At 35.8% G+C, this 144,179-nt stretch overlaps 1 protein-coding gene across 1 annotated transcript; it reads right to left on the bottom strand.

The window, feature by feature from the left end:
- Positions 1 to 39,471: 39,471 nt before the first annotated feature.
- Positions 39,472 to 118,940, bottom strand: LOC145667494 (uncharacterized). The gene is made up of 3 exons (XM_081734973.1): positions 118,874 to 118,940; positions 106,633 to 107,899; positions 39,472 to 39,576 (listed from the first exon to the last, which is right to left on the bottom strand). Exons 2-3 carry the CDS (start codon positions 107,819 to 107,821, stop codon positions 39,482 to 39,484), a joined length of 1,284 nt encoding a protein of 427 aa, XP_081591099.1. The 5' UTR covers positions 107,822 to 107,899; positions 118,874 to 118,940; the 3' UTR covers positions 39,472 to 39,481.
- Positions 118,941 to 144,179: the final 25,239 nt, after the last annotated feature.

Here is a 144,179-nt window from a genome sequence, read left to right as displayed (position 1 = left end):
TTTTTCACTCCCGGCTGAAGAGTTTCTCTGGTGCTCCAATCACTTTTGCGGTAATGAGATCCATGATCTCTACTGTCCCATTCACATATAAAGCAACAATACTTTGTATACCCTAACTGCATATCTAGCAACAGTGCTATTACTTTAAGGTCACCACAAATGAGCCACTGAAAATCACAATATTTAATGGCTTGAAGTAATCGTTTCAAGTTTTCATAAGATTCCTTCATATGAACTGCGTAACCTACAGGAATTGAAGGAAGTTCATTTCCAATATGTAAAAGCACTGCCTTTAAACTCACCTTGGACGAATCTATAAAGAGCCTCCACTCCGTAGGTTCGTAATTAATTTTAAGTGCCCTCATGAGACCATTTATATCTGTACATGCCACAAGTGTGTCTTCCATAGTAAAAAATGAAGTGAACATCTTCTCCCTATTCCGATACACTGAAATATTTACTTTTTCCTGCAATAAATTCCATTGCTTTAAGCGTGACGCTAAAATTTCGGCTTTGCTTTTCGAGAGGTCCAAGTCTCTGATTAGATCACTTAGTTCCTCTTGAGTAAGTTTATGTGGTTCACATGGAAGTTCTTCTACAACAAACGTAGGGTCCTTCGAAGTACTTGATTCAGGAGCTTCAACTTCTTGATCATCATCAGAAAAAAGATCGCATTCTTTAGGTGGGTCAGGAACAAGTAGTCCTTCTCCATGTGGAACAGGGCGCATTGCAGAAGGAATGTTAGGATAGATCAAGGCCCGCTTCTTCTTCGTGGAAATTCCCTTCTTGACGGAAGGAACCATACAAAAATAGTCTCTGATGTGGTCGCTTGGCTCCCTCCAAATCATGGGCACTGCAAAAGGCATTGAGCGCCCCTTCCCATTAATCAAATTTCTTAGATTGCTGGCACAAGTGTTACACACAATGTGGGGTGCACAAGATTTATCTTGGTCTCCAATTTTACAACCAAAGTAATATTGATAGGCTTTTCTTATTAGTGGTGTTATAGTCTGCTTTTGTGAGGAAAATGTCACTTCCCCACACACGTAGCAGAAGCTATCCGCACTGTTTACACAATTTCGCGGCATTTTTGTTTATTGAAATCCTCAAGATGTCACTTGAAATAGTTCCGACAACTATTTAAAAATATACATTCGAAATACCAGTATTTTTGCGTACTTGTAGTTGTATTTTTATGTCCTGCACTACACAAAACGTCAAACCCAAAACGCTGATAACTGCACTAAACCTGTCTTTTCTAACAATAGCAGAACACTACTGAGATAAGGAACACAATGAAACCAAGCGTTCATATAGTTTCTCCAGTGTTGCCGGATCAGTGTAACATTTTACCCCAAACGAAGCGAATATATTTATTTTTAAAGCGTTATTATTAGACATGCCTGTAAAACGAAAAGTAGAGCTAATATTCGAAAATAACTTTCAAATTCGTGATCAGCACCACAAAATCAATAAGAATTAGCTGATTTTGTTCAATTTACATTTTCGTTGTTGAACAGTGTAATTATTAAATTCGTTCCAAGAACAACTTTATCTTCTATGCTTCCTTACCAGAGACACACACATAGGATAGTGATCTAATGAGTCCGAATTATCTCCTCAAACTTAGGAAGTGTATATGCGTTTGCAGAACTTTTAAACACTATGCTTATACAGATAAATAATAAGCTTAAAAGTTTGATTATCTATTTTTACCTTTACTTTACACTGAGAAATGTTTACTTTTTAAAATGATAATAATTACGTATTACAGTTTTTTCAATCAATACTCAAATTTACAGAGATCTTACAGGAATCTTAGAATATTTGCCATTTTTTCAATTCCCAAATTTAAGGGGTAGGCCAATGTACCCCTCCTGAAATTTAAGAGAAATACATCAGGGGTGTATGAACGAGGATAAACCGATTATTCACACATATCATCACATGCTGCGGAAAGCAACATTTTAGAGAGAAATTAGTCCACGTGCTAAACCATATTGATTACGTATATTTTTGGCAATTTTTACAAGTTGGACCATCAAAATTTACAGGTGTGTACATTTGTGTCCTAGAGAACTATTGCCAATCTTTATTTTCTGAAAATTTCCAACTTTAAGGCGCAGGGCAATATTTCTCTCCCGAAATTTAAGAGGAGTACATCAAGGTATTCATGTCCTTTAAAATAAAATGAATTCATGTACTCATCCATAAGTTCATGTGAGACAAAATCCTTCCAAATTTTAATGTTTGAGAACTTTTTACACATAGAAAGGCACAAGATGAACTACCAAACTTTCAGAAGTGCATGCCCTTTGGTCCAATGTTATCATTCTAAATTTTTAGTTTTAACAATTTCCAAAATTTAAGAAGTGATCCTGTGCTTCTTCCCCAAAATTGAGGGAGTGGATCAACGTACCCATGCCAAAATTTCGAGATATTGGTTCAATTCACTGTTATATCATGACTCCCAGACCAAGCTCCAGACCAAGAGGAATCAACGTTTTTCGCTGACAAAGTAAGTGAATAGGTCCTACTACTACTAACATCTGGAGCCAAAGTGAAATAATGTGGTGGCCACTGGTTGGTGATGTTTGTAGAGTTGCATATTTCTCTTTAAATATTATAAAGTACTTTTGATATTATTAAGTTATTTAAATTTTCTTCAGGTGCTTGACATATTAAGGGAGGTTCTGGAGAATACTTTGTCACTTGTAGAAGACATACAGAAGGTGAATGAAGGTAAAATTCATTAGATTGTTCAAAAACGAGAAAACAATCCCCATTACATAATCATTAATTTGTATTCCATTGCAATGAGCTTACAAAGACCAGATTCTTCAGCACGGACTATTGAAGTGAACGTTAAGTCTGCTTTCTCCCATCCCAGAAGTTAAAGACCTTTCTCGTTGCAATGTTCGTGCAACGCGTCAGGGTTTCCAGTGAACGAAAAGCTTTAGCACTACATAAAATTTGTGAAATATGTAATACTAGAGGTCATCAAATAGAATTAACTTAATGAAATGAAAAATGAAATCTTTAAGTTTTACGTCCCATGTTTATGCCGTTTAGGTTAAAGGAGCGGTGCTGATGAGAAACGAATGAGATGGTGGAATGAAAAAAGTTGGAGGAAACGGAAGAACCCCGAGAAAACCCACGCGCACTAGTGATGAGCAAATGCAAGACCAAGACCGGGGTGGTCTTGGTCTTGCACATCCAGTCTTGGTCTTGGTCTTGCACATCCAGTCTTGGTCTTGGTCTTGCACTGGAAAACTTGGTCTTGGTCATGGTCTTGCACACCCAGTCTTGGTCTTGGTCTTGGTCTTGCTCTTGCAAGTTTTGCATTTAAGAAATCTCAAGCTTTTCATAGGTAAATTTTACTATGGATATAATGGATAATAAACTCTACAATGCGCCAATAGTAACGGAAATATAATGCATGTTTCTAAATGTAATATAGTTTAACTTTGTGTATGTATCATGATAGTGTACAACATAGGTGATGACCTTTCCTGTTTTAATGGGTGCCAGGCTTCACTACTTGTAAGGTATTCCTAAATCACAACGTTTCGTAATCTGTTTATATTTTTTAACAGATCCAACACTCCACTGGTTCCCAAACTGGAGGGGCTACACCTGATACGCATGAAAGAAAATCAAGAAGGCACAGATTATTGAAATACCATGAATTGCAAAATTATTTTTACACACCTTAAAGGCGTCAGACTTTTCTTTTCAACCACTATTAGCTAATCCTTGTATTAATCAAACTTCCAATTAAATATTGAGATTTTGTTTTACAGATTCCAATATGTACTTTATGGGGCAGAAACATTGACATTACGCAAAAGTGATTAAAAACTGCAGGCTTTCGATACATGGGCATGGAGAAAAAAGGAGAGAATTAGCTGTGTTGAACGGACAACGAATCAGAAGGTGTTTAAAAAATAACAGTAGGGAAAAAAAGAATTTTAGATATTGTTAAGAGGAGGAAGAGAAACTGGTTAGGATATTGGCTGAGTAGGAACTGTATTATGAGGGACGTGCTGGAGGGTATTGAGGAAGGAAAGAGAGGGAGGGAGCGAAGGAGACTAGTTGAAGGAAGGTATTAAAATAGAAAATTGCTACGTCAAGACGAAGAGACTAGCTGAGGACCACCGAACGTCGAACCTTCTCAGTTGCAGCAAGTAACCTGCCAATAATGGCAGAATAGCTATATGAAGATGATATATTTAGAATAGAATAGAATAGAATATTTTTATTGTCGTTAAGTCTGTATACAGACAATAGACAACGTCAAATGCAGTTTTACAACTATGTTTTTTAATTCCTATTTCAATATACTCTTATCTTCTTCAAATTCCTTAATATTATAATATGGTACAGTAATTAACCAATCATACAGTTTGCTTTTAAAATGAGTGAGCGGTAACTTTTGGATGTCTATTGGTACCCTATTCATAAATTTTGTACCCTGTATTGCATAGCTATTTTTAATTTTTGTTAGCCTGCTGTATGATACATCAACTTGTTTAGCATATCTTGTGTTGTATGAATGAATATCCTGTCTACGTTTAACATCTGACAGGTTTTGTTTTACATAAACTAAAACTTTATATATATATATACAAATTTACAACAGTCATGATTTTCAACTTACAAAATAATGGTTTACATTGTTCCTTGTATGATGCCCCACTGATTATTCTAATGACCTTTTTTTTTTTTTTTTTTTTGGGTAGTAACAGAACCTCATTTATGTAGCTACTACTCCCCCAAAACAATATTCCATATTCTAAGGTACTCTGAAAAAAGGCAAAATAGGCTGATCTTATATAGTTGTTCGGTACAATATCTCTTAAATTTCGTATTAAACTTATTGTTCTTGAAAGTTTTACACATACATATTCTACATGTGCCTTCCATGTTAACTGCCTTTCGAGAATAATGCCAAGAAATTTCACATTATTTGACATTTCCGGACATTCATTTAATGAAAATACTTGCTGGGTAGTCTTATCTTCATTGAGAAGAAATCCGTTTGCCTTGAACCATTCCTTAGTTTCTATAAAAGTTTTCTCATTCATTTGCATTAGATCTATAGAGTTATTACTAGTGTTTAGAAAGGTTGTGTCATCAGCATAGAGAAAGGATTTAGCTGAGATATTTAGTGGTAGATCATTTATCATTAATATAAACAATAGCGGCCCCAGTACAGAACCTTGGGGAACCCCATGTTTTATTTGAATACTATCAGATTTCATTCCATTAACACTAACAATCTGAGTACGACCTTCTAGGTATGTTTTTAAAAAGTTCAGACTCTTACTTTGAAAACCATAGCATTCCAATTTTCTTAACAATGTATAATGTTCTACACAGTCAAAAGCCTTACTTAGCAATATTGACTAAGAAAAAGAGAGAGAAAATTAAAATAATAATTATTATAATCAAACCTCTTAATATTTTAGAATAATTTGAGTGAAAACTGAACACGATTCAACTGTCTATGTCTTTTGTGTAAATTCAATCTATATAAATACTTTTGGCCTGTATTGGAAATACAAAATAACGGCATCAAACTCCAAGTTATTTGAAGTCTCACTTGTGAATATGGATTACTAGCATCAATTACCCACTTCGTTGGGTTAAACTTAAAAAATTTATAATAATAATAATAACTAACTAACTAACTAACTAACTCTATGGCCTATGGAACCCGGAGGTTCAATGCCGCGTTCACAAAAGCTCTCCACTGACTTCTATCCTTAGCTAACTGCATCCAGTTTCTACTCTGTATTCCAATCTCTGCCAGATCCATCTTAATATTGTCCTCCCATCTGCGCCTAGGTCTTCCTAATGGTCGTTTTCCGATTGGTCTTCCAATCAAAACTTTGAAAGCGTCTCTACTTTCTTCCATTCTAGCTACATGACCCGCCCATCTAAGCCTCCTAGACTTGACGACCCTAACAATGTTGGGTAAACCATATAAATTATGTAGTTCCTCGTTATGAAGTTTCCGCCATTCCCCATTCCCGTTCCTCTTGGGTCCGAATATTCGTCTCAGGATCTTGTTCTCAAATACTTTCAGTCTATGTTCTTCCCTCAGAGTAAGTGACCATGTTTCGCAGCCATACAGAACAACAGGCATGATTATCGTTTTGTATATTTTAAGTTTCAAATTCCTCGATAGAATTCGCGACGACAAGAGATTTTGAACCGAATAGTAACACGAATTCCCTGCTTTTAGTCGACATTTAATTTCTCCGTGAATATGATTTTCCTCTGTTAATATTGATCCTAGATATTTGAAAGTATTCACTTTATCAAAAGTATTATTTAGTATTTTAACGCATCCATAATTTGCTGTATTCCGGTCCCGATGCACTTCCATGTATTTAGTTTTCTCTGCATTTACTTCTAAACCCATGTCCCCGCAAGCGTTTAATAAGATCTCTGCATTTCTTTCTATTGTTCTCCTATCATCTCCTATTAAATTTACATCATCAGCATATGCCATAACCTGGTGAATACCGTTCAACTGTAAGCCCTGGTTGCTATCTTTGATTTTCCTTATAGCGTATTCCAAAACGAAGTTAAATAATAATGGCGACAACGCATCTCCTTGTTTCAGGCCATTTTCGACGTGAAAGCTCGTGGACAAAAAATTTCCTACCCGGACTTTACTTTGGGATAATAATATATTTCATTAGTCAGTCACTTTTTACTATTAGTAAAGCGCTCTGCCCCTCCTCCTCCCCAAGTTGCGGGGTTGAATTTGCATTTAAACGGTATCGGAAGTGTCAGTATTCAACTCAGCGAACTGGAAAACTATGGATTCGACAATAATATTTCATTTTCGATCGTTTTTATATATCTTCTCTTCCCTCCGCCAAGATACGGGGTTGAACTTGGATTTAAATAGCATCGGAAATGTCACTGTTTATCTCAGCAGCTCCATTTTAATATCGGTCAATTTCGATCATTTGAAAATATCTTTCATTCCCCCTCCCCGAAACTGCACCGTCAAAGTGGTATGACAGAAACCACCTCAGGTCCAATCCTAATCTATGTTGAAAATGAGATCGAGTTCCGTCGGGTGGTTCAAGAGTTATTAAATTCTATTTATTTTTGTACATTTTCCATCCCCACCTCCTACTCTAACCGTAAGTTCTACCGTCAATGTGATTTGATTAAAAAAAAAAAAAAAAAAAAACACCCCAATTCAGAACCTCATCTATGTTGAAAATTTGATTGAGATCGATTGGCTGGTTCAATAGTGATAAAGTCACAAAGACATCACTTATACTTTTAATTTTGTATATATATATATATATATATATATATATAGATCAATGGTGTCCAATTATAATGAGCCTGAGAGCCATAACCGTCTTTGCTAACAAGGTGAAGGGCCGCAGCTAATAATAATAATAATAATAATAATAATAATAATAATAATAATAATAATAATAATAATAATAATAATAATAATAATAATAATAATTATTATTATTATTATTATTATTATTATTATTATTATTATTATTATTATTATTATTATACTACAAAAGAAAAATATAAAAATGTATTTGAAATATTACATTCAATGTGATAAATGAGGATGACTAGGAGAGTTTACAAGGCCTGGGATATCTACACCAATCCTGTTGTTGCGAGCTGCAGAAGATGTAAAAGAGAAGAATCTCCAAGGCAGCTTCTGAAGGGGTTCTTCACAATTTTCATGGTGAATTGGTATGGTTGGTTTGGTTTGGTTAATTGAAGTAATCGTTTTTTCAGCAACGATGTCTTGCCTATAGCTACATTACTGACTCCAGTGTTGCCTTGGATGTCCGGGCCTTTTTCTTGTATAGAAGCGCTAAATGGATGCCTTATTTCGAAAGAAGAGTGGAAAAATTAAAAGAATGAACACAAATGAAAATATTATCAGTAATAACAATCGTATGTTGTGAGAGCTTTGTGGGCTGCAGAAAATGATTTGGCGGGCCGCATGCGGCCCGCGGGCCGCCATTTGGACAACTCTGATATAGATAGTGATCAGAAAAATGGAAACACCTGAACGAAATTGCAACTTACCAGATTATATGGCGTCGGGCCACCTTTCGCCTTCAGAACAGCCTTGATGCGATGTGGGATGGAGGCATAGAGGTTGTGAATGGTAGCAAGTGGAATTTTACACCATTACTCGTGCAGGGCATCGGCCAGTTTTGTGAGAGAGGATGGAGGTGGAAATCGTCGCCGGAGTCGTGTTTCCAAGACGAACCACAGATGTTCAATTATGTTGAGATATGGGGATTGGGCGGGCCAGGGGAGGTGTTGAACTTCATCCCGATGTTCCTCAAACCACGCTGCAACAACGCCAGCTGTGTGAATGGGTGCATTATCATCCTGGAAGATGGTGTAATTGTCCGGGAACAACATCCGGACCATAGGATGCAAGTGGCCTCCTAAAATTGCGACATAATCGTTGGCAGTGATTCGTCCGCTAAGTGTGACCACAGGGCCCAATGAAAACCATGGTATGGCGGCCCACAGCATCACCGAGCCGCCGCCATGTTTCACAGTTGGGCGGAGACACTGCAGATCATAAGCTTCTTTGGGCGTTCTCCACACATAAACATATCCCGTGGTTGGGAATAGGGTGAAGGATGACTCATCCGACCATATCACACGTTTCCAGTCCTCAACGGTCCAAGTTGCATGGTCGCGGCACCATTTGCGGCGTGCGAAAGCATTATGGTCCCTGATGAGCGGTTTGGCCCGTGCAACACGACCCCGTAAGTTCATGCCATGTAATTCACAGCGGACTGTGATTGTAGAAACAGGGTGGAGGAGGTGCTGATTGAGTTCCTCCGTCACTTGCTCCGCAGTGGCACGACGGTTCTGGGTGACAATGCGCTTTAATACCAGGCGTGACCTGTCACTCATGATTTTCTTCCGTCCACTGTTCCGCTTCTCCGATGTGGTTTTCCCGTGTGTTGTGTAGGCCGTCATCACCTTCGACACTGTCCCACGCGACACACCTAACACAGTAGCCACTGTCGTCACACTCACTCCACATAACCGCGCACCAATAATTTGCCCTCTTTAAAAATCTGAGAGGTCTCACATTTTACACTACCTCCGTCTGCTGGAGCCACTGGACACTGCTGTTCCACTGCGCCTGACGTAGTATGGAGACCGGCCTAACACACCACCACCAGCGGTCCGGCGCTGCGGGCGCCACAACACCACTGCCAACCTATACATCTGACGTGTTGTCAACTACAGGTGTTTCCATTTTTCTGATCACCATCTGTATATATAGATATGTATATATATATTCCTCCTTCCCTCCCCTACGTTGCAAGGTCAAAGTAAAATGATAAAAATTGCTCCAGGCCTGAACTTTATCTATGTTGAAAATCTGATCAAAATCGGTAGGGTGTTTCAAAAGTTATTAAGTTTTATTATATATATATATATATATATATATATATATATATATATATATATATCCCTCCCTTCCTCCTCCCCTAGGTCCTACTATCAAAATGAAACAAACTCTAAAAAAAACTTTCCAGGACGGAACCTCATACATGTTAAAAATTTGATTGAGATTGGTTCAAGAGTTATTAAGTCACAAACTTAGTCATTTTTATTTTTATTTATATTGATTTTTGTACAATAATCCCTCCCCTCCTCCTCCTCCCCTATATTGCTCCGTCAAAGTGAACTGACAGATAACATTCCAGGCTTGAACCTCATGTATGTTAAAAATTTGATCGAGATTGGTCGTTTCGTTCAAGAGTTATTAAGTTGTATTTATTATTTTATAACTCCCCCTTCCTCTCCCTTAAGTTTTACGGTCAAAGTGAAATGATGTATACCTCCCAGGAAAAATCCTCGTCTATGTTGAAAATTTGATTGAGATCGGTCGGCTGGTTCAAGAGATTAGGAGTCACAAAAACAGTCACTTTCAATTTTATAATATAAATTTATTGTTGTAGTATAATGTTATATTATGCAATCCTCGTTGTGCCGTATACCTAAGGAGGCTAAAAGTTATATTAATAAACAATTATTCAATGCACAAGCATCCGCCCATGAAATCAAACTTGCGGTCACATGCACTAAGTTTTTGTCAATGTCATGAAAATGTTATTTCGATATTAGTTTTAAGAGTACACATTGAAAATTTCGAAGGGATGCTTGAGTATCGGAGAAAAGACCATACCCATGTAGTCGACACCTATGGTGTACCGTATTACCGATGTTCAATACTACTGGGAACACATTTACTCCAGCAGCATTTTTGCTGAAGCCAATAAATCCAACAGCTTCTTTTTTACATTATATTAAAAAAATCAAGTAGTGCCGGTCTTGGTCTTGGTCTTGCAGGTATGGTCTTGATCTTGGTCTTGCATCAGGATTCCTGGTCTTGGTCTTGGTTTTGGTCTCGGTCTTGCATGCAAGACTCTTGCAAAAACTGCAAGACCAAGACTCTTGCGCTCATCACTAACGCACACGATGTTTGTCCACCGCAAAGCTCACTTGGCTCTAGCTGGGATTGAACCAAGGACCCCATGCACTAGAGATGAGCCACTGCAGCCCTGAAATTAACTTAATGTAGTCATCTTTTTAAACGAGAAGAATTGTAGTAATGTGACTGTCCAGAAGCCCAACCAATATAATGATACTTTTTAAAAAGTGATCTCAGGGTTACAAAATAAAAAGAAAAAAGGTAGTAGACTAGAAAATAAATGAAAATAAACATTTATTTATGAATTATTTGCTTGTGTAATGTAGGCTTCTTTTACAGTAGTTGAAAGCTGAATATTTGTAAGGCAGTATTCAGAATCCTATTACAAGATTTACTACTCGTATTTCTCTCGTATTTCAAATCATTCTTTTTTTTTTTTTTTTTCAACAGAGTAATGCCATTGTGGTAATTTGTTTGGGTAGTTCAGGAAAGAAAAAAATAATCTTTCTTTTCCACAATATACCACTTCACAACTTTGAAAAGAACATTAATATGATGAGATCAAATTTAGAATGACAGGAACAAGGAAGTAGAGTCTACAAAAAGGGACTCAAAAAAGAATAAAAGTAACAACGTAGAATGAAATAGAGAAGCAAAAGAAGTATGTTATAATTTTCTAAACTAAAACAGGCTTTAAGTTTACAGAAAAACTTTATCGTTCCACAGTATCTTGCTAAACGGGTGCTTAAAACCCTGAAAACACTTGCTTGTATACTAAACTAACTTTGTAATTTGTCATTAATAACCATAAGATCATATTCCGTATACATATTGTATTAAAACCGAAGCGAATACCTTTGTTGAAACTTTAATTTGTATGCACCCGTTGCGTCATGTTTTCCTCTGAGAATGTGTGAGAGGATTATTTCTATCATCTCATGGTCACCCAGTAAGCTGTGTTTACTTAATTCCAATTGTCCGTTTAGTTTGTTCGTAGATCAGAGTTGACGCGTGTTCTTCACCAGTGTAAACTTGATCAGTTGGTTAAACACAAAGCTTGGCGGATAGGAAAGGGCGAAAAAATAATAAAGGTTGTTCAGAGATTTACACACGTGTGTGTCAAACAAGCTTGTTATTTCAATTAAATACAGGAATCACGTGCAACGAAAGTGCCCTCACCTTGTTATATTCTCAGTCTATTTGAACGTAGCAAAACAATGCTTTCTTCTTCAAAGTTTTGTATTTTAATCAAACCTCACAAAGGAAAACAAAATTCAAATACAAACAGCATTTTAAAAAAAATCAAATACAAAGTATGGATTTACATATTTTTTTAAAAAAGTAAGGAAAACAAGGTATCTGGAAATCTGTGTTATGGATAATAATGGTTTGGCAAATTTGTCCAGAAAAATCTGAAATTAGCAGGATTTTGAATTAAGACACAATTTTAAAAGACTTTGCAGAGAGAAAGAGAGAGGGAGAAAAGAAAAGGTACTTTTCCATAATTAAAAGAAACAAATGAATTTCTTTTTACAGTGCGAAGCTATGGTATTCTCGCAAACTATGCAAATTTATAAAACTTCAAGTAGTACATCTATAACTATCGGTTGCAATAGAATAATAAGATTAAAGATAGAACCTCTTCCTCGGACGCTGAACCCATATCAAGAAGCCATTGCTCGCTATTCCTTACTATATTCACTATATTTGCTCTATAGCGATAAAGGTTGAAACCAAAAATCGTTAATTTCAAACACTTCCAGTTTGAATAGAGGCTTAAAAGAGGAGATGGACTCTACTTCTGGAACGCTGAATCAATTAGAAATACCCGCTTAACGACATTTCTTACCGTTGTTGCTCAATGAAAATCAGTATTGAAACCAGAAATCAACCACCTCGGGTTCGATATACTGTTGTGGGTTGTAATGTGGTAGTCTATGTATACACTTGAGATGCTGTATCAATTGCAAAAAACAGCATCTCGAAATCTCTTACTCTTTTTGCTGGATCTTCTTCTTGTTCACCTCAACCATAGGTTGGTGGGCAACATGAAAATTTTAAAACTTTTCTCTCGCTTGGGAGAGCTGTTTTATACTTTGATAAGGCCTCTTCTTCTTAACTGCATCTAGATATTCTATCCTTGATCTTCCTCTTCCTGGTTTTCCTACTGCCTTTCCCTCTGCCTTCCAACACAATGATCCAATCGGAATGTCGAATAAGATGGCCAATCATGTTGTATCTTCTTTTTCCTATTATCGTCATGGTCTGTCGTCCTTCATTAGCTTCCCTTAGTATGTCTTCGTTCCTTTTCCTTTCGGTCCATGATATACGCAGCATTCTGCGCCAACACCACATTTCAAATGCTTCCAGCTTTTCTTAATGTCTATGTCTCTCATCCGTACAGCGCCACGCTTCATACCAGTGTCTTAATAAATCGTTTACAAACGTAAAACGACACATTTCTTGATGTTAGTAGTCGTCTTTTCCTATTGAATGCTTGTTTAACCTGTGCTATTCTGGAACTTACGTCTTTTTCACTTCTTCCGTCCGAGGATATTAGACTTTCTTCGATTTTCTCTCCATCTAGCCATACGTGTGCCCCTTCCTGTCTTGCACTTTATCACTTTCGTTTTCTTCTTATTTATCTTCATTTTGCTGGATAGAAATCAATATTGAAACCGCACGTAGTAATAAAGTTCAACGAATTCCACTTTTGATGGAGTCTTGTGAGTTATGATTATATATGCAGGCCCGTATCCACGGGTGGTATCCTTAACCTTTTACTAGCCCCCTAAAATTTTCACGATAGGCTTGCAAATGAACTATAATATGGCGATGAACTATAATGTGCTCGGGTCGGGCCCCCTAACTTCTACCGGCCCCCCTACATTTTTGAACTGGCTATGGGCCTGATTATATGTTCTCTTAAGATCCTGAACAGATTGCAGAAAACAATTTGTCGTTACCTGTTACCATTTTTGTTCTATTCCGCTAAATATTGAAACCAGAAATTATTAATTTGAACCACTTTTGGTTTGAGTTGAGTTGATTTTGAGATTAACGTCCCTTTCAACAGCGAGGCCATATGAGACGGTACCTACTGATTATGTGGAATCCCAACCACATGAGCTCCCACCGGGGTATCCCACGCCAAAGGAGTTAGTCATGAAAAAACTCACCTTTTTGATTTGAATAAGGTGTTAATTAAAGATGAAATCTATTCTTGGTAAACAGAGTCGATTGCAAAAAAAAAAAAAAAAAAAAAACTGCATCTCGATATCTCTTTCCGTTTATGCTCTACGGAAAGCAGTATTTGAACCGAACGTAGTAGTGAATTTCAACCACTTGTGCTATTTGTAGAGAGTAGTAGAAAATGGATCGATCTGGGCCAACCTGGAACAGGATAGAACAACTCAAGAGCCCCTGGGAAATCGACCACCTTACACCGTGAACCCACGGTCTTTTACGATCTCCATTTTAGGGGTGTATTTGTTCCCTTTTATGAGCACTTTTTAGGGGGTGTATTCGTTCTTTTTTATGATCATATTTTAAGGGGTGAACTCGTTCCCTTTTATGAGCATATTTTCCACCCCTAATTGAACATAGCAGATAACACATAAGATTACGAACACATATAAGAGCTGATAACACACAGCAGAGACTACGTAACATAGCAAGGGTGGACTCGTTTCCTTTTATGAGCATATTTTTCAACCTCTATTTGAACATAGCAGATAACACATAAGATTACGAACACATAGAAGAGCAGATAACACACAGCAGAGACTACGTAACATAGCAAGGGTGGACTCGTTTCCTTTTATGAGCATATTTTTCAACCCCTATTTGAACATAGCAGAAATTACACTGAGACTATGAACACACCTCAGAGCAGATAATACATAGCACAGCTAATAAAAGAGTATGGCTTATTTTCCAACCCTTATTTTAACATAGCAGAGAATACATAATACTCATTCCCTTTTATGATCATTTTTTCAACCCCTATTGGAACATAGCAGATAATAGGGGTGAACTCGTTCCCTTTTATGAGCACTTTTTTCAACCCTTGTTTTAACATAGTAGATAACACATAAGACTACGTAACATAGCAGGGGTGTACTCGTTCTCTTTTATGAGCACTTTTTCAACCCCTATTTTAACATAACAGAAATGACATAAGAATACGTAACATAGCAGAGCTAATAGAAGACTATGGCTTATTTTCTACCCTTATAAGACTATGTAACATAGCAGGGGTGTACTCATTACAGCCCTTATTTTAACATAACAGAAATAGCAGACAATGAGCAAAGATTACAATCGAACACCCACGGTCTATAGATAGTCATTTTAGAGGGTGTATTCATTCATTCCCTTTTATGAGCACTTTTTTCAACCCTTATTTAAACATAGTAGATAACACATAAGACTACGTAACATAGCAAGGGTGTACTCGCTCTCTTTTATGAGCACTTTTTAGGGGGTGTACTCGTTCTCTTTTATGATTACTTTTTCAACCCCTATTTGAACATTTTAACAAAGCAGAAATTTATGAACACATTCTCCACCCCTATTTTAACGTAGCACTGATTTCGTTCCCAACCCCTAATTTAACATAACAGAAATGACATAAGCATGACCCCAAACTACTGACCATCGTGAACAAAGGTCAAACTCAAAAACGAAACAACATATCGAGGTGCTGTTGCCACATTTAGTAATTGGTCATCAACTACTGACCATCAAGGTTAAAGATCAAAACTCGAAAACGGAGTCACATATTGAGGTGGTGTTTCCACATTTAGTAATTGCTCATCAACTACTACAAGTTCCAAAATAATGACCATCGAGGTCAAAGGTCAAAATACTTAAAACCTAATAACTCGGAAATTGATCCACATATTGAGGTGCTGTTTCCACATTTAGTAATTGGTCATCAACTACTACATGTTCCAAAATAATGACCATCGAGGTCAAAGGTCAAAATACTTAAAACCTAATAACTCGGAAATGGATCCACATATTGAGGTGCTGTTTCCATATTTAGTAATTGGTCATCAACTACTACAAGTTCCAAAATAATGACCATCGAGGTCAAAGGTGAAAATACTTAAAAACTAATAACTCGAAAATGGATCCACATACTGAGGTGGTGTTTCCACATTTAGTAATTGGTCATCAACTACTACATGTCCCAAAATTAGTGGCCATCGAGGTCAATGGTCAAAACTCGCAAACGGAGCTAAGTATTGAGGTGCTGTCTCTAAACCTAGTAATTGGTCATCAACTAGTACAAGTTCCAAAATAGTGACCATCGCGGTCAAAGGTCAAAATACTTAAAACCTAATAACTCGAAAACGGAGCCAAATATCGAAGTGCTGTTTCCACATTTAGTAATACGTCACCAACTACTACAAGTTTCAAAAATAATGATCATCAAGGTCAAAGGTCAAAAACTCGAAAACGGAGCCAAATATTCAGGTGGTGTTTCCACATTTAGTAATTGGTCATCAACTAGTACATGTTAAAAAAGTACTGACCATTGAGGTCAAAGGTCAAAAACTCGAAAATGGACCTACATATTCAGGTGCTGTTTCCAAATCTAGTAATAGATCATCAACTAGTACATGTTTAAAAAAGTACTGACTATCGAGGTCAAAGGTCAAATAATTAAGTCTTAATAACTTGTAAATAGCGTGTCGGATAAAAAACTTGTGTGACCTATTCAGTTTTGTACCAAGCAGGAAAAGTGAAGAATGAATAAATTTGAGTGGTTTATTTGCTATTTTACTAACGAGGAATGCCATTTTGTACTACTCAAAGAAACGAAGGAATAAATTTGTATTAATATAAGAAAAGCGAAAAATGTTCATTTTAATTAAACGAATCAATAAATTTATACTAACCAGAAAAAAAGCGAAGAAGGACTATTTTGTACTACTCCAATAAACGAAGAAGTATTCAGTTTTGTACCAACTAGAAAAAAAGAATAAAATTTGAGTGACCTATTCAATTTTGTACCAACAAGAAGTGCCATATTTAACTGGCTCAGAATCTTATACCTTTTGTACTATTTAAACAAACGAGAAATGACAATTTTAACTAGCTCAGAATTTATGTAACAAAAGAACAAATTTGAATGTTCTGTTTTTGTATCAAACCAGAAAAAACCTAAGAAGGACCATTTTAACAAGTTCATAATTTCTGTACTTTTTCGTGCTATTCAAGTGAAGGAAAGAAATAATTTGTGTCCTCAAAAATGAAAGTTCAATTTAACTAGCTGAGTATTTTATATCATCTTGTAGTATTTAAATATACGAAGAAATAAATTTGAGTGACCTATTCAATTTTGTATCAATGAGAAATGCCATTTTAACTGGCTCAGAATTTGAGTGGTCTATTTAGTTTTGTACCAACCTAAGAAGAAAGGCGAAGAAGGGCTATTTTATAATTTTGCTACTCAAATAAACAATGGAGTATTTAGTTTTGTACCACCGAGAAAAACAAAGAAATTTCACCATTTTGAAGTATTCAAATAAACAAAGGACTTATAATTTGTGTCAACACAAAATCAATTAAACGAAGTAATGCATTTGAGTGAGCTATTTAATTTGAAAAACCGAAGCAAGATCATCTTAACTGGCTGAGTATTTTATACCATTTTGTATTACGGGTGGTCTATTTGATTTTTGTAACAATCAGAAGAAAAGCTCAGAATGTTATACCTTTGTGGTGCTACATTTTGTATTATTTTTGTGTCATCCAGAAAACAATTTAAATTGACTCTACCGTCACTAAGTAAGGCTCATAAAATATTTGAACGTGAGATTTAACAAACCAGAATTGCGTCATAATTCAATTATAACTTAATTGTGTAGAACAGACTCCATACCAATTAGCGTTCTAAAGAAAAAAAGAAGAAATAGCATGCTTGGCCAATTTGAATCATAGCAGAAGAAGAGATCATATCAAAGTAAAAATCAGCTCATCAAGGAAATGAAAAGTTTTCAAAGTTCTATGTTCCACACCATCTATAAAGAGTGCTGCAGATATTTAAGCAACGTTACGAATGCGTTACCTAACATTTGTATTGCTAGTATAGTGAGGGTTGTAAGGTACTGCCTATTGTTCAACGATTCAATTATTTTTAGACTTTCCTTCCTCGTCTAAGTCAAAAAGACAAATATATATTTTTGCATTTATGTATTTTATTATAATGGAATATAAGTTTATGGAGTATATTTGGAAAATAATAGAACATACATCATGATGTTATATTAAGGAATTGTTTCTTTGTATTGCTTGAAACATATTATTTAAGACGGAGAATGCATAGAATGCTTGTATTGTAGATATATAAAATTATTTATTTGATTTGTTTTTGCTGAAGAGCAGAAAAAATGACTAGCATGGAGATTGTTTATCTTTCACCTAGAGAAAAAGAAATTCAGCGTGAAAACGAAAAACCTATACTGTTAATTCACCCGTCTGACCCCGATTTGCCAGATGAATTACGTGATAAAGTGAGAATCATATATCCGACACAAGAAATAGAAGAAGTGTATTATTTTAGACGCTATAATAGATATAATGATGAAATACTCCCGGAAAGTGATGATGACAGTGTTTCAAATATTAACTGTTTTGAAGTGGAAGCTAATGAGTGCGGGTGTACTGGTGAAAGTATTAGTGATACATGTGGTATACAATTATTTAATGAGTATACACCAAATTCAGTATTATTATGTGAAGCATGTTCTGAACATAATGAAAATGAAAAAGATCACAACTGTTTGCTGCAGTATGATTACGAATTATTACAAAAGGTGTGGACGATCTTAATTAAGCGTGAAATCAGAGAAAAAATCTATAAACTCTATTTAAAGAAGCATTTTAAAGGTTGCAATATTAAGAACACTTATACTTTGGAGAAAAAATTTAATTTGGTGTATGAATACATTACAGAGTGTGATTATTATATCAAAGAAATAGTAGAAATGTTTTAGAGAAAGATAAACAATTATTTAATTATGTAAATGAACACTGAGCCCACTGTAGCATATGCATTTGATTGTGTAAGAATAGAAGAACTTGAACTGTTAACTATATTATTTTATAAATGGATCAATTTGTAGTATTGTAATATTACAAACATTGGACTAGCACATATAAATAATAGTTAGAGCTAAAATACTGAATTACCGGCAACTGAATTGTCAGTGAGAGTCAATTTAAATTGTTCTCTGGATGACACAAAAATAATACAAAATGTAGCACCACAAAGATATAACATTCTGAGCTTTTCTTCCGATTGTTACAAAAATGAAATAGACCACCCGTAATACAAAATGGTATAAAAATACCAAGCTTGTTATAATGAACCTTCTTCCCTTTTTTCGTGCTTTTTCTGCTTGTTATAAAAGTGAATAGGTCAAACAAATTTGTTTTTCTATGGTTGGTACAGAAAGTAGACCTTCTCCGCTTTTTTAATTGCAAACAAAATTTATTCATTCTTCAATAGGTCACTCAAATTTAATAGCACAAAAAGGCTAGTTACCATTGACCTTCTTTGCTTAAGCCACCCAAATTTATTCCTTCGCTTGTTTGATTAATACAAAATGTTAGTTCTTTCCTTTTTCTGCTTGTAACAAAAGTGAATAGATCACACCAATTTATTCCCTTGTTTGTTTGAATAGTACAATATGGTCAAGAAATTGGGTAGACCAAAAACACAAAAAGTTATAACATGCTGAGCTATTTAAAATGGTCTTTCTTCGCGTTTTTTGGTTAACACAAAAATGGTACAAAACCATTGCTTTTCCTTGCTTTTTTAGGTTTGGTACAAATTTTTACAAAAAAGGTATAAAATTCTAAGCCAGTTAAAATGACACTTTTTGGCTTTTTTCTCGATGGTACAAAAGGAAATAGGTCACCTCAATAAATTTATTATTTTTTAAATGTCTTCGCTTTTCCGGTCAGTACAAATTTGTACCTTTGTTTCCTTTTTTCTGCATGGTACAAAACTAAATAATACATCCAAATTTGAGTATTACAAAATGATATAAAATTCTGAGTTCATGTTCGCTTTCTTCGTTTGTTTAAATAGTAAAACATGGCCTGGAAATGAGATTGCTCGTTGATACAAGATTCTGAACCTTTTTCGCTTTTTGTGGTTATTACAAATTTATTCCTTTGTTTATTTGTGTAGCTTTTTTTCTGTTTGGTACAAATAATAAAAAGGGTATAAAAATCTAAGCCTGTTATGAATGTTTCTAGTTGCTACAAAAGGAAATAGGACATCCGTATGTATATATTCATTTCTTAAAATGGCACAAAATGGTATAAAGATCTGAGTTAGTTAAAATGGTCCTTCTTTGCTTTTTCTGGTTACTACAAATTTATTCCTTCGTTTATTGGAGTAGTACAAAATGGTGAGTTAGTTAAAATGGTACTTCTTCGCTTTTTTATGGTTAGTATAAATTTATTGATTCGTTTAATTAAAATGAGCCTTCTTCGCATTTTCTAGTTAGTACAATTTTATTCTTTCGTTTATTTGAGTACTACAAAATGGTATAAAATACTCAGATAGTTAAAATGATCCTTCTTCGGTTTTTTGTTTATTTAACAAGTTCAAAATGATATAAAATGGTACTTTTTGCTTTTTCCGACTCATACAAATTTATTCCTTTGTTTGTTGAAATAATACACAGTGGCATAAAATACTCAGCTAGTTAAAAATGGTTCTTTTTAGAGTTGATACAAATTATAAGTCCTTTGTATATTTGAATACTCCAAAATGGTACAATTTCTTTCTTTTTTCTCGGTGGTACAAAACTAAATACTCCACTCTTTATTTCAGTAGTACAAAATGACATAAAAAACTCAGCTAGTTAAAATAGCCATTCTTCGCCTTTTTTAAGGTTAGTACAGAAGAAAATAGACCACTCAAATTTATCCCTTCGTTTGTTTAAATAGTACAAAAGGTATAAGATTCTGAGCCAGTTAAATATGGCACTTCTTGTTGGTACAAAATTGAATAGGTCACTCAAATTTTATTCTTTTTTTCTAGTTGGTACAAGACTGAATATTTCTTCGTTTATTGGAGTAGTACAAAATAGTCCTTTTTCGTTTTTTTCTGGTTAGTATAAATTTATTGATTCGTTTAATTAAAATGAGCATTTTTCGCTTTTCTTATATTAATACAAATTTATTCCTTCGTTTGTTTGAGTAGTACAAAATGGCATTCCTCGTTAGTAAAATAGCAAATAAACCACTCAAATTTATTCATTCTTCACTTTTCCTGCTTGGTACAAAACTGAATAGGTCACACAAGTTTTTTATCCGACACGCTGTTTACAAGTTATTAAGACTTAATTATTTGACCTTTGACCTCGATAGTCAGTACTTTTTTAAACATGTACTAGTTGATGATCTATTACTAGATTTGGAAACAGCACCTGAATATGTGGGTCCATTTTCGAGTTTTTGACCTTTGACCTCAATGGTCAGTACTTTTTTAACATGTACTAGTTGATGACCAATTACTAAATGTGGAAACACCACCTGAATATTTGGCTCCGTTTTCGAGTTTTTGACCTTTGACCTTGATGATCATTATTTTTGAAACTTGTAGTAGTTGGTGACGTATTACTAAATGTGGAAACAGCACTTCGATATTTGGCTCCGTTTTCGAGTTATTAGGTTTTAAGTATTTTGACCTTTGACCGCGATGGTCACTATTTTGGAACTTGTACTAGTTGATGACCAATTACTAGGTTTAGAGACAGCACCTCAATACTTAGCTCCGTTTGCGAGTTTTGACCATTGACCTCGATGGCCACTAATTTTGGGACATGTAGTAGTTGCTGACCTCTTGCTAAATGTGGAAACACCACCTCAGTATGTGGATCCATTTTCGAGTTATTAGTTTTTAAGTATTTTCACCTTTGACCTCGATGGTCATTATTTTGGAACTTGTAGTAGTTGATGACCAATTACTAAATATGGAAACAGCACCTCAATATGTGGTTCCATTTCCGAGTTATTAGGTTTTAAGTATTTTCACCTTTGACCTCGATGGTCATTATTTTGGAACATGTAGTAGTTGATGACCAATTACTAAATGTGGAAACAGCACCTCAATATGTGGAACCATTTCCGAGTTATTAGGTTTTAAGTATTTTGACCTTTGACCTCGATGGTCATTATTTTGGAACATGTAGTAGTTGATGACCTCTTGCTAAATTTGGAAACACCACCTTAGTATGTGGATCCATTTCCGAGTTATTAGGTTTTAAGTATTTTGACCTTTGACCTCGATGGTCATTATTTTGGAACTTGTAGTAGTTGATGAGCAATTACTAAATGTGGAAACACCACCTCAATATGTGACTCCGTTTTCGAGTTTTGATCTTTAACCTCGATGGTCAGTAGTTGATGACCAATTACTAAATGTGGAAACAGCACCTCGATATGTTGTTTCGTTTTTGAGTTTGACCTTTGTTCACGATGGTCAGTAGTTTGGGGACATGCTTATGTCATTTCTGTTATGTTAAATTAGGGGTTGGGAACGAAATCAGTGCTACGTTAAAATAGGGGTGGAGAATGTGTTCATTAATTTCTGCTTTGTTAAAATGTTCAAATAGGGGTTAAAAAAGTAATCATAAAAGAGAACGAGTACACCCCCTAAAAAGTGCTCATAAAAGAGAGCGAGTACACCCCTGCTATGTTACGTAGTCTTATGTGTTATCTACTATGTTTAAATAAGGGTTGAAAAAAGTGCTCATAAAAGGGAATGAATGAATACACCCTCTAAAATGACTATCTATAGACCGTGGGTGTTCGATTGTAATCTTTGCTCATTGTCTGCTATTTCTGTTATGTTAAAATAGCGGTTGAAAACGTGCTCATAAAAGAGAACGAGTACACCCCTGCTATGTTACGTAGTCTTATGCGTTATCTACTATGTTAAAATAAGGGTTGAAAAAAGTGCTCATAAAAGGGAACGAGTTCACCCCTATTATCTGCTATTTTCCAATAGGGGTTGAAAAAGTTATCATAAAAGGGAATGAATATTATGTATTCTCTGCTATGTTAAAATAAGGGTTGGAAAATAAGACCTACTCTTTTATTAGCTGTGCTATATATTATCTGCTCTGCTGTGTGTTCATAGTCTCAGTGTAATTTCTGCTATGTTTAAATAGGGGTTGAAAAATATGCTCATAAAAGGAAACGAGTCCACCCTTGCTATGTTACGTAGTCTCTGCTGTGTGTTATCTGCTCTTCTATGTGTTCGTAATCTTATGTGTTATCTGCTATGTTCAAATAGAGGTTGAAAAATATGCTCATAAAAGGAAACGAGTCCACCCTTGCTATGTTACGTAGTCTCTGCTGTGTGTTATCTGCTCTTATATGTGTTCGTAATCTTATGTGTTATCTGCTATGTTCAATTAGGGGTGGAAAATATGCTCATAAAAGGGAACGAGTTCACCCGTTAAAATATGATCATAAAAGAGAACGAGTACACTCCCTAAAAAAGTGGTCATAAAAGGGAACAAATTCACCCCTAAAATGGAGGTCGTAAAAGACCGTGGGTTCACGGTGTAAGGTGCTCAATTTCCCAGGGGCTCCTGAGTTGGCCAATGCTGTTCCAGGTCTGTTCCAGGTTGGCCGAGATCGATCCATTTTCTACTACTGTAGAGTGTTGTGGAAGTGATTGTATGTACTCCTGAGACCCTAAACTGATTGAAGAAAACCATTTGTCATTATCTATTATCATTTTTGTTCTACAGCGACAAATGTTGAAACTGAAAATGGCTAGTTTGAATCATTTTCGGTTTGAATAGAAAGTTTACGAAAAATATGGAATCCATTCTCAAGAAGCTGAATCAATTGCAAGATTTTTTAATGCTATGGAAATCAGTATTAAATCCGAAGGTGGTTGTAAATTTCAACCACTTCTGGTTTTCGTAGAGTCTTGCGGTTTGTGATTACATGTTCTCTTGAGACGCTGAAGCGATTTCAGAATATCCCTTGTCGTTACCATTTTTGTTCTATGTTGATAAATGTTGAAACTGGAACTTGAACCACTTCTGGTTTGAATAGAGGTTAGTTGAGGAGACGGGAAATCAATCGAATGCTAAAGCCACATCTCGATAACTCTTATTGTTTTCTCTTATAATGGAAATCAGTATTGAAACGGGAAATATAATAAATTTCGGTTTTGGTAGAGGTCGGGATAGTCATGTTGTCTCTAGGGCCTGAATGATTTGCAAAATCCCGCTTCTCGCTGTCTGTTACCGTTTTTGTTCTATGAACAGAGGGTTAACGGAGGAGATAGAATCTATTCTTGACAAGCTGAGTCGATTGAAAAAAAAATCATCTTGGTATCTCTTATCATTTCTTTTGTATAAAATTGAGTATTGAAACCGGAATTTGTACTACATTTGAAACACTTTCGATTTTGGTAGTGTTGCGGGTTGTGATGGCGTGTAACTGTTAATGTTGATATCCTAAATCTATCGCAGAAAACTGCTTGTCGCTATCTACTACCATTTTTATTCTGTGAGGATAAATGTTGAAAGCGGAAAGGGTTAATTGGAACCATGGCCAGTCTTAATAGAGTCAACGGAGGAGACGAAATCTATTTTTCGGAAGCTGAGTCAATTGCGAGAAACCGAATCTCCATATATCTTACCGTTTCTGCTCTATGAAAATGAGTGTTGAAACCGGGAGTAGTAGTAAATTTTAACCACTTCCGGTATTGGAAGAGTGTTTGTGGATTGTGATGGTACGTTCTCCTGAATTCTGGAACCGTTTGCAGAAAGCCGCTTGCAGAAAGCCGCTTGCCTCTATCTATTATAATTTTTGTTCTATAACGATAAATGTTGAAACCGAGAATGACTAATTTGAATCGTTTTATTTCGAATAGAAAGTTAGCGGAGGAAATGAAACCTATTCTTGAGACGTTGAATAGATTCCAGAAAACCACTTCTCGATCTCTTACCATTCTTGCTCTGATAGCTTTCAACAGATGACGGACGGACAGACAAGTCCTCCGACACTTACGAGAGTAGTCTAAAAAGTACCCAACCTAACAAAAGAAAACAAAACCTAACATGAAAGAAATATCTTTATTTCTCAACATAGTCTCCTTTTAGCTCGATACACTTTCTCAGCGATATTCAGTAGCTTCGAAAGCCTGTTTATAGTGAGAACCGTCGAGCTCCGTAAAACAACCATTAACCGCAAACTCCACCTTTTCATTGTTGGCAAATCTTTTACCACCTCGCCATTTTTTTTAAGTTTGGAAAGAGAAATTAATCCAAGGGGGCTAAATCTGGCGAATAGGGTGCGTGAGAAACCAATTCGAACTTCAACTCATTGATTTTGGAAATCGCGATAATGAATATGTAAACTGGTGCATTGTGTTGATGAAAAAACTTCTTTTTCGCCAAATGCGGCAGTTTTTTCTTTATTTCATCACTCAAACGTTGCAATAAGTTTGCATAATACTCGCTGGTGATTGTTTTTCATTTTCGAAGATAATTCATAAAAATTATTCCACGCTCATCTTAAAAAACTGACGCCATGATCTTGCCAGCAGATGGAACTGTCTTCACATTCTTTGGAGCTGATTCTCCCCTTTCAGTCCATTGTTTTGATTGTATCTTCGTCTCAGATGTGAAGTAATGGACCCATGTCTCTTCCATGGTTATGAATCGACACAAAAACGATTTTAATATTTTGAAACATCACCAAAACTTGATTGAAACATCCTAACGACGCTGTTTTTGTTCCATTTGTTCAAACGCTGCACTCATCTCGCGTACAGCTTTCTTATGTCCAAATTTTGAGTCAATATGCGATGTACTCACGTACAGCACTTTTTGAAATACATACGATGTCTGAAGCTCTCCTACTTTCAGTTGATGGTCATTCAATACCATTTTGTGGATTTTCTACACCATGGGGTCACCTGATTTGGTCGATCAAAACTTTACCACCTAATATTTTACTCGTGTAAACGAAGGAGCAGACTCCCCCAGAGTAGACTCTAGCTCATCCTTTATATTGGTTGGACGGTTCAAATGAAAGTATTGTATGACATAACGATGACCCGCTTTTTTTTTTTTCATGTGTACATATTCACTATTGATGGCTGCCAAACAAATGCTAAACAACTTAGGGTCTTCAAACTTCAAACTAAGCTTTATACTGTTGGTAATTTCGGCCATAGTAATGTTTTTCAAACAACAATCGCCATCTATATTTAAGGTCGGATTCTTCTGGGATTACCTTCGTATGCAGAGCATAATTTAGAAATCTAATAATAAAATAACTCATTTTTAGTAGTCAAAAAAATGTAATGGTTTCTAAGAGTTTATTTAAATTTTCATAATTTCTCCGAATGGCAAATCATTTCACAGTCTCTGGAAGAAGTGGTATTGTAACTGTACTTTTCAGTGGTGATATACAAATATCATTTGTTACATGTAGGCTTACATGTATGCAATTTTATATTAAAAGTAACCTTTGGCTAGTTAAGGGCTCGCTACCAGACTCCCGTGTACGCTCGGCCTACGGCTTCGTATCTCTTATTTATTAGCCTTTGCATCAAGAGTGAATTTCGTGTATTTCCTCTTAATATTTCCTGATTTCGACCAGCTGGGGGCTTTGTCCCTAAACTCCCGCCTTTGTTCGACCTACGACCTCGCACTTCTTAAACCTATAATTTTACCGAATTTCAAGTTTTTTTTTCCATTTCAACTACCTGAAAGATAAAGAACATGTATCCCTAGAAAACGCCCATTTAAATAACTTGGGAATTTCTTCATTCCCCTTTAAACCCCTAAAAAAAACTAAAAATATTTACTTTTGGTGATTTTTCTGTAGGTTAGTCCAAAAGGCTACAATCAAGCCAAATTTCATCATTCTAATCCTGCCGGAAGTGGCTATACGTTTTGGGGTGTACATATCCCATATAAATAAAATGGGAAAGATTTTTCAGTTCCCCATAAAACCACTCTAAAGTAGACTTTTTTTTTTTTTGATGATTTACTTGGGTAACGGAAACGGAAATATACAAGCATATCGAATTTCAAGTTTTTATTCCAATTCCAAGTATACCTAAAATATGAGATTATAGGTTTAAAAAAAGGTATATTTAAGTAGCATGGAGAATTTCTTCATCCCGCCTTTAGGCCCCTAAAAATTAAAAGTATTCACTTTTGGTACTTTTTCTGTGAGTTAGTTCCGGAAAGCTAAAATCGTGTCAAATTTAATAATTGTAGCCCTACAGGAAGTGTCCAATAATTTTGGGATGTTGATGTTCCATGGAGAAGATTTTTCAGTTGCTCATAAAACCCCACTAAAGTTGTAAATTTTTAGTTTTCGTGATCTACTTAGGTAACGCTAACGAAAACGTACAAGCATATCAAATTTCAAGTTTTTATTCCAATCACAAGTACCTAAACTATGATATTATAGGTTTTAAAAATACGTCCATTTAAATAACGTAGAAAATTACATCTTCTTCTTTTAGACCCCCTAAAAATTAAAAATATTCACTTTTGGCAATTTTCCTGTGGGTTCGTACTGAAAAGCTACAATCATCCAAATTTCAAATTTCCATGGCAACTGGAAGTACCCGTTGCTTTATGTCAGTGAGTCAGTTCATACAGTTTTATATAATTGTAGTTTATAAGTGTTTGCTCGGATTATTAACTCCTACCCATTTTTCAAGTACACATTTTGCAGATTTTGACTGCTTTCCCGAAGTGCTTTATATATGTGTATACATGGGCGAGTGTGTGCGTAAGTGTAACTTGGATAGGAATCTTGGGTCCGGAATCTCATAAATCCAGCCCTGCTAAGAAGCCATGGTTTTACCGCGAACAGCTCAGTATAGAAACGAATAATGAGCAGAAACGCTTTGACAATATCTATAATTTTCAGCAGAGACAGAATTAAATTTTACTTTCTTGCTTGGTAACAATCAGTAGCAGATCTTGAGGGAATCACATCATAAGAAAAAAAATTGTTATAAACTGAGAGAACAAAGCTTACCTCATGTATTAATTATACTAGTCAACAAGATTTTGGCACAGAAATGAAAATACCTGATTCTAATAGAACTTTTCACGTAGAATTCGAATCTGAAATCAGCTTTTTTCCATCACCCTTAGTTTTCCCGTGACAGAGGGATTTTCGGTAAATTTCCTCTCAAATTTCCCACTTTTTTTTTTTAACAATATTTGTACCTGTAGCTTGGGTACCCTTAGGTATATAAACACACAAATTGTATTGTATGTTAGCTTGATTTATATTTAGTAAGCTCTCTAAGTTTCATAAGAATCGCATTATACTTTCTAGAGAAATAAACATATTTATATAAAAATATGCTATGTGTACCGTTCATTTTACCATATTCATTAGTGCAGATAAAATCACATAAAACTTCCACAAAAATTACAATATAAGCACGGTACCTCATTGGACTTCCAATAAAACATATTTTCAATGATGTATACACCATGTCGCCATTTTTGTATGAGGGAATTTCTAGAGGGATTTTGATGGAAATTCCCTCCAAAAAGTAGTTTATAAGATTTTTTTGTCTTAACTTGCTATTTGTATATAGTGATACAGAAACAGGAACTGCAATAAAACATAGTTTTATGCCTACTTAATGAATAATGTTAATTTCATGTGAATCGCATTATTCTGTCTAGAGATATAAACTATCGTGTCTATTTATAGGTAATAAAGAACATACTATGCAAGACTTTTACCAAACACAAAAACCTAACGTTGACGTATTATTGTCGACACATAGATGGATACTCAAATACAAGCACAAATACACGCATGCTTTCTGTGGAAAATAAGTAACTTTTTAATATTTTGATCTGGCAACAATGCATAAAAAAATTGATGACTCACGTAGTCTGATGACTGTTAGTAGCGTTGAGTGACGGTCCAAGCTGGACGTATTTTAGTTGTGGCCGCTTGTAAATTGAAGTGTTTGTGCATTGTGAAGTTCGAATAGATTGTGTGTGTGGTGATACACTGAGTTAGATTACGTTTGTGCTGCTTCATACTTGATGGAGTGTAGATTCGTTTGTGTATGTGTGTGTGATACCTTACAGGATACAAGATGCCGAAGAAGTGTGTAAATCACCCGGACAATTTCTGTTATGTATGTGGGGAGCTGACATTTAAATCGCAACGTCTATGTTTTACTCCACTTGTGAGGAAGTGTTATCAGTTATATTTTGGTTGCTGTGTATAGGAGATCAAGATAAGAATTGGGTTTCTCACTATTTGTTGTACTTGCATGAAACGTCTGACTGGGTGGGCAAATGGTGAACGAAACATGAACTTTGCAGTACCGATGATCTGTGGGGAAAGAAAAGATCATTCTTCAGACTGCTACTTTTGTATGACAGATAAAAGGAATAACCAGTAAATCTAAGCACACAGTACAGTACCCTAATTTGCCATCAGTCATTAGGCCTGTTCCACACAGTGCAGAATTACCTGTACCAGTACCTCCTGCTCATCTTACGGTAAATGAGGATTATGTACTTGAGGCAACTACTGAAGTTCCAAATGAAGAAGATGATCCTACTTATGTAGGAAGCACATCTACATTGGATCCCAATCTGATAACTCAGGGTGAACTAAATGACCTCGTACGGGACTTAAAACTCTACAAGATACAGGCAGAACTTCTTGCTTCTAGACTTAAAGGCTGGAATCTGCTACATCGTGACACTAAAGTGTGTATTTTTCGAAACCGTCATACAGAGTTTCAAAACTACTATTCTCAAGAAAATGATTTAGTGTATTGTAATAATGTCCGTGCTGTGATGGATATACTCGGACATTCACATATAAGTACAGAGTGGAGATTGTTTATTGACTCTTCCAAAACTAGTTTGAAGACTGTCTTTTTGCACAATGACAACAAATTTCCTTCAGTGCCTTTGGCTTATGCAACTAATATGAAGGAAACCTATGAAAACATCAAAGTAGTGTTAGAAAGAATTCAGTATGAGAAACACAAGTGGACCGTTTGCTGTGATTTAAAAGTTATTTCTTTGTTAATGGGTTTGCAGCTTGGTTATACAAAATATTGTTGTTTCCTCTGCGAATGGGACAGCAGGAACAAAGCGGAACATTACATCAAGAAGGAATGGCCAAAGTGTGTATTAACTCCTGGACAGAAGAATGTTGTTTAACCCTCACTGGTGAGCCCTGATAAGATTATTCTACCTCCTCTTCACATAAAGTTGGGGCTCTTCAAAAACTTTGTTAAGGCAATGGACAAAAGTAATGCAGGATTTTGTTACCTCAAGGAAAATTTTCCTCGGGTTTGTGACGCTAAAATCAAGGAAGGGAATTTTGAAGGCCCCCAAATAAGATGTTTGATTCGTGACCAAAAATTTGAGGATCTCTTAACTCCGGTTGAGAAAGCAGCTTGGTGTTCATTTAAATGTTTAACAGGGAATTTTTTAGGAAACCAGAAAGCCCCAAATTACCATGTAATTGTGAGTGATTTCCTGCAATCATTCAAAGAAATGGGTTGCAACATGTCCCTTAAAGTTCACTTTCTAGACTCCCACCTGGATTTCTTTCCTGAAAACCTTGGTGCTGTTAGTGATGAGCATGGGGAACATTTTTATCAGGACATTTCCTCCATGGAGAAGAGGTACCAGGGACAGTGGAGTTCACAAATGCTAGCTGATTACTGTTGGACACTCAAAAGAGATGTTCCAGAAGCCAAACACAGAAGAAAGTCGACAACTAAAACATTTTAGTTAAGGTAAGTAAGTGTTCATTTATAAGAAGATATCACTCACTTCTTTTGTATTATTTATTAAGTAGACATAAAACTATGTTTTAGTGCAGCTCCTGTTTCTGTATCACTATATACAAATAGCAAGTTAAGACAAATAAACCTTATAAACTACTTTTTGGAGGGAATTTCCATCAAATTCCTCTAGAAATTCCCTCATACAAAAAATGGTGACACGGTGTATACTTCATTGAAAATATGTTTTATTTCAAATCCAATGAGGTATAAACCGTGCTTATATTGTAATTTTTGTGGAAGTTATATGCGATATTATCTGCACTAATGAATATGGTAAAATGAACGGTACACATAGCATTTTTTTATATAAATATGTTTTTTTCTCTAGAAAGAATAATGCGATTCGTATGAAACTTAGAGGGCTTACTAAATATAAATCAACCTAACATACAATATAATTTGTGTGTTTATATACCTAAGGGTACCCGAGCTACAGGTATGAAAATGGTAGAAAAAAAGGGGGAAATTTCCCGAAAATACCTCTGTCACGGGAAAACTGAGGGTGATGGAGAAAAACTGATTGCAGATTCGAATTCTACGTGAAAAGTTCTATTAGAATCAGGTATTTTCTTCCGTGTGCCAGAGAAAAAGTATTTTTTTGTCGACTAGTGTTATGGTATGCAGCTTTCTGAGACTGTATAAACCTTCTTTCCATAGCTTGTAGCGGTAAAATCTAAATACTTACTTATATGACTTCCTTCTGTAGCCGTCACTGGCTAACGATTACAAAATAACGTTAGACAAAGTAATAATAATAATAATAATAATAATAATAATAATAATAATAATAATAATAATAATAATAATAATAATAATAATAATAATAATAATAAATGTTATTTTTGTATATTGTGAGTAAGTAGTGGCTGACTAGGTGCAACATTCTAAGTCAAAAAAAGTTTTCTGCTGCTGTATAAATTTTGTTTTCGTGTGTTGAGTGAATGCAGGAAAAAAGGGGCCATGGATCCCATGTTACGCGCCTGTGTCAAATCAACATATTTCAAATTACGTATGTACTAAACGAAAACTTACACCATCACATTTATGATTCTATGTTACAAATTAGGAATGTTACTTTACAAACATCCAAACTTTAGAGCCGTCCACTGTAATAATGCAAATAAGACATACGGTGCAACGTGCTTCGAAAGTATTCATGTGTCGAATAGTATGATCATGATACGACGTATTTTGAATGAATATGAATAGAGTTGCAAGAAATCGAAAATTTGACTACTTTTCTAAAGACTATTTTGAAAAAGTGGTTAGATAAAAGTATCACGTCTAATTACGTAAGTAGTTTACAAACGACGTAAAGATGATATTATCGTTTATAGCAATTTGATATCTCACAGGGGGAAAGCAGACTTTAGTAAATGAACTTCGGGGCTATCTTCCGTGAGGTAGTAGTTCACATTTAGAGTCTATATTACAAATTGGGAAAGCGCAATAGCCAGAAAAAGTGGAGAAAAAGCGTCTTAAAGTTTGCCATTCGCCACATATATGATATGAAGCGTTAAGTTACCATGTGACAGTGTGGCAGAGTGAGTTGAATTTACACCTAACGTACAAGGGGTCCCGGGTTCGTTTCCCACTTGAGTTTTCGTGTTTTTTTTCTTTGACCAATAAAATAGCTATTTGTAACTACAAGTAAAATATTAATTCACCATGTGTTTATAATGCATAAAACAATAGAAATGTTAAAATCAGTTGTAAAACCTTGCAATATTCCATTTTAACTAGCAGCAAAATGTAACCTATTCCTTAAATATATTATCACAAGTTATGGTTACCACAGTTGTTGTGTAAAAATGTTCTTGGCGCTTCGTGCTTACATGTGTGGACAGTGTGCGAATTACAAGGGAGATGAGTGGAAATCCCTTTTGGTAATACTGGATGTATGCTTTAACGAGCCTCGAGTGAACTGTTCAGCGACGCTCAGAGGAGTGAATCAGTGTTCATAGGTTTCCTTGAGAAAATTTCCCTCATTTGACAAAATATTTCCTTTTCTTATCAAATTTTCCCTAGTAAATTGAGTGTTCAATTTCTGTGACAGAAGTTATGATAAGATTAACTTAGCTATATTAAAGGAAGTGCCAACCACAATTGTTTTTTCATTTGCTGTTTGCTTCTTTTTCTACTTTCTCCTTCATTTTTTCTTTAAAAAAATACATCCAGCCAGCAATGGGTGCAATTTATGTTACTTTGAACGCACACACACACACACAAACTATTGTTATTAGAATACATTGATTTATTTCTGAAGAACAAAGAAAAATTTAAGAATTTGTATTGGTCAATCAGTCAGCGCGAGAATTTCTCTGAATTTTCATGTTTTATCGAAAAATTCCCTCTTTTCCTCTTTGCTAAATTTACTTTCGAAATTTTCACGCATCACTAGTTGAATCAATAGTAGAGGACATGGTAATTCAGTGGTAGAGCACTCACATCTGGTGTGAGGGTCCCTGGTTCGATCGCAGACCATGTATGTTTGTGCCTTACAACATCGTGTCCGGGAGTTCCTTCCGGATTTTCCCGTTTCCTCACACATTCACAATCCAACAATTATTTCATAGTTATTCACTTTCATCAATCATCTATCTTCTTTAGCCTTACAGGGCATAATTGTGAGTCATGAAACTATGAGAGGCATGAGCAGCTCAATGAATAATAAATATCTTTAACATAAACTTCTAATAGGGAGTTCCAAATTATTTTATGTTAAGGTGTAGCCATGGAATGATATTTCTCAAAGAGAAAACAGTGTATCAAATTGAAATTTTTACTCATCAAAACGCGTCCACAATTACACTGCACATAACTCAAAGTATACGTCGTTAGGTGTTCTATGAGTAAAGTAGATTACATTGTAAATCAAGCAAATGAAATAGGAAAGAAGAAGAATATTGATGAAAGTATCTTCTTTCAACCGGAAAATTTTTGACAGTGTTTTCATTCTGTTATGTGTATGTGATACTGCCATAGAAAAATCTTAAATACGTATCACGATTATATTCTTTATGTTAGATCATAATATTTATATTATTTTGCTTACAACAGTGGGAAATGACTTTTAACCTTTAGTCTTGAGAGTGAATACAAATAAGTACGTTCTAAAGGAAAACATCGTGACTTGAAAATACTCAACTCGTCTTCAATACTATTATGAAAGTATACACGAAGAAAAAAGTAAACGATAACCATAGTACTCCAAAAACAGGTGTGTTCAAAGTTAAATATTTATCCACTTATTACATAAGATGGATAATCGCATAGGGCTATCAAGGACATCCGGGTTCAACTATGAAATAAAGGAAGATGTTTCTGCAATGAAAGACGGACACAACATACATTAGTTGTGTGATAGGTTATTGTTAAGTTTATTGCCCAAAGAATTTTGAATACAATTAGATTTTTATTAGCATCGAAAAGGGACTTAAAAAGAATTAACAATCACAGTAGAAAGATGTATGCAATAAAACGATAATTGCATGAGAGATTTGATATCCAGACTGAACAGATAAGCTATTTTATGTTCATCTTTCGATATTGACAAACCTTTATTTTACCACCACAATTCATGTCCGTTGATGGAAGTCCTCTCTTCTTGGAAGAGGAGGCCTCTTTTCAAAAAAAGTTGTGAATTAAAGAAAACAATATTGTATTTTCCAAATAATTCATTCCCACAAGTGAGTACGATATACATTGAAAAATAGAAATCGAAACCTCCATAACTAAAAATTAATTATATGTTGCTTTATAATGTAGTCAGAGTGGAAGGACCGACAACTTCGCCAGGAACAAAGTCTGGGCATCACGAAAATAAAAATTAGATACAATGACCGTAGGGCTGCCAGATTTAGCTTTGCCAGTAATATGTACTGAAATATCCTCATACAGTGCAATCCATTGGAATCAGCATATCCATTTACTGTGGAATGTGCTCCATCGAAACGAGTGACTTTTACAATGAATTAAAATATGCAAAAAAAAAAAAATAAATAAATAAATAAATAAAATAAAATAAAATAAAATAAAAATAAAATAAAATAAATTAAAATAAAATTAATAATAATAATAATAATAATAATAATAATAATAATAATAATAATAATAATAATAATAATAATAATAATAATGTCACTGTAAAGTTGATGATTCAATACAGTTCTCTTTCTCTCTCACTCTCATATTTTCTCATGATCGATGCTGATTTGTACTGTTGATCACATGATAGTTCTTTGTCAGAGCGACAGAGAGTGCTACCGGTTTTGAAATATGTCATAATGGAGAAGTTACTAGTACTTTATAGTTAATGGCACTTAGATTACTACGTGTATTAAATAACACATTTGAAAAGATTAGCTTTCGAGTAAGTTACAAATACGAGACGCATCCGGAAAATAAGTTTTCTGAGGCTGTAAATACAAAGAAGACACAATGACCCTGAAACGTTTATTGCCACAGATGACACTACCTTCAATCATATTCACCAATGGAATGCAGGCATTTCTCATATTATGTCATCAAATTTTGTATTCCGATGACGCAACAGTCAGTCGCCTGATAGTGGAGCCAGTGTATGACAGCCATTTGCAATTCCATCACTATCAAAGTTCTTACTGGACAGGAATTGCTTGAGGTGTAAAAGACATTAAAATCGCTCGGAGCAAGGTCCCAGCCGAACGACTGCAGAAAATTTGTTGGCACCCGTCATATAGCCCCGATCTTACTCCGGGTGATTTTCATCTTGTACACCTAAAGATATTCCTGTCCGACAGTGATGGCATAGCATTATAATAAAATGATATAAGTTGTAATTTTAATCATGCATTTTTATATGCATTTTAAGTAAAGTTCCAAAAGGTCCCACTTATTTTTTATTGAAACCAATGGACACAATCCTATAACATTTTGTATAATTTTACCCTCCATTAGTTAAAACTTAGTGTATAGACTATTTAATATATGTAGAACCAAATAATACCATGTTCGTACTCAAAAAATTAAAATCTCTAGAGTACCTATATTTTTGGCAACATTTTGAACCCATGACTTTCGATCCCTTCGTTTGCGTAAGTTGAAATTCGATACGTGGACTAAGTAAGATGTGTAAGATTGAAAAACATTAAATTAGAAATCAAAAAATTGAAAAACCTAAAACTCGTCACCGACCACCAACCATTAATATTTCAATTTTGTGTTATTATTATTATTATTATTATTATTATTATTATTATTATTATTATTATTAATAATAATAATAATATCAATAATAATAATAATAATAATAATAATAATAATAATAATAATGAAACGAGAGAAAATTCACATTTTTAAGAATGTGGGAATTGCATTTGACAGATAGTTAAAATTTTGTTACCACATAAATCATTTGTACCGTACAACAAGCAAGAACAATAGGATTTATTCTCAAACAATGGAATGTTTTTTTCAAAATGGTAGAACATATACAGTATGTTGTTATACTAGCTACTTTTAAGACCTAAATGTAATAGAATTTATATCCCTAATGTAAAATAGCATTTTCTATAACTTTGACAAATAGAACTGAATTTGTGCATAAGTATTTTATTAGATTATTATGCTTTGAAATGAAAATGAACTATTATTCGCATAATTATGACCATTGGGATCGTTATTAAAGTTCAGCAGAGGACAATATCAGAAAAAAAGTTTTTGATAGTTTTCATAAAAGAGTATTGGATAATAATTTATATTATATTGAATACTGTTTACATAACATTGACTTCAAAGCACCAAACCACAGTATAAGAAATTATACACTTGTAGTTCCTTAACACTGATAATGTGAAATTTTAAGGTCGACTTATTCTTTAAATAGATAAATTTCGATGAAGTATTGTATATTTAATAAGTATAATTTTAACGGATATGGCTGATTCTTTCAATGTGATTGATGGCTGTCGGAACTATCTAAAAATAATTTTAAAGCGTCTATTTTTTAATTAGTCTTTAATTGTCTGTCTGTTTTAATCAAGATCGAATTGAAAAGCTTGAACATTTTAAGAACGTGAAAGAACTTATTCTGCTTTTTTGACTGCTTTTTCATTGTGCATGATATTAATTTTCGCTTTTTCTATTACTGCATGGGTTTGTAAATGGATCCCATGAAAACTGCCTTATTTTTGTTTTGAATTGTTCGCGACACTGAATTAAAAATTAGCAATAATAATGGGCAAACTAAAAGTAGACCTACTTACTTTATTATTGTTATTTATTGAATATTTATGCCAACTATTTAAAAAAATCTTATTTCTGTTTTGAGCTTTGGCACCTTATATTGTTACTGCTACGTTGCAACTAATTTGGCGAAGTATTTTCTGCACATTGCTGCATATCTCTGGTTAGGCACTGAGCTACAGTATGTTTTGTTCTTGAAACCATAAGGTCAACGTGCAAATACTGTACTACTTAACATAAGCTGGTAAATTGAGTGCCCTTGAGCTAATGAAGATGGAGTACATATGAACCTTGGAAAACCACTTTCTCCGAGCATCATCAATAAGACATACAAAAGAGGATCGTTATCAAATCATCCTCCCGGCATCAAATTTACAGTTGGAATAAGATCAAATTAATTCATTTTTTTATTCTTTAAATTTATGTTTTATGATAAACTGTCTCTGCAGGTAAAATGCATCGAAGATCCTCAAGACAAAGAAAAGAAAAGAAAGAAAAAGGAGTGAATAAAGTAATAAAAATTAGTTATGAAACATTTCGTCTCACTACACAACACAGAAGAGCTAGTGAAAGTGTAAATAAACAGAAACGCGTGATAATTCAAAAGCACTTGGTTCACAGAACAGTCAAATGCAGTGACCCAATAATTCAGCGTGTATATTTTCACGTCATTCGGATGTCATTTTAAGTCTCAAGATGCAATTACTTTTTTTTAAGCTTTCCTCTCTGTACATAACACTGTTATCATGTCAAGAAGTAGTCATCAAAGTGTAATTTTAGATGTTGCTCTGCAGACGATGACAAAATTTCAACTAACCATGTCTTTTAATTTCTTATTTTTAAATAAACTATTACATATAGTAAGTTGTTTTCCTTTTTTCACTTTCACACATCTCCTTTCTCCTTTGATAGTAGTTTTGTTCCCTCCTAGAATTGCAAATGAGAGTTTAAGACCTTGAATATCTGAACGTTTATCAAATATATCATTGGTTTCGTTTAGAATTTCCAAAATTCCATACAATTTTTGTTTACAAAGTTTGCTGGCTGCTATAAATAAGTGAGAAAAGTATTTTGGTTATTATGGATGATTAACTAGAAAAAACTGAACCTGATCTTTTGATTCCCAAAACTTGACAAAATTTCAAAAAAAAAAAAAAAAAAAAGCTTGTAAGTGAATAAGAAAATAAAACAAAAAATATAAGCAAAATTTTTAAACTTGGGGTTTGGACTCAAGTAAATCCAAAGTCCATCTTCGATGGCAAATAACTCGAAGACCAAAGATCTGCACAACATAATATTTCATATGCTTAATGAACTCATGAAGGCCTAACACAATACCACATTTGGTCAAGGTCTGATGAGCAGAAGTGGGTTTAGAAGGTAAAAACGGGGAGGGGGGAACAAGAACTCAGACTATGATAGGTATATTATGAGTTTACTATAAACTTTCAAATATATATAAATAATACCTTAAATTATTTTTGTCACTCAAAAACTCGGGGAGCCTGGGCCCCCCGACCCCGAGCTAGATGCGTCACTGATGATGAGTTCCATCATTCATTCTTACAGAAATTTCTTGATTTCACTGAGATAAAACCTAACTTTGTTGGTCAATAACTTGAAAATTGAATCTGTACACCATAATACCTCATACTATGATCGAGTGTGTACAAAGTTCATCAACCGTTACCACTATATCAAGTTTGGTTAAGATCGGACGGGTTTTATCGATCGTGATTTAATAAAATTTCTTCATTTCACTAAACCCAATCCCAAATTTGGTGGTCAAAACTCGAGAGTTAATTATCTGTATTCCATGATATTTAATGATAATCCTAAGCTACATGATGTCTACTACCTTATCTAATTTGGTCAAGATCGGATTAATATCGTCGATATCATATCACATATAATACTTATTTTATTAAGTCGAATTCCAACTTTGATCGCCAATAACTGAGGAACCAAATGCTTGCACACTGAAGTATTTCATGTATGCATTAAGTTCGTGAGGTTCTATCATTATAACAATTTTTGGCAAGATCAGATTAGTTAGATCAATCGCGTACGATATATATACTGTTCTTCTGGTTTTATATCTATTTTTAAAAAATCAAATGAAGGGGATAACATTGGTGGAAAGCAACATACTTGTCTAATTATTCTCCTTTTAATCACACTCACTCATTCCTGATTTACAGTGGACTCCTAAAATGCTAATGAGTTTCAACACAAGGTAATGCAACGGCAAAACGACAAATGTGCCACATTCGTGAGTTAACCCAATTTTAGCACATTCGCGGTTTTGGCATTGGACCGACGTTGTCATTTCTTCTATCCTAACACTTACTTAATGAATCAAATATATCTTATTAAACTTATCCGTAAAATTATTTTCGAATAGCAGGAGGTTCGTATTACCTGGAAGTTTGAGAACAGCTGGCCTACAAAACATAGCTGCAGGATCTTCAACTGAGAGTTAACTTAATTTCTTTCCAGGCGAAAGTTGGCATTTCTGGTTCGGATACTACGTTGTACTAAAGGTTTACGTACACCTTGATATTGAAAATAGATCTTGAACTATACACACACAAAAATAAAAAGCAATAATAATCTTAACTGTAAAGACCTGGTAACAAATAGTTTGACTTGTTTCCTTATTTTCCAGACATGAAAAAAATTGTCATATAAATAAAATTTTCATTATTTGACAAGTGATCAAGTCTCAGTGTGTAAGTGAAAAAAAAAACATCAATTGCCTCCATTTATACACAACTCTACTCATTGCTTCTATTCAAAAGAAACCACTAATAACTATGTTTTAGTGTTTAATTTTCATTTCAAATTTCAATTTTATTTCACTGTTAAAATATCCAGTACTTCATAATCTATTATACGGTATTTTTGTAACCTGCCGCTGTAGAATGTAGTATATCAGGTGTAATCTTAGGGTTTGGTCGAATTACATAACCATGTGGATCTTTAACTGCAAAGAAAAATAAATACAATAGGAAAATGAATTATATCTTTTCAGATATTAGGTTAGAGATAGAAATGGCTAACGTAGGTGTACTAGCGACTCAGAAAAGAAAGTGAACTACAAATTATAATCTCTGATAGGATAATATATGTTTCTTTATATGAAGGAACCGAAGCTCATAGGCTAGGAACTGAATTTTTGTTTAGAAGTACCATATTTTCGACACTTAATACAATCGTATTATTCTTAAAAGATAGATTGTCATTCATTGTATTGAAGGGGCCACAGTGCTACATAGTGGTCATAAATTTGCAAGCACCAGCAGATGAAATGGCATGTCATTGAGGCTAGTTCTTTCTTTCTTTCTTTTCTTTTTCTTTTTTTTTTTTACGAAGAACTATACACAGAAAAAATGAAATGAATTTTTTAAAGTTTGATGTCCCAAGACTATGCTCCTTAGGCTAAAGGACATGGATGACTAATGAAAGTGGTGATTTGTGAAATTAAACGTCTGTGCTACTCCGCCGGCAATCGAACCTGGGACCTCTGCGCTAGCCTCTAAACCGGCGAGGAGGACTAAGAACTATAACAAACTCAATTTTCGGAAGTATGGCATGAAATCAATACTAACTATGCAAACACATGATAGGAAAACTGGGGAGTATACACATATTTAAATTAACACTATACACATTGTTATACAGCATACTTTACTACTTCGGTTTGAATATATGTGGGAAAAATGCCATTTTTGCTACATAGAGAAATTCACTGTGAAAGGTGGTGTCCATCTTTCATAATGCAGTTTCAAAGTCGAGCAATAAAGCTGCCCCACATGCTGAGTGACCTACTGCACCTCTCTACGAATATCTGGCTTCAGATGGTCTAATGAGCGAGATTTGTCGACGTAAAATCGCTCCTTTAAATATCCCCACAGAAAGAAGTTGTGCATACTGAGGTCCTGAGATCGAAGAGGCCAAAGCACATTTTCGAATTTCGAAATCAAATCACAAAAAAAAAAAAAAAAAAAAATCCCGTAGGATGTTCATAGAATGTCTGGCGGTGTAAGCTGTATCCTCATCTTGTTGGAAACACCCATTTTGTTCCTAGTGTAATCTACAGTTCTTCCAGAAAAAAAAAAAAGTGTTTTCAGGTAGATAGCGAGGCAGACTGTAAGTCGTTTGCTCTTTCTCTCATAGTGTGCCTATCAATGCTTCGCATAGTGTGCTTATGCTGTCGTACATGAAAGAGAATAAATATGCTGCCTTTGTACAGCAGAACAGATGGAGGCCTAGAAAGCACTCTGCCACAACTAACAGTATTTCATCTGGAGCAAATTACCTCTTCAGCTCTTGACTCATCAGCCGAGAAAGAAAACGTGTCGTGGAAGTTGTACATAATATTCCACAGCATCTCCACAACGACTTGTCAGCCTAGAAGAACACTTCCAGGGCCCAACAGCCTCCTCTGGAGGGCGCCAAGACAAAAAGCCGGAGGATAAACAAACCCTCCCGCTGGGTGCTAAAGCCGGGGGATAAATAGCCTCTATAACCAAAAACCATGGACTTGCCTTCGAATTGGCCCTTGAGCATCACAAGGTGATGCTAGCTTGGGAGAGCAATGGCTTACTGCGCAGAAGCCGAGAATTGTAAGGTTATGGAGGTTGTCTCCAGCGTTGCCAAAATGTACAATAATTATCAAAATATACGATAATTTGTGCTGCGGTTGATAGAAAATAATAATTACAAAACGTACGATAATTTTAGGATTGGATAGATTATACATTTTCCACTAGTATCTTCTTTGAGCCTAAGAAGGACATGGCCAAAAAAATCGACTGTAAAAGGAAAGAGCGAACAAAATGACACTCTTCTTTTTGAATCCTTAACCGCTTCAACGGATAAATCTCAGGTCAGGAAGATAACCTAAAAATGACAATGAAATTCAGTTCATTTTTTGGTGGGCGAGGGGAACATGTAGCAGTGTTCTTCGGTGTCTGCACCTCTACACAAGAAACAGAGAACAAGCTTACTGGCAAATCCAACAAAACATATATATACTTTATGTGTGCAGGAAATACGATAATTTCTTCTGATATTCGATAATTTTTAGATACTGTGACGATAAATTTGTTTCTGTGGTTTGGCAACGCTGATTGTCCCTTGGTTTCATAAGCAAGCACAGCGATCAAACGGATCCCTAATAGACGGGCGTGCTAACTGAACGCTAATCGATGTTCCACCTGTTAGATGCTGCAAGTGAGCGAGAATTATAGTTGTGGGCCACTAATCAATATATTTACCACTTCAACACAGATTGCTTAGCCACATGTCTTGTTGACACGCATCACTCATCGCTAATCAATATCGATCACTACTCACCTATTGGTCACCAAATTTCTGAAGGGATCCTACAATTTCGAAAATTGGTTCATATATATAAACTTCGGGTCATATTTAGAGGGCTCTTTTTCCAAGAATTCTGAAAACCTGGCCACCCCTCTAAACCTTCCGCTAGCTAGTCTCCGCGACACGTCGTAGAGATTTGTAAGGACGAGTCTTCGCCCTTACTGTATATATTAATATTAAATCAATAGTGAATTATAATTATGCAGTTTAGATGTTTAAAAAGGTAAGTCTGGCCAACATAATATATATATGTTGATAGGATAAAATATTATTTTAATTCTTACTCTTGTAATTGTATATATGCTTCGTTGTGTATCCTTCTTGTTTTTTCTAGTTGCTTAACGTTATACGTTCAAGTTTTCTTTATATAGCTTTTCTAGTGTGCGATGGAAAATTCCAGAGGGTAAGGACGGTTACAAAGATTTTCAAACGATTTTTTGCGGATTCTTTTTAGCTAAAATAAGAAACAGCATAAAAAAAGGATTGGTCACTCGAGGATATATAAGTGAAGGGAGCCGTTGCATTGTGCGGGAGTTGGGGATGAATCTTGGCAGTTAGAAGCCTCCCGTCGTTGGTCTAGGTCATTGCCTCGCCTAGATTTTTTTTTTAACTTTCCTATCTGTTAGGGATCGGTTTGAGTGCTAACCGAATGACGGAGAATTTAGTTCTCTGGGGCCTGAGTGATAGCTGTAGATTTTTCTTATTTTTTAAAAAAATAGGCTTTCTTGAGGGACTAACCTAAATGGTGGTTAGAGCAAGGGAGAAATTCCTTGGGTCTGAGTGATGACCGTAGTTAGTATGGAAATTTAGTTTCAGATAGAAATAAGCTTGAGTGATAGCTTATCGGGATGAATGATTCCCGTAATCTTCTAGCTAGGAGAAAGTAGGAATTTGGGAAATTTAAAAAAAAAAAAAAAAAAAAACTCTGAGGGAAACTTCATTAAGGTACTTTTTAGATTTTTTTTTTTTTGTTAGGCCAGAGAAACCTTTGGACTGAGTGATGTCCTTTGACATTTTTGGTTATTCTTTTTTTTTTTTTTTTTTGACGGAATGTTGGAGTCAGGCCTTCCTGATAGATTTAGGGTAGGACTGAGCTGTGAAAAGATGACTGATCAGTGAAGTCTGATTAGAGACTGATAGGATGTTGTTTTACTTGAACTTCAAACTTAAGAGACAGGACTCCGAATCTAAAGAGCTCTGAATAAGATTTCTTTCGCTAATTGGAGAATTCATTTTTTTAAAATTTATTCTGATTTAATTACTGAATAAAGATTGTTCTTTACCCTGAATCTGGTTACAAGTTTTATTGAGAGGTATTCACCTGAGTGGGTTGGATTTTTTAAAATTATTATCTATGTTAGTGTTCCTAATTGTTAATATCTCCTAGAGGAGCCTGAAGAGACGTTAGAAGAGACCAGCGATAGAAGTTAAAAATTAAGAAGTTGAAGGAAACACTACAGATTTATGATCCCTTCTGGCTAAAAACAAATGTTGCCTCGATTACTTTTCCTTCTTTACTTTTTCCTAGTTGAAATATTTTTTTTAAAAAAAAATTGTTGTTATTAACTGAAAATAGGAAGGAAAGCTTCCTCCTTATTTTACCGGACTTTAACTACAGAAGTGGATCGGAAGTACGCCAACACTGAGAGCAGTGACAGCTTACATGCTCGCGAGGACTAACCGAGGGTTGTGGGGGTGAAAAGAAGAAGTGGTTGGGGAAAGAGCCCTTCTGTCCCGATGTATATGTATGTATGTACGAGGAGCAGTCAGAAAGTTCCCGGAATTATGTTGTAGTTCTTTATTACCACAGTATAAGTATATATTTACTTAATCGCCTTCAAAGCTTGCACCTTCGGGAAACACACACTTTTTCCATCTCTCCTGTGATTGGTGGAAACACAGATGAAAAGCCTCTTTTGGTATCTTCTGAAGTTCAGCCGTTGCATTAGTTTTGATGTCTTCTACTTTGGCGAAACGAAAAAAAGACCCATTTTTATCTTTGAGAAGAGCCAACATCCCATGGTGCTAAATTGTTTTAAAGGCTATCAAACTTTTTGAATCAGACATTCCCCAATTTGTACATGAACTTATGTTTGCGCGGTGCTCGATCTGCGAAATTGTACCAACTGATCACTACACACTCCTCCTTTCGGCTGCACTATTCATGCACTACCTCTTAAGACGTGTTCACGCTTGTTAAATCAGAATTAGGCAACCTAGGGACTATGTTGCACAAGATTTCATTGTGGTTGCATCACAAATGACAGAACCACAACAACATTCCGGGAACTTTTTGACTGTTCCTCGTATATATATATTAATGATAAACTACTTTGGAGATTTGAGCCATTTTTATCCCAATGTTAAACTTTCGGAGGTTCAAATTGTCGTTGTCAAATTTTCGGGAATGGTCATCACAATAGATCTAGAGAACTTAAAATTGGATCATATACTGTAAGTGTCATTATTGGTTTTACTTCTGGACAGTAGAAGTTACTTTTTTATTTATTTGTTGCGAAATCTTTCACAGTTTTGGAGATATTGGCCATTTCTGGTCCATGGCCAAATTTTTGATGGCCCAAGTTGTAGTGGGAAGTTGAGACTTAGTAGATATATGTTTTGTGGTGAGTTTTGGCCCCGAAGGAACAGTTTTGAGCTTATTCTTGCTCTATTTTGAACCGTTTCGGAGACACAGGCGTACTTCCAGTCACACAATACATACCTACAGCAACCAACTACCTAAAAATGAACCCTTAGTTAGACTTACTTCATTCAGAGAAGCAAGATTTCTCTTCGGAGACACCCAGTGTGACCACCTGAGAGAACAGCGCTTGATTCTTTAATGTTTCGATTCCTCAGATGGCTGGGTCGGATTTTTAGTGGTCATATATGCTCAATAGAATCCTATTGATTTTTAAACTGTGGTTTCGGATTTATCAGCTATAGTTAGACACATGAAGGGATTTTTAGACCTAAAGAGCTAGGATTTAAGGGAATGAAAATGCAGGTGTCATTCAGAATGACCATGATACATTACTCTTGCGGCATCTTTGGCGTTGTGCTAAATTGAAACGGTTCTTTATCAACGGTTTCGCCAGTGCAATCTGATCCTATGGTAAGGACGGGGCAGATGGACGGTGGGGACAGACCGACAGGAGTTAAGAAATATAGTAATAGGAAATATGCTAATCTAGCAACAGTGAGTCTAGTCGTGTGTGTTGTTTGATTATACTTCGTGCTTCACATGATATCATTCGTAGAATTCATTGAATATCGTGTGTGTACAGCACTATTGCGAAGAAATTGGCAACAATTACACAGAGGAAAGTTTCCCAAAACGTGATTTCTATAAACTCGACTTCAGAAATTAAATATTTGACAACGAAGGAAAGTTGCTAAACATTCGCGGGAGAAGCAGCAGACAATAGATGGATAGTTACACGCACCACTAGAGTAAATCAATGTTGCGTGCCATCTATTGAGTAGGGTCAGAAATCTTTGAAACCAATGTGTGTGCGGGGCAGACGGACACGCAATTAGCGGGGCAAACGGACAGTGGCCTAAATGGTTAGTATGAAGTAGAAAAACAATATTTCTGTGTATGTATATTACTTAAGAGGCGGGTTTCTTATTAGTACTACCATTTTTCCAAGGATGGTACGTTATCGATCTCGCACAACAGACAGATGCAAATAGGAAAATGAGTCCATAGCCGCTGCTGTTAGAGCCGTACGTGAACACAAGATGCCTCTGTCAACTGCAGCGAAAACTTTCAATGTCCCTCGTAATATATTACGACGACGCGTTATGTCATCGCATATAATCCAAAAGTTTGGAAATCATACAACATTCTCAGCACAGAAAATGAATTGGAAAAGCATTTACTTGCCTTGGACGAAATGGGATTTGGGTTAACTCTACGCGAATTACGAAAGTTGGCGTACAACTTTGCTACTGAGAACAAATACAGATACATATTCAATAATGATGCAAAAATGGCTATTAAAGATTGGGAGCAAGGTTTCGTACAACGTCACAAAACACTTAGTGCGCGTGTAGCGCAATCATTGTCCTGTGCTACAGCTAGAAGTTTAACACGTGGAAACGATATGTCGAGGGAGAAGACTGGGTAATGTGTACAGGTTGTTTTTCTGGTTCCATGTAGAATGCGATCCAAATGGTCGTGATGCAAACTTTGTATGCATTCATTGTAACAGTGTTAGTGGTTTGTAAACTGTAACTGTAACTGTCCGTTTGCCCCATTACTTTTGTCCTTCTGCCCCACCCCATGGGGCATATGGACATCTTGCACCCTTGTATACTAATTGTTCAATATATCCTTGACTAATTGGCAAACTGATTTCTTTGTTATACCTTTACTTTGCTGAAAGCTTACTGGTTTGTAAGAAATATCTTGAGTTCTCTTTGGTAATTGTATTCATACAAGCAACAGAAAACTGGTTAGCATGTCCGTCTGCCCCGTCTTTACCATATATGTCCATGTCACGTAACTAGCGGTTAACTGTCACTGTCGACAAAGACTTGAAAAGTGCTGCTGGAGTTCCTACGTCACTTACACTGCAGTCGCACACCTGCTTTGAGATACAGTGTGCTTTAATCTTCGGCGGGAACTGTCACTGAGGCTTTCCTGTCCACTGTTCCTTTTTCCCGTGAGTTTTGTAGGTCATCACATTGGATTCTCCCTTACAAGAAATCCAACACATTTGTCACATACCTCACTTTCGCACTACCCAACCAAGTGGTACGTGTTTACTCTTTATGGAACAGAGAAGTCACCCATTTTACACTGTCACCACAGTAGTACTGGAGCGTATAGTGATAGACAATAGAACAGCAAGGGGTCTATTTCAGCTGTTACTTAACCACTTTCATGTCAGGTAGGCCCGCACCGGCCCTGGGTAGGTCCCGGGGGAGGAAGATTTAGTACCTGGGCAATAGAAGGGAGTGAGGTGGTTCCTGGAAAGTGGAATGACCTCTTTTCCTGTTGAAACACGATCCTACACGATTCTTTAATCGAAAGTTTAATAATTATAATTAAATTTAAATTAAAAATATGTTTCAGATCATTAGAACTTCAGTATATGGCTTGAAACGCAATCCCTAGCTCCCACAAGCTTTCCCCCCTTAAATTAATTATGATCTTACTTTAAAAAGCTCGTAACTACTCGAACACTTTTATTTGACTTGTAATTTTAAAATTGTTTCTCATCTTTTTACGGATAGCTTGTATAAGCTCTGCTTTTGTGTTATTTCGTTTTTAAACGTATTAAGAACTTCTTGTAAGAAAATGTTCCGAAAATATTAAAAAAGTATGATTTTTAATGACGGTTCGTTTTATTACGTAAAGTCTTAAGGCGAGCAAAAATCTCGTGAACTTAGAAAAAATCTAGTGAAACTTATAAGATATACGCAATGATTCTACAAATAAATTGGCTGTTAAAATGTTGCGATCTTAGAAAACTTTCTTTTTCTGAAAATATTAACAGAACAAAACAGAACAAAATAGAAATAAGATATGTAGGAACGGGAAACGAAAGGAATGAATATTTATTTATTTATTCGTTTTTTCGTTGCGAAGGGAACTCCGTTTTTCTTCCAGCTTTGCAGCAACAGATACCCACATCCGCCACTTAGCTTAGCTATCTCCCAACTCTGTCCGCTGCAGAATCGAAGATACATTTATCCTCGTTCAGCTCAGCTCTCCCAACTAAAATGGTAGATTTCGAAGTCTTCCACTTCCTCTGCTACAAAAACATCCTTGTGATCTGATTGGCAAGCCAAGCCCTGTTTATTCACACCTCTTATTGCTTGAATTAGGGGAGATGGTTAGCTGTCAATCATTTCCTTTAGTTGTGAGTGAACGGAATATTTTTTACTCCTTTTCCCCATTAATGCTTATAGTTTCTTGTTTGCACAGGTAAACACCTCCCTTCCCCCGCGATGATTGACTAGCTATTTTGTTCTCCCTCTCTTTCTTTACCACTAAGTGAACACACATTTCTTGTCGCGAATGGATTAATGCTTTTTTCTCCACTCTTTGACGAGTTTTCTGTCTGCCAGCAGGTCATTTCCTCCCGCCTCTCTTTCCAATGATTGACGAACAGCCTTCCGTCCGTTACTCAACCCACCACCCACTGGCAGAGTAGCTTTGTCAATGCAAACAACTGAAACCCTGGCGCTAGTTAAATTTATTGAAGCCCCTTTGTTTGTTTCCAATACCAATATTCCGTTGGGCGACCAATTGGCGTCCATAAACAGTATTTCAGACAACATTATCCCTTGTTGAATAGTTTACTGCTCTTTTGTTTATTTAGAGACAAAAATGGTTGATGTGTTCTTTGTAAGAAGAATACATCACTTATTGAGATATATGTCGAAATGAAAGCCATATATTTCAAGAGTATAAAGCTGGTATCAGTTTCCATTCCTTCGTTCAAACGTATAACTCATCAAAAATGAAATTTCTATGAAAATTGCTGGTTGACCCCGCCTCAAGAATTTCCTTCATAAGGCAACTAGGGTAAATGAGTTTTCACTACCTTTTGAAGACGTTAGCTTGCTTGTCTGGTGACGCGCCACATGTTATTAAAACACGATAATTTGGCTCCTCTTAACAGAGCTGGGAGCGACGATTCCAGACATACTGGTGATCTACAAAGTTTAGGTATAGTATGGAACTGTCTGATAACCATTAATACTTTGAAGAAATTGAGATTTAATGACCTCCATAGAAAAGAAAGAAATGTATTCTTTGATCCGACAAGATGTTTCCTTTGTGTAGGCTGAACGCAAGCGGTATAACAAATGAAAATTCATATACTTTATTCCTCCTTTATTCCCCCATATATCATTAATAAATAAATATACTATATAAATGCAGTGCACATCCATTTGTAAACACAGTTTACTGTTGCGACGTTGTTAAGTTGTTATTTCTCGCAGTTTAAAAGCTTGTGTTTCTTTTTGGATATTTTTGTGTGTTATTAAAAGAAGATATTAAATTCAATTAAGTTTTTACATAATAATAATTATTGTTGTTGTCTTGATATATATTTCTATTGAGAGCGGAGGGATCCCCCAGGAAATTTACATACATTTGTTTGTCCGCCACAAACTTATTTACACAAGGATCAAAGCGGGACCCCCTAGGAAACTCACGCACACGGTGTCTGCCCATTACAATTTATACAAAATCCAAAACATTTGTTTTGTCTTGACAATGCTAATTGATTTGGGAAAGTATCGAAGCGGGAATCCCCTAGAAAATTGAGACACATTGTCTTTCTTATGAAAATAATTAACGTAGTGTAGAAACGAACCAAGAATTCCCACCACCAGCGGAAGTAACTCTACCATTGAGCCATTATGTTTTTAAACCGGGGGAAACCATCCCTGAACGGTCGGGGCACCACGAACGAGAGATATTTGCTTTTGAAAAGATTAGTTGAGGGTGCTAGCACCCCGTTAGCGTTACCCCTGAATGTTCTGAATATTTATTTGTTCATGAAATGTTTCCCGCTTAATCAAGTTGTTTGAACAGTATGTCTTAGTCTCGTATTGTCTTATGGGCAATTCAAACTTTATATTGTTTGAAGACTATGTCTTAGTCTCGTCTCGCCTCATAGGCAATCCAAAGGTCTATAATGTTTGAAGACTATGTTTTAGTCTCGTCTCGTGGGCAACTTAACCATGAAAGATTAAAGGATGAAACTATTATTATTATTATTATAATTATTATAACTAGGAATATGTGAAAACCTAAAACTACATATGATACTTTTTTTAAAAAAACTTCGTATGATACTTTTTAAGGGTAGCGTCTTATTGGCACGGAAAATATTTGACTAGTGTTAGTCTTTTAAAAAAATGCTTGGTGATGTGACTTCAGAGTCGCCAATGACGGAGTTTATAATTTACTGCAGAAGCAAGTGTAGATTAGATTAGTTATCCATTTTACTTGCAAACAAAAGTTAGTCAGTCTTTTTAGAAAAACGCTTGATGACGTCCCTTAAGAACCCCCCAATGATGGACTTCATAGTTTACTGCAGAAGCAAGTGTAGACTAGATTAATCTGTTTTTTAGAAAATGTATGGTGATGTGACTTAAGATTCGCCAATGACGGAGTTCATAGTTTACTGCAGAAGCAAGTGTAAATTAGATTAGTCAGTCTTTTTAGAAAATGCTTGGTGACGTCCCTTAAGAGCCACAGTAGTAGTGGTCCCCGTATGGCTTAATGGCTCAAAGGTCAAAGGTCAATGACCTTGGCCCGGGGTCAATGACCTAGGGGTACCTTGGCCCACCCTCTAAATTTTGGCAGGGGTACATAGGACCACCCCCCTTAAATTTTGGAAATTGCCAAATCTAAAAATTGGGTGTGGTAGCCTAGGACCATAGTATGTACCTCTATCAGTATTGGGTGTCTATGTCGTTCCCTTTTATGGGTAAAAAATTGCCAAAAATTCAAATTTCGGGGTTTTTTGACCTAATTTATCCCCTTTGATGAGGTATTATTACCCTATATAGTTATATGGTCGTATACAGGGGTCCATTACCTTTCATAACATATGGGTATATTAATGCACCCCTTGAAAAATTTGGGAGGGGTACCTTGGCCCACCCCTTAAATTTTGGAAATTGCCCAATTTCAACATGCGGTATCATAGTACAGGACCCTAATATGTATCATGATAAATTTGGGTGGTCTACCTCATTCCCTTCTAGGGGTACAAAATTGCCAAAAATATAAACGTAAGCAATACGTTGTACCACGTGTTTGGTTTTTCGACCTAATTTATCTCCTTGGATGAGGTCCTATTACCTTATATGATTATATGGTCATGTATAGGGGTCCATTACCTTTCATAAGACATGGGTATATTAATGCACCCCGGGAGGGGTACCTTGGCCCACCACTTAAATTTTGGAAATTGACCAATTTCAACATTGGGTATTATAGTATAGGACCCTAATATGTATTATGATAAATTTGGGTGGTCCACCTCATTCCCTTTTGGGGTACAAAATTGCCAAAAATATAAACGTAAGCAATACGTTATACCACGTGTTTGGTTTTCGGCCTAATTATGTGCTTGGATGGGGTCCTATTACCTTATATAGTTATATGATCATGTATAGGGGTCTATTACATATCATAAGATATAGGTACATTTGTACACCCCGGGAGGGGTACCTTGGCCCACCCTGGTGCACCCCGGGAGGGGTACCTTGGCCCACCCCTTCATTTTTAGAAATTGCCCAATTTAAACATTTGGTATTATAGTATAGGACGCTAATATGGATCACTATAAATTTGGGTGGTCCACCTCGTTCCCTTTTAGGGGTACAAAATTGCCAAAATATAAACGTTATACCACGTGTTTTGTTTCGACCTAAGTTATCCCTTTGATGAGGTGTTATTACCCTATATGGTTATATGGGCGTATACAGGGGTCCATTACCTTTCATAAGACATGGGTATATTAATGCACCCCTTTAAAAATTTGGGAGGGGTACCTTGGCCCACCCCTTCATTTTTAGAAATTGCCCAATTTAAACATTTGGTATTATAGTATAGGACGCTAATATGGATCACTATAAATTTGGGTGGTCCACCTCGTTTCCTTCTAGGGGTACAAAATTGCCAAAAATATAAATGTAAGCAATACGTTATACCACGTGTTTGGTTTTTGGCCGATTTTATTCCATTTGATGAGGTGTTATTACCTTATATGTTTACATGAGCGTATACAGGAGTCTATTACCTTTCATAAGACATGGATATATTGATGCACCCCAGGAGGGGTACCTTGGCCCAACCCTTTAATTTTGGAAATTGCTTAATTTCAACATGTGGTGTCATAGTACTGGATCCTAATATGTATCATGATAAATTTGGGTGGTCCACCTCGTTCCCTTTTAGGGGTACACAATTGTCAAAATATAAACATAAGCAACACGTTATACCACGTGTTTGATTTTGACCTAATTTATCTCCTTGATCAGGTCCTATTACATCATATAGTTATATGGTCATGTATAGGGGTCCATTCCCTATCATAAGACATAGGTACATTTGTGCACCCCCGGGAGGGGTACAATGGCCCACCCCTTTAATTTGGAAATTGCTCAATTAAACATTTGGTATTACAGTATAAGACCCTAATATGGATCACTATAAATTTGGGTGGTCCACCTCGTTCCCTTTTAGGGTACAAAATTGACAAAATATAAACGTAAGCATTACGTTGTACCATGTGTTTGGTTTTTGACCTAATTTATTCCTTTGGATGAAGTCCTATTACCTTATATGGTTATATGGTCATGTATAGGGGTCCTCGCTATCATAGTACATGACCTCAATATGTATCATGATAAATTTGGGTGGTCCATCTTGTTCCCTTTCATGGGTAAAAATTGCTAAAATATAAACATAAGCAATATGTTGTACCATGTGTTTGGTTTTTGGCCCAATTTCTTCCCTTTGATGAGGTTTTATTACCTTATATGGTTATATGGTCATGTATAGGGGTCCATTTCCTATCATAAGATATGGGTACATTGATGCATCCTTTAAAAATTTGGGAGGGGTATCTTGGCTCATCCACTCGGTTTTAGAAATTGTTTAATATAAGCATTTGGTATCATAGTACAGGTCTCCAATATGTACCACTATAAATTTGGATGGTCCACATCGTTCCCTTTTCATAGGTAAAGAACTACCAAAAATCAAATTTCGGAGGTTATTGACCCCTATTTAGCATGTTATATGGTTTATTACCTTTATATGTTTATGTTCCCTTTTAAATTTGGGAATTATCAAATAACAAAATTCGGTAAACGTTTTCTAGGACCCATTGTAGATGTTGATGTTCCTCTTATGGCCAAATATTCAAAATTTAAATGTTATTGACCGGCTTTATTATTGAATAAGTACAGGATTTATTACTTTTTTCATAAGACACAGGTGTATTTGTGTACCAATCTTAAATTTTGGAAGGGGTACATTTCTTATTGTCATATCAATAATTGGTAATTGGATAGTATCTCATTCATTGGGTAAATCATTATGATCACGTGATCGGTTATTGACCTATGATGGGATTAGGAGTCCAGGACATTGGTACATTGAAACTTTGTACGATAATTTGAGAATTACGTCATTGGTATTGATTATTCCCGCCAAATATAAACGTAAGCAAGACGATGTACCACGTGATTGACCTTGATGAGGTAGTGTACAGGGATACATGGCTAACCTTATTGAATCTTATGACTCATAGTCTTAAGGGAATACATGCTACAACACTGGCAAAGTTATTGTTGATGCAATTTGATTGGTTGATCACTATCTTTCGTGCAATCTGATTGGCTGATCACTATCTTTCGTGCAATCTGATTGGTTGCTGATTTTCAAATCTTTGCTGTATTCAGTTTTATGTTTTGTTTAACATTTAAAAATCTTGGTTTCGTTCAACATTTTGCACTCACTGATAAATATGATCAAAACCGTTTATTTGGTAATCGAATAGTTAAAAACCGGATAAAGTTTGACGGTTAACCGTGAAACGTAAAAATTTTTTAGTTTGAATTTTTTTTGTTTGAAATTTTTGTTTGAAAATTCTTGCTTTCAAATTTTTGTTTGAATTTTTTGTTTAAAATTTTTTTGACAACTTTTGTTTCAAAATTTTTTGTTTAAAATTTTTTTGTTTGAAATTTTTTTCGTTTCAATATTTTGTTTAAAATTTTTGTTTGAAAATTTTTTGTTCGAAATTTTTATTTTGAAATTTTTCGTTTCCAAATTTTTTTGTTTAAAATTTTTTGTTTCAAAATTTTGTTTGAAAATTTTTTTTCGTTTTAAAATTTTGTTTGAATTTTTCGTTTCCAAATTTTTTCGTTTCAAAAATTTTGTTTCAAAGTTTGGTTTTGACATTTTTAAAAGTTTGTGCACTCATTAGTAAAGAACCGGAACTGTTTAGAACAAAAACCTCTGGCAACATTGTGGTGCAATAGTACACGTCAGAACCTGGGGTTGTACTTGAAATGAAAAAACACAATTCATTGAAATGGATCATTTTATTACACTCCACATACATCCATACCAGATAGTGGTTCTGGATATTGTCGATACAATGTATTTTGAACTTCTTGCACTAGTTTGTCTTTAGCATATAATTTTAATTCCAATTGAAGTCTTTTAAGGTCTATTGCGATATCAATTGGTGGAAACTCAATGTCCATTTGATCACAAATAAACTGTTTATCAACACAGGTATGCACCCACGAACGATGTTGACAACCATCACAATATCTAGATACATGTTGTACAATATGCATGACACATTTTTCAAAATAGTACTTTTTCAGGAATATACTTGTTTTCTTGCACACTTCCACTGCATGTTTCACACACTGGAATACGTTGATGAATTTGTTCCATTCCGTTTGTGTTAGATACACCATGTTGCGAGGGACATGAAATGTACTCTTTTTACGTAACAGCACCATCTTCTCTTCTAGGACTGTACGCAGCACCACTTCATGATTTGAGCCTAATGATTTGACTATGGTCACATTTAGCTCATCATGAAAATAATCATTCATTTGGTCGATTCGTGCCATTCTTCACAGGTCAGTTGTACACCAAATTGTTATGCTTTGCCCAATTGAATCACTGGTTCAAATGTTCTAGCACTGATACCAATCATCACATGTTTTGTTTGAAATATATTTATTGGATAATAGCTTGCGAAGATGAACTCTTTATCGTTAGAAGTACACATCTTTCCTCCTGAAACGCACTTGCTCAAATGATTTCATGGGCTGACAGTGTATTGGTTGATTTATAGAACTACGATTGACGTCATTGGAAAGGAATGTGCTGACGTTTGAATACATGGTTTCATCACAGGTACTAACGTCATGCTGACCAACGACATTCATACAACTATGTCTGATGTGCTGACGTTTGAATTCATGATTTCATCACAATTGCTGACGAATCCGGCTATGTACTAAATTCAAATTGATGACTTCGACCCAAGAATCCTTTGTAACATAAAGATACAGATCCAGTATTTAAGAAACGCAGCAGTTCTTCTTGTTTTGATGCTTCCATGGGTAAATATCTTGCTGGTAAAATTATATTCTTATCATTTTCAAGCTTCACTACGATTCTTAATCCAAACTTTGTAGGGATCATTTGGCTAGCTAAGATTCTATAAGGTACATTCTGTTGTAAATCAGTAATCTTGGTAAATGATTTCATCACATCACGTGTGTTTAGAAACAGCAGACAAGTAGCCATGATGATGTTATCATGAATACTAACTCGAACGATACTTATATATGATGCAAAACTGATGACGTTGCATTATCATGTTCTGACGTGTACTATTGCACCACAATGTTGCCAGAGGTTTTTGTTCTAAACAGTTCCGGTTCTTTACTAATGAGTGCACAAACTTTTAAAAATGTCAAAACCAAACTTTGAAACAAAATTTTTGAAACGAAAAAATTTGGAAACGAAAAATTCAAACAAAATTTTGAAACAAAAAAATTTAAACAAAAAAATTTGGAAACGAAAAATTTCAAAATAAAAATTTCGAACAAAAAATTTTCAAACAAAAATTTTAAACAAAATTTTGAAACGAAAAAAATTTCAAACAAAAAAATTTTAAACAAAAAATTTTGAAACAAAAGTTGTCAAAAAATTTCAAACAAAAAATTCAAACAAAAATTTGAAAGTAAGAATTTTCAAACAAAAATTTCAAACAAAAAAAATTCAAACTAAAAAATTTTTACGTTTCACGGTTAACCGTCAAACTTTATCCGGTTTTTAACTATTCGATTACCAAATAAACGGTTTTGATCATATTTATCAGTGAGTGCAAAATGTTGAACGAAACCAAGATTTTTAAATGTTAAACAAAACATAAAACTGAATACAGCAAAGATTTGAAAATCAGCAACCAATCAGATTGCACGAAAGATAGTGATCAGCCAATCAGATTGCACGAAAGATAGTGATCAACCAATCAAATTGCATCAACAATAACTTTGCCAGTGTTGTAGCATGTATTCCCTTAAGACTATGAGTCATAAGATTCAATAAGGTTAGCCATGTATCCCTGTACACTTCCTCATCAAGGTCAATCACGTGGTACATCGTCTTGCTTACGTTTATATTTGGCGGGAATAATCAATACCAATGACGTAATTCTCAAATTATCGTACAAAGTTTCAATGTACCAATGTCCTGGACTCCTAATCCCATCATAGGTCAATAACCGATCACGTGATCATAATGATTTACCCAATGAATGAGATACTATCCAATTACCAATTATTGATATGACAATAAGAAATGTACCCCTTCCAAAATTTAAGATTGGTACACAAATACACCTGTGTCTTATGAAAAAAGTAATAAATCCTGTACTTATTCAATAATAAAGCCGGTCAATAACATTTAAATTTTGAATATTTGGCCATAAGAGGAACATCAACATCTACAATGGGTCCTAGAAAACGTTTACCGAATTTTGTTATTTGATAATTCCCAAATTTAAAAGGGAACATAAACATATAAAGGTAATAAACCATATAACATGCTAAATAGGGGTCAATAACCTCCGAAATTTGATTTTTGGTAGTTCTTTACCTATGAAAAGGGAACGATGTGGACCATCCAAATTTATAGTGGTACATATTGGAGACCTGTACTATGATACCAAATGCTTATATTAAACAATTTCTAAAACCGAGTGGATGAGCCAAGATACCCCTCCCAAATTTTTAAAGGATGCATCAATGTACCCATATCTTATGATAGGAAATGGACCCCTATACATGACCATATAACCATATAAGGTAATAAAACCTCATCAAAGGGAAGAAATTGGGCCAAAAACCAAACACATGGTACAACATATTGCTTATGTTTATATTTTAGCAATTTTTACCCATGAAAGGGAACAAGATGGACCACCCAAATTTATCATGATACATATTGAGGTCATGTACTATGATAGCGAGGACCCCTATACATGACCATATAACCATATAAGGTAATAGGACCTCATCCAAAGGAATAAATTAGGTCAAAAACCAAACACGTGGTACAACGTAATGCTTACGTTTATATTTTGTCAATTTTGTACCCTAAAAGGGAACGAGGTGGACCACCCAAATTTATAGTGATCCATATTAGGGTCTTATACTGTAATACCAAATGTTTAATTGAGCAATTTCCAAATTAAAGGGGTGGGCCATTGTACCCCTCCCGGGGGTGCACAAATGTACCTATGTCTTATGATAGGGAATGGACCCCTATACATGACCATATAACTATATGATGTAATAGGACCTGATCAAGGAGATAAATTAGGTCAAAATCAAACACGTGGTATAACGTATTGCTTACGTTTATATTTTGACAATTGTGTACCCCTAAAAGGGAACGAGGTGGACCACCCAAATTTATCATGATACATATTAGGATCCAGTACTATGACACCACATGTTGAAATTAAGCAATTTCCAAAATTAAAGGGTTGGGCCAAGGTACCCCTCCTGGGGTGCATCAATATATCCATGTCTTATGAAAGGTAATAGACTCCTGTATACGCTCATGTAAACATATAAGGTAATAACACCTCATCAAATGGAATAAAATCGGCCAAAAACCAAACACGTGGTATAACGTATTGCTTACATTTATATTTTTGGCAATTTTGTACCCCTAGAAGGGAACGAGGTGGACCACCCAAATTTATAGTGATCCATATTAGCGTCCTATACTATAATACCAAATGTTTAAATTGGGCAATTTCTAAAAATGAAGGGGTGGGCCAAGGTACCCTTCCCAAATTTTTAAAGGGGTGCATTAATATACCCATGTCTTATGAAAGGTAATGGACCCCTGTATACGCCCATATAACCATATAGGGTAATAACACCTCATCAAAGGGATAACTTAGGTCGAAACAAAACACGTGGTATAACGTTTATATTTTGGCAATTTTGTACCCCTAAAAGGGAACGAGGTGGACCACCCAAATTTATAGTGATCCATATTAGCGTCCTATACTATAATACCAAATGTTTAAATTGGGCAATTTCTAAAAATGAAGGGGTGGGCCAAGGTACCCCTCCCGGGGTGCACCAGGGTGGGCCAAGGTACCCCTCCCGGGGTGTACAAATGTACCTATATCTTATGATATGTAATAGACCCCTATACATGATCATATAACTATATAAGGTAATAGGACCCCATCCAAGCACATAATTAGGCCGAAAACCAAACACGTGGTATAACGTATTGCTTACGTTTATATTTTTGGCAATTTTGTACCCCAAAAGGGAATGAGGTGGACCACCCAAATTTATCATAATACATATTAGGGTCCTATACTATAATACCCAATGTTGAAATTGGTCAATTTCCAAAATTTAAGTGGTGGGCCAAGGTACCCCTCCCGGGGTGCATTAATATACCCATGTCTTATGAAAGGTAATGGACCCCTATACATGACCATATAATCATATAAGGTAATAGGACCTCATCCAAGGAGATAAATTAGGTCGAAAAACCAAACACGTGGTACAACGTATTGCTTACGTTTATATTTTTGGCAATTTTGTACCCCTAGAAGGGAATGAGGTAGACCACCCAAATTTATCATGATACATATTAGGGTCCTGTACTATGATACCGCATGTTGAAATTGGGCAATTTCCAAAATTTAAGGGGTGGGCCAAGGTACCCCTCCCAAATTTTTCAAGGGGTGCATTAATATACCCATATGTTATGAAAGGTAATGGACCCCTGTATACGACCATATAACTATATAGGGTAATAATACCTCATCAAAGGGGATAAATTAGGTCAAAAAACCCCGAAATTTGAATTTTTGGCAATTTTTTACCCATAAAAGGGAACGACATAAACACCCAATACTGATAGAGGTACATACTATGGTCCTAGGCTACCACACCCAATTTTTAGATTTGGCAATTTCCAAAATTTAAGGGGGGTGGTCCTATGTACCCCTGCCAAAATTTAGAGGGTGGGCCAAGGTACCCCTGCCAAAATGTAGAGGGGGTGGTCCTAGGTACCCCTAGGTCATTGACCCCGGGCCAAGGTCATTGACCTTTGACCTTTGAGCCATTAAGCCATACGGGGACCACTACTACTGCCACCAATGATGGAATTGATAGTTTACTGCAGAAGCAAGTGTGGAATTTGTCTGAATCTTTATAACTGAAAGCGAGATAAAAACAGAATTGCGTAGTGTCCATACATTTTACTTTTTTAAATGTTTAATGGATTTGCTTGGTAACATTGTTACTCTTGATGGTAATTACTGGTTTGTTTTGTTTTTCTTGTAATTATTCAATGAGCAATTTTTAATTTCTCATTTACTAAAAAGTGTTGAAATGTAGATATAAAGAGGATTCAGTTGCAGTGGGGCAGTTTCCCGAGATAGATTCGATTATTGCAAATGTTGCGTTGGCGTTCGCGTCTGATATTTCCTGCGTAGATGTGCATGGAGTACCTGTAGATGTATGACACTTTCCCACAGTTAGACACGAAAGAAAGAACTACGTTTGTTTATTTTTGATCATAGAACTGTGCGGTAGACTTTCCCTTCGAATTTGTGTTAGAATAGCATAGCCATAGCAAGTTTGGCGAAATATGATGAATACCCAAATGTTTTCCAAGACATGACGAATAAAGGATTGTAATTTAGTGAGAGAAAAAAATTGATGATAGATATTGTTTTATGGATTGTTTGTCTTTGGATAAACATTGGGAAGAAAGCCTCTGAAAATGTAAGAAATATGGATTTGCGTATTTTAAACATGTGGGCAGTATTCAGAGAGAATAGTCGCGAGTTAGTCATGTACTTGGTAGTGATTAGCTCTATACTAAGGAAGGTGTAGTGTTTGGTATTCAGAGTGTACTAAACTAGAGTACATGCAAATAGCTTATTTGAGTATGATTAATTCCAATGCAACGAGTGAGAGAGGAGACTTTACCCCTTGTGTTTAAGAGTAAATCTGCCTAGACTTTTCCATCACTGAAAGCTACTTGTTTTATACTTAGGTTCCCCCAAAGTGAACACTTTTTGTTTCGCACTGAAAAAGCGAGGGCTTTACCCGCATTGTTGTTAAATAGTAGCCCCTAGACTTTTGCTTCACCGATGAGCATTTACTCTATCTTTTTTTTTTGGCATTAGGATTTCACAGTAAACGTTTACATCATTAATGCTAGAGGAGATATCCCCCGTAAATTATTGTGTAGGATCGCCCTAACTAAATACTCATTGCGTTACTGAAAGACTTGGCTTCATGTGCCCTTATTAAACCCAATAGTTTAACTTATTTGTTAAGTTTACTCATACTGGTACTGCCCCAATACTTTAACAGAATATTAAGATCAGCAAAGAATATAGGCATATATATTGAGACTATTGAAAATGTGTGAATCTTATGGGTGAAAGAAAACTTAGCGTATGGAAGACATGTTTTGATTGTGTTAGTATTAAGTAATGCGTGACATTAAGATTGAAATAGTGAATATGTGCTATGGTTTTATTACACATTGAAAAAATATATAATAAAAATATACTATACTAACCTTAAAATATATATAGAAATATACGGACGACTATTACACACGCGTGTGCACTGCCGGACATTCATCGTACAACTAACCTCGAATTTAGAATTCTGCCGCTAGGTGTCACTGGTAGTTCTATTAAAATATTATTAAATTACTATTGCTAGTGTAGTGGTCCTGAAAATTTGCTTGGAAAGCATATAGGTAGTAATAGTATAAAAGTATAAGGAAACCGTAGACATAGTGTTTGTTCAGTTGGCATGAACCGAGATTGAACTACAGATCCCCAGATATATGAAGTGAACACTTTACCACTTTTAAATAAATAATTTTGTATGAACTCTGTTTTATAGCATCAAAACCCTGTTTCTTGTTGGGGGAATGATAAAAGTTTTCACTAAGAGTGAAATACGGAATACTTTTTACAATTGCAAGAGTTTTTGTGAACGAATTAGATTTATCTTTTATACTTTGGTGAAAGATTGACCTGATTTTATATTTCTGGGCTATAGACACTCTAACCCGTGACGTTTTGAGGGATGACGGTCCTCGGCGAGCACACTATCCGGGGAAAGAGGGAGGTTGTCTGTAAACTATAAGCTAGGTACCAACCAAGACATTTGCTTGGTGTGAATGAGAAAAACATCATTTAGGATATCCTTTAAAAATATACTTTTTCGACGGAATCCCCACCGGTATTCGAACCCGGAATCGTTCGCACAGCTGGACCTACCGGGAATCGAACCGGGACCGTTCGCACCGCAGCCCCTGTCGGGAATTCAACCCAAGACCGTTCGCACCGCACCTCTATCGGGAATTCAACCTGGGACCGATCGCTCCTCAGCCCTTGTCGGGATTCAACCCGGGACCGTTTGCACCGTAGCCCTTACCGGGAATCGTACCCGGGACCGGTCGCACCGAAGGCAAGAGCGTTACCGACTACGCTACGCGGGAACACTAGAGTTGATTTGAGTATAACGTTACGTTTAGCAAAGATATTTCTTGTAAATTTTCAGAAAAAAAATATTTGTGATAGGTAAATTGAATTATATGAACATTTTGTTGGAAATTAGCTTCGGGTCTCACGCAACACGAATAGTTCGTTTGTCCAGATTTATCGAGAATCCGAAAATGTATGAAGTACTGTCCAGAATTCTACATAGCTCTTGCAAACTAAAGATATTTTTATAGGATTAGTACACTAAAAGAAACTGATTCTCGTACGTGGATAGAATAATAGAAGTTTTATTAGTATTAAGTATATATTGTGTATATTAAAAAAGACAATAATTATAATTTGTACTATTTTGGTAAAATATGTTGTACTAATAACACTTTTATTTTTTTAATTTGCAGAAGAAAATGGCCCACGAAGAGGCTATGTATTTTGAATTTGAATTTGAAGAATACAGTGCTAGTGATTTTTATTATGATCAATGTCAGAATAAAGAATTTAAATTAATTCCAAATTTTTCACACGAGTGTGCACGAAACAAGGCTCAAGAAACATGGCACGTATGTGATATATGCGTAAATTTAGATCTAGCCGGTATAATAATGAAAGAAATAGTTGAAGAAGAGATGCGAGTGAAGGAGATTTTAGGACTCCAGTGGAATTTGGAGGGTAAAGTGGGAGGAAAGAAAAAAGAAGAAAAGGAAGATGAAGTGAAGGAAGAGGAAGTGACGGAAGAAGAAGAGGGGATGAAGTAATTGTGGGTTTTTAAAATACTTGTAAATATTTGTAAATATTTTGTAAATAAATGAATGTTTTGTGGGGGGTTTCTTTCCTCTGAATTTTTAAAACCTTCCTAACTTTCTTAACAGTGCCGAGGTATTATGATAATAGTGTCAATAAATAATGTGTAATGAAAATTCATTCTGTGCAAAACACAAAGTTTCTTCTTTTATATACTTGAAATTATTGCAAGTTCTATTTTTGATGATTGGTTGAATTCTAAGATTATTGCCCCTTTTTTCAGCAAGAAGGCTGTATTTTCTTCTAAATTCTCAGAATAATGTAATAATTAATCCGATCCACATGACCTACCACCGGGAATCGAATCCTCGATGACTGTGAACATTGGAAAGTGGTATTAGGAAATTAAATGCCAAAGACGGTGGTACTATCCACTTAGCCAAGGCGGTGGAACTAACCACTTAGCCATGAAAGAACTTGGTATTTTTTATTTTGCTTGTTTGCGTCTTACACGATTCATCAGTAGAAAATAAACTATGATTTTTAAAAAATCGCGGGTTATATCTTGTATTCTCCCACACTAAAGTGTACAAACTTTGAGGTTTTCAAAACAGTTGAAAAAATGAAAATTGGAGTAGTATATTCTTAATGCTAAATGCTTAATTGATTTTTCAGCAGTAATATTTCTTTTTGTCTTGTAGTAAACTAATCAAAGTTTAAACCTGGTTAGGGTAAAGGAGACAGTGATTATGAGAAATGAATGATTTTATGGTGTTTCGCTTTATAAGAAGAAAGCTTGAAAAAAGTACATATAAAAAGTTGTAGGAAACTCAGAGTAAGTCCACGGACACAATGTTGCTCATCTCAATTTATACAAAATCCAAAACATTTGTTTTATCATGGGAATGCTAACTGATTTGCCCAACCAAGAATTCCTAGCACTGGGGAAAACTCTACCACTGAGCCACTGCTGCCCTACTGAAATTTGAAATCATGTTCTTCATTAGTTAAATAAATAATTAGCGATCTCCTTTGGGTTTGAAGTTCCCTTGGCTATGTATTGAAATTATTTCCCTTGACTATGCATTAAAATGAAATGAAATCTGACATTCCAGGATTATGTCGGTTACGCTAAAGGAAATGGTGAAATGAGGAAAGTGGGAAGGGGAAGCGGGAGAATGCCCAAGAAAAAGTTACGGACACGATATTGTCAATCAGAATTTTATTTGGCCAAGGATAGAACCCGTGATCCCGACCATCTAAGGTGAATAATCTAAGGTGAAGTGTGGTTAAACAAGTACTTTGAAATATGTATTCGTGGAATCGGTGGACAGAGAAGTATGCTATAAGTTGTATGTTAAGTCTCATTCTAACATTTAATTGGTGAAAACATCAGTTGGTTTTGAATTTGTCTCCACTTGCACGTAAGGGGAAAACAATATTATTTTATTTGTCACAGTAAATGTCTATTTGTCGTTGCATTTGCGTGGTATGATTAGGAAAAGCTTCACGTAAGATAGTCATTGGTATTGATGGATTTGTTTGGAGTTTAGTATCCTGTTTACCATCAAAGTTTTTTTGTAGTCCTTAGACAGTAAACTGATAGACTTTGATGTTCCTTTTAAAACTTCCACCCGGATATGAGCTTCCACCTGGGAATCGAACCCTCAATGACTGCGAACATTGGAAAGTGATATTAGAAAATGTATTATACAAATAAAAATTAAATGGCAAAGGCCTGTGCTCTAACCGCTTAACCATGACGTAAATCTTTCATCTCGTCTCGTCTCATAGGCAAGCTTGACATTAAAGAACAAAGAAAAAAGTATTATTATTACTTTTAGTAGCGAGGCTATATGAGACGTGGACCTAAAATGGAATCTAAGCTTTTGCCAGGAACTGGGCTAAGTTTGTCATGCTAAACGCACGTTCGCTAACCGTTTAGCTGTAGTGTTTGGAATTATCCTAACTCGTTTACCATTTAACTTACATTTGGTCATTCAGTTTAACGTTCTACTGCCTATGTTCTGTAAGCTAACTTGGTCAGCAATGGATAACGCTGACAATGAATGACAATCAAAACAAAACAAAATGGAGAAGAGATATACACTTTACCACTGAGCCATTGCAGTTTACAAAAAAGTTTAAATTCACTAAACTCCATGGTTTTTGCGAAATATGTTCCTATTTTTCTCTACAACAATTTGATAGTTCATATCATTTTATTTCTTCCCAACATGTTGGTCTTCAGATTCAATTGGAATTGAATTCCTCAAAAGCAATATGGAGCTATGGCTAACTGGTGATAGATTTGTCAACAATTTGATAGTTCTCACTGTAATTTTCCGTATTATTTTAGGGTGCGTATGCGTAGCATACTCCTTGTTAAAATTGTTTTGAACACTAAATAAGTGATAAGTAAGTGCTTCAAAAGTTACACCTGATATACATTGTACATCATATAGCTAAAGCTATTAAATACCAACAAGATGAATGGTCTGAAGAACTTGAAGTCAGAAATTAAACTTGAACTGAAATCCTTGTTTCAAACAGGTATGAATAACTCCTCTTAAGACAAGTGGATGAATAATATGAAGGAAGACTTGAGTGTGGGTGATCGAATCAGAAACCATCACATCAGAGAGGTGTATCCTATTACATATAAAGCTATTTGAATAAGTACCTTTTCTTTGAATGTACAACATATATGCTTGAGAAAACAGATAAATAGGAGATATACCACACTTTATCCGTAAAAATAAATTACAATTTCATGAAACAAATATTCGGACGTAAGAAGGATGGTGGTAGAGCGTGATGTTGGATAGTTTATAATTTGCACAGTTTACTATAAATATTGTTAGGAATTAGATTTTTTCTTTGTTTGAGCTTATCAGCATTTAAGAATATGTTAACTATGATGGTCTCAATATTTATCTATGGATAAAAAGTGTACTGTGCTGTGATCAATATTAGCATTCGGAGATTTATCAAGTGAACATGAGAATTTTAATGTTTTTAGCAAAAGGCAAAATAGTTGGTTTGGACATCAACTGCAACATATATTTTCAACCTACACTAAGCAATGCCAACAAACATTCTCGTTCTTCTTCAACAAGTTATTATTACCATTTGATCTTACCTATTGCCTTTGAGCAGTATTATTTTCAGGTATTGCTTGTTGTAGTTATCTGTGTACATACTTTTTTGCAGTAGTAAAAAAACTTTCGCCTTCTCCTGACAACTCTGCTGAATATTACGCGGAAAATAGTGTGTGAATATATATATAGATATATATTGTATTGCAAGCAATACCAAAAGCAAACAGAAAAAGGAGGAAACCTCTAAGGCTTAAATGCAAGATGCTCAAAGTAGAAATACCTATTAGGATAAGATGACTGTGGGCAAAGTAAGAAACTCATCATCAGAGAGACCTAAGTATGGTCAAAGTAAGAAAATGATGAATAGGTGTAGCTTAGGATAATCAATGTGCAAAAATGACCAATGCAAAGACTTAAGTATAGGAGCATCTAGTAGACAGACATTATAACCTCTCCTTTAACTTTTAAATGTTTTACATTACACTATATGTGGGGTAGTCTTTATTAAAACGAAAACAGAATAAAATATAATATTACTGGTTCACCATGTAATGTGAATTCGTCCTGTGTGCACATATACATTAAAAAATAATTAAGTGAATACAGTGAATACAGTAAAAATATTTAATTAAACTTAGAAAAGTAATCTGAATCTGAACATAATCATGAAAGAATGTACTCTATTGGTAATACAAAATAAAAACTGAAAGATTCAGGGTCATTTACCGTTTCAACTTGTTCAAACCTGTTATAACTAAGTCTTCCAAATAAAACAATAAAAGATCCGGTGAAAGTTCTACAATGTGGGCACTAAACTAAATAAATACCACAGTTAGGAAAGGATAAATCTATGTGTGACTTTATTTCATGCACTATGCTCATCTCTCTTCGTACTGTATATACATAAAAAGACAATATTTTCAAAAAGAGTTTGAATAGAGACATCTTCTATTTCTTCTTTTTGTCAGTGCTGAAGATTAGTAGTCAAAATGTCTAATGAAAATAGTAGTGAAGATATGTTCCACTGTTACTACAATAACATTCACATAAGCATTCAATGTTTAATAAATACGTTTCAAATGTGGGAATCTAAAAGAAGAAGTTTGCTTCTTTGCAGCGGATGTACAAGAGGTCAAAATAAACCATGACTGCATAATGTTAGATAAAAACATATTGATGACAAATGTAATAAGTATTATTACGGATATAAACATGCAAGATAAAATTGTGCAACAATTTCAGAAGATGCATGATCGTACTTTATGAAACAGTTCATAATGATACATTTCTCAAACAATTTATAGAAATATTCTTGCAAAGAGATTTTAAGTTAAGAACATTGTTTGTGAATAGAAAAACTTTGAAACTTGTTCGTGATTGATAGAAGTGTTTCATTGAATGATCTTGTCGGTATTAAATTGGTGTATTACACATACAAGGTGTAAAAGGAATGGTATGACTTGATTTTTCTGTGGGCGTAAAACTGATAACAAATGAATCTTACTGTTGTAATTGTCTAAGAAAGTTGAAAAATAGTTACTGTGTAGTGCAGTGCAGTGCAATAATTTTAAACATTTCTTTTGATAATATTGCGAAGGAAGTGGTAAATGTTTCAAAAGAAGAACTGATTAAAGCCATTACAAAATTAAAACTACGTACAAACCAATTTAAAATATTGGAAAATACTCCTTTGGTACAATTATTATTATGGCAAATAAGTGTTTATAAGTCTTCGGGAGATATTAGCGTCTGTTAAAAGTTTCATAATGTAAGAATGAATTAGCAATTTTACTAAATATATGATAGTAAGATATTCACTAATAATAAATTTAAGATCCTACAAATAATGATCACAAAAAACCATCGGTTCCCAAAAGTTTACAGACACTAGTTATCAATTGGTAATACTTGTCCTCATATAAGATGTAAATTTTGTTTGCCAACTATAATTCACGGATATATTATACTTTCAACTCATCTTGTTCCTCTCATAGATGACCATCTGGTATTCTGGGGATAGTTTGTTTTGAAATTTTTTTCGCATTAGCAATAGTACAACCATTTTGATGTTCAATAGTAACATCATCATCATCACACAAATCCTTAGCCTGCTTCAAAAATCGCTCCGGATACTTTTTAATTCATACACGTAGTTACGACGATGATCAGTCCTAGCCTTACCAAAGATGATAACCTTCGGAAGACAATAGATATTTCTTTCCATCGAAATGGTACACTTTTCCAAATGACAAACATAATCCTCTTCCTTTGCGAAGATTGACATAATGAACCTTAAAATATACACTACCTCCTATTAGGAACGTCTCAATAGTATTGAGGGTGTTTTCTACTACTACGGAAAAGAGGAGTTCCAAGGTCAATTCCGATTTGCCTTTCCATGAGACATATAGAGGGTTGTTCAGCTATGAAGTTGAGCTCTCATTGTTATTCCTACAACAGTAATCTTATCATTGTCTTTGAACAAATATCGTATTACAAAAATCAAATAGTGCTTCGATATAGGATTCAGGATTTTTATTTCATTTCCACTTGTACACTTAATACTTATTTCTTTTCCTTTAGCACAGTGTACGTTTAATTATAAAATGTTACGTTTACTATTTCAATTGTCCTGATATTGTTAAGTTCATAGGGTTTACCTAGCAATATTAACTGATTGAACTTTTTTCTTTTTTACAAGTTTACCAATATCATGATAAAGATCAGTGATTTCAAATACTAATTTACATTCTGCTAAAATAATATCCTGTCCACCTTTAAAATGTGTTTATAGTTCAATCAACAAATGTTGATATTTTTCGTTAGGTACACGTATCCACTATTCTTGTCCGTGTGTAGTACAGAATCAAATCAATAAGGTCATCAGCTTGTTTGAACAATTCCATGCATAGCACTTGTAATAACGAAATTATATTCTTGTAATGAATGATATCATATCACCAAACTTAAACTTCACAAGTTAATTTTCCTACGTAAAAACCCAATTGTAATGTTGAACTTTGCACAAATATAATATTGTCCGTGTAATATTGCATTAAGTCCTACTGTTGTCAATACGTTATAAACCTTTTAGCATTACCAATGTCTTTACCATTTCCTTTCAAACTGTAACGAATTATTTTCCTTCTCGATGTCTTTGTATGTAATAATGAGATGCCGTTCACCAATGTATGACACTGTTTCCATGTTGCATTGCGTTAACAGTAAGTATGTAAGTCAATTTTTTTGTCTGCAGTAAGTCTGATCGTTGTGTCCATTTTCCGTACATTGAATTGTAGAATGTTTTGCAATATGTTCCATGTCATCCTACATTAATTCTATGCCTTCATTTGTATGATACCCTTTAATGTATTCTTCTTTGTCTCCTTTGGTTTGAAATGAGGCAGAAAATTCTAAAGATTTTTGTTTCATTTGAAGGAAAGAATTCATGTAGTCATGGAAAAGACTATTTAAGTGAGTAACCTCAGAACCTACGAGTTCGATTTCCCATCTTTGACATTTTCGTTTCCTGTGATAACTCAAATTATATATTAATATATCGTTTGTTGCCGGAATGCGATAAAGCTTTAGCATACAATAAGTATTAGTGATATCACAATGTCTGCATTTGTTAATATTACTTTCACCCACAACATAACACATACTCCCATGCGCAATAAAAATTGCGCGTATATTGTAACTCATGATGTTTCGCATTTATTCCATTTTCCTTACTTTTATGTAGAGATATATGTAGAGATAATAGAAAGCAATCCATCTAAGCAGATATTTCCAAAAAATATAATAAAATAATAAAAATATAAGCAAAAAACAAAATTTGGGTATACTGGATATTAAGATTTCTAGGGATTTTTTCATTAGCAGAGCACGATTGCGGAGGGAATTCAGTAGGGAAGTCGAGGAGTTGGATCAAGGAACTGGATAGTGGAGTAAAATGTTGCATTTATTGGTTAAAACCTAGAGTGTAGATTGTCTGCCGAATATAAATTAGCTTCTGTAACCAAGATGTACGGGAATATAGAAACAAAGAGGAAATCTCCTGTCTTGAGGTTGGAAGTGACATGCGCTATGGATATTAGCATTTGTTTGTTAAGAAAAAGAGAACAAGCAAAAAGTAGTTTCCATGGTTACGTGGATAGCGTGGTGGATTAGTAGTTGTTACACTATTTTGACAAAATAACATTTTAATTTTTGTACTGTTACTTAAACTCAATGTTTACTCTCGTTTCCATGGAAATAGATTCTGGCGTAATTGCCATTTTATAACATTTACTTTTTCCGGAATGAATAAAATATCAAAAGCGAATCAAAATTCTGGGAAAAGAAAGGAAAAATTTCTATTCTTAAATACGCAACGGAATTTAACTGCCAATATCAGGTTCTTGCTAAAGTAGCAGACCAGCGGTGGGATTTCATCAGTGTTCCATCTAGCACTGTTCGACACTAATTTACAATATATATATATATATATATATATATATATATATATATATATATATATATATATGTGTGTGTGTGTGTGTGTGTGTGTGTGTGTGTGTGTAACTAGTTTTAGTAGGACTTTCTCAACTCAAATCATAAATTCACCTTGAAATGATTATTTATTATTTCAGATCCAGAATCCAATTACAAGTCAGAAATCAGAAGTTTTAAGAAAAAAATGTTCTTCCAGATAAATTTATATTGATAGCAAAAATTTAAAATGTTAAGCCTTGTCATTACAATATTTCAATTTTACATTTCATCATTCAATATCTTACACTATTATTGAATAATAAACACATTATTATTGTAGTTGTTATTTATACTATAAATAAACTTTACGTTTATATATTATCTGACTTTGATACTTATTCCCAAAAACTTAATCATATTTACTACATTTATTTAAGTTTTGTCTCTCAGTCGCTTCCCGGTACAGAAAAAAAAACTAACAGGATAGATGTAAATGTTCAGAAGGCAATACACGTACACATTATAAGTAGCCTTCTTCGGAAGGTCAAACAAAGTTACTCTTCACATCCACATTATAGGTAGCCTTCTTTGGAAGATCAAATAAAGTTCCTCTTCGCTAATATACATAACTGAATGACATTTCAGATATGTATGATTAATCGTAAACTGATCCATTAATCTTATTTTAAGAAATGGGAAAGGCAAAAATGAAAAAATTCAACGTTCCGTGCAATACAACATAATCACTCCTGTCACATTTATTTATATGTCCCAAACACATACTACACTATTATTTTATTTCTAGTCTAAGTTTATATCTGTAGCATGTAATAAAATTGGCCTACATATTTAGCCACGGGACAATACATTTACTATAATGACTACTGCTACTAATGAAAAATGAATTATATACAGATGATATACATGACTGAAAGAAAAAAGCCTACGCTATGTGACAAGGTCTTTAATTAGACAGCACTTTCCTTGTTATAGCCTGAACATAATATATTTCTCATGGATCAATATAGTGAGAACAAAATATCCAATGTGTCCATTACTTAACGAAGAGTGAGAAGTTGATCTAACCTTTCAATCACGGACTTCCATAAATTAGGTATAAGTTATCTTAAAATCTGTACCGGAAGCATTTCTCCGAGTCTACCGAAATGAGTATATTATAACCAACAGATTGGGTTGTACTAGAGTTAGCATATTAATTTTGTACTAGTGTTAGCGGGAATCCTATGGTGAAGCTATAAGATACGTGACGTAACTCGAGATTCTATTCATACATGTCAGTCATGATATTCTTAGGTACTGATATCCACAAATTTTAAACAGGTAATATTGATCAAAGGTTTGAAGTTCACTCAAATTGTACCGCAAATCAGGTCGTCACCAGTCTGAATGGTTGCACGAAAAAATAAGGAAACTTGGTTTACCTTATTGTTATGCACTGTCTACATCACCCAAACTCCTCTGGTCATCGCCTCTACACCATGGATGGAGAGATAAGATCCAGATGGGTACAGATGTTGTTTACAGCGAATAAATCATCTGTCCCAAACTCTTTGTCGAGGACATGGATGATCCTTTCCTGTGACGCGTAGCCTAATTAGGTTTAATCATCAAATTTCGATTTCAGAGCCTCCAATTTCTGTTTAATAAATGCAGGTTGTGCCTAAATACTTTTGCAATGTTTACCGAATACAGCGATTTGTGCTGACTAATTTAGAAAATTTTCTGGAGGCTCTGAATGCGTCACATCTTTCCCACACTAATCAAGAAGATAGTGCGTTATTCAATACCTGGCAAACACATACCCCAGGCTAAACACTATATACCTTACCGTAAACTGAAAATTTTTATCATAATTACCTACTTTAATTTTAAAGACCTAGCTAATTATTGAAATATGAAATAATATTTCATGAACTAAAAACAAAAATAATTTTGATTCTCGCTTACGTTCGTCCAGGCCCATGACAGTCAAAGGGAATCCGGAAGTACACTGTTTTAGTTCATAACTTTCACTGCGAGAGCGAGAGCGATGTCGATAGTGTCGCTCCGTCTCGCATGCTAATACTCACTTGTTTAAGAATGTGTCCATCTTTTTCTGATAAGAACCGATTCCAAGATAGATCTTTTGGTGAGAAGTAATATTTGTATATCTTGAGCCGTCTTGTTTCAATGTGTTTACAATTGATTTCATATTTATAATTAAATATCCGCTTATTTTATAATATGTTGCTTGTTGTATTACGTATATGACATTCTTTAAAGCAGTATGGATGACTTCATTGCGGCTGTGTCATTACCGATTGGAAAGAAGTGCTGCTACATGTTTTAGTATTTTCCAGAAAATAGGTTTGTTACATTATAACATTATAGGGTAAATAGTTAAAAGTTTCAGTGTTCGAATATCAATATTCACAAATAATAGTTTTACTAACTTTTATCTAAAATTAAAATTTTGTTGGATTTAGGTTCTGTGTGTTTAACGAAGTAATTGAGTAGCAAAGATACACGTAGGCCTATATATGGCTGACTGAACTTTTTTCGTTATATATACATAAATTTAGCAATACTTAACATGTTTGTATAAGAGCAGAGTGAAAGATACAAATAATAGTTTTACTAACTTTTATCTAAAATTAAAATTTTGTTGGATTTAGGTTCTGTGTGTTTAACGAAGTAATTGAGTAGCAAAGACACACGTAGGCCTATATATGGCTGACTGAACTTTTTTCGTTATATATACATAAATTTAGCAATACTTAACATGTTTGTATAAGAGCAGAGTGAAAGATAAGTGTAAATTTAACCAAAAAAAGCTGTGGAACTACAAAATGAGTCCTGTTACACCTTCATGTACAGATTAAGAATAGGTGAACCATCTAAAATCTTCGTTTAGTTGAATTATACTTTAGTGTCCCTTTCAGTACTGGGATTCAGTATAGCCCGCTCCCCCCAGTGATTTTTAACGAATCATAGTGATTCTAACGATTCATATTAGTTCATAATGAATCGGAATCGCATGTTATAAAGATGTAAGATGTAAATCTTGTGATAAGGAAGCTTTAGTATAAGTAGTAGTAGTAGCGGTAGTAGTAATAATAGTAGTAGTAGTAGTAGTAGTATTTAATAGCAATAGTAGTAGTAGTACTAGTAGTAGGAACGGGTTAGAAGTTCCGCAGGGGTTGGTTGGGTTCTGTTCTCTATATAAGTACAATAGAGGTAGTAGAAGTAGTACTAGTAGTACCGGTAGTAGTAGTAGTAATAGTAGTAGTAGTGATAATAATAGTAGTAGTGTAGTAGTAGCAGTGACTCTACCAGTTCCGGTGACAAAGAACTGGGGGGAGCGGGCTATACACAAGCCCAGTACTGAAACTATATGAGATTCAGACCTTCAATTTAAGGTGGAATTTGAACCATCGTAATGCGTTTATATTTCAATGTACTTCCTGGAAGACTAGGATTCGATTTCAGGCAAGAGCTCATGTGGTTTGGATTCCACGTTAATCAATATGTCAACGTCTCATGTAGCCTCGCTGCTGCACGGGAGTTAAGCAGAAAATCAACTCAACTCATTGAATGTACTTCTATCGCAAGTCGAACCGAGGAACATGTGCACTAAAGGTGTGCATGTGAGCCATTTGACCAGTGAAGAAGGCATATAAAAAGTAATTACATTTATACCCTGCGTTTGATTAAACTGTATTGTTAGTACCTTGAGAAGTTGCATTTTATAACGGCAGGTTTGAATTGGGAGCACAATTATTATTGCTGCAAATGCATTTTCTGGGCAAAATGACTCATATTGTCTAGAAGCAATCGTACTGCTGGAGTGTTGCAAATTAGCATATGGAAATTAGAGGTAATATACTATTTATATGCCCCGGGCGCCGGATTGGAAAGTCGCAAAATTGGGCAAATATTTGGGACAGTGGTTTGGTTTGATTGGTCAGGGAGGATCTAAGGCGAGTTCTTGAACCGGGCGTCAACTAGCGTATTTCCGTCGCTGCGTGGCTTGTACACGTGATTCTAGCCGCGGGTTGTGAACTTCCGCTCTCTTGTCGGAACACCTATTTGTTACACACACAACAATATTATCATTCTATCACCGGTGTGATCATTACAGCCTTCAGCTCATTTCTTTTTGAACACTCCTTATATATAATTTACGCATATGTCATACCTGTAAGGTAAGGGGAACCGAAGAATTTCAGCAATCAAAAGTCATTCCCTAAGACAGAAGACGTTCTGTTTCTCTCTGAGCGTTATTTATCTTCAAGTATGACCTAGTACTGAAAGAGCATATGGAACATAATACCGGTACCTATAATGGTTATATGACAGTACTGTCAAGAAGTGAGAGAATTGTTGCTTTAGCTTGGTACTAATGGAGGTTACGTGAAATGCAAAAAGTTGATTTTAAAAAAGTGTGCAAAAACAAGTACAGATAGAACTAATGCTTACAAATTAGGTTAGATAAACTTATGTATTTTAAACAAAATTTAGTGTAAATAACGTATGTTCTCTGACAGGAGTCCTAAGTCTTCGTGTTATTTGTTAGGGATCGGGCTTTGCATGTTTCCAGCTAGTTCACGGAAACAATCAACTCGTTCAAGCAACTTAATGAAGAAATATAACTACTACTTAATTAATTTGAAACGAATTTTGTTTTTAAAAAACATAGTATTCATCAGGCTTTGAAAAACAAAATCCACATGAGTCCTTGTGGGTATTTCTGGTTTAAATTGATTTTGTGAAAGTTTCTTTGCGACGGTAATGTTAAAATGTGATTCTGTAATATCATATACAATAACTTGTTTCGGGGAATGAGTGGTTCAGTAGTAGATCTCTCACCTGTGGCGCATGGGGTATTTGGCTCGATCCAACCCAGCCAAATGGACTTTGCAGTGGACAAACATCATGCTTATGGCTTTTCTCGGTAATCTCCCGTTTTGTCATTCCACTATCACCCACCGTCTCTTTTAGCCTTGATGGATAATTTTGCAACATTAAATTGAAAAAGATCTTCAGCTCACGAGCTGGAGTAGTAGGTAGCGAACGCACTTTTGTTGCACCGCTAGGAGTTCTTGGTCAGATTCCTGGTTGTTCGGATTCAAGAACTATCAGTTCACGTCTGATATAATTTTAGTGCTAGAAAAAGAACTGAAACTTCAACAAATAAATGCAAGACTGTTTTCTGTTTACTGATAGAAGAGGCTTCAAGATGCTGGTGATGTGTTAGGGGAAACTTATATGAAGAGCAATAGAATAGCAGTGTGCAGCGATCTGAACAGACAGTGATAGTGTAAAATAGTTAGCCTCTTATTTCCAATGAGGCCAAATTGTTGGTGTAACGAAAGTGCTATATGTGTTGAGTGTATTGTGAGGATCAGTGCCTAAGATTATTATTGCCAACAAAACTCACGGCAAAAACACGTTAGCGAAAAAGAACAGAGGTTGGAATGAAGCCCCCTGTTACAGGCACTGCCGAACATTAAAGCTGATTGTCACTTAGAACTGTCGTTCGACTGTGATGAAAGTGACCCAAGGCTGTGAGCACCAGTTCTCACAGCCTATGTCGAAATCATTCCGCCCCGAATTGCATGATAGGGACATAATGTGTTTGTTGCACAACTGAAACTGCTGATAAGGGACCATAAAGCTTTAGCACACGCCTATGTTGACGCGAATATGCAGCATTGACTGCTGAAGTCTGGAAACGTGTGATATGGTTGGATGAGTCTTCGTTCATTATATTTCAAATCACGACCGTGTTTATGTGGTCAGACACCAGAGAAGCGTATAATATGCAGTGTCTCCACCCAACATGAAACATGGTGGACACTTTGTGACCATGTGGGAGGCAATATCTTGGCTTTCATGGGGTTCTATGTTGACGCTTACCGGTCTCGCCCTTGCTGTGATTATGATCCGATTTTGGGGGACCGTTTGTATCCTATGCGCGGGATGGTGTTTCCGGTCAATTATGCCATATTCCAGGATGATAATGCGCCCATTCATACAGCTGAAGCTGTTGTGTCGTGATTTGAGGAACATGTAGATGAAATTGAACAATACCCCTGGCCCGCCGAATAATGGACTAATACCGTCCGACGTAGAGAGAACTACACGCAGAATGATGCAGTATTCCACTCTTGCTAATCACCTCATCTATGACTCCATTAAGTCACATCAGAGCTGTTCTAAGGGCAAAAAGTAGTGCAGCCCTATAGTAATCTAGTAAGTTACATTTTTTCAGGTGTTCCATTGAATTGATACGTATCTGTATATTAGTATTCCTTTGTCATCAAGCGCGTACACAACTTCAAGACGGGAGACCCGGGTTCCACTCCCGGTGAGCTCATGTGGTTCTAATTCCATGTTAAGCAGAGGTGCATGTCTCATATTGAATAGATGTTGAAAGGGACATTATGCCCTGATCCAACCAACGAAATAACATAGTAAATATTATTCATCAAATATAAAAACATGTACTAACCCAGGGTGCAAAATTTCAAAATCAGATGCACTCGACAATCGAAAAATGATGGACGCCAGTATCTCTCATTTACAAATTATGAGAGCCGCCCCCCCCCACGGCCTTTGGTTTGAGAAAGAGACAATTAGATTCAGTATAATCAATTTTGAATTGGACAATTCATATACATGTTAAAAAGTATCTTAAGACTGCACGTTTGTGTAACGTTCTCTTTGTACTGAAGTACCAGTTGTCGATTGCAGTGATAACGGTATCTCATGCAAATATCAATTTTTTAAAAATGTTTTACTTTACACCGCTTGACTCATCAAAAGGGCCCGGATCAAAATTGTTCCGCGACAAATGGACCCTAGTCAAAAGAGAATTGCGTCAAACGGGCCCCGGTCAAGAGGGGCCCAACTAAAAAAGGCCCGAGTCAAACGGCCCCGCGTCAAAAGTGCCCTTATCAAAAGATCTCCGCAACAAAAGGGCCGAGTCAAAAGTGACCAAATCAAAACGCCCCTCATCAAAAGGACCCGGGTCCAAAGAGTTCCACGACAAAAGGGTCCGCTTCAAAAGGGCCCGTGTCAAAAGGGGACCTGCTACAAAAGGGCACGAGTCAAACCAGCCCCGCGTCGAAACGGCCCAGGTAAAATGTCTCCGCGAAGAAAGGGCCCGAGTCATAAGGGCGCTGTGTCAAAAGGGCCTGAGTCGAAGGGGAACTGCATCAAACGGACCTGGGTCAAAAGGGGCCCCGCTGCCAAAGGGCACGAATAAGAACGACCATGAGTCAGCGGCCCTGGTTGAAAGGACCCCGCATCAAAAAGGCACAAGTCAGAAATGGCCCGGGTCAAAAGGGCCCGGTAAATAGGTTCCACGGGTAAAAAGCTTGAGATCAAAGCAAGAGTGAAGATGAGGCATGCACAAGAGAATAGTATCCCCTTAGTAAGTTGAAGTGTTTATGAAAAAAAGGAAAATATCTGTGGTTATTAGTAACAAATAGGAAATTTGAATGGTGATATTAGTTTTGTTTGCTTGTTGATTGTTCTGCAACAATCGCTATCGCTTAAGTCGTTCTCCATGAAAGTTTGCTTGCACTCTCGTATTTCGAAGTTGGTTTTCTCGTGACATAGCCCAATCAAACTTTATCTATTGTTGACTTTCCACTTAGTTCTAAAATTCCATTTTTACCCCTGGATCAAAGTATAGTATAAAAATATTCTGTGAAAAAGATTGGATTAATTTTACTGTGAGAAGACATGTGGATCTATATACAGGGTTAGTGAAAAGTATTGGGACAGAACAATATAAAGGACATGCGTGGACGGAGGAAAAATAAATGTTACATACAATTGGTATTATTGCAAAAACTGCATTGATTTGGATTGTGGTCACCATGGAAAGTATCTTGAATTCGTGTATTCAAGCCTAAGCATATCACACAATATTGTTTTAAATGTAAAAGGTTATGATTTTACACTTCAGCTTAGGCTTGAATATTCCCACAAATGAGAATGTGAATCATTTTTGACACCGTCGGTTTGAGACAGAGTGTGCTATGTTTAACATATGTATCTAATAGAAAAATGTATCATGATAGGGCAGTAACAAAGAGACGCACAGATGGAGGAAAAGCAAATGTTACAATTTGGCATTGGTGTAGAAACTGCGTTAAATGATTTAGTGTACATCATGGCAGCCATCTTGAATGCCGCATATTGTATACCAAACAATATTTTTAAATAGAAAGAGGTATGTTTGTCACATAAATTGATGCTAGAATCTTCCTACAAACTACATTTATCGTCCGTTTCAAAAGCATCGGAGTCTACGTTTATTATTTCCGAAAATACGCCACTATCATAAGAACCACGGCTTGTCGCCGTGGTATTCATAACCAAAAGCTCAACTAAAAAGAGGAAGTGAATCCTAAGCAAACTACAAGGATGTTGAAACAGCCATACAAACTTCCACTGGCTAATAGAAAAAGGAAAAGAAATATAGTTACATGTTTTTTCCTTTTGAGTACTCATATCTTTTTAGGGCATGTATACTTGACACAGCATGTCAATTAAATTACGCAATACGTGACCTGTGCGCAGGAAGGTGAAAAATATTCGTGAAAAGTAAACAGGAGGCACTAGTTGCATGCTGCACTTGTTTTCTAACAGTCAACTGCGTGTTCTACTGCCGGAACTGACCTTGATAGGTGCGCCTTGATTGGACGCGTTGTAACAAGAGGGCAACTATAATTACCCATGGGTCTCTTGCAGCTATACAGCGAGCTGTGTGCGTTCTGTGCAAGGCGAATCCAGGGGGGCGATCGCCCTCCAGAAAAGGAAACTCTTATTTTATATATATAAATAAAACCCATCCCAAAGTTTGGAACCCTTAAAAGTAGGAGTATGACAACCCCCCAGAAGTCGGTCCTGGATCCGCCCCTGTTCATAGTCAACGTAAAGTATATATGAATGTTCAGTATCTTACGTCAGAATACATAGTTTGTTGAACGTTACTCCGCAATTTACTTACTGAACATTGTAGGTTTTATTTGTTTTTTTTAGCATGAAAGAAGTACATGGGTTTATCTCACATTTTGCTTAGATAGCCGCTTGAAAGTGGTACGTACTAGTCATATACTATTTATGGAGACATTCGTGACGGGATTTACGTTCATTCATTGATTTAGTTCAACAAGTGATCTCTCTCCTGCTAGTTTCAATTTCAAAAATTCTTCAATTAATGTATGCCTGTGTAGAGGACTGTATCTTTAGTGTTCATGGTTCTGGAGTTCAAGTCCTAGAGGGAGCGTCGAATTTTCGATGTAGATTCAGCATTGAGAGGCAATTGGGGAACTACTCTGATTAAAAGAGGTAGTGATATCTGTGGCCTATTTCTCAAAATTACTAGTCTAATACTTTACAAGCTATAAAAGATACGACTCTGGATTTCACAAGTTCTTGCAATTTTTGTTTCTCAAAGCTTTAGGGCTTGTGAACAGGCAGGGGCGGATCCAGGGGGACAATTGGGGCAAAGATGAAACTTTATTTTATATATAAATAAAAGCCATCCCAGAGTTTGGAGCTCTTAAAAGTAGATCTAAGAAGCAGTATTACAACCCACCGCCCCCCCAGAAGTCCGTTCTGGATCCGCCCCTGGTTCTGTGTCACTCCCTCTCTGCTCCTGGCTGTGTTTGCGAAAATATTGTTTGCTTTCCATGCTTTGGGGTAAGGGGTAAGACACCTTTGCACACCTTGGGAGAGTGGGAGGGAGTAACAAAAAATGATCGATAGACGACCGATGTTAATGTAGAGTTCATAGTTTCAAGCAGTGGCATATACTGGTTTGAAGGCATGGGCTACCACTGATCTTGTATATTGTTATTATTATTAATGATAGTAATAAAAGTAATATAATAATAAGTATAATCATCAAAATATGCATATCAATGAACAAACATTGGTTTGATGTGTTTCGTTTGAATTTTTGTTTCGAGACCATTAATGTTTTTCGCTGTAAATGAAATTCCATCATACCTTTGCGCAGTTAACTACTCGTGGATTGCATTCGTAAAATGTTAATTTTACCAATGTCACTTCCCTCAAGAGTCGCCTCTGATACTGACGTTGGGTGTCATTCCGTACCAATCTTGGCAAAAATTCTGAGTATAGTAACGTAACGCAAAAATGCAGACAGCCATTATAATAGTTTATTATCACCACCTAAATCGGAAATTTTTGCGTTGTGTTAACAAGCGATTCTCGGGCCGTTTTGTTGCGGAGAACTTTTGACCCAGGCTTTTGTGATGAGAGGCGTTTTGATTCGGGCCTTTTGACTCGGGCCCTTTTGTTGTGGAGACCTTTTGACGCAGGCCCGTTTGACTCGGGCACTTTTGTTGCGGGACTCTTTTTGACTCGGGCTCGTTTGACGCAGGGCCTTTTGACTCGGGTTCTTTTGTCGTGGGGTCCTTTTGACCCGGGCCCTTTCTATGAGGCGTTTGATTCGGGCCATTTTGTTTCGGAGACCTTTTGACTCGGGCCTTTTTGTAGCGGGGCTCCTTTTGACCCGGGCTCGTTTGAGGCAGGTTCCTTCTGACTCATGCAATTTTGTCGCGGGACTCTTTAACCCGGCCCTTTTGATGAGTCAAAAGAAGGCATCATGCGCAATGCGACAGCACGGTTGCTCAACATTTCAAAAACTGCGTCCCAGAAGTGATTCCAACAATGGCGAGAGCACTGGGAGAAGTGTGTTCATTGCCAAGAGTTTATTTCGATTCGGGCCCTTTTGACTCCTGTCCTTTTGTTGCGGAAACCATTTTGTCCTGGGGCCGTTTTCACTCGGGCCGTTTTGTAGCGAGGTACCTTTTGAATCGGTCACTTTTTACGAGAAGCGTTTTGTTTCGGGTCTTTTTGTTGTGGAGACCTTTTGACCCGGGCCATTTTAACGTGGGGCCGATTTGACTCTGGCCCTTTTCTAGCGGGGCACCTTTCGACCAGTGCCCGTTTGACAGGGGCCGTTTCGACTCGGGCCTTTCTGTCTTTGTCCTTTTGTTTGGCTCTTCTGACATGGAACCGTATATATAACACAGCAGCTGAAATGCTTGGGTCAGGGGCGGGTATGAGTAAGCCGATGATCGATCGATCCAGGGCGCAGTAAAATTAGTTACTCCACTGTTCATATCTTTCTTTCTCTTCTCTCGACGTCATGTCTGGAGATGAATGTTCTGACTAATAGGCTACAGCGAGGAAAGGCGATATAGGCTATCAATGATAAATGTTATGACTTTTAACTTAATATATATAGAGAATAAAACGAAAAACTCTATATCGGTCTTCCCCCCCCCTCCCAGTTGGAAAAAGTCCTGCGGGCGTTAGTGATTATGATGTAGCTTAGTTACCGTATTATATTGTTCTATACACGGAATAAATACTTATCTTTTTTTTTATAATAATAAGAACCTTATTTACATTTATTACGGCCAAACGTTTAATGACAGCAAAACATATTCACGTTCAGCGTAATCTGTTTCCATTCTCAAATAATTACAGTGAGGAAAATTAAATAATTCACGCACAGATTTAGGACTTAGAAAAGTGTCCTCCGCACATGTCGTTTTAAATTCCTAAAGAGTTAAAAGCGCTAGTAGCAGTAATTAGTTCAGTCGGTCCCTATAGTCTATTAGTGAATTACATAAATCTTACAGATGTATCTCTTTCTTTCCCTTCTATTTACATCATGTCTAGAGATTAATGTAGGGACAAATAGGCTGCAGAGGCAATTTCAAAAAGTAAGATGATCTACGCAATCAGTGACAGATGTGGTGTTTAACTTAACATATAAATTGAAAAACTGAGAATAGAAATCTTTTCAGAGATGACAGTGCACTGATGCTTCAAATCTGTGTCTTTACTCCCTATACTTACGTTATTTCCTTAGTCAAAAACTCTTCAAAATTAATCACAAATTCTTATGCAAGCCAGGGGCGGATCCAGGAAGGGACCGTTTCCCCTCAGAAGAGGAAACTTTCTTATTTTATATATATAAATAAAACCCATCCCAAAGTTTGAAGCCCTTAAAAGTAGCAGCATGACAACCCCCCGCCCCCCCCCAGAAATCGGTCCTGGATCCGCCCCTGATGCAAGCATCCCTTCCTTAGAGTACTGCGCGGTCACATACCCGTCACGGCGATGTAAAGGCACTTTTGACAATGAGGTTACAAACATATTATGCTTTTTAATCTCGTTCTTAAAATCAGTTTTAAGTGAAATACATTGAAGTCTTTGGTTCATTATCCAACGGTATGTACTGTGATTTATCAGAAAGGAGAGGACAATAGAATTTCCATTATATTATCCTCATTTGTTGCGAATTCGATGGAATTTCGAAAGTAGGAGAATGGAGTTGAGACTCGGACTATGGTCTGCGGTTTACTGTTACGGTGAAAGTGATATTTAAAAGTTTGTGTGTTTATGATCCAGGACTAGTTGAGTAGTGAATTAGTTATCGCACCGGCACGATAAGATGGATACTATTTTCAATTCCTATACTAGTCCCATATGTTTTTGTTTTATTTTGTTGGCACATAATTATCCACCAAAACTAAATATTGAAAGCTGGATTGTTTGCAATGGGAAGTTACCAATTACCCTTTTTATTGCGTCTGGAATTAAATTTTAGTGTTTAAAACGATTTCGATAAACGCTGTTATCTTCGTCGCTAGATTTCGTTCACTTACTCGCAATTCATTTCTTTCAACAAGTATTGAAATCTAGAGTTGAAATTGGCTTGCCTGTTGGTCTATTCGATAACGTGATGAGTACTGTCTTCTATTCCCATGGAAAAGATTTGAAACTTGAACACATTATGTTGGTTCGGTTTTCACCTTTCAATGTAGGTCTACGCCTCATATAGCTTCGGTGTTGAAAGGGATAAATAATTCCAACATATACCAAACTACACACTACTGGTTGTAAGTACAGAATATAATTACCATACACCCATATATCACTATTTCAGTTCTGATGTGACTGATTGAATTTTGATAACTGTAGAGTATGGACTGAAGTTTAATGTTCTATTTTCTATTTAGTCTTCTGCTACGGCAGCAGATATTTGCCACCTGACTATAAGCTTCTGTATTCTGGAAGCACATGATTTTTCTTTACCAGTCCCTGAAATTTCGTTATAATTCTTGATCTTCAAGTTAAACTCTTCCGAAGAATTGTAATGAAATACGCTTATTATCGAGATGAGCCGAGACTTTTACCCGTTATTCCTGTTGGTAGAGGGCTCTTCTGTCCAATAAGATTTCCTTCATTGGATCAAATATGTAGAAGTTAGGCGAAGACAAGTTAAGTCTGTATGACTGGTGTGACCATCTCCTATGGAATTGCTTTAGAGTGTGTTTGTTTCATCTTGGGACGCTTCCCGCCTATAGGATGGATCTGTTTTCAAACGCATTGTTGCCACACCACGGTTAAGTTGACAGTTACAATACGCTAGGAAACACAGCAAAACGCGACACCACTTACAAATCACAGTAACACACCTATTCGCCTGTGGCAACTGAGCACTTCAAATACCCGCCAAACAGCAATGACCTCATTTGATGAGCTGACTGACAACTAACGTCACGTACACGACAAAAGCAATAAGACGTCTATTGGATTAAAACGTTCACTTGAGTGCTAGAAGAAAATACTTTAAAGGAAAACCAAGTGCACTGGCGGGAAGTGTGAAAAGATAAAACAAACGTACTGTAATATTTCACAACGTTTTGGCTACTATATGTCGACAGCTGGTTAATCGTTCCGATAATTTGAATGACATAATGAGAGAATTGCTGATACTTGAACCTTCCAACACCAGATGTATGTTCACTTTGAACTAGTTATTAAAGTCTATAACAGATGTGTTTGGGCTATATGGATAATTAAGAGACGCGCCTCATAGCATACATAAGTAGATATGAATGTCCTTAATTACTTTCTGTCAATACTAAGTTCAATAGAATGAGTCAAAAGTTGTTAAATACCTTCATAATCTCGAATAGAGTTACTTTGTGTGATGTGTTAAAATAAAAAATAGCGAATATTGGCTAATCTTATATTTTAAGATTATAATGATTTTAGAAATAAGACAGGTTACCATAATCGAATTCCACGAAGTAATTTAAATACATATATATCTCATTCTCTTTTTTATCTCTTTGTTATCTCATTTATTTTTATTAGCTCTTTATTTTAACAGGTATCAGAAGTGAACAGAAGCATTAAGCTTATACAGAAACCTAAACATTAATTGGGTGGAATAAACGTCATAGCTCTTATTTCTGCATTTGAGAGAATGCGATGTGTCACAAATACCTTATTTTTTGGTTCTCGCTCACGTGAAGGAAACAAGAACTATAACTGTTCTGTTGTTACTCCTAGAAGCTTTTAAGTCTTCACGTCCTTGTATCACATAGTGACAACAATGTGAATGTCAATATTAATGCTCGCAGTCTCTACACTCTTCAGGATTTGAACCAGTGTTTCCGATTCAACTACGCTATGTGTGAAATAGAAGGAAATCGGTTGTCTCCACCTACTTCACAGTCCCTTAATCATGAATAGAAGACGCGAGTATCTGTACAGTCTGTACGACAGAAGCAGTCATTATTGACAAAAAATAATATTGTTTATTTTATGTATGAAATCTGTAACCAGTATTAATCATTTATCGTTAGATTGCAAACCTATTTCTACCATTATACAAGTTTGTAGATACAGTAGGTGCGTGTATTCTCTTTGTTACTGCTTACAAAACTAAGCATAATGGGCTTTACCCCATATGAATGATATTCTTATTTAGCTATCGACGTGGAAACCAGGAACTAGCAAGAAGGTAGCTCCAGATAATTAACTCGAAGAGCTATAGGTCTACTTTGAATGTTAATCTGACTGTGTACCAGAATATTGCTAGACTTATGACTCATCAAAAAATTGAGAACAAAAAGTAATTATTGGTTTATACATTTTTGTTACCGTTGCCTCTAATGGAAATTGATGGTTTGCTTTCTTTCGTGTTTATTTCCATGATTTTCTATCCTTTACTGAGTTAAAAAGTGTGTAGTATTTTGTACGCTATACATCTTATAAATATTTGAGTATACACATTTGTTTGTGAAATGTACAGATTTGTATCCTATTTAATGGGATTTGTATTTGTATTGCAATCTTATTTCCACTTTGAAATTATCAGTGCTTAAATGGATGTTGTGGAAAACGTGGACAATTTTATAAAGTTTTTGTATCTGTAAATTGAAGAATGAAAAATAAAAGAAAGAATAAGGCGGAGATAGTAAAATTAAGACTGCTCTTTTAAGTTGCATTGTTATTGTGTAATAAGTGCATAGTACTAATGTTAAATAAAAGGAACTGCAGTAATTATGATTCTTATTTACAATCGTCAATTTCTCCTAAGCATGATTTACTTCCGTTATACAAATACTAGACCTCCATCACTACGGGCTCAGGAGCTTCATTGCATGATAATGTTCACAGAATTTGAGGATTTCAAAGCAACGCAAAAGTAATTATTACATCTATGTAGATTTTCCCAAGTTGAATGTTATCTTAATTTATTCTGGCAGAAATGTCAACCTTTTAGTTATGGAACAGCAAGGAAGGAGTGACTGTTTTAGGTGAGACTGAAATTCAGGTAAGTTTTTTTTTTTAAATGCTCGCCAAGGCATACAATCATGATGAGATGGGTGATAATGGTGAGGAAACGGGAGAACCCTGAGAACATTCATGTACGCGGTGTTTGTCCACTACAAAGTTAACTCGGCGCGAACTGGAATCGAACCAGAGACCCATGCACTAGACGTGAACGCTTTACCATCGCGCTTCCCGGTAAGGTTTTCAACACAATTAACATGTTTAAGCAAGCTTTGCTAGGAAATTTATTGATTTCTTACTTAGGGAGAGAGGATAAGAAAAATCTACAACGATTACTTTTTAAGAAAACAGAGAAATTTAAAGTAAATAAACAGTCCTGCGAGCTGGGAATGTAAAGACCACTGGCGCAAATCCCGGGGAAATGAGGGGGACATGTCCCCTCCAATCATAAAACTGAGGGGAACTGTTCCCCAATAATCTGATTTGAAATGTGTTTTTCGGTGAGAAATGTGATGATTTGTGTCCGATTGCCACAAAGGAAAGTGCAATGAAATTGATGTCCCCCCAGAATAAGCCTCAAATCTGCCCGCCTCCCAATGTTGAAGACAACTCTGCTCCCCTGATCCTCCACAGCATTATTTTTCAACTTCATAAATATTTTGAACATCGCTTAGAAAAAAATATGGGAACGGTCTTTCCCGCCCCACCCACCCAATATTGAAGACAGATTTGCGCCGCTGGTAAAGACACCTGTATTATCCGCAAGAAGGGCAATACAATGCACTCAAACAAGATATAAGAGAATTTTAAATGAAATTTTAATAAATGTATATAGTTAGAACTATAGTATTAATAGTTACCTAACATTAATTAAAGTTAAATAGCTATATTTACCTTCTAGCAGCCTTAATTTGGAAATTTTTAGCTTTACTATATGATTCCGATCGAAAGCGTGTTAGTATTATATTTTAATTGTGTTATTGTGTATATATATAACTTTATTTATTAAGAAATGGGGGAAAAGGTTTGATTTTTCTTTCACTGTATCTTTTGTAGGTACGAAATCAATGAATTTAGAACAATGAAAATGTGAGAGTACAAGAGGTCGTATTCCGGTCTATAGCTTACTGTATCGATATACTGTCCAGACTAACCCTAATTCAATGTTCAGGACAACGAAGAGCCAATGGGGGAGGAACTGGAATTGTATGATAGCTCACCGGCATTATAAGAGTAGAGGAAAGATTCGATTGCCAGACAAGTCTAGCATTTTTTTTCTCTTTGAATTTTATTGAATTCGTACTTAAAGCATAGAGTGAAAAAAGAGTGTCTCCAATTTCTAAATTATACGAATATGGTACACAATAACCACATTTCAACTCTTATTAATATGACTTTCGATTAAAATAGTCGGATGAATAAAGATAGGAAATTAGGACTACTAGAAGGACATCATATTTGCATTTTGAATTTAATGGCAAGTATTATTTATAAACTACGTCAAGGTGCTGTATGGATACACTGCTAATGTTGGTAACTAGTCTATGCCTATGGATCTACTGCTTATATTGGTGAATTCTTTAGGTGGATAGTTACACTGCTGGTGAGTAGTTACATTATCCTGCCAGCGAGAGTAGATGTCACTGCAAGCGCGACGAACTTGATACGCTTGTTTTTCCACGTAGTTACCAATCTTGCCGTTAGGCTATGTGATCTGTGCGTTCGTCATTTATTTCAGTATAACATCCACCAACCACGCGTTACAGCTAACAGACTACTAAAAGTCTGAAGTCGCCATCTTGGCAATTTTTCAACTTAACATGCAACAAATGAAAGACGAAATACGAAGCTAAGATATCACAACAACGTTTATTACGGAGTGCTTCAGAATGTAGTATCTTTACTTATCTACTGGGAAAGTACACGTTTACTGAAATTATGGGTGAGTATATCGATATGTAAAATAACACGAATAAATAGGTTTTATACAGAAATTATAATTATAGCATCAAAAATAATTACCGGTAACAACTCGTGCTTGTTGAAACTAATGTGATCTCCAAAAGAATTTCACATAGGATTAAGGTATGAAATCACATTTGTAATTATTTTTGGTTTAAACATAGCCCTGCTACAAATTACGGTACGGTGCAGTTATAGAATAAACTCACCATTTAGAAGGTTTACATTATAGTATTAACATATAATAAACACCCATTAGAATACCATTCACGAACAATAGAAGTCAAGTTACTTAACATCAAAGTGAATGGCACTATTTTATAAAGCGGGGACCATTCAAAAAAACAACAACAAAAAATAATAGTAATAACAATAATGTACACGTTACCGGTAAACGGTACGTTACAACACTAGATCGAATCCCATCCCATCCTTTTTTACAAATTATAGTTTTCATCTTAATAAGAACCGAAGAAATATAATAAGGACAACTTATTGATATTTTGCTGTAATGACGTATTTATCAGTATTAGAGTACTATTGGTAATAGCTATTGTTTTCAGTTCATGCTGTTGTATAGCTTCTCACAGCCTGTTTCCTTGGGAAAGAATAATTTTGTCTCCAACAAAGTGTGAAGAATATATACGGACAGAAGAAAGACATCTTAGTACCAAACATGATTTATCGTGATGAAATGTACTAGTTTGCCATTATTAGAAAATAAAAAAACATAAGTAAATTATCGAAGTTGGCTTCTCTCTAGCTTTTAGCTAAAATTATTTTTTTCTTTATAAGATTATACTTTATAAGGCAAGGTGTGTGATCATACCCACAAATTTAGCTAGGGAGTGAAAGATAATTGATTACACAAATATTTTACAGATTTAGGTGCGTGAAACACCAATACACCATGGTCTCGCTTATCTTACCTTCCTTTGTTCCACATACCGTATGATCCGACATATCATTGCAGATAGCACCAATCCGCAAGAAGAACTGCAAGTTGTGGTCTTAATATATTTTTCATGCTCTGGAGTCTATCGCCTAACGCGTTCGTCTACACATTGACTCATATGTCTATCTTTCAGTACAGGCACGTATCCAGGTTTTCTATTCGCAGGGGGCCCAACACGAATCCTCGTAAGTGCGTAATTCTAATGTTTTAAAAATATCAATAATAATAATAATAATAATAATAATAATAATAATAATAATAATAATAATAATAATAATAATAATAATAATAATGCAACAGTTCTGTATTTCTCTTAAACTTTTTTCTACTTATCATTTATAAACCGGTTTACTTTGGAAACTGCATTATAGCACAAACAAAATGAAACATATTTTCGAGAGAAATGTAACTAAAGAAAACTGTCTGCTACGTATGTCACATAACAAAAATAGCAAGAAGACATTGAGTGTATCGTTCTAATATATTAAAGTTAAAAACAGAACGGAAACTAAATGTTAATCCTATTTAAAACTGTTCTTTAATTCCACCTGGTATAATGACATTATGGTATATTCTTATAATTATAAGAAGACAAGAGCACATTGACCAAAGTTTGGACACTGACTCCAAGTAAACTGATATAAAAGAACCTCAAAAGAGTAAAAGCAAGTTTATTAAAAAGTGCTTGAGTTTCGGAGGGGGACAGCCCTCAGGCCCACCCGCTGGATACGTCCCTGATTCAGTGCAGTACATTTATTTGTTATAAAACATGATTATTAGATGCGTAATATGTAAAATTATATCATAAGTTTTACTTTTAATAGCTCTTTTCTCAACATATTCATATTATCCTGTTTATGTCGGATAATCGAAACTCAACTGTATTTCCAAAGCTAGCATCTACATAAACTAGAACTGTATCGTCCTAGAAAGATAATAGTGTGAAATCTTATATTAAAAGACTGGAATAAAAAAACGTAAGTACTGTTTTGATAGCGTAAGAACAAATTAAAAACAATTCAATATATCTCCTAGGTATCAGATTATCATCTTATTGTGTCGATGTGTATTCTTTTTTAACGTAGTTGTAAAAGTCATACCATTAGCAATATTTCTAAGGAAATCGAAAGAAAAACTCCTATGTTCCTCTTGTGGCAAAGCGGCTTAAGTGCATGGTCCGAAACCGATTCCCACCTTAAGGTATAGATAGAGTTCCCATATTTCAAAAATGCAAATGCGGGATGCTACGAAATTACGAGAATCTTTGAAATGCTTAAAATTGAAAGAAGTGTTGAATACTAATTTACTTTCCTCCATTAGATAAAGTTGTTCAAGTATTACGTTATCACATTTTTATTCATTTCACTAGACCTTCTTCCAAGGGCGACGATTTCTCTGTAAATTTGGGGACGGGGATTATGAGGATTTTAAGACAAATTCCACTCAAATTATGCCAAATATTGTATATTCATAAATACAAAGGAGGCCCAAATGAGCTTTGGGTGGGCCCGGCTCCCCAGGATCGGCGCCCTTGCCTTCTTCCTAGTTAAGCAAACGTAAGCACATGATTTACTCCCTCCCTCCCCCTGGTAATCAAAACTGTTTTTCCCTCAAGATCTGTTGTGTTTCGTGAAATAACAGCAGCAATTTCCGCATTACTTAACCATCTAAATGGATATTTTCACTTAGAGCCATCCCGTCGGTTCGCGTTTGTTAGGACCAAAATAAATTAAGGGTCTATAATGAAGATGAGACTTCCATATCAAATATGAAGAGACATGTGGATCGGATATCTTTCTTTGTTCGAACTTTGATTTTTTCAAATCCATGATGGCAAATTATGAGTACAATTTTCGAAAGTAATAGTATGCGATCGTAAAAATATCATACAAAACTATGGTTTATTGCAAAATACTTTGACTCAAAGAATAAATTACAAGTAATAAACTTGTTACTTTTCCTGAAGAGTCTGTCTTGAATAAGACGGAGGGTGTCGAGCGAAGTGCTTCGATTGCCTCACTTGTTCTACCTTCACGTGGGGCAGCCTTGATTCGACTTGATTCTAAACGGATTATTCAGAAGTCGAAGTCGGAAGATATTCCCCTTTTTGCAAAATGCTCTTGGTCGATTACAATCTGCCTCACTTGTGAGGAGACTACCCCATGCCGTAAGCGTCGTTGGATCACCGTTAGGCAACTAGCGACATGTCCCCAAAAATTGGTGGTCCTGCAGCGACGATCGGCAGTTGTCCCACTTCCGTTTTGAAAATAATAAGCGGCAGAGATGCGACGGAACGTCAACGAACCACAAAATTATTCCCCTAAAGTACGTTAAATCGCCCATATGCGTAATTTGTTTTCATTAAGGTGAGTCTAAAAACATGTTTTAAAAATTAAAAAAACTGCCCCAAGCTGGGCGCGAACCACCAACCTTAAAATTACTAGTTGCGTGTACTTCAGAATTCGCCACGGAGGCGATTATGAAGTCACAGATTGTAGAGCGATAAATCGTTGACGTCTTTTTAATATTTCTGATCAGAGTGCTCCTTTAACCGTGTATATTTGACGATAACTGTTTGGAATCAAATCAAATGCACTCGGCATGTAATTTTATAATAAAATGGCAAGCGTCTATTTACTTTTTCATACTTTTCCCATATTCACTTGCTAATGTTCGGCGAAATTGCCATCTAAATTTATACAATTATACGCACCCATCACAAGATTTTTCACTTCATGGTGTAAAGGCAGGAGTTACTCTTGACCCCCGGAGCTCAAGTGTTGTCCTTATAATAAAACTAATATAATAAAAACATTTTCTGCATTCTATATTACATGTATGTGAAAAACTTTTCGCATTTTTATAAATGCATTACATTTTCAATTTTATACTTGTATTTTTTAATTTTAAAAATTACATTTTTGTTTTGGCAAGTTGCATTTTTCTAACTTTGAAAATTCCATTTTCACTTTACTTCTTACATTTTTAGTTTACGTTTCTGCATTTTGTTTTTGAATATTGTATTTTCATTTTTATACTTGTATTTTTTAATTTTAAAAATTACATTTTCATTTTTGCAAGTTGCATTTTTTTAATTTTGAAAATTACATTTTTACTTTTCTTCTTATATCTTTTTAGTTTACGTTTCTGCATTTTGTTTTTAAAAATTGCCTTTTCAAAGTTGTATTTTTTAAATTTGAAAACTGCATTTTCACTTTGGTAAGTTCCATTGTTTAATTTTGGAAATTACATTTTCAATTCCTTCTTACATATTTAGTTTACGTTTTTGCATTTTTATTTTTAAACTTGTATTTTTTAATTTTGAATATAACATTTTCATTTTGTCAAGTTGTATTTTTTAATTTTGAAAATTACATTTTCACTTTCCTTCGTACATTTTTAGTTTACGTTTCTGTATTTTGTTTTTGAAAACACTTTTCTGCATTTTATATTACATGTATGTGAAAACTTTCTGCATGTTATGATGCGTGTATGTAGAACAGTTTATGCATTTTTATAAAGTGAGAAAATTTCTGCGTTTTATGATTCGTGTTTGTAAAAACACTTTTATACATTTTATATTGCATGCATGTGAAAAAAACCTTTTGTATTTAGTAAGGTAAGTATATGAAATCACTATAATATTACAGAGTTTTTTAAAATTAATTATTAGATCAAATTCAATTTTGTTGGTTTGCTTCTTATTTTATTATTTCGTATTATTTATAGTAATACTCTTACAGCAACATAGTTGTGTAGTGTTAAATAGTTACTAAGTAAAATGCTAAGAACACTTACACTATCAACTTAGAAAAATCGTTGCAACAATGGAAAGTCGGTGTTAAATTTTTGATTGTGAATATTTTATTCGTTCGTTTGGTGTGCTGTTAAATAATTACTAATTAAAGCTCTAAGAGCAAATTTCATTTGCGAACTTGTAAATAACTCGTTTCTTGCAGAAACTCTGCTTACTTTTCTTAACAGAATACTCATAGAGTGTGATCCATCAAATAATTGTTGTACAAACTCGTTCTTACTTATATGGTTCGGCCGTTACATGAACTCTTCTTATTCAATGGTACGTTTGTTACACAAACTCTGAGGAGCTATGTTCCGAAAATACTAAAAATTGTATACTGTTAAATATTTCATTTGTAACTTGCAAAAATTAATTTTCATTTATGAAATTTGTATTTTAACACATCGTTTTCAATTTTCTGTTGGTTCACTTCCATAGGAAGCTCTCAGCAAATTTATTTGTGATGATATGAAGAATATTTCGAAAATACTAAAATTGCGAACTTGTAAATAACTCAATGTAAAATTTTGAAGAAATTAAAAAATACCCATCAAACTTTTAAATAATTAAAAGTAGTGTTGTAAATAGATAAAACCGTTCGTATTTTTCTAAAATGTACGTTTTTCTAGAAAAAACATTGCCTCTCGTCTTTTTCTAATTTGTTTTTCAAATAGTCATTTGTAATGCATCTTACATCTATTTAAGTATGAAATATTTTACGTAGGTGTAATTGCCGTAAAATGCAACATAAATTAAACCCTAGATATTGATACGTTACAAATATTTTACAATTTATATAAATAGCATACCTACTGTCAATTCGGGTTTCAGCAGTATTCATCAATATCAAGCAAGAAATAAAAGAAATATTTTGTTTTTCGCGAAAGCAGGTCTTTAATAAGTATAAAAATAATGTCACGAAAAGCAAAAAATTCAAATAACTTCTGGGGCGCGGTGGCTCAGTGGTAGAGCGTTCACCCTCAGTGCTTGGGGTCCCTGGTTCGATCCCAGCTCACGCCGTGTGCACTTCGTGGTGTACAAACACCGTGCTCGTGGGTTTCCTCAGGGTCTCCTGTTTCCTTCCACTTTCTTAATTCCACAATTTCACTCATCTCTCATCATCACCGTCCCCTTTAGCCTAACAGGCATAACCCTGGGACGTAAAGCTTAAAGATTTCATTTCATTTTTTTTTCAAATAACTTGTCTAAAGGTAAAAGCCAATACTAATTTTACTATGTTGTATATAAATAATTGGTCGACTAGATATATATGATATGCAGAGAGGGCTCTACCATATGTGCAACACGTGCATTTGCATGGAGCGGCAAATTTGGAGGGTCCGGCAAAATCTGTCATAAGTATATTATTTAAATTAAATATTTCTTGTTGGAAACAGACTTCATGATGATGGTAGTTACATTTACTAAACTGACCTAATATTTGAAAACTACATTCATACATTATGTTTAGGTCGCATTAGTTTAAGGTCACATGTACAATCCGCGGCAAAAAACCTGCAACACGAGCATATAAGTTTATTGTGAAATGACGAAGTCTTTTGCTCCAAAATAAGTGTGCACGGGAGGAGGCCGAGGTTAATCCTGGCGTGATTCGTTCCACTTAGACGTTATGTTCATTCCCTGTGCTATTAGGCATAGTTTCACAATAAACTTACATCCTCATGTTGCAGGTTTTTGCCGCGCATTGTACAATGCTAAAACAAATGGTCAAATAAATCCCAGCACAAATTGCTTGATTGTTGTCAAATGCAACAACTCAATTCTTGAATAGTAGCGAATATCTGTTCCATTTAGTTAGTTATCACAGTTTTAATATGACAGCTAGTCTTCTTTTTGTCACAAACAAGTTCCATATCATTGAAGATAGAAACAAGTTTTTTTAAAAAAATGTTAACAGATGTAGAAGAAAAATCAAGAAATAAAGATAAAAGAGCTAGTTGCACTGGAATTGCAAACTGATACATTGAGATTGAAGCTCGATATTGAATTCTAGGAAAAAGATTACGATCTTTCCTCTGCAGGTGTCTTCCCTTTATCTCTCACTAACATTACAGATTAATATTTAAAGAAAACCAGACACAAGGAGATTCTACTTTTAATGAGTATTTAACCTTTCTGACTGCACTTACCCTCCCCTTCGTTGTTCATGCTGAAGCAGCATAAATAAAATCGTGACTTTTAAGATTTGTTCTTTCTGGAAAAAGGGGAGGCGGCAAATTATGTCATTGCACGGGGCGCCAAATTGCCTAGGGCTGACCCTGATGATTAGGGATGGTACCGAGACCGAGACTAGTCTCGGTCTCGTCTCGGTCTCGTCTCGAATTATCGAGACGAGACCGAGACCGAGACGGACTTTTTTATACCGAGACGAGACCGAGACCGAGACGGACTTTTAAAAACCGAGACGAGACCGAGACAGAGACAGACCTCTATAAATCGAGACGAGACCGAGACGAGACTTAGGTCAGTCTCGAAAGTCTCGGTCTCGTCTCGAATATGGATATTGATAGATACTAAAATTGCCTTCACTCAAAATTTGTTTCGTTGCTGTGTTAGATAATATGAGAGCGGTCGACTGATGTACATTGGCGTATTTAGGGGGTGGTTATCGGGCTCAAACCCCTCCCGAAATAAATTTGTGATAATTTTTTGCATTGCACGTACAACGCAAATGTTTCTTGCTGGTTCCTCAAGCCTCTCCAGAAACTTAATCTACTGCTGATGCAAATAGAATTCTCTCTCTCTGTATATATATATATATATATATATATATATATATATATATATATATATATATATATATATATATATATATATATATATGGTCGCGGTGCCACCCAGGTCCGCCCTGCATAGGTTCCCGGGGCCCAACTTTAATTTTAAATGGAAGCAAGGGGTGAGTGGCACCTCGTTCGATAGACCTTGAAAAACTAAAAAGCGTTGTGGCAAAAGATCTTTCATATCAGGCATTGTATTCAAAATGGCCGACAAGACATGTTGCCTCTATCAGATACAGTTAAAACGTGCAGTACCACTAATATGAAAACGGTTGAACATAAATGAACCGAACAAAAACTCAAATAGAAAATGTCATGTGGCACATCGATTGATATTGTCACGGAGGCTCCCAGGGCCACCCTTCATGGGGGCCCAGGGCGCAAGCTCAAAATTGTAAATGGAAACATGGGGTGAGTGATGCCTCATTCAACATATCATTAAAAACTGAATAGAGCTGTTGCAAAAGATTGTTCATATGGGTCACCGTTTTCAAAATGACCACCAAGACATGGTACCTGCATCAGGTAAAACGTCCAGTATCACTAATATGAAAACACCAGAACAAATATTCGAATAGGAAATCACAGAGGGTATTTATCATTCTATAGCACGGGAATGTTGCAACAGTCGAAAAGATGATTAGAGTGAAAGTGCCATAATGGAAAGGAAGAAATTTAACTCCTATAAATTTATCCTAACCTCACTCCGTAAGTGAGTGAAGCGGGAAGGATCGATGAAATTGCAAATGAGAGCCTTAGTTTTTGCAAATTGTATCTACGAAACAAAGGTATTTGAAATGTGTTTTAATAAGAGATAAATGTTTCTGTAATGGGATAAAGTATGTAAAATTCTTGTTAAATGGTACCTTCCATTTTGATTGCAGGCAATGGTTTGATGCAAAAATGAATCAACTGAAATGCGAAACCAATTTGTCGAACAATGCAATTTTAGAACAATGTTTACAAACGTTGGTTTTGTTCAACAGTCGTCTGCACATGATATTGGTTCGCTTCTTTTCCTTCATGTCTTCTTGCATGTGATAGAATATGAGTTTCACTGGGATGTCCACAGTTACATTCCGAATAACTTTCAACGGTAATTTCAGTTGTGATCCTTAGTATTGAAACGGTACATACTGATGCAGGTATGTCCCAAAAATCTTGTACGCATTGCGTTAAATTATCAGGGGCGAAGGGGCGGGCAAAATGTTGTTAAACTTGAATTTCGCCTTATTTTTTCCACCTTATTTCACTTTATTTTTATTCATTATAGTACCAGTCATTTGTACACACAAGTGCTTCAGACAAACCATATCTATTGCAAATAAAAGTGAGGTTCTCATTTGAGATTTTACCATTCATTCCCGCTTCACGCAGTTACGGACAGAGATCGGAAAGATAATTTTCTATCATTTTCTCTTTTGCATAATGTTACTTATACTTTAATAATCTTTTTCTCCGTTGCATTATACTCGAGCCGTGGAATGATAAATACCCTCTTTCCTATACGAATTTTATCGAGTTTTATTCTGTTCATTTATCTCCAACTATTTTCATATTAGGGGGCTAGTGGTACTGGACGTTTTATCTGATACAGGCACCATGTCTTGGCGGCCATTTTGAAAACGGTGACCCATATGAAAAATCTTTTGATACAATACTGTTTAGTGTTTCAAAATTTATCCAACAACGTATCACTTGACCCATATTTCGGTTCAAAATTTCAAAGTTTGGCCCAATTGAAAGGCAGCCGTGGAGCACTGCGAGAACATTAATCGACGCGCCCCATGCCATGCCTTTCCTCTTTCACTTTCTGACTGTTCGTTTACCTCCAACTGTTTTCATATTAGTGGTACTGGACGTTTTATCAGATACAGACACCATATCATGGTGGCCATCTTGAATACGGTGACCAATATGAAAAATCTTTTACCACAACGCTATTTACTTTTTAAAGATCTATGGAACGAGGTATTACTCGCCCCATGTTTCCATTTAAAATTTTAAAGTTTGGCCCTGGTACCCGATGAAGGGTGGCCCCGGCAGGCGCCGCGACAACACCATTCGGTGTGCCCCATGGCATTTCCTATTTGAGTTTTTCTTCGGTTCATTTATGTTCAACCGTTTTCGAATATCTCCGTGGAAAGATTAAATATATACATATATCCGTGGACCCAGTATATGATCAAGGGAAGGGCTAAACCATGGTGTGCCGCTTTATCCAGTGTAAAGAAAGTAGGATTGAAACTCATTTTATCCAGTGTATACCTGAGCGTTAAGGGGGGCTATAGTCCCTATAGCCCTTCCGTATGATCTGCGAAATATATATATATATATATTAAAAATGCTGAAATTTTGTACCAAGTTGGGAAATTCTTCTAGATACTCTGCAATATCACTAGATAAACAATGTTGCTAAAAGCAAAATAAAGTTGTATTTTCTCAAATTGCGCTACGTAAAGTATTACATATTTCTAATTTAGTTATTTAACAAAACCACAATAGCCCATACATTATTTAATGTAACAAAGGACAACACAGTATCATTAACATCAACATTTTGGAAATCTCTAATAACTCAAATGGCATGGACGGTGCAATGCGCATCAACTGTATCTTAGCTTCAAATACTGTGATCATGGTATAATATATTTCGAATGAATGAGGGAACAAAGTTACAAGAAACGAAAAATTTAAATGTTTCTAAAGACTTTACTTCGAAAACGCGCTGACATATCACGTCTCATCATGCAGATGCTTCCAAAAGACTTAAATGCTTATAACGCCATTTACAACAACTATTATTTCACATCGTTTCAGAGATACCAAACACATTGGTAGTGATTGTTATACTGCTTAAAATGACGTATTTGTATTAAATTTTTATAATGATTATTGCTTTCCTTTGCTTCTATAACATTACAACAATAGTTTTTGGTGGTTTTAATTAGAACAAGTCGCAGTTACATTATTTTAAGCAGCGTTGCCCACTTAAATAAATTGCTAAATATTATTCTAAATATGTACAAATAACGTAGATGAACTGCAAGATATTTTAAAATTACTCGTAGTTTGTTTTATGGTGCAAGAATGCTTTCAAGAGAAGACGTTTTTCATAGTCTTTGGGCTACTTATAATGTTAATGTTTAAGTCTTCGTTCCAGCAATACATGTAAATGCAAATTGTAACTGAAATTAAATGTAACTGATACATTTTCAGTAACACTAGTTGTTTCCCCTAAGCCTTAGACCTGGTGTACACTTCAGATTAAGACCGTGTTTAATTAAAAGTTCTAATTACACACTAATTACATTTCACTTGCTTTAGTTTGACCACCGATCACATCAAACTCGACCCATACCACATAGCTATATGCAATTATTCAAGGACTTACAGTTAGTAATACACAGTGTTCACTTTTGTTTTGTTTTGTTTTAGTTTAACGTCCCACAGTTATGCTAGGGCGGCTAAAGGAGACGTGGAGCTAATGATTATAAGTGGAATCCGAACCACTTCGGTCGTTCAACTTTACCCCTACCGGAAATCGAACTCGGGACCACGCGAACCGGAATCAAGAGTTCTAGCCGATAGACCAAATGGGGGTTCTTACATTGTGTTGATTTAAATCATTCAGTCAATGTTGCCAGATTCGAAGATTAAAAAGTAGCGTGTCTGTACTCCAAAAGTAGCGAATTCAAACCATTTGTAGCCCAAATATATAGAAATGAATACTGATGGTGCTAATGAAATAATTTAATATGAGCTGGAAAATGTGCTGGACGTATTGCAAGAAGAAATTATGATCGACGGACGAAAACAATTCTAGAACGGACACAACAAGACAAAAACAGCCTAGGAAACCCCCGCATACAAAAAGGTGTGACGAAATCAAGAGCCACTGAGGAGTAACCTGGAAAAGAATTGCCCAAGTTAGATAGTTGTGAAGACTTGGAAAGACCTTCATCCAGCAATGGATTGATAATGGTTGATTATGATGGTGGTGATGATTTTATTATATCTAAACCTCGGAGGTAAACTAAACCAAGTCATAATTTCGTAATTTTACAGAAGCGAAAAACTGGTTCCTCAACTAAGATCATATACATAACTTTTACTAGGTAAGGTAGGGTAAAAATGGATCCAAAATTTAATGAAAGTCGTAGAACGAAAAAAGTATTTTTGACTATTCAATCCATCATATTGCAGCAAAACTACGAAAATTAACACAAAAGTAAACTAGAAAGTTAAGAATCACTTGTTTTGGCGAGTGAGAAAAAAATAGATACAGATAACTCGAATTACCTATATACTTACATAATATGTATGTCCATGTTTCGCAAGTAATTTTTAATCAATATAAAATTTCAACTTAAGGAAAGCAAGATTAGTTTTCTCGAATAAAGATTGCATGCACCGTTGACGAGAGCTCAGGAATAAGATTATTCTATGTTACGGCACTGGATATGTGCTTACGTAATGCATTACGACCTTATGAACTTGTATAATAAACAGAATGCACTTAAAATGAGACGCGAATTATGCGAAACATCGGACTCTGAATCTAACTTGTTTTGTGATCCAACTCGAGACCTCACATAGCAAAGATGAGTGTAATAGCTCCCACCACAAGGTTCAGGACGTTCGTGTTATAAAGTGTCAATTAAGCACGGAGATGTGAAATGGTAATAAAGCATTTCATCAATTTCAAACAAAATACGTATATTGTAGTAATAATTTACCCTATTTGTTAAGATAATGAACGTTATATTCTGTTTTTAAAATGACAGTCAAAGCAGAATGTATTGAATAATAAATGAGAAATTGTAAAGTTTCAATTTCGGTACGATGAAATACATTCGTGCTGCTATGTGTTACGTTATCCGTTAGGAGGTATTGAACAATTCTGATTCAAAGGAAGGAAATAAACTACTGTATAGTACTGGAGTTAATTTAATAGAGTTTAATTGTATAGGCAGTTCTGACGCTATATGAGACAAAGTCTATTGCTGAAAGTGAAATATGGGTTCTATTAGGGTTTTAGGGTGATATACCCACTGATCATTGAACCTGGAATACGCGCATGGAAAGCATTGGCACTAGCAAATTAGCTATGAAGAGGTACACCATATCATAATTCTAAGTCAAAATGAAAGGAAAAAATAAGCGGAAACGACAGACTGTACGAGAATAATACTTTCACTAACCTAATTTCACACTATTTATTTCGAGACTTTCGAGACTTTCGAGACGAGACCGAGACTTGGTACTCGAGACCGAGACCGAGATCGAGACAAACATCTGTTGACCGAGACGAGACCGAGACCGAGACGGTGATTTTTTACTCGAGACGAGACCGAGACCGAGACCGTTATTTATCAACCGAGACGAGACCGAGACTGTACAAAGTCTCGTCTCGTCTCGTCTCGATACCATCCCTACTGATGATTTGTATATACAAGACATGAATATAGGATGATCCAATTTGAAGTAATGCAGGGTGTTTCAAAATGAATATTAGATTTTTGAAACTTTGTAGTATCTATTACAATTAACTTACAATTATAAATATTATCAAATAAAAGAGCAACTCGTTTTGTACGCAAGCATGCACATGCATTGTTTCCTCTGTCTCCCGTTAGAAAGAGCCAGTAGCAAAGATGGAGACTAGAGAGCAAAAAGCTGTTTGTGTTTTAATAAAGACTGAATCTGTAGTTACAGTGCAACTGCATGTGTGAAGAATATTAAGGAGACGCTTGAAACTACATCCTTATCGTTTGCAGTTGCTAAACGTCTAAAGCCTACAGACTACGGTTTACGTGCCAATTTCGGAAAGGAAATATTGCCGCATAACAATGAAGATTTTCTGGATCGTGTCGTCTTCAGTGATAAATCGACTTTTCACCTAAGAGCTAATGTGAATACTCATGTTCGCAACTGGCGGTCAGCATATCCTCAGGAGATGGTACAGTTGAAACGAGACTCCCCTAAATTGAATACGCCTTATGCAGAGTAATTTTGACGTATGATTAGCGTCATGCTAAAGGTCTGACTACTGCAGGAAACATATGTTAGTCGCACTCTTTAGTATGGCACTAATCACGCGACAGAAAGACTCTGCATAAGGCCCAATGTGTTTTGTGCCATATGGTGGAAAGTTTATGGGCCTTTCTCGCCTATCGACTAGATGTGTGCCGTGTGACAAATGAAGCTCGCATCGAATACTTATAGCAAAGACTGTTTGAGGTGCTCTTTTACTGATGTATTGTTTATAATTGTACGTAACATGTAATAAGTACTACGAAAACTTATAGCCCTGATATTCATTTTGAAACACCCTGCATTTCTCAACAAGAATATTGGAACTAAGATGTAAAAAGGAGAGAAAATTTTCCTTATAAAGTTATTCTTTACAACAACGATATTATTATTAGTTGAGACTATAACTACTACAACAACACGAGTTAGTAGTCAAAAAAGTGTAACCAAATGTACACTCGAAACCATTACGGACCCAGGTGGCCGAAGTAGGTAGCTTCCTGTAGCTTCCTTCATTGTAGAGAGACCTCCTTAAGACTTGCCAGTTAGATACTTCGGATAGATGCCTAATTGTTCACATCAATTGGACAGGCCTGTGTGCAGTGTTGCCAATTAGGTAAATTAAAATTTCCCTAAATTTGGACAAAAAATTCGAAATTTTTGTTCATAAATCCGTATCTAAAATTCCGAGTGCAAGTCAACTTACCGCAGTCCAACGTTTGTCCTTACTGAACAAACGAGGGAACAGATCCTTACAATGGGGTAGTTAGGAGGCGCATGGAAAATTCGTATTTAGGTTCTAACCCTTAATTTTTCTAGTTTTTCCCTAGTTTTCTGTTTACCGTAATATATTTTTGGTAATTGGAAGCTTTGTTCCTTAAATATCGATATGATACTTGTAGGATATGTTAGTGGTGTATCAATGTTTAAGATAGTTTACATGTGTCTAGTAGCAGTGTTGCTAGCAACAAAAAATTTAATTCCAGATTTTAGGGGGAAATTTTGGGAAAATTATTTGTTTTGTCTCTATTATTTTCCTCTTGTTCGCTACATCAGAACAAACGTATCAGTATCTGCAAGTCTCGTCTGTGCCCTACACAACGCACTATAGAAAGTTTCAATAGGATAATTAGGGGACGTACAGTTGAGGTTTACAGTAGACCTTGTTCTCTAAGTTGAACTGGTAGAATGAGATATTTTTTAGGTAGAATAAGATATTTTTAATTGACATGCTTACTTTATCAGATATCGTCACAATACTTGTAGGATATATTATCGGATACTAAAGTTTATTTTAAGATAGTTTGTGTATGCCTGATAGCAGTGTTGCCAACTAGAGAAAATTGTAATTCCAGATTTTATGTGAAAATTTTGAAAGATTCCCTTTTTGTCTCTATTATTTTCCTCTTGTTGGCTACATTCGAACAAGCGTACCAGTATCTAAAAGCCTCGTCCTTAACCTACACAGCGCGCCATAAAAAGTTTCACTCGAGTAATTAGAGAAAGAACAGTTGTGATTTACAATAAACCATGTTCTGTAAATGGCAAGATAATGGTGAATTTCTGGGTAGAATAAGATATATTTTTTAAAAAATTTCATGCTTACTTTGTTAGATATCGCCATGATATTTGTAGGATATATTCTTGGTATACAAAGGTCTATCTTCAGTTAGTTTTCATCTGTTTAATGGCAGTGCTTCCAGCCAAAACAATTAATTCCCGGAAAATTTTTCCCTCTTGCTGTGTACATTGAAGCAAGTGCACCACCACCTGAAAGCTTCCTCTTTGGCCTACAGAACGCAGCATAAAAAGTGTCAATAGAATAATTAGAGAAGCTGTAGCCCCGGCTTATGTGTTGATTTTTGCTTCTGAGACATAAAAAGTGCCAAACTTTCATGTGCATCATGAAAGAGAATATTTTCAGCGACTTCAGAAAGAAAGACAGCGACTTCAGGATTTCACTTTACCTTGTCAACAGACCAAAGTATTTTTAGGCGACTTGAACCCATAGGGCAACAGTGGTTCTAGATACAAAAAATAAATTCGGTGAGGAATTTTTTGTGAATTTTCAACCGTACATTTCCCTCAATAATTTCTCACCTGTTGGCAAGACTGCAATGTAACTTACACCAAATAATAGCCACATCTATTTTCTAAAAACCAAGGCCTTAACCATATGAATCGAATCAATGGTTTTTCAGCAATAAGTCACTAACTGAAAATGTAGGAAAACGCCAAAAATGCACTGGGTCCGAAAGGAATAATCACACAATTTTGCTAGTATATAGGTACAAAGAAACGAGTTTTAAGTTCCGTTGATTATTTCAATAATCTTCAACATAACTCAATAAATAATAGTTGCCAGGAAAAAAAATAAATTTGAAAAAACATTTAAAAGAACGATGTTTTTTATTGAAAAAAACTTCACAGAAAAACGTTTTTTTACAACACTAGTTAAAAGTAATAGTAAAAAATTCAAGAAAAATAAAAACACTCATCAAATATTTTTTAAACGAGTTCTCAAAAGAAAACGATAGAATACATAAATAAGTTTCACCTTGTAAAATACCAATGATACCTTTTATTTAGGAAAGTTCGTTTTATTAGATAAAAATCAAGAAATGATATTTGAATATATTTATTTGTATATAAAGATATATACAAGCATACAAACATAATAATACATATAACTGTCACATAACTATAAAAATAATATATACATATATAAACAAACAGAATAAAACACACACATAACACACAAGTATAGAAAATAATATATACAGATAATATTATATACATATATACAAAAAGGAAACACATTGCAGCGTTTCTGTCCTTTTCTAATAAAATGTCCACTAATATTTCAATATATTTTGGATTTCTTACTAAGTTTCATATTTTTCATAAACAAGTGTTAGTTTCTGTTGCTGTTAAAATGTGATTTCACATAATTAGCATACACTTCGTCTCTCACCTTTTTGCTGGCCGTAATTTCCCAGGCTTCTGCTTCAAGTGTTAGTTTATTTGTGAGGAGGCACCTATGACCAAACTGATTAAAATAATTTAGGCTACACCCCTCACAAAGTAAAACTATCTTCGCTTCCCACTTTAGAATACTGTGTTTAACACAAATTTCACTCACAAAGTCACTACTACACTGGCACTCTTTCGTTTGCACATGCAAATCCAATGGAGCCTTTTGGGGTGAAGTAGAAAAATCCAACGGTGAAACACTTGGTTATGGTGTGTCGCGTTTACATTCACCTCATCGACTAATTTACTAATTTCTTCCTTCTCTTCCTCATTAAATAAATCAGGAGCTGTTGGTCTTTCATCTTCTTCAACAATGGTCCTCTTTATCGTTGGAACTTGATACTTTTGTTCCGATGTTTCTGCTGTTGGTACTGGTGAAGATGTTCTATATCCAACAGGTAAAGATGGAATTAGTATTGGGTCCTCTCTCAAATCAATAATTTCATCCTCTATAGTAACATCTCGAGAAGCCGGGGTGTAATAGCAAGTTTCCTGCTCAATAAACAAGTCCGTAGATTCTCTATTCGATTTAAACTTTTTCTTGGGAGATTCAACAAACTCAAACGAAAATTCCCAGTCTACTTCGTTGTAAAGCTCGATTTCTCGTGGTACTAAACTGCCAAACGAGAACATGATGATACTATGCCAGTCTTCCCTTCATGCCCCATATATAAGGAAAACTTTGCCTACGACGCCATATGACGTGGTACTTTAAAACAATTTTTCAAACACACCCTGCACCAATTAAAATATTTTCACATGTACTTTCCCAATTCTCTATACAATTTTCATAGGTATAAGGGGCGGAGAAAACATGTACTTACATTTTATTTATGTTCTCATATAACATTCATTTGATCAAAACATTCTTTTGAAACAGCATCATCAATGTTATTTACATTGTGCCACGATCATTCACATCTTACAACGGTATTCCTTCAATAATGTTATGCATATCGCGTACTTATCAATCACTTGTCATCTACGTACAAAGAAATGATTTACATGGTGCATGTGCAAATAAATAGTTTACATGTTTTTAAAAGAAAATCTGTTATTCACGTAGTCATTTACATCTTCTATTATTGTTGTTGTTATTCGGGTAACCACAACATCTACCAAGCAATCACATATCATCTAAGTAAATGAAAAGGGTCAACACACTTCAAACTACCAATCTTCTTTTGTATTCACATTCAGTACCGCTTCATGTTTGAACAGGATCAACGGTTCTTTTGTATTCGCGTTCAGTGTCGCGTCAAGTTCCACCATTCGTGGTGCCAAACTTCTTTCGTATTCTTCGCTGACAATGTGTTATTTTCATCTACCATGCCATTAAACTGGTTTTATTACTCTGTCGGCATTCTGTGATGTTTATCTATCGCAACCTTAATCTTCATTTGTATTCTCCGCCGACAATGTCTTGTGTTCACCTACCGCGGCGCCAAACTTTTTATTACTCTGTCGGTACTCTGTGATGTCTACCCGACGCGGCGTCGGTTTTCTTTTGTATTTGTCTTCATGTTTTAACACGCACCTTTAAGGTCATTGCCCAGCAAGGCCATCTTTCACCCTCGTTCAACCGGTTTCCGAAAAGCGCGCAAAAAGTTCAGTTCATGTCTTGAGTTCACCAGCGAAAGACGTACTAGAATCATGCTCTGTATATGTACTCCATACACGATGTCTTTCAGCCGTAGAATCCAGAATGTGTCCCGCATGAATAAAGTTTATTCCCTTCATCTTTAATATGATCACAGCATAGCTGTTCTATGGAGTATGTATAACATACAATCGAATCAAATAATTAATATGATCACAATCAAATTTAACAACGAGTATGCTATGCATACGATCCATCGAAATACAAGTTGCTATGCGAATGATCCAGGAAAATAAAATAATACGAGCCAATTAAAACAATTAATATGATCACAGTATAGCTGTTCTATGGAGTTTGTATAACATACGATCCAACACATATGTTGAGTTTCCTATGGAAACTACCCCTATAAAGAAATCTCGTGATACAGGTCATTCAAACTTTTCTAGAAACTATACCATCCCACCTAACAGTCAACCTTTTCCAGGAACCAGTCTGAATACCTAACGGTCAGGGTAATAAATCTTTCCCCTCCTAATGACCTGTCCGACCACGCCTGACACAAAAGTGGTTAGAGTACCAGTTTAATTAGACAGCTTGCTGTTCTATTGTCTACCACTATACGCTCCAGTACTACTCACCATGCCTTGACATACTACCAGCAACAGGCCGGTATTGCATTCGTCATCTGACAATTGCCAACTCAGATATATGCCTTGTTTCTAAATTAGACATCTAACTTGCTTCCCCTTCCTGGTGTTTCCATTAAATTGATAAGGTCGTACCCTAAGTACAGAATGAAAATCCTACGATTTATATTTTAGATTGATATTAAAAACTACTTTCTAACTATACATGTTATAACTGAATTCTTTCAATAATTAAACTTGAAAATACTTACATGACTTAGTCAAACCAAGTAGAAGTGCGTAGCCAGAAAACACAAAAAACATTTTTAGGAATTTCTTCAAGATGATAGGTTTGGAATCGTTTTGAAGAATATCACTGATAGCAATGTCTAGAAGTATTCCTGCTGTAAGGCCTTGAAATGACATGGACACGTATGGGTTATCTCCCTTTAAAATTTCATATCCAGCTAATAATCCACATGGAAAGACGGCTCCATACGCAAAGGAAAATATAGCTTTGATGTGCAATTTAGTCATAATTGTAATGTACCCCATTCCTATGCTATAAGCCATGATGACTTTGTGTAGGGCAATGAAGACAATAAGAGTAATAATTTCATCTCTGGATTTCCTCATACCAATGGACATACCTTCAAAGAAGTCTTGTATAGATATTTGTAAAGTTAGAAAAAGAACTGCTATCACGTTGCTGTTGAACGGTCGAGTAATACACTTACAACAACCTGTCTTCACATTTTCAGTGGCCACAGTCGTGTTTGAACTAAGGGACAGCCTATATTGTTTATGTGTTTTACGTAATCTTTTGTTACTTCTTTCTTCGTCCTTTTCTTCATTTAAATAATCACCCTCAGTAAAATCAACGCCATCATAATCCTCCTCATTCTCTTCCTCTTCATCCTCATCTTCGTATTCATCTTCATCGTAATCATCATCTGATGGGCTTTCATCCTCTTCACCAATGACTTCCGTTTTCGTTTTCGGTAATAATTTATGAAGAAACTGTCTTTTGAGCGACCTGTGTGAATGAACAGAGTCTTGACTTTGGATAGTAATACTAGCTTTGGAGCCAATTCCTTCTCTTTCTCTTTTTACTCGTGACCAATTGCCTTTATACAATCTGATAACGTAGGCCGCTCCTTCTTTTAAGGGATTGACAAGTAAATATCCAATCCCTGACAAAAGTGAAGCAAGGTTCTCCTTCAACTGGGGCTCTTCAATCACTCTGTGTACTTCAATCTGCACATCCGCCATAATGTATATTAAGGCAATACCAAGGAAGCCGCCGCAACAAAATGAAGTTACTAATGATATTGCAGTTTGCATACTTGGGACTTCTAACAAGTTCTTCTTCTGTAGACACTGGGGCAGAAATCCAACCATATATGATATCACGAACACTGCAACCCCCACAATCAGTTTAAATTGTGTTTCTTGATCCATGACTTTTTAAAAAGTAACTAATTATATTCTTGATCTTAATATTCTCTGAAGAGATTATCTGTCGTAGTTAAGAAAAATCTGAAATAAAATAACAAAGAAAGAAGTAGACGTTCTTTAGACAAAATTATAAACTTTCGTTTTAATATTAATCCTAGCATCACTTTAACACTTGAAACACTTCATTTTCATGTACGGGTGTCAGAAGTAGAAATATAGTTTAATCTAGGATGATTCCTTGTAAGGCAATAAATAAATATTCAAGTACAAAGGCTTTAATTATTGAGCATACACATCTTGTATAAGAAGAACTTGTTTCTTTCTTTCCGAAACTATAATTGTTTTTCATTTTCTTCCATCTTCCATACTTTCATGTGCGAACATGAGGAATCGTGAGTTGAGTTGAGTTGATTTTGAGTTTAACGTCCCGTTCAGCAGCGAGGCTATATGAGACGTGGACCTACTGATTAACGTGGAATCCGAACCACATGAGCTCCCTCCGGAAATCGAACCCGGGTCTCCGACGCCCAAGGCGCGTGCGCTAACCGCTTAGCCACGAAGGAGCTCTAGGAATCGTGAGTTTTGCACTCACGGTCTAACCAAGTTGAGTGAGTTTATTAGTTAGTAAAAGTAGCTTCTGAGCATTTTAGGAAATGCAAAATTTAGCCAAACTTCATCACCAATGAAGTCCGGTAGCCTCCCGGGTAGATATATAAATAATTGCGATGTTGTCAGATGTTCCGCTCACAATTTTTCAACACTAATTATCGCAAAATTATGACATGGTACTCTGTATGGGAGATTGGTCGGAAGTGTTAGATTTGAAATGAGCAACGTGTCATTGAAAAAGAAGAGAAAATTTTGTTTTCTATGTAAATCTCATTTTTTTTTCAAGGCTTACAAATATGTGCAAGTTGTAGTCGTAACGTGGTATGTGTAGTGTTTGTAACAGAGTCTTCCTCAGAGAGTCATATTCTCTGTAAATTTTAGGATGGTTCTTGCCTTATTTCCAATCTGAACTTCCTTTATTTTCCTTGGTTTGCCTCCTCGCTTTCATTTCTTCAAGTTGTTGTTGTGCAGCAGCAAAAGCATGGGTTGCACTTGAGTCACAAATTTTTTTCCGGATCATTCAGGTCTGGATTTCATTTCTCAGACTCGGTCTGACCCAGATAGATCTCACTTCGGTTCACCGGATCTGCGGAATCAAGGATCTGACTACTTTTTGAGCCACTAAGTTCCACCACGGTCTGCAGGTGTTCTTCTTTTTAGCTGCAGAGAAGAAGCAAGAAGAGTTAAAGAAATGAAGGAATAGTCAGTTAGCAGGAATGAAGGGTTGAACATGAAGAAGGAATGAAAACGAACTAAAGAAACTAGAAAGAGAAGAAAGCAAAAGAACAAGAAGAAAAAGATGAACGACAATCAACAAAAGAGAAAAGAAGAAACTTAAAAGGGGAATGGGGATAAATACATGTTTAGTGAAGCACACTTGCATATGGACACAGCTGAAGACAAGTATACTTAGAATGACTATCCCCATGATTTCCAGAGAACAAGACTGTCTTAGGAAGGCTTGTTATGGAGCTGAAACATATATTTTTTTTTACTATGACATAACATGCGTATCTCTTTAAGCCTTGGTTTATTGAGATTCACCTGGAAGATGGAAGCAAATATCCAATGCAATTTGTTAGTATAGAAAGAATAATGTTCAAAGGAAGATAAATTCAGAAAATTAAATTATTACATTTACATGTTCTGCAAATTCTTCAAGTATGTGATAGTTTAGAAATAAAATAAAATAACTTGTTTCCTTGGAATGAAGAACAATGTTCGGGTGTAATTAATACACGTTGTTTTCTTAGTTAAATCGAACGCCTTTGAGAGTTGGTACGAACTATAAGAGCCATTCCATCATTTACTAACTATTTAAATCAACCATGCGCAGAATAAAATTTATTTCTGACTTGCTTATGCAGCACTTTTTTTCTTCCATCGCAGTCAATGATGAATGAATATTTTTCAGTAACAAAATCAGCACCTCTAACCTTTTGATTACCAAGCCCGGAGCCACGTTTTAGAAACAAAATAAAGATTTGAGATGATTACTTTCAAATGTGTGTAGCTGAGGCCTTAATTGACCTAGAGATGTGACATAAGTAGGAGAATACGAAAAAAAAGGAGAAAAAGTCAGAAAATGTATAATATCATTTTGTGGACATCAAACAAACTCTTGTCTCAGGGGATCAAGAAAAATTCACATACTTTTACGAAAAAAAAAAAAAAAAGGATTTATCCACCCTATACCCGACCACGTTTCAATCAAGTAAATTCCCATGTTAAGCGAGTTTGCATATCAAGTTTTCTAACTATGAAAGCGTTCAAGATCATTTCAACCCCAGTCGTTTCACGGATTTAATATGTTTTTCGTAGATTATTATGACATAAAATTAAATGTGACTTGTACGAAAAACACGTTTATAAATTCCAAAGCCGTAACTTCAATTTATTCTCCGTAAACTCAATCGTATCTGATTGAAAACAATCTGACTGTATCTATGATTAAAGCAATTAATGACAGTGAGTGATTATCGCTAGATGCTATTGTGCTGTTACTACTGATGCTAGATATTGTACTGCTAGATGGAGATACTTTAGTGACCTGTGAAGTAGATGATAGCCCCTGCAGAGTCTTCAAAGTTAAGTAGCTGAATATTGTTTCCCCTTTTTCTTACTGAATATTCCTTTCCTTTTGTTAACTTTGGCATAATGTTTTTGTAACTATTCTCCAATATACTATTGGAAGTTAACAACGAAGCGTTTCGTTTCTGTTTGCATCCCTAGATTTCATCACCCAGTGTCATCCACATTTATTGCAGGTAAAAGACGCGGATGCTCTACTCGTTAGCAGGTAATGTGCTCGTTGAACGGTCTCGTACGTTTAACGACCATAGTTTCTATAATTAAAATATTGCCAATTTATATGAGTCGAGTGCAAATTCAAACATAAATTGTAATTTCGTCTATGCAAATAATACTGCATAGATTAGATTAAGATTTTCCATAGTTTAACAAAACAAATTTAAATTATATTGTTTATTAATTTCAGAAGTTCGAAAAGAATGAAATGAAATCTTTCAGTTTAACGTCCCACGATATGCCCTTTAGGCTAAATGAGGCGAAAGATTAAGGCAAGTGAATGATGATGGAGGAATTGGTGAATTAAGCATGTGGGAGGAAACGGGGGTCTCCCGAGAAAACCCACCACAAAATTACTTGGTGGGGGATCGAACCAGAATCTCCACGCATCAGAGATAAGCCCTCTACCAGTAAGCCAACGTGCCTTTCAAAAGTTCGAACAAATGGGACTTTGTTTTCTTTTTGTTTCTGAATTTATTTCTAACTCTGCTTAATCGAATCCGACAAGGACACGAAACATTTTCGAGAAAAGTAAAAATAAATTTGCATTTGAATGGGAGTCGAGCCAACGATTTCATTGTAACGTAGTTCAAGTAATATAAATTTTTCCTTTTCGGTATATGTATACAAAAGTATTTGCATCCCCAAAAATATCTCTGCCTCTTTGTTGCCTCCCAAATAACTTAAACGTGGTATCACTGCTGGAAAGAACACATATTACCTTAATTTTGAAACGTGCTTCATTGCCTGCCACCATTCTTAACACATTTCCTCAAATGGTCCTGCGTGTTCTCTTGAGTTCTCTTCAACATATGAGGACAGTAGTTAACTCTTACAGTGCTTTTACAGTGCTTACTGCTTACTTCACCCGGAGGTGATCTTATTCCTTTTAAGAACATACTTTATACTTCAAAATTGTGATTTTGCTCAAATGTTACAAAAGAAAGCACTTGTTCAATAAACTTTATACAAAGTGCTTAGGCCAAGTGAGCATTATGCCCACTACGCAGATCCCTTCTCCCAATACAGCGTCTGCAACTTCATTCAACCGTCATGTCATCACAAAACAATAATTTATATACCCAGTTTATTATATGCCTATGTTTAAAACATTATGAAATACTGCAGTATAACATATACACAAGTCCAATCAAAAATAAACCGAACTTTAATATAAATCTTTATTGAAAGGACATATAATATTTTACACTACACCAGCTTCGAAGTAATGACATTCGGCAGTGACACAGTTCTGTCAACGTTCATATCTTTTGTCAGTTTTATAAACCTACGTTTGATTATCACTAGTTAACAAATTTAAACTTTTTGTTTGTTACATGAGAAAAATCACCTGATCTTAAAGGAACTTTTTGCGCTGAATTCGAATATGCACGCGGTTTCTCTCCATCACGTACAGTTTTCCCGTAACAGAGGGATTTTCGGGAAATTCCCTAAAAAATTTCCCTTTTTCAGATATTTTGTTCCCCTAGCTCCTGTCCCCTTACATATAGTAACATAGAAATTATACCTAAGTATACCTTGATTTATATTTAATAAACCCTAAAAGTTTCGTAAAAATCGCTTTCTTCTTTCTAGAGAAATAAATATATTTGTATGTATACTGTATGCACTGTTTATTGCACCTGATAGTAATGCTTTCAGATCTCCTGAGTTGGGGTAAAAACGATTTGCTTTATTACTACAAACACAGACATAAAAATGAATATTTACAATAGTCAACAACACACTCGTATTGCTCTCTGTCAATTAGAAACGTGTATAAAAATAGAATGTACTTCCAACGTATTTTTTTTTAAAACGTACAGTATATGTATATCCAGGGGTGCCCATCCCCCCCAAAGCTGATGGCGCACTCCCCCCCAAAACTAATAATCTCTTCCCTCCTCAAAACTCAAGTCCTCTAAAAACAATTGCCCAGTGTAGCAGTAGTTTTTATAGTACTAGTAATTGTTATTTTTGTTGTTGTTTTTACTTCCTGTAGTAGTATTATATAATGCTTGTAGTAGTAGTAGTAGCGGCAGTAGTAATTATAAAAATGGCATTACTTTTATTAGTAGTCTTGGTAGTATACAATACTAAATATGTTCTATAAGGATATTGAAGGGTATAAAAACTTCTACACACTGTGTATGGCACAGGTATTCTTTTTTTTTTTACAATTAGTAGTATTATTTTTTTCTTTGCAAAATATTGATATAATTCCCTTGTACATGAAAAGTAAGACGCAAGTTACAAGTTATTGAGTTTGATACCAAAAGAAAATGTTATCCTCGAAATTAGTCTACAGAAAGAAGTGATATCCAACAAAAAACATTCCTGTAAAAGAGCCAAGTACGAGTGGCCTTAAAAAGAATTGAAATCACAAAAATAGGCGCCAAGTTCTGGTGGACAACAGTTACAAACACTCACTGGCTCACTTCAAATTTAGATTTGAAATTTGGCTGTTGTCTGTATGGTTACCACTAGCTCACAATTATGTCAAACTACTTTATAATTTTCAACAGACAACATAGGCAAGTTTCAAATCTAAATTTGAAAGTGATTCCTTGAGTGTTTGTAACTGTTGTTCACCAGAACTTGGCGCCATCCTTTCATATAGCAACTTGCGCGGTACTTTATTCATAGAGTTTCTAAGAGGGGGTAGGGGGATTCATTCTCGAGATTAAAAAAAATTGCATCGTGTTCCAATGTTATTCTGACGACAGCAAAATTACTTATTCGACATTAGAGTAAAATTCTTCCCCAATTTTTTAATTCCCCCCAATTTGTTTCTCGATGGCACAACTTGCGCCATTCATCCCTCCTGTGGGCGGCCCTTCTCTCTTAAAACGAACCAACCTTTCCTTTCATACGGCTACTTGCGCGGTACTTCATTCATCGAGTATCGAAGCAGGGGGTACGGGGGTTGACCCCGGAAAATTTTTGAAAATTAGCTTCTCAAAATCATGTTTTAATGCTATTGCGACAGTAAAATTACTAGTTCGAAAGTAGAGTAAAATCCCCCCCAAAATTTTTCTCAATGGCGCAGCTTGCGCCATACATCCCCCCTGTGGGCGGCCCTGTGTATATCTTAATGCATATATACACAATTCTCCAAGTTTTTTCGTTTTGTTCATGAAATGGTTATCAATATTTGTTATCAAATGTAACAGAATGCAAAAGAAAGAAAGAATGGAATACAGACTCATTGTTGACAACAATGAACTAATGCAGTCTGAATTTTCCACTACGGTATCGTTTCCCCCCCCCCCCGCGCATTTCTTTCTTTCTTGTGTTCTTGACACCTGGTGAGGGAGTTTTGTACATTTTTATATTGACGTGTGGTTTAACACTACTTCACTTTCAAAGTTGTCTTTGCTGCTAAGAGTGCTTTCATGTTTGATCTTAACGGCATTATACCCAACTAAGACCAGAAGTTTAGTTTGTGATCAGTACAATGGCGTCAAGAGGACGGCGTTCGTGTGTTAACTCACCAAATAGTTTTTGTTATGTGTGTGGCCAGTTTGTAGTTAAAGGACAGTGTAGATCCATTACGCCATCGGTGAAACTAGCATATTATATATATTTCGGATGTCGTGTGGGAGATCAGGACAAAACTTGGGCACCCAACATAATTTGTGCGTCGTGCTACGTCACTTTACTTGCATGGGCCAAAGGGAAACGGAGGTTCATGAAATTTGCTGTACCAATGGTGTGGAGAGAACCCACCAACCATCTGGATGATTGTTATTTTTGTCTCACAGTAGTTAAGGGGCATTCTAAAAAAAAGCAAATATACAATAAGTTATCCCAACGTTAAATCCGCAATTAGACCTATTCCGCACGGGGATGAACTTCCACTTCCCGAGCCCCCTACCAACTGGGAAGAGATATGGCCAAAAGACTCTGATGATGATCATGACCTTGATGAACCATCGACATCAACATGTACATCCAAGGATCCAACGTTCATCCCTGACTGTGTTCGCGAGCCACATTTCATCCGGCAATGCGAATTAATGACCTAGTCCGTGATTTGCACCTGACAAAACAAGAGGCGGAACTTCTGGGATCACGGCTCCAGCAGTGGAACTTATTGGATGCAGAAACGAACATATCAGTGTACAGGAAAAGGCATGTTCAATTTTCAAGCTATTTCTCAATGCAAGATAATGTGTGCGTATGTACGGATATAAATGGGTTGATGGCGGAGCTAGGAATTCCTTACGTTCCAGAAGAATGGAGGTTATTTATCGACGCGTCAAAGGTCAGCCTTAAAGCTGTCCTTTTACATGATGGAAATAAAATACCTTCTATACCACTTGCGCACTCAGTGAAGATTAAGGAATCCTATGACACCATGTCAACTTTGCTAAATCTTATAAATTACAAGGACCATTGGTGGCAAATATGTTGTGATCTCAAGGTAGTTGGTATTTTATTATGAATGCAGTGCGGTTACACGAAGTACCAATGTTTTTTATGTTTATGGGATAGCCGAGCTGATGACAAACATTATGAAGTGAAGGAATGGGAACCTAGAGTGAATTACGTACCTGGAGAATGCAACGTCAAATACGCTCCTTTGGTAGATCCTAATAAGATATTACTACCGCCACTTCATATCAAGTTAGGACTTATGAAAAACTTTGTCAAAGCCATGGACACATCTGGTGAAGGTTTCAAGTATTTGCGAGATAAGTTCCCTAACCTGAGTGATGCTAAGATTTCAGCGGGAGTGTTTATTGGTCCCCAAATTAGGAAATTAATGCTTGATGATAGCTTTGACAGCAAGTTAAACAGTGCTGAGCTAGCTGCCTGGACAGCATTTAAGTGTGTTGTGCGCAACTTTCTGGGCAATAACAAAGCTGAGAGTTACATAGAAATCGTACAAGACATGATACAGAAATACAAAGAGTTGGGTTGTAGGATGTCTTTAAAAATCCACTTTTTGCACTCCCACCTCAGCTTCTTTCCTGCTAACCTAGGTGCTCTCAGCGACGAACAGGGGGAAAGATTCCACCAAGATATAATGGCAATGGAGAAAAGGTACCAAGGACGATGGGATCCTTCAATGATGGGGGACTATTGTTGGGGTCTTGTTAGAGAATGCAACATTTCTTACAAAAGAAGGAAGTAGTGTACGTTTTTGTAACCCAATGGAAGTTTCATATATTGTGATAGTTTTGATTGTCTTTTCATGACCTTTTGGTACATTTGTATTATTGTTTATTGTAAATTGTCACACTTGTAAATTATATTGTAATATATTTTATATATGTGTTTGTGGTAATAAAGCAAAACGTTTTACCTCAACTTAAGAGATCTGAAAGCATTACTATAAGGTGCAATAAACAGTACACACAGTATACATACAAACATATTTATTTCTCTAGAAAGAATAAAGCGATTATTACGAAACTTGGAGGGTTTGTTAAAATTGAATCAAAGTATACTTAGCTATAATTTCTATGTTAGTATATACAAGGGGACAAGATCTTGGGGTGTAAAATAAACGAAAAGGGAAATTTTTGAGGGATTTTCCCGAAAATCCCTCTGTTACGGGAAAATCGTACGTGATGGAGAAAAACCGAGTGCCTATTCGAATTCAGCGCAAAAAGTTCCTTTAAGAACAGGTATTTCCTTTTATGTAACAAAACCTTTGTTAACTAGTGTTACCTATATCTCAGTAAATTTCTTACAGAATACCGTAACATCTGCACCCTGATAGCAAGCACGTAGCCAGGATTTCGTAAAGGGGGGCGGGCGTGACATGAAGTATTGTGATTATCACACCAGGGGCTTGATCATTCTAAACTATTTTACTGGCAACATATATTGGTTCGTTTAGCCAGGATTTCGTAAGGGAGAGGGGGTCCATGACATGAAATACTGTGGTTATCTCACGATAAACTCGATCAATCTAAACTATTTTACTGGCAACATACAGATGGCGATCACAAAAATGGAAACACCTGTAGTTGGCAACACGTCAGATGTATAGGTTGGCAGTGGTGTCGTGGCGCCCGCAGCGCCGAACCGCTGGTGGTGGTGTGTTAGGTCGGTCTCCATACTACGTCAGGCGCAGTGGAACAGCAGTGTCCAGTGGCTGCAGCAGACGGAGGTAGTGTAAAATGGGAGACCTCTGAGATTTTTAAAGAGGGCAAATTATTGGGTGCGGTTATGTGGAGTGAGTGTGACGGCAGTGGCTACTGTGTTAGGTGTGTCGCGTGGGACAGTGTCGAAGGTGATGACGGCCAACACAACACGGCGGAAGAAAACCATATCGGGAAAGCGGAACAGTGGGCGGAAGAAAATCATGAGTGACAGGTCACGCCTGGTATTAAAGCGCATTGTCACGCAGAACAGTCGTGCCACTGCGGAGCAAGTGACGGGGGAATTCAATCAGCACCTCCCCCACCCTGTTTCGACAATCACAGTCCGCCGCGAATTACATGACATGAACTTACGGGGTCATGTTGCACGGGCCAAACCGCTCATCAGGGACTATAACGCTTTCGCACGCCGCAAATGGTGCCGCGACCATGCAACTTGGACCGTTGAGGACTGGAAACGTGTGATATGGTCGGATGAGTCATCATTCACCCTATTCCCAACCACGGGCCGTGTTTATGTATGGAGAACACCCAAAGAAGCTTATGATCTGCAATGTCTCCGCCAACTGTGAAACATGCGGCGGCTCAGTGATGCTGTGGGCCGCAATATCATGGTTTTCATTGGGTCCTGTGGACGAATCACTGCGAACGATTATGTCGCAATTTGAGGAGACCACTTGCAACCTATGGTCCGGATGTTGTTCCCGGACAATGACGCCATCTTCCAGGATGATAATGCACCCATTCACACAGGTGGCGTTGTTGCAACGTAGTTTGAGGAACATCGGGATGAAGTTCAGCACCTCCCCTGGCCCGCCCAATCCCCAGATCTCAACATAATTGAACATCTGTGGTTCGTCTTGGAAACACGACTCCGGCGACGATTTTCACCTCCATCCTCTCTCACAGAACTGGCCGATGCCCTGCACGAGGAATAGTGTAAAATTCCACTTGCTACCATTCACGACCTCTATGCCTCCATCCCACGTCGCATCAAGGCTGTTCTGAAGGCGAAAGGTGGCCCGACACCATATTAATCTGGTAAGTTGCAATTTCGTTCAGGTGTTTCCATTTTTCTGATCACCATCTGTATATTGGTTTGTTAAGAGAATAAAATGAGGATATGTTAATAAGTATTTTAATAACAAACTATGAAGAAATCTCGAGTAAAAGAATTAAAAAAAAGCATTGAAAAAGATTTTACAATGTTTACGTTCCTTCCTTTGTTCATTCAAATATAACAATTTTCCTTTCATTATGACCTCAGCTATTATGAAAGGTACATATTCACCACTATAAAAACTACATATTCATTAACGTCTTGTAAAATATTTTACAATATCTGCGTTTCGTTCTCTGCTGAATCAAATATTAACAAAACTTTCTTTCCACATAACTTTTTTTGTTTTCATTATTCAGTTAATTACTGTCTGAAATAACATGTTTGATACTGCAGAGAAACGATGACAAGAAATTGATTTTAAAAAATGTCCACACTGTTACTGAACGGCACTATGCTTTCAAAAGCTTGAAATTTCCCTGACTAGTAGCAGAAATTCTGAGAATTCCATAATTTTTCTAGAAATTTCAAATTCCCTGACTTTCCCAGGATATTCTGCTCCTTCGCCACCATATATTGCAAGTAATACATATCTCTTCATAAGAAAGAGTAACCAAAACCTTGCTGTAGCTTTTTTTTTTAATTTTTAACGCTGACTCTTCTTTTTCACCTTTCTTTTTGTTTCATCCTCCTTAATTTTTTCATTTCTGGTTTCGAAGGGGGTCCGGAGCCCCTGGACTCCCCCCTCGGCTACATGTCTCCTGATAACTGCATTAGCTGTCTGCTATACTAGTCATACCGCATCGGTTAGTCCGTCTACGCACCCCTAGGACAGTTGCTGCAAATGCAACATCATTGCGGTCGAAGTTCGGTTCAATTTCGACTGTATTGGTACACTTACAACGCAGAATTAATATATAACAGTGAGAGTGTTTTTATTTTGATATTTATACTTGTACTTACTCGTCAGGAAAACGTGGTTTAGCCAATGAGAATTAATGTTTCTATGGAAGCTGTTTTTAATTTCTAATTATACAGTTATAGAACATTTGGTATATTGACGAAGGTTACTTAGGAAACACACGTTGTTTTGCACGTGTATTGTCAAGTATGTACCTAAATGGACGAACTACTTTCCTGAGTACAACGATGTTTTTCATCATTAAGATTTCTCCTTCATTATTATAATTGGAAATAGATTTATTGAGAAAATACTGTACAAGAGTAGTTGAATTGTCAGAAGAGAAAATGAACGTACCTATGTTATTTCGAGAAACCTGTTCAGGAAGTAACGAATCTATGCATGATTCTATCAAATAATGCAGATAATTGACTGAAAATACAGGACTAGCATAATGATTACTCGGGTTACAAAAGACGGTGTTCTGTATTTAGAAATATAAGACCTATGAAGATGGATTTTGTGAATGCTTTCTTTTCGTGAGGGTATGTGAAGGACAAAATTTTAGTTCAACAACACTGCAAGAACTGAAGGAACGTATCACTACTGCTGTGCAACGCATTACAATGGTACGAACTGGATTACCCTTGGACACGTGCCGTTTGATCAACGGCGCACACATTAAACATCTGTAGTATCCACTGTACCTGAAACTTGATAAGTATAGGGCAAGTCAAAATAATGAACCTGATTTCAGAAATTTATTCTGTGAAATCTAATAGATATATGCTATTGTGAGACATGCACTTTGAAAAGTTAACCTTCAAAATTTAGTTACCACGCGTGTTTCCACTTTCTATTGCTAAGAGTCAGCAGGGAGCAGTTGAGGAAAATGGAGTTGACTGAGGAACAGAGAGCTGAGTGCTTGATTATCATATAAACGTAGACAAATCTCTGATTAGTGTGCACATGACTTGACTCCATGTCATTTCTTCAGGTGGGGTTTTGTAAAGGATCATGTTTACGTACCACTGCTTCCAGGAACATTGCATGACCTGTGTCCCCGCATGACCTGATATTGACCGCAATATGCTACAAAACAAGGATGCAAATAAGCAACAAAATTTTACTAACCCAACAAAAAAAAGCTACCTAGCCCACATTCCACAATAGAAATAATTTACTTACCTTCGGTATAATGTTAAATACTGTGGGCGAATGGTTATTTGCATCCCTGCTACAAAAAGCTTTGCAGGACATAGACTATCGACTTGATATGTGCCATGTTACACGAGATGCTCACATAGAGTACGTGTAATATATTTGAAGAAAACTTTAACAGTTTAGCTTCCTTAGCATATGTCTTACAATAACATATATTTATCAGATTTCACAACAAAAACCTGAAATCGGGTTCATCATTTTGATTCCCTTGTATATGTATTGTTTTCAGAGATGGAGTGGGTCAGTGGGTCTGTGGGTCAGTGGGTCAAGTGCGTCAAGTTTTCTGGGTGGGTCAGTGGATCGTGGGTCAACAGCATGTGACCCACTGTGACCCACCACCCACCATGACCCACTGCGACCCACCGACTCAATATGATCTACCGACCCTCTCTGCTCACTGCATGGTAGACAGTATCTTCTGAAGACTGGTAAATTTGTCTTCATTTTACTTTCAAGACCTTCATTTCCCTTCCTTTTCCACTTGTTTCTGTCTACTTACCTGAGGTGAGTATATCTAACCAAATGAGAAAAGAACTTCAAGCACTTTTGGATATTGATATTTTTAATTGTAATAATAGCAATAGGACTTATACTACTACTTGGCTTTCGAAATCTGTGAGTTTTTAGAGGAGCTAACTACTGGAAAAATACATTTTTGAATCACTGTAATATATAAATTATTATATAAAAAATTGAATGTAACTATGTGTGCCTAAACATCATGGTCAAATTGCAAAGTCAAATGAAATTATTTTTGGTATATAGTTAGGCCTTAATACAAACTGGGATGTTATATTGCTTTCATTATAATACATAATATCCTAAGGAGGTAGTGAGGATCCGAATTCTTGCGAAAAAAATGAGTATCTCGCAATCCGTTAAACTTACGGAGCTGAAATTCAGTGTATTAACTCTTTATTGAAAACAAACAGAATGTGTCCTAGTATTTTTTAAAGTTCTCCTTTATGTGGGGGGTGGGTACTTTCTATATATGGAAAATTGGTAGTGAGTTGGTTTGTAAAAATAATCGAAAACGATCGATGTTATTTAAGAAAAAAAATCAGAAACCAAAAATACACTGCTTGGCTTCATATATCCATTGCTTTCTACTATAATAATTGCTGAAGTTTATGTTTATTATATGGAGCGCTCACAGCACAGGGCAATCAACCCATAAAGTTGTGAGAGACATAAAATTTGTACTGTAATCTTAATTACACGGAAATTTGAAGTTTGGATTGTACGCATAATTATATGAAAAATTTTACACTTTTTTCCCTTTACGTTGGTCTACTTACCTTGATTTGGAACTTTCAAATTTCATCCTTTTTTCCACTGAAAAGTATTGATAATTCAACAAGGAAATAATTATACTATGATAATTTAAATTCATCGTAAATTGGGACATGGCAAACAGCAGTGTGGTAATTAAAGTTGAAGAAGGAGGGAAATTCCCATTCACCTCTGAACACTTTCCAGGAACCTCGTTCCCTTTCGCTTTCTAGACGAGGGAGGGAACTTGGTAATGGTATCAAACCTTCATGCGTAATTACAAAAATTAAATTTATAAACAAATAAGAAATAATCAGTTTATCAGGCGTTAATTGTTAATTTATTCACAAGATTCCCTATCGAAGGCGTGGTAGATGAAGTTTCTGTTCTCCATGAGTCGACATTGCCAACTGACATGGTCGATATGGAAAAGATGTTGTATGGTGATAGAGAGATGATACTTCTTGCTGAGTATTTCAAAACTGACCAAGAAAAATCGTTACCAGACTTAAGTCTAACAAGCAGATTGTGGATGAGGAGTTGCAGAAATCGGGTAGAAATATTATCAATTTCCATGACAGAGTGCGAACGGGGATTTCCCCTTATGAATTTACAGATGATTGATATTAGAAATAGATTAAGTGCTCAAACATTGTCTAACTTGTTGTTCATCAATGTTGATGGCCCACCGTTAGACAAGCTCAAAGTAGATGAGCTAGTTATTTCTTGGCTGTAGGATGGACATCATTCCGGTGCGGATGGTTTACCACGTAAAAGTTACCAATATAAAATAAACCCGATTTCAGGTTTGTCTTAAGGTGGAAAATTACGAGTTATAGAAAATGTATACTTGTATTACTAATGGCTTATTTGTGTTATTTAACTTTGTACCTAATTTTTAGTAAGTCTCTTCTTTGCTTTAGGTAAACTACTTTGAATAAATATTCATAATAATTGCAATTATGCAGATTTGTAACTTAAATTTAACGTGGTGTTTTAGTGATTACACAAACTACAATTATGAGCATACTTTATGAAGATGCTCTCACATAGGGTACCCGAGCAGAAGTTTCTTTTGGAATGCGTTCAGAAAGTAACACTTGCAAGAATACTCTCTTAGTACAAGTATATTTAAGGCACACACTAATTTCCCCCCACCTCGAATTGTTTCAATTTCCTCACTGACAAACACTTTACCATTTTATATCATAAAGGTCAGATCCACCGTTATTCTAACAGAGTGGTGCTCTAGCGATTGACTAGAAATTCAAACTCCGATTAGTGACAATTTCACAGTCTTGTTTTATTACAAGTGTAAACTCTTTAGTAAGTACAGAAGAGACCGTGGATGGTGTTCAGAGTTGGCGATGATGGATTTTGGTGAGTCAGAATAGGTCACAGTGGATGAGAGTGGTTCATGGTAGGTGGTGGGTCACGGTGTGTCAGAGTGGGTCACCGTGGATGGTGGGTCATGGTGGGTCACGGTGGGTCGTTGGTCAGTGGGTCGTGGGTCACGGTGGGTGGTGGGTCAGTGGGTCGTGGGTCAAGTTTTCATTGACCCACGCCAACTCTGATTGTTTTATACCTCACCCAACATTGTAGGTCTTACATTTTTTATAATAAATACACGGTGTTTCGTAACCTGAGGATCCACTTATGGCTAGTGTCTCCTCATTAAAAAAGGTTCAATAGATAGATGTTATTGAGCTGAACAGCAATATCCATGACTATAAAACCAATCTGTAGATTTGAGATAACGGATAAAAACAATTAAGGGGGCAGACTACTAAATATTTTTTAAAAGCTAACAATTTTTCTTTTGTAATTTTTTTCGTAAGTGAAAAGAGATAATGAAATGTAACTTACCACAATAATAGATAATGTTATTCTACACCCGAAAATACGAATCGGAAGAATTTTCAGTGTTGCCATCCATAGAAATTACAATTTGACCAGAATTTGAATTACTCAAAAATCTAGGTTAAGGCAGCGACTAGAAAAATGGACTCAATGGTAATTGACGACTTACCATGATGTCTCTGTTCCTCGTTAACTACTTTTTAAATAATATTTGTGTTTATTTTGTAATAACTTACATAAGTTATTATAAAATAAATAAGTTATTACAAAATAAATACAATCATCATTTAAAAAGTAGTTAACAAGGAACAAACACAGCATGATAAGTCATCATTTACCGTTAATTTCATTTTTCTAGTCGCTGCCTTGGCCTAAATTTTTGGGTAATTCAAATTCTGGCCACATTGTAATTTCTATAGGTGGCAACACTGAAATTTTATATATAAGTGTTTAAATATCTTTACACAAACACTTTAAGTATCTTAACGTAGTCTGACGTCATATGGTACCACTCTTGTTTGTTTGTTACAACAAAATACGTATTACATTCCTCATTTAACCATGATGTGCACTACATATATTGTTAAATCTAATTTATGAGCAGAGATGGAGTGGGTCAGTGGGTCAAGTGGGTAAACTTTTCTGAGTGGGTCAGTTGGTCGTGGGTCAACAGCATGTGACCCACTGTGACCCACCACCCACCGTGACCCACTGTGACCCACCGACCCAGTATGATCTACCAACCATCTCTGCTCACTGCATTGTAGAGAGTATCTTCTGAAGACTGGTAAATTTGTCTCCGTTTTACTTTCAAGACCTTCATTTCCCTTTCTTTTCCACTTGTTTTTGTCTACTTACCTGAGGTGAGTATATCTAACCAAGTGAAAAAAGAACTTCGGGCACTTTTGGATATTGATATTTTTAATAGTAATAATAGCAATAGGACTTACACTACAATTTGGCTTTTGAGACCTGTGAGTTTTTAGAGCTAACTACTGGAAAAAATACATTTTTGAATCACTGTAATATATAAATTATTTATAAAAAATTGAATGTAACTATGTGTGCCTGATCATCACGGTCAAATTGCAAAGTCAAATGAAATTACTTTTGATATATAGTTAGGCCTTAATCCAAATTGGGATGTTATATTGCTTTTATTATAATACATCATATCCTAAGGAGGTAGTGAGGACCCGAATTTTTCCGAAAAAAATGAGTATCTCGCAATCCGTTAAACTTACGGAGCTGAAATTCAGTGTATTAACTCTTTATTGAAAATAAACAAAATGTGTCCTAGCATTTTTTAAAATTCTCCTTTATGTGAGGGGGGCACTTTCTATATGTGGAAAATTGGTAGTGAGTTGGTTTGTAAAAATGATCGAAAACGATCGATGTTATTTAAGAAAAAAAAATCAGAAACAAAAAATACACTGCTTGCCTTCATATATCCATTGCTTTCTGTTATAATAATTGCTGAAGCTTATGTTTATTATATGGAGCGTTCACAGAACAGGGCAATCAACCCATAAAGTTGTGAGAGACATAAAATTTGTACTGTAATCTTAATTACACGGAAATTTGAAGTTTGGATTGTACGCATAATTGTATGGAAAATTTTATACTTTTTTTCCTTTACGTTGATCTACTTACTTTGATTTGGAACTTTCAAATTTCATTCTTTTTTCCACTGAAAAGTATTGATAATTCAACAAGGAAATAATTATACTATGATAATTTAAATTCATCGTAAATTGGCACATGGCAAACAGCAGTGTGGTAATTAAAGTTGAAGAAGGAGGGAAATTCCCATTCACCTCTGAATACTTTCCAGGAACCTCGTTCCCTTTCGCTTTCTAGACGGGGGAGGGAACTTGGTAATGGTATCAAACCTTCATGTGCAAACCTAAATTACAAAAATTAAATTTATAAACAAATAAGAAATAATCAGTTTATCAGGCTTTAATTGATAATTTATTCACAAGATTCCCTATCAAAGGCGTGGTAGATGAAGTTTCTGTTCTACATCGGTCGACATTGCCAACTGACATGGTCGATATGGAAAAGATGTTGTATGGTGATAGAGAGATGATACTTCTTGCTGAGTATTTCAAAACTGACCAAGAAAAATCGTTATCAGACTTAAGTCTAACAAGTAGATTCTCGTTGAGAAGATGCAGACATCGGGTAGAAGTATTATCAATTTCCACAACGGAGTGCGAACGGGGATTTCCCCTTATGAATTTACAGATGACTGATATTAGAAATAGATTAAGTGCTCAAAAATTGTCTAACTTGTTGCTCATCAATGCTAATGGCCCACCACTAAAAAAGCTCAAACTAGACGAGCAAGTTATTTCTTGGCTGAAGGATGGACATAATTCCACTGCGAATGATTTACCGCCAAAAAGTTACCAACAGGAAATAAATACGATTTCAGATTTGTTTTAAGGTGGAAAATTACGAGTTACGGAAAATGTATACTTGTATTGCTAATGGCTTATTTGTGTTATTCAACTTTGTACCTACTTTTTAGTAACTCTCTTCTTTGCTTTAGGTAAACTACTTTTAAATAAATATTCATAATAATTGCAATTATGTATTTTTATAACTTAAATTTAACGTGGCGTTTTAGTGATTACATAAATTACAATTATGAGCATACTTTATGGAGATGCTCTCACATAGAGTACCCGAGCACCTTTATACCCTATGAACAACTGATTTTTCGTCTTTTGTGAGAAAAATACCGTGAACCGAGAAACCATACCCTTTTCCATATTGTACAGAGGTATTTTCCTGCGAATAGAAGTTTCTTGTGGAATGCGTTCAGAAATTAACACTTGCAAGAATACTCTCTTAGTACAAGTATATTTTAGGCACACACTAATTTCCCCCACCTCGAACTGTTTCAATTTCCTCACTGACAAACACTTTACCATTTTATATCGTAAAGGTCAGATCCACCGTCATTGTAACAGAGTGGTGCTTGAGCGATTGACTAGAAATTCAAACTCCGATTAGAGAAATTTCACAGTCTTGTTTTATTACAAGTGTAAACTCTTTAGTCAGTACAGAAGAGGCCGTGGATCATGTTCAGAGTTGATGACGATGGATTTTGGTGAGTCAGAGTAGGTGAAAGTGGATGAGAGTGGTTGATGGTGGGTGGTGGGTCAGAGTGGGTCACCGTGGGTGGTGGGTCATGGTGGGTGATGATTCAGAGTGGGTCACGGTGGGTCGTGGGTCAGATTGGGTCATGGTGGTTGGTGGGTCACTGTGGGTGGTGGGTCAGTGGGTCGTGGGTCAAGTTTTAATTGACCCACGCACTCTGTGAGCTAGTAGTTAAGCTACTAAGAGATACTAAGATTGAAAAGGTGATTCATACGTATATTTATTTCAGGATTACTAAAGTGGTGTTGTGTAAGGGAGAAGTTTTACAGTAAAATGCCGTTCATATTCACACATTATAAGCATGTGGAAATGCTGTAGGTCTACGGGTTTTATTTTGACAATTGCACAACTGTGATATACAGAAATACCATCGAAGATTTCGTAACCGTAGAGTCCGCAATTAACACAGGTTCTCACACGCGTATGAAACCTGAGACTGACGCTGAGACTGGAGAGCTGCCCAGTGTATGGGTAACATCCGAGAGAGCTTCACGATATACCCTTGACGAACATGTGTAAGAATATCATTTGTAATTTTTCCTGTAGTATCATTTTTATATTATCATATTGGGTTGTAAATTTCGTATATTATTAATATTTATTCAATTTTCCAAAATTTTGTTTACGTCAATTAGTTAGCTGTCTGTGGGCGAAGTGATACTAGTAACCAAGTTTATTAGCCATGAAAATACATATATTTGGAGAAATTCTTCTATATTATGTGAATTTATATTATTTTAGCAAATATTGTGTTTCATTAATTGTGATAAATATTTTCAAAATTATATTGACGCGTGACTAGCGTCATACTAAAGAGTACAATTAACATATGTTTTATGCAGTAGTTAAATCCTTAGTATGACGCTAGTCACACGCGAAAATGACTCTGAATACAACCCTTGGAATTTAATTATTAAATTCAAAAGAAAATATTGGACTGAAATTGTGGGAGAAAAGCCACTAAATAAATTAATTGGAAAAGAAATATCTAACTTCTAAAAGTACATCTAAATTCTTGGTAGCAGAAAGGTTATTATTCCATCAGTGATATAATTCGTTGACATGTAGGTTTGTTAATCAGTAAATCTTGGGCAGTACCGCAAGCTGAAACATTATTTTGGTTGAGAGATTCTTTAAAATTAAGATAAAAATATATATAGCGTTATAGAGGTTTAATAATGCAATTTTACATTCCCTCTACTAAGCAGAAGTTGAATTTTCAGAGCGTGGAAAAGGTAACGAATATGATTTGTGGCTAGTTTTAATTTTAGTGCCTCCTTCCACAGAGTGAGTTTCCTGTAAGCACTGCATAATATTGTACTACATATCTATATTATTAATATTTTGGTAGAATGAAAGAGTCTTGGTAAATAAAGGTGTAATTTTGTTTTCTTAAATTCATATTGAGGAAGTTCTTCAAACCAGTCTTATTCCTTAGAATAATACTTATAATTGTACACATAGTCACAACAGATAAATATCAATGAAACAAGTATAGTTTAATGGATACTTCTACCATACTTAAAATTGTTCTTTGTTGGTGTTTACAAAAGTAATTCCCACAAATATTCAGACTTTATTACCTTCCAATTATGATTTTTTGGTACGGGTGCATACTTAGTGGCTCAGAAGATATGGTGAGATTGTGGTATGATAATATCTGCGTAAGTAGTGAAATGTGAATTATCCCTTTTGAATTTTATGCAAACTATAGTTTCCATGGAGGAGTGCTTTCTTTTTGGGCTTAAAAATGAACCAATAAAGCTTTTCACCTCTCTTTGTGTGTGTGTGTGTTTTCTCAAGCATAGAAGTATTGTAGAACACGTTTCATGGGGGGTTTTGCATCTCGTGGTCATGACATCATGATTGAATGACGTCATAAGGAGAAAAATATGTTTTTGTTACACCTACGATTATTATTTTTTGGCGGGCTTATTTTTACAGCTAGAAGATTGAAATTTTGTAGAAACATTCAGTATATATCATAGTATTTACCATATTTTTTCAGCTCTGTACCTTAATATGGGCGGAGTCCAGAGGGGCAACAAGGGGGGAAATGTTATTTTTTCAGGAAATTTTCCCTTTTTCCTCAAATTTCCCGCCTCTGGTACATGATGGTGAAATTTAAATTACGATGTAAAAGACTGTTCCATTCTGAAGAGAACGAGCTATGAACCATGATCGTAGGTTAATTAGGAACGTCTCAGGAAATTTTTATCTGAGACCCTGTATGAGCAGACATGTGCAATATTCTAGGAATATGCGTAGGACATCGGTAAATTTTTTCCCGTCCTTATTTCTCAAGATAGGAACCCTGGAATTTTGTACACGCAGTCAGCATACCAGTTGCTATTTCCTGAATTTTTCTGCTGTCTGCGTTAACAAAGGGGCGGCATCAGAGGGAGAAAACGGACGAAGGGATTTTTTCTTTAAAAAATCCCTTTCTTCCTGATTTACTCGCTTTATATACACGATGCAGAGATGCGAGTAGTACCGTCTGAAAGGTTGTTCTATTCTGAAAATAACGAGCTGTGAATCATGATCTTAGGTTAATTAGGGACGTCTCAGAAAATTTTTATATTTCATCCGGGTAATTTAAGGTAAAATGGTCCATTGTAGGGAAATTTTTAAAAATTCTTCCCTCCCTTACTTTTCAAGATAGGAGCCTGGAATTTTGTATACGCAGTGAGCATACCCTTTGCTATTTCCTGAATTTTTTCTGATGTATACTTTAACACATGGGCGGTTCCAGAGGGCCCCAAAATTTAAAAAGAGGGATTTCTCCCCAAAGGTGCATCATAGGGACATTCGAATAGTACTTTTGGAAAGGCAGGTTTATTCCAAATAGAACGAGCTATGAGCCATGGTCCTAGGTTAATTAGGGACGTCTCAGGAAAATTTTTATATTTCATCTGGGTCATTTAATGTAAAATGGGGCATTGTGGGGATTTTTTTTTTAAAAAATCTCTCCTTTACTTTACAAGATAGGAGCCTGGAATTTTGTACATGGACTCAGTATACCAGTTTCTATTTCCTGGTTTTTTTCTGATGTCTGCGTTAACACAGGGGCGACCCCAGAAGGCCGCAAAATTTAAAAAGAGGGATTTCTTTAAAAAAAACTGAGGGATTTCTGCAAATTGTTTTCCCTCAGGTGCATCATAGGGACATTTGAATAGTACTTTTGAAAAGGCAGCTCTATTCTAAAGAGAACGAGATATAAACCATGATCCTAGGATAAATAGGGACGTGTCAAGAAATTTTAAAGTTACATTTTGTGTTTTTAGGCCCATTTTGGGAGCATTTTTGATACTTCCCCACAGAGTTAAAAAAAATCCCTCCCTTACTATTCAACCATTGAGAACAAAATTTTTTTACAGTTATTTAGCACACTAAGTAGTATTTTTTTAAAATGAGTCTTGTGCGTAGACCCATGTGGGGCCAAAACATATTTTTTTAAAAATCCCAAAAATCCCGATTTTCCCTCAAATATTTCCCCTCCGGTACATCATAGGGACATGTAAGTGGTACTGTTTGAAAGGCTGTCCCATTCTGAAAAAACGAGCTATGAACCATGATCCTAGGATAATTAGGGATGATACTCTCGCTGCTTATCTGAGACTCAAGAAAAACGCCAAAAAAAAAAAAAAGGCCAGAATTTAAAAGGGTTATAGAATATGATAAGTACACGAAATTTCTATCTATTGTATGTACGGGCCACTATTTGAGTCAAGTCAGTTATGTATGTTATAATTTGTGTACAAAGCGTGCAAGCCTAGTACCCTGTTTTTGATTTGGTATGTATATTGACATTGCATGTACAGAAAATAACAATTTAGTATCTTATTAACTATTCGTGTAAACACCTAAGCACTACTTTGTATGAAAACGTGAAATGTATTTTATTTTAAATTTGAGAATTATAACAATTGAAAATCGATTACAATGACAACTATGAACTCAATTGTAAATTAATCTGGATACTTGACACTAGAAACTCCTGCAAAGTTTCTTTTTCTTTTAGATTGATTGCTATATATAATTTGCTGTGAATAAAGATCTACCTAATTATTACAAAATTTTATTTTTGTATTAAGCTAAATAAAATTCTTACATTGCAAGTTATTTTCATACGAATTCTGCTGTGTATTTTCAGTTATGAGAATTTAGTGTTTTAACTAGTAGCAGCAATAGGGTTCTCATGTGCAGAAAAACGAACATTGAACATATTTTCTAAATTATAAATTGATAAGTTTATAAGAAGTCAGACTTGCAGTTGCGAAAGAGTAATAAACATTAATTTTTATTTTAAGAAGAATTTTGATTTATTAGCGCTTGTAGGAACATATTTCCTAATATCTGCTAAAATGGTGATCCTATATTAAATATCCAATTTACATAATTTATTACACAATTATTATTATTATCAACACATGTGCATCTAAGTAGTAAATTACATCAGGTAGTGATCCAGCCAGGATTTATCTTTGTTCTTCTTTGATAAAGTCTATTGGGTTTTCATTAGTAATTTTATAAGGAATGTGATGTAAACCAAGACTAAATAGTAAAATATTGTGGTGTGTCGGAATGCAGTTGCTTCTCTGTTGGAAGGAGGGGGGCTAAAATTTATGTCTTGAGAACTTATTGAAAAAAGCGAACTGATTAGGCCTATCCACAGATAAACTTTTTAAATAAATTGCCTAGTATGAAGCAATGTTGCCAGTTAATAGCAATATATTAAGTATGGTTCGTACTCGAAGAAATCGTGAGCTGAATATAATAATAAACTGTTGAACTGACCAATAAGCAACCAAGTGACAAATGTACAATAGAATGTGAATCAAACTCATATTACAGTTCATCAAATAGCTGTAGAATTAGATAAAAAAGATATCCAGTGTAGAAGTCAGTAATAATTTAAAGAATCTAGATCAAAATTAGAATGAATCTTCTTATAGGATAAATGGTACTTTGCGAAATTATTCTGAGACCTTACTGAATCATTAGAATTGAATTAGAAATAACTAAAATTACTGATCTTGAAAAGAGAATTTTAAAGTTGGAGGAGAAGCTTGGGATAGAAAATCAAGATAGAAAAAGAAAGTAATTAAGCAAATGCGCATCTAATAACAGTGATCATGTTACTCGTAAAAGGTCATTGAGAGAAATGCATAATCGAGTTGCTTTCATTTTTGGAAACCAAAATAGTGGTTCAGACGAGGAGGAAGAAGTTTGGTTTATTCTCACATGGACTGCTGCTAATTAGGGATGGCCTTTTTCGAAAAATCTGTTTTTCGATTTACGGAAATTTCAGTTTTCGTTTTTTCGCTTTTTCGAAAAATTTTTCGTTTTTCGAGAAATTTTTAGTTTTTCGTTTTTTCGAAAAATTTTTCGTTTTCCGAAAAAATTTCCGTTTTTCGTTGTTCGAAAAAAAATTTCGTTTTTCAAAAAAAAAAAGTTTTTCGTTTTGGAAAAAGCCATTTTTCGAAAAAGTATTTCGAAAAAATGTGACCATATTCTCAAGATTAAAGAGATTCGCAGTCAGTGGTAGAGCGTTCACCTCCGGTGCTTGGGGTCCCTGGTTCGATCCTAGCTCGCGCCGTGTGGACCTTGTGGTGGACAAACACCGTGCTCGTGGGTTTTCTCGGGGTGATCCCGTTTCCTCCCACTTTCTTTATTCCACCTTTTATTCATTTCTCATAATCACCGTCTCCTTTAGCCTAACCGGCATAAGCGTGGGACGTAAAACTTAAAGATTTCATTTCATTATTTCCCATTTTATCCAGTGTATACCTGAGCGTCTAGGGGGGCTATAGCCCCCCTTGGAACCACCACTGTATATATATATAGTAGTTTCACGAAAAGTCCCGAGCGCCAATCTACTTTTTTAAAAATAGTATTCCCAATTTTTCCCTGCCAGTAGTTTCTGAGTTGGCGCCTCATTTTTACAACTAGCGCCTAAATCAGAAGAAAATTTGACGAGTCATATATCAGTGGTAAGCTACAGGAAGCCTGGGGGCTAGGATCACTGCTCATAAACTTGGCCCAACCAGTTTTCCCTACTCAATGTGGCCATGTTGCCACTAACTAAAACATTGAAAACCGTAGTACTAGTCGATAATTACTTCGTGCTATCAAATATTCAAAACTACTGCTCGCAACTACGGCAATCTCTGTACCAACCTTTGAGTTGACTATTAGGGGAAAAAATCGTGTATTATAATGAATGTTAAGTATAAGATCAGTGACCACGTCAGCTTTAATTTCTTCAAGGGGCAAAGAGAGTGACAGATAAAATTTTGGTGATGGTGGGGGATCTATGTTTTGTACACCGAAAATGATAATTCTATACAACTGAGGGGCACAGGTTTTGAGGGAGAAGCGACGCTTCGGTACAGAATTAGGAAAAAATATTTGCTTACCTTTGTTTCCGAGAAAATAAAGTAGAAAATTAAGAAAGTGCTTTTAACTTACACCAGAAGTGTTCAAAGTTATGTTTTAAATGTTTATTCATTCACAAATAAACGTTAATAAATATTCATAATTAGCTTTCAATTTCTATTTATGTTGAAACTGTGTTTTGGGGTCTCTTATCTTCCATCAACCACTCAGGCACAGATGAATTTGGGACTATCAAATAATTCTGATATTGTTTAGCCTACATTACATTAGGTCTGTAGGCGGCAGTCGGGGTGTAGCGTTGCATCAAAGAATTACTCCCTTTCCCTCTTTGGCGTCGTCGCTAATTGTATAGATTTTTGCTGGATAACGCCGTGCATGTGGGCTTTCCCGGGTTCTTCCCTTTCCTTTAAATTTCTTAATTCCATTATTTTGCTCATTAGCATCTCTTTTTGTTACGCAGACCCATTCGAGGTCCCTCGTGACTAGTGCTCTCAACGGGTCGGGTCGGGTCTGGTTGAAGACCGACCCGACCCGACCCGTGACCCGAATTGACTGACCCGACCCGATGACCCGACCCGACCCGACTGACCCGAACCGTGATCCGATCTGATTGACCTGACCCGATAACCCGATCCGAGCTGACCCGGTTGACCCGACCCGACAACCGGACCCGAGCTGACCCGATTGACCCGACCCGAATAACCCGACCCGAGCTGACCCGATTGACCCGACCTGACAACCCGACCCGAGCTGACCCGACCCGAGTAGCCTGACCCGACAACCCGACCCGAAATGACCCGACTGACCCGACCCGACAACCCGACCCGACCGGACCCGTAACCCGACCCGAACTGACCCGATCCGAGTCGGGTCGGGTCGGGTCAACCCGACCCGTTTGAGAGCACTATGGTCACGACACTCGGTGAACGCCAAAATGCACTCACATTGGGAAACTAGTTTTAAAAGCATAATTTTAGAAAATAAAGCATAAAGCATAATTTAAAATATATAGCACAATTCTTGGAAAATTATCTTTAACTGAAAGTTTAACATACTGTGTTAATATTTTTTAAAGCCGATATTTACATTGCAAAATCATTGAGAACATACCAATGCAACAATGAAGAGCTTACTTTCATTTTTGTAAACTTTCCGGTGCAATCCTTTGATGTGGAGAAAAGAAAGTAAAAGAAGAAATTTTTCCGCCAACAATGAATAGTATGCAAGAACTCCATACTATATTGTTACAGTAACGACGCCAGCTTTAAGTTCTTAGGAGGGCAAAGGTGGGTAAATACATTTTCTGGGGGCGGCTATTTGCCATACCAAAAATGACATATTTATTACGTTTGACTTATTTTACATTACATTGTGTATTTCGTTGCTGTTTTTATGTTAGATCTATATGATTATAAATTAAACTTATTTCAAATAAAATTTGTAACTAACAAATAAGTAACGTCTGCACATGAAATATTTTTCAATGAAACTTTTGAAGCCTAAACATAAATTGAATTACTTTCGCGTATGCTACAAGTAACACATTCGTCTATATGCTACGTATCTCTTGCTCTCTCTCTCTCTCTGTATATATATATATATATATATATATATATATATATATATATATATATATATATATATATATATAGAGAGAGAGAGAGAGAGAGAGAGAGAGAGAGAGAGAGAGAGAGAGAGAGCCAGAGAGAGAATTTACGAGGAGCTGCTGAAAATGTCGTAGTCCAATCCAGAAGGAGTGTAGATACTAGGTAGAAAAATGAAACCGTACTTTAGAAAAACATATCTCTGTATGTACAAATATAAATTTTCATATTAATAATGAAATTCTTATTGTTTCTCAGGCCTCTAAAGTGATTGTGTGTGCCCAAACAGATAATTTCACGAACATCCAGATCCTTACTGTTATAACATTTTTGTTCCACCAAGGAAAGTCACCGAAGTAAATTAATTAGGAAATCAGTGAAACACCGCGGGACTCTCCTCCGTTATATATAGTGTTGAAGAAGTAATTGGCTTAGTATAAACGTAGCAATTTCTCAACAAATTATGCTTTACATCCAGGATGATTAAAAGCAATGACTCTTCCTGGAATCATGGATGCAATTTGTGACATTATTCTTGAAAATTGCAGCATTTCAGCCAGTGGTGGATATAGCCCGGGGCCGGAGGGCCTGGGCCACCCCAGTTTTTGTGTGACAAAAATAATTTAAGCTATTTATATTTATTATAGTCTGAGGTCTGCACACCGCTTTCTCAGTTTTTACCTTCTCAGCAAAACTTGTGTCGGGGATTCTGGGCATTTCTTTGGAACTCGTCGGTAGCATAATTCAGAATGGCTTGGGTATGCGCAAGTTCTCGGCATAATGGGTTCCCAAAATATATGTCAGGAGAATAAAAGGGTAACGGCATTAAGAGAAGTATTCTTCCAATTTGACCGTAATGCTGATCAATTTCGCTGACGAATAGTAACCATAGATGAAATATGGTTGTACCACTATGATCCTGAATCGGAACAACAGTCAATGGAGTAGTAGCACTCATTTCTCCATCGCCCCAAGAAGTTCAAGACACAGAAGTAGGTTGAGAAACTGTTTGGAACATTCTTTTGGTATAAGTATGGAGTGGTAGACTACCTCTTCAATGGTCAGATATTTAATCCAGAATCTCTACATTACTTACAAAACTGAAAGAAAAATTCAAAGTTCAACGCTGCGGAAAATGAAAAGAAAGGAATTCTGTTCCTTCAGGAGAATACACCTGTTCATCAAGCCCCTGCGAACATAACTGACATTGCATAATCTAGGATTTCAATGTCTAGATCATCATTCTTATTCCGCAGATTTAGCTCCGTCTAACTATTACGTGTACTTATTTCCCAAACTTAAATAACACTTGAAAGATGCCATTTTAGATCTGATAGGGGTAGTGCTACGAACAGTGGTGCGAGGAAATCTAGATTTTTTTAACTTTTCTGCAAAAGCTGGAGCACTGTACAAGGTAGTATATTGACTCTCGGGGGAAGAGAAGAAGAAGTAAAACCTCACCAATCCACGTGCACTCCTTCTGGGTTGGGCTACGAATTTTTCAGCAGTTCCTAGTCAATATGGTAGACGTCACGTCAGTACTTTGAAACAAAATAAGTAAAGGAGCACTAGTATAAACCAATTACTAACTAAAGATCAGCACTCTGACAATACATTTTATTGGGAATCAATTTCATTCCATAATTTTATTATTATCATTTGCAGGAAGGGAAAACACAACTCTTTTTATCTCCTTCAAAAAATTAAGCCCTAGTAGTTGCAAACTAAGCTGTTATAAGCACATCCTCTGAATATTGGAAGCCGAGAATAATGTTTCAGAGAAAAGAAGTATAAAACAAACAAAACATGAAATATGAAAAGTATAAATAAAACAAAATATGAAACTGAAAACTTCAAACCTGGACAAATACAAACAAGTTACGTAACTGATTTTACCTTTCTTTTGTTTCCAATCGAAGTTGATCCAATGAGAAGAAAACAAGTCGACCAAATCTACTATTGTTCGCTAGGCACAATTATTAAAAATCATAAGAAAGAAGTATAACTAAAATTTACCTCAAAAGGGGCTAAATTATAAAACAGAAATATGCGTGCATACCCAGAAAGTAGACTACAATTTGTCAATGAGATTGGTTATGATACTGATATATAATACTACATGAAGAATGTTTAAAGATTGTACGAGTCTGGGGGGGGGCAGTCTAGGCTGCAGTCAGGGGGGCAGAAGTAGCTACTAGGGGGGCGCTCGCCCCCCTTGCCCCCCTCTGGCGTCATCACTGTATTGTTATGTTTACTTTTTGAACTTAAGCACTTTCTGTACTTCGGTGGCATCTTTTACTTTCCCTTTCTGTATATATGTACCTGTAAGGCGTACACAAATGATAGAAAAAATTTATTCGCGCAAAGCACATCTCTTTAAAATGAATTAAGTAGAAAGTCCATTAAATATGAAAGAAACTAGTTGCAAAAAAATATCAATAAATAGATCAAGATATTTAGAATATTTGATGTATAATAAATATACATTATACACGATTAATGTAAAATAATCATTGAAATTAACAATAAAGCATAATTAAACAAGAAATAAAGCATAATGTGGGTTGCTCTAACAATTAAGTTGTATGAAGACGAGAAGAAAACGAAAGCTGATTCCTTAACGAATTTCGTTGATCATCTTTGTGTCTACAAAAACGCATTCCTAGAAACCTACAAGCTAGGTATCATCTCTGTGATTATATCAGTTTCTAGTGCTACATGTGAAAGGTCATTCTCTTCTTTGAAAAGATTAAAGACTTGTATATGCAAGTCAATGACTCATGATAGGTTGAAAAACTTAGTGTTACTTTATATTGAGAAGAAAATTGCTAAATCGTTAGATCTTTAACAAGTTGTGGATATGTTTGCTGCTGCCAACACGAATAGAAAGATCCTCTTCAAGTAGAGGCATGAACTTATAAGTTATTTTCTTTACCTGTAAAAGTGTATTTGCTTCCACTTAAGTCAACCAGCTACACATATTTTAAACGCCATGATTAAATAACTATTTACTTATATTAGAAATCAATTGCATTAATGAATCCTAGTTGTTTGAGGTACTAAATTCTTATATTTTCACTGTTTTCCAAAGAGTAAAATCATGAACAATAAAGATGGAAACATTCACCTTGAATACACACACACACACACACACACACATATATATATATATATATATATATATATATATATATATATATATATATATTGGAGATGTCCCCCTCAAAATCCTCTTGGGCCCTTCATTGCCCCCCTTCCCCCCTGAAAAAAACTCTAGCTACGCTACTGGACACCATGCACCAGAGATGAATTCTCTACCACTGAACCACCGCGGCCCTGCTTGGGCTTGGTCGTCCATATCCAATCTCTCTTTTGGCGTTGCTTAAACAACTTCTAGTTTTGTTCTAAATCCAGACTCCATATTGGCGTAGATATTAATATTACAGTCGATTGGTAAAATCAATCTTCCACATTTAAAAATTAAAGTACACACAAGTAGAAAAATAAGCATTTATCATAAAAACACTAGCTGCAAGTGTTCAAAATAGATTTATGGTTTCTATAAAATCAATTGAAAATTGCTATTTTTAATTAGGAAGCTAGTGAAAAACAGCAGCTTTCGACTCCAGCCGAGTTTAAACTCAACCTAAACTCAGTTGACCAAAGTGAACTGACCCGACCCGATAACCCGACTGACCCGACCCGACAACCCGACCCGAGCGACCCGACCCGAATAACCCGACCCGACAACCCGACCCGAATAACCCGACCCGAGCTGACCCGACTGACCCGACCCGATTAGCCTGACCCGACAACCCGACCCGAACTGACCCGACTGACCCGACCCGATAACCCGACCCGAGTTGACCTGACCCGACCCGATAACCCGACCCGAGTTGACCTGACCCGACCCGACCCGTAACCCGACCCGACGGGTCAACCCGACCCGTTTGAGAGCACTACTCGTGACTATATGTTTAGCGTATGCGTCTTCGGCTCGGGAGACCGAGTTCGATTCCAGGCTGGAGCTCAAGTGGTTTGTATCTCATGTTACGCTGAGCTCACGTCTCTATAGCTGAGTAGGATGCTAAACTAAAACCAATATCCTCATCATCATCGGAACACATTTGCAAGGTGTTAAGCTCAAAGTAAAAAAATAGATTGCTATTCTTCTATTTATAGGTTTTCTTTTCACTTGAAAAATATTTTGAGTCTCTTTAAAAGGAGGAAACACAACAATCATTTGAGATTTTACATTTAAAGAGAAAAATGATTAATTAGGCTTATATTATATGGAACTTCTTCACATTATAGTATAAAAATCTGAGATGGACCATTTATCTTGATACGCCCATGTAATTTTAAAACTAATTGATAAAAATGGCTGGAATTTTGTAAGATACAAATAACGACAAGGGAACTCTGTCTAATAAACTCTGCAGTACCAACAAATTAATAGTGTTGCCAACATAATATAGTTATATTTTAACGCCACTATGCCATGTTATTACATATCTCAAATCTAAATATTAAACGAAAACTTACAACACAAATTTGTTATTCAATGTTGCAAATTAAGGACGCTGCAATATGGCAAGCATCTAAACTTCAGAAACCTGATAATAGTATTAATAAAAGCAGAGGCGGATTCAGGACGAACTCAACGGTGAGGAAAGAAAGTAGTGAAAGATTCTGTTTTCTCTCTCACCGACTTTTGCAGCATTGGTGATTGTGAAACTCAGGGAGGTGAATAACCTTTTCCCCCTGGATCTGTCTATGAATAGAAGTGAGACGGACAGTGAAATGCAAACCCAAAATACCTTAGTATCGAATACAATGACCATGGCTTATTTCGAGTGAATACAAGAAATTGAAAATTAGACTAAAAAAAAATCCTACATAAACAGAACGTCTAATCACGTAGGTGATTCTCAAAAGACGTAAACTTCTCGGAACCGTTACAGCAATTTGATATCTCAAATCGTTCAGGAGATATGAAAAACGTGAATACTGATAGTGATACTCCTAAAAATGACGTATTTGGGGATTGTTTGTAATGTATCTTTATCCTCTTTGCTTTTATAACATTACAGAAACAGATTTTGGTACTTGTAATTACAATAAATTCTTGCAATTACATAATTTTAACCAGTGTTGCAAACTTTACCAATGTGTATCATATCTCCAGATCAGTTTGAGATATCAAATTGCTGTAAACTGCATTATGATCTTTACGTCCGTTGAAAACCTTCTATGTTGTTGGATATGATACTTATCCAAGCCGTTATCGAAATAAAATCTTTCGGGAAAAAAAGTCAAATTTTCAATCCCTTACGTGAAAACTAAGGAGCATGGAAGCTTCTCAGTTGCGGCAAGTGACTTGCCAATAGTGGTAGAATACCTATGATGACAACTTTGTACCTATTTATTTGAAATAAATCATATCATGATCATAGTATGTAACACTAATGTACTGTGGATGTGCATGCCCCGTCCATGTTATTATTTATTACTATTATAGAAGCCTAAAACATTTGGATCTCTGTGGATGTTCGTGATACTATAACATCCTTAGTTTATAACAAATTTCAGCCTTTTTTATATTATTCTAAAAGTTACAAGAGTGTAAAGATAAATAGTCCACTAAGTGTGTTCGTGTAACGCTATTTTTCATTTTTACCCTAAGAGTGTTAAACACGAGTGTCCTTTAAATAAATCTTATCTACCCCACTCGGGGAGGGGGGTAGAAAATTCAAATGACACCAGTAGATATGTACAATCACTTACCTCTGTTTCTTTTGTGGCTCCATCTCTGGATCACTCTCGGCCTCAATAATCTCTTCCAGTGACTGCTGTCTTGATGTTTCCTGTATAACACCAACGTGTCGTGATCTTAAATGGCACTACAAGCCAGTCGTTGAATTTCGATTGTGGATAATACTTCGACAGTAATTGTATTTTGAAGAAACACCACTCTTTTCACGAATGAAATGTTCCCATATATTCGACTTTCCCATTGTAAATACTTCCCGAAAATATCTCTTCTTGCAGTTCTCTTATATAGTTCGAAACAAACTCTGCGTTGGTAACTGATATAATGAACGTCGGTTGGGTATTCCTCATAACGAACTAATGCTTCTCCCACTAGGCTAATAAACATATCAGAAGTGTTGATATCGTAGGACACGTGTCCTTTCTCTAAACAACAATCTTTTATTGTTACCAAAATATTCAGTCACAGCGAATATGAAACCACGTACCATATCAGCAAAGGCGAGTACGAGATTGCTAGCTAAAAGCAGTCTCAAATAGCTATAACGATTAGAACACGCCGCATCAGCGAAATAAGTTACTATTCAATTTCACTCCAGGAGTAAAGCTTATCTGTATGTAATGATGTGTTTCTTTTCTTTTGTTTATAACTTCAATCAAACCAGGCAGGGAAGGAAATGTTGCTCTTTCGCAACTTCAAATTTCTCTTCAGTTTCGTTTCGTCCCTTCGTGTTCCCCCTCCAAACTTTGTTCTTCTGTTTCGATTTTTTTTCGTTTTGCGAAAAAAAATTCGTTTTTCGTTTTTCGAAAAAGTTTTCGTTTTTCGTTTTCGAAAAAGTATTTTTTGAAAAAATGTGGCCATCCCTACTGCTAATTCCACTGCTTCTTCGGTACACTGAGAATAAAAGGACTAGGATTTCCGTGTGGATACCTCGTATTTACGCGGGTGGGCTCCTTAAGTAATGTAATGTCATGTATAAAAGTACAGCAGGTGGAAACACCATGCCAAGTCTGGAGTTCGGCGTCGAACTAGACTCGCTGTGATTGGATAATTTTGTTCACGTGATTGATTTCGTGTTAAATACTATTACTCTCGTAAGGTGGGGAGTCACAGATTTAGAAAGAACCAAGAGGGGACACTCGTAGGAAGGTAATAACAACATTATATACGTAAGTTACCACCGTCGGAATGGGTATGGCGTTAATCCTAGATCTGAAATGGTGGTCCCACAATACAAAATTTTCGCTGGACGGTGGTGTAGATCGTACTACTGATTAAACAACATCACTTAATGTGGTGACCCGCGTAACCTGGTAAAAACAGCATTTACATGCCGACTGGATTCTGATTTTTTCTCCGTGTACGTACATATGACAGTTCTTAGTTTTACTACGCTCCAAATACTCGGAATACCTTTACTAAAATTTCCCCTGTTATTTTGCTGATCAGGATAAGCAGCAGCCAAGTGGGAATTTTCGTATGCTTATGAGAAATAATAATATTACCGAAAATGGTCCCATCTTTAATAAAATCAGGCTACTATTTCTACCTTAATAACCCAGTTACTCCTTTATTATGGAATATTTATAGGTCCAATGCAGAGCATAAGTCTCAATTTGGACTCTATAATAATCTTAGGCCGAGTGATATGGGTAAGTTCTCTCAAAAAAATAAAGAAAGAATCTACTAGAAGCTATCTATAGAATTTAACGTAAAGCCTAGAATTATTTGATATTGGTGAAACATTAAAACTTCACATTATACAGAAAATTTTACAAGGTCCCGCATAAGCGTGGTACAAATCTTGCCAGTTTCAAATAATGACATTCCAAGATTTCCTTTCCATTTCAAGTTACAATTTTTCCCCACAGTTTGAACGATTGTTTTTAAGGCAGGGATGCAAATAACCACTCGCCCGGGCGAGTGGTTCATCGGTGCGGGCGAGTATTTGATACCATACCGAAGGTAAGTAAATGATTTATATTGTGGGATGTGAGCTAGTAGCTTTTTTTCTTGGGCTAGTAAAATTTTGTGCTTATTTGTATCCCTGGTTTAAGGAATTTACAATCTATGAAGTACGATAGAAATAACCACGGAACATTGATAGATTTTGTGTGGTATTTATTTGATCGATCTTATGAGTTAGTTAACGACCCTAACGAAAATGAAGTAATAAATTTTAAATCTTGATAGTCTGTCCCCGGAAATAATCTACAAGATATTTTAATTACAACAATTAGAACGGTCTATTCCAGTAGTAGTGGAGAATATTTGTGGAGAAAAGTTAATGTGCACCGAGTTAAAGTAATACTACCAAACACACCAAAATAGAAACTTCGAATATTTCTTGCCACACTCAAGAATTTGTGAAAAATCTTCGTAAATATAATGGCAGAATAGATTTTTTAATTACTGGAATAACAATTATAATAGATTTTCTCTAAAGGGAAATAGTAGATTTCGTAATGAAACTAGATCTAGTGCATTTGATAATAATTCAGTCCGCTATAGAAATAATAATAAATATAAGAGGAGATAATAATCTGAGAAATAATTTTAGAAGTTGACGGAATAATCCCCATACCAGAATGGGCCATATTGTGGTGCTCTTTCGAGTACTAAAGCTGGGAAAGCCTTATCCTCTCAGATTCTTCGCAAATTATTCTAGTATGCTAAATCAAACACAAAGAACTAGAAGAGAAAATCAATCTGGGATAGCAGGAGAAACTAATAATCAGAACGCTGATCAAGGAAATTCATCTGGCAGCCATTAGAAGTAGATGTTATCGACTGCCGGATTCCCCATCAAAATAATAAAGATCAAGATAGAGAAAATGAAAAATAAATAATGTTGAAAATGGAACTTTTATCAAAGAAAGATTTTGCTGAGTTCTCTGGATCTTTCTTTGATTTATTAAGATAAAAAGGCCTAGTTTCGTAAACTCTGAAGCGAGCAAAGAAAACTCGATGTTTAACTTTAAAGTGAATTAAGTAAGATATAGCCTACAACAAAAGAAATAAAGTAACATATATAAAGAAAAAATAAATATAATTGATTCATAACAGTGTAATAGGGAATGTGTATTAGTATACCACAATAATGGAAAGGGTAGTATAGTGGGACTAGAGATATGTATGTATGAAAAAAAAAAAACACCTTTTTCGGACTGCAAAATATGGTAAAGCAAACAATAGCCAAAATATATTTATATTTCATGTTGATAAAAGCTTTCTTTCTGCAAATATTAGGTAATGGGAAAAAATGCGTAGCAAGTGTGTTTGTTTATTTATGGTTAGTAACCCAGAAAGGAGACGATAGGACACCAGTCGTACTAAGATGGAATGTCTTGATAAAAATCGCAGCGGAAAAAGTTTTGGTTTCGGAAAGTCGAAAGTGTCCTGTGATGTTGTGTATGACAGATTGGTCAGAATTGTATGCGTGGATATTGTTAGTTATGATTCTTACGTATTCTGATATGGTGTCTGTAAGTTATCGTTCAACAAATCTTTTGCGTAAATCGTGTTAGTGAGTCAATTTGTGGTGATTTGTGTTAGTCATGTAACGTATTTTGATCCATGTAATAGATAGAATGTGGTGCCTCAGGTAGGTCCTAGAATATTGAAATTTGCTTATATACTGTCTTGGTTATTTGAGCATTAATTGAGTGTTAGCCTATCCCCCACTAAGTGGACTAGAAAAAGCGGCAAAATACTCCTGCGCCCGCAATTTCAGGAATATCTGACCTTGGTCTATTGTACAAGAATGATTAGGTGAACATAAGATCGAACGTTAGCCTTCCTCCCTCAAAGAAGACCAACATTGGCGATGAAATATTCCTGTGCCCTCAATTTCGGGAATATCTTACCGTGGGCTATTGTACGAGGATGATTCCACCGACAAAAGAGGAAATTCAAATACAATTGTTCGTGACGTCGAACCCCCCAAGAACGACACGTATAGAATATATGTTTCAACTCCAATTTTGTCAACCAGAAAAATAAAGTACTGTACGTGACTTGGAACTGATTATTCTAGGAAAATACCTGTTAGGAAATTAATAGGAT

This window comes from Thermobia domestica, chromosome 1, assembly GCF_964235325.1.
Source record: "Thermobia domestica chromosome 1, izTheDome1.hap1.1, whole genome shotgun sequence".
In the NCBI taxonomy this organism is placed as follows: Eukaryota; Metazoa; Arthropoda; class Insecta; order Zygentoma; family Lepismatidae; genus Thermobia; species Thermobia domestica.
Note: the sequence above shows the minus strand (reverse complement) of the source record. Positions and strands in the feature narration are given on the sequence as shown.

Bases quoted from the DNA above. Each gene is read 5' to 3' on its own strand.
- LOC145667494 (XM_081734973.1), bottom strand. From the start codon at position 107,821: ATGGATCAAGAAACACAATTTAAACTGATTGTGGGGGTTGCAGTGTTC. The intron at 39,577-106,632 runs GTAAGTATTTTC...TTTTCTTTGCAG, and splicing joins ACTTGGTTTGACTAAGTCAT to TTAAAGATCCACATGGTTAT.